The 144179-nt window shown below is 30.9% G+C and overlaps 3 protein-coding genes across 7 annotated transcripts in view; all 3 read right to left on the minus strand.

The window, feature by feature from the left end:
* Nucleotides 1-2836: 2836 nt before the first annotated feature.
* LOC107442720 (A-kinase anchor protein 7) lies at nucleotides 2837-78838 on the minus strand. 4 transcript variants are annotated; one of them, XM_087154756.1, is made up of 7 exons: nucleotides 78667-78838; nucleotides 69317-69402; nucleotides 64275-64411; nucleotides 60840-60942; nucleotides 57644-57814; nucleotides 46659-46803; nucleotides 2837-3000 (listed from the first exon to the last, which is right to left on the minus strand). In XM_087154756.1, coding segments are annotated over exons 1-7 (750 nt in total). In that variant the 5' UTR covers nucleotides 78668-78838; the 3' UTR covers nucleotides 2837-2893. The 4 variants fall into 4 exon arrangements, with proteins under 4 accessions (XP_087010882.1, XP_087010880.1, XP_087010881.1 ...); XM_087154754.1 differs by having other exon boundaries at nucleotides 78275-78759; XM_043048030.3 differs by lacking the exon at nucleotides 2837-3000 and adding an exon at nucleotides 36763-37003 and having other exon boundaries at nucleotides 78275-78735.
* Nucleotides 78839-103046: 24208 nt separating this feature from the next.
* On the minus strand, nucleotides 103047-103901 carry LOC147801187 (uncharacterized). Its single transcript, XM_087155176.1, has one exon. It carries the CDS (start codon nucleotides 103899-103901, stop codon nucleotides 103047-103049), a length of 855 nt encoding a protein of 284 aa, XP_087011302.1.
* An 18659-nt stretch (nucleotides 103902-122560) lies between these two features.
* LOC107446622 (transient receptor potential-gamma protein-like) overlaps nucleotides 122561-144179 on the minus strand; it is a 341741-nt gene continuing 320122 nt past the window's right edge. For both annotated transcript variants that reach the window (XM_016061317.4, XM_071187238.2), the window contains 3 exons: nucleotides 138550-138591; nucleotides 128178-128376; nucleotides 122561-123803 (listed from right to left, as the gene is read on the minus strand). In XM_016061317.4, the coding sequence (XP_015916803.1) occupies nucleotides 122656-123803; nucleotides 128178-128376; nucleotides 138550-138591 (1389 nt within the window). In that variant the 3' untranslated portion in view covers nucleotides 122561-122655. The remainder of the gene's footprint in view (nucleotides 123804-128177; nucleotides 128377-138549; nucleotides 138592-144179) is intronic.

Genomic DNA, 144179 nt, shown 5'->3' on the forward strand with positions numbered 1-144179 from the left:
GCTGCTATCTGCTTCACAGCGTGGCAGAATTGGCGATCGAAATGGGCTGCAGGCGGCGTAGAGCAGAATGGACAATTACAGCACATCATAAATTTTTTTATTTTCATACCTAACTTATTGGAAATTCTCCCCTGAAACCGAAAATCTGATTGTTTTTTGCGGCAAATGTTAATTTATTTAGTTATTAAACATTTAAATTGCCCCAAAAGGCCTCCGTAAGTGATGCAATCAAAAACGACCCCTGATTGGTTATGACGTCGAATGTGCCGAAGAGAAACGTGCCGTCTCCATCCACTAAGGCTATTTCAATGCTCTTTTAGTTTTGATATCACATATATCGTATGAACATCCTTTGTAAATTATCAGTAAAAATTTTGTGAATTAAATTTACGGTTCTGAGAGTGTGTGCAAAATGAAAGAAAGATTTTAAAACTTCAAACGTTGTTATTTATCATTAAAATATCTGAAGAAATGATTATGAATGATAAACTCTTTACAGCCAATCAACATTTCTTTTCGGCTGAAATCAGTGGTGTTAAAGTTCATAGAAAATACTATTTTATTCCATTTACTTTTAAATTAAAATAATGCTTCATTACAACCTAATTACATAATAAAAATAAGTCGCAGATTGGATAGAAATTTTATACATTTTGATATAGGATGAATGATTTTATAATTTGTTATTGCATTAAAACAAATCAGTATTTTCATAAATCTAGTCCATTGAAAAATATCAGTCCATCATCGTTACAATCTATGTGCTAACGATCAAAAATTCAAATAATGTAATTTAATGTTGCTTCTTTAATTTATTTATTTATAACTAGAGTTGAAGGATTTTCTTTTTAAGTAAATATTAACTAATGCAGTTTATGTTATCTTTTTTTTTGTTTCACTATGCATTAAATATTTAAATACACATTAACGCTTATATTTATTATTCCTAGCTTAAATATGAATTCCGTTACAGTTCAAAATTATTTTTATTTTTAAATTTATAAATTTTAATTCCTTTTTCGGCAATATAGTATTTATAAAGTATGGTTATTGTTAATTTCTCTCCTTATTTTTGCAAGCTATTTGTCAGTGCTTGTAATGAAGAATTCTAAAATAGTAAAATTAATACATTATACATTTTTAATTAAAAAAAATTTAATAAAATAGTTTTAAAAAAATATCAGGTTATGCATACGGTATAGCCGAAAACGTATCAACACTTTCAAGAATCTAGTTCATTGAAATATATCTGACCATCAACAACACCATAATCTAGTTATACTTAAAATTTCACTTAATTTCTCATTTATCCATATCTAATTAACTTATTTATCCACAAAATTTCTGCGAATATCATTAAGCTGGAAGTTTTTGTTTCACTAAAGCTAGAGAAGAAAAATAAAAAATTAACTTATACAAAATTGAGAGAAATTCTAATGCACATTCTTAATAATTTATTAAATAATTAAAAAATAAACAGTAATGTTGATATTTTTTCTCAATAATTTTATTTTTTGAGTAAATAGGAACTTTGCTATGGCGAAAATTTTTTTTATATGCATTTATGAAATTTTATTCTTATTTCTGCAATAAAGAACTAAATAAATGCATATGCTTGATTTCAAATACTTATAACATAGATTAAGACAATTAAAGTAAAGTTAATAAAATCTGCAGGAATATATATATATATATATATATATATATATAAATTAAAGTTTTGCTGAGATCACAAGTTTTTTAAGAGGCTACTGCTGTGAAGACAATTACATGCTTTGAATTCACGCTAGAATAAATAGATAAAAATTATCAGTAACTTACCCTGTCCTACATTTTAAAATCTAAAACTATTTATTCTACATAAGAAATTGATCCAACATTTCTTTCACTTAAGATGAAAATAAATCTTCCAAATGAACTTGAAGTATACATTAAAATTAAGATTACAGTTAAAAAATGAAAAAACGAAGTTATTTTGTATTTATAACGCATCATTTTTAAGCAATACCATGCACTTTTTTTATTGAACTAAAAAATCTTAAATATTCCGAGCTAGAAAATTTCGTCAAGTATTAACAATGTTTCAGTGGGTACCACTGAAATTTAACATTATAAAAATACGTTATATCAAATCCAAATTTTTATTAAGCGATATTAAGGCGAAATTTTTTATACAGATAGCTTTAGACCATCTAAAATGGTTGGATTTAATTAGAAAATTTAAACGAAAGCAAGAACGTATTGGTTTTCACAGCACGGCTACTGTAAGTGAACGGCAGATGGACACGTGTGACGTCAGTTCGTGAATAATCACGTGACTCACCGTTTCAGGCGAAAACGAAAGTAAGCGTTTTTTGATTGAAAATAACTAAATAAATAGCCTTCTTAGAAAAGTAATAAAATGTTTTCTGGGAGTTTTGAGGGATTCTGAATGCATTAAAATTATAAAAAAATTTGACTGTAATTGTCCATTCTCTACCTATGGCAACACTTCACATGCTTTCCCCATTAGCGCGTGGAAAGTCACAGAGGAAGGAAGTACGTTAGTTTCTCTCTTGATTTTCATATAGATTAAAATCTTTTAAGTTGGAAAACCATATGGAACTAAAAACTACATTAAACATAGTTCTAAAGAAAAGTATCTCGGAAATTTGAAAAAATATTAAAAAAAGGGAAAATATCGTAGTACATTCCTATACAAATGAAAAGAGGAGGAGAGGGAAGGGAAAAGGGCTAAAGGCATGAAACTGGTCTCTCCCCAGATGGCGCTTTCGAGTGTTGCGATCGCCAATCGTGGCGACATTGACACAGAATAACGTTACAGAGAAAATAAAGCTTTCTTGCAGAAAACTTTTTTTATTTGGGAAATAATAAAAAAAATAATTTCCAGCCTTCACTTAATCAGTTTCTTCATTATTTCTGAAATTTCGCTTCTGATCTCTTTCTTCTTATCAGCAATGGCTAAAGATGCACTTAATTTTTTCCATCCAACATTAGAACCTAGTGAAAAACATGATAATCATTAAAACAATTATATACCATCTAGAAATTTTTCAAATGCTATAAATAGCTAAGTTAGAAGCACTGGCGTATTTTTATACCACAACTGGTAACGGCCAACATTTCACTAAAAATTTCCATTGCAAAAACAAATTGAGGGGTTCCTACTCATTACTCAATTGCAAAAATAAAATTACCTAACTTCAAGTCAACAAAATAATTAAGTGTCAACAGAATTTTACCATATTTTATTATACATCAGAAATATATTTTTCATTGAATAATGAATGAAACTTTATAATAGGAAATAAGTAAAATATTATATTACATAAGAAACTAAATGTCAAAGATGGCTACCTTTGATAGCCTTTGTTTTCGATAATTGGTACCACAAGATTTAGATCCAACTTAGACAAATGTTGCCTAAATTTTGGCGGTGACAATGTAGAGAGGTAGCAAATATAAATATTGCAAATAAGAAATTTAAAAAAAAATTTAAGTGTAATTTTAAATTTTGCAACCTAACAGGCCTTGAAAAAAAGGTAATTTATAAATAAAGTGACATTAATTGTTCAGCAATTTGAGCTGGATTATATATCAATAACAATATCAGGGGTGATAGTGACTTAGTAACAAAATCCCTGAAAGTGAAGGATGAAATATAAAGAAACCCTGAAAGTCACTATAGTGCAAACCCTATTGTATTTAAAATTGGTACGATTTCAAATGAAAATAACATGTAAAAAAAAAACATATAAAATCACAAAATCTGATTATATACCTATAGTCTTGACTGGCACAAATCTAAATCCAAAGAGCTAGAAATTGTTTGAACTATAAATGATGAAATATCAGTCACGTAAAGGCTATTTATTAATTCTGTGTAAGAACACAAATAAAAAAGGTCAATGAAATGAACCAGTTGAAAAATGCTCATAGCTTATTTTAATTCTTCTGTATAAATATTTTAAACAAAAAAATAGCTAAATAAATATATCCATATCCTATTATTATTTACAACACATTAAAGTTGAGCACACTTCATATTTAATTCTTCCGTATAAATATTTATTAAAAAATATCCTATTATTTACTATGCATCTCATCATTTCTTTAAAAAAAGTTTCCAATTTTTATTTGCTTTATTTTATTTATATTGTCCCGTGGCATTTTTCTCTTCCGCTGGCTACCCTCATTGTCCAGAATATTTTCTGCCACTATAGATGACTCCTACGCTTCTGAATGGATGGTTGATGAACCAGGAGTAGCACTCTTGGAACTGAGTACTTGATTGTAGCTTCTCCAGCTACTCAATAAATTTTGTCCAAAATTTCCTTGCATAGGCTCATGAACTGGATCTTTAGTTACAAAGACATCAATTGTACTTTGACCCAGAGAGTTCAAATAATATTTAACAGTTTGAATTGAGTCTAAACTTTCAACATTTAGAGATGTTCTGCTGTCAGTCACAATGTCATCCATATATTTAAAAGTGCTTTCAAAGGAGGGTCCATGAAAACAAGTTAAAACTGCCTTTACCACTTTGGAAAGTAATGGATACTTAACTACATTTTCACTTTTTAGCTGTATTATGTGGTTCCAGAAAGAAATCATACCATTACCTTACTGATAGGATAAAGTATCATCTATCAGATACTCTCTGAGTTCTGAGTCTAAAAGAGATAGTTCTTCTTTAGAAATAACATTCGGTAAAAGATGAGCCAAATTTGTTAATGCAGTATATGTTGTTCCTCCTCCTCTTAAGGCATGATTTAAGGCAGACAACACAATCAATAGAGAACTATTTAAAGGTAATTTTTTGGGCATATACACTGCATATCGTGAATATGCAGTTCTCAAAACCTCTTTAATTTCTTTCATGTCAGAGTGCGCAGCATTTACCCCGGTGGATCTAAGTTTATCAGGAAGGTAGGTTTTTTTTTTTTTTTTTAATCATTCACGTCAATCTTAAGAATTTCATTATAAGAATTGATCTTAAAAATTAACTCATGTTTTAAAAAAAAGGTCAAAAGTTTTTTTGTGGGGTGGAACATCTGTATATGCAGTTCACGTAGAAGACATTCTTTTCTCTGGAAAAGTTTAACATAATTGAAATGGGGCAGAACTGACTCTTAAACTTTTATGAGACACAGAGTTTTTTTTTGCCGTTCAAATAATCTCCGTACAATTCTTTTCTTTCTATCTTTGCCTTCAGTGGTTAAAGTTTTACACTTTAAACCACTTTGGATTTCCTAGATTTGTTCTACCTCTTCAGCAGATAATTCTCGTTGTTGATTTACTTCAATCAACATTTCTTCACATCCACATCACATCAGTCCAGGAAAAATAGAATACCAATAAAGCATCCCATAAATAATTAAAACACTCAATAACTACAAGTACATAAAGCCACCGATGATCCAGCTAAGAAAGTGGCTTTAACGGTTTTATTTCAAGGACATTACAGATTACAAAAATATTTCTCTTTTATCTATGCTCTTTAAGTCAAAATATACATTATCCAACAAAACTTCAAGATGTTATAAAAATAGCTCAGTGAATTTTTTTGCCAAATTATTTGCTGTATCGTAGGTGTCTCCATCTATGTCTAACAAATGAGGAGCTTTTAGTGATCTTATCTTCGTATTTACGCTGTTTTTTTTTGCACCGCGCATAGTATTACAGGAGTCCATTAACAGACTTATTAGATTTTTCCACGGTACGCAGTTTTCTTCAAATAATGATACAATGGAGCTATATATCCCCATCGCATTGCAGACTGAGGCTGATAATTTGATGGAAGCTAAGTGACGCAACAAGATTCTGTTTTGATTTTCCGAAAAATATTGCACCAGTACAGCTAGAATACTCTCAGAAGACCTATTATTGCTTTCATCAATATTCAATGAAAAGAACGAAGTTTTCAGCTCTTCGATTTGTTCTTCTTTGATCGTTCTTGCTATTCCATATTTGATTTTATAAGCAGCAGCCGATCTTGACATTTGCATATAATTTAATGCTGAAACATCCATGGACAGGGTTTTCGCTAATTCGATTAACTTTGGCACCATCGAAAACAAAAGAGAATTCTCAGCTGTAAAACTGAGCAGCAAAGCTTTTCTTGAAGCCATGTCCAGAGTACGTTTGTTTTCATCTTCATTATTTTGAAAAAATTTCCATCAATTGGATAAAGAGCATTCAACACTTGCGAACTGATATCTGATTCGCGGGCTTGCTTGTGCGTCTGAGATTTTGAATGATTTTTTAAAGACTTTAAAACTTCATTTGAATATTTGATAGAAGTGTTGCAGCAAATACAGAAACACTTTCCAGCTTCATCGATCTTTTTGCACCAAACTTTTCGTTGCGTTCATCCACTTGAGCCAACCATTCCCATCGGAATTTGTTTTTAAGACCTTTATCAAGCTTGATGACATCATCGTTTTTCGAAGGATATTTCTTTTCTACTCTCTTCACAAGAATATATAAAATAAACTTATATCACAAGAAGTTATAAAAAAAAGAATCTCACAAAACACGCGCCGATGCTAACAAACGAAAAGTAATTTGTGAGAGCAAGATATTCGCTGTGTTAAACTTAACCCTAAAAAACGATAAAAATCTCGCATTCCCCTTTCAACTGTCAATAGTAATACAAAAACTCGTTCACGGGGGCAGGCAGTGAAAGAATGGAGCATTAGAGAAAAAATGAACACTCCCCCTTTCCCCCATACAAGAGCGAAACCGCATCCTGCTGGTTGGACAGGAAGCGAGACGTTTCTAGTATTCTCCCCTCCCCTCTGTCCACCACTCGCTACGCTAAAGATGAATGAGCAAAAGGAAATGAAATCCCGGAAAATATTTTTCGAGAGACCCGGAATATTTTTTTAAAAATCCGTAAATCCGGGGTAGCCCCAGAAATCTACCACCCCTGCAATATTAAATGAGGCATGTCAATGTGCCAGGCAAAAATTTTATTCCTAATCTTGCTGAAGATTCTTAAGTATTTAAAATAATAACAGCTCAATAAATTCATGAAAAATATTAGGCAATAAAAGTAGCAGGGATGCTACTTGCAAAATATCAAATTGTCTCACCAGAAATTGCATTTCGTCTCAGTTAAAATCTCTTTTTGGCTCAGTTTGTCTCAGCTAAAATTATTTTTTTCACTCAGTTTATCTCAGCTAAAATGATTATTAATCAGGATAACAATATAAAGATAATTTTCAGGATCCATAAAACCATTAATAGCATACTAGGAGTACTACAATTATACATACATTCACTATTGCTAGGATTTTAAAAAACCTGCATATGATTGATTATAAGAGTCCACAAAATTGTTTTATGGACTCTGTTGTTTTCATATATATTGCATTTATCATTTATGCCAATGAATAGTATCTGTTCCAAAATTTTACAAAGTAAATTTTAACTTTCTTATTTTTTAAAATATAATGGTGTTAACTTTCTAAAAAGAAATATCTATTTAGTTTCAGTAATTCAAAAGGGAAAATACCCATTTTATTTTGAGCTCAAATTTCATCTCAAAATATATAACTATTCAGTTACAATGAAAGGTCTACAGATTTCAATAATTAAAAGAGAAATTCAGTAATTAAATAATGAGAGTTTAAGAAAATGCAAATAACACAAAAAAACACTCTTTGATAGAATTCAGGAGGTGCAGTGAAATTTTGAAATATTTTAGGTCGGAATTTTTCAAGAAAATTTTAGGGAGCACTTAATAGCCAAAAATTAGCATATATACATTTTTATATCAAAACAGAAATATTTAAAAATTATTATAAACAATTTAAAAAGACACATATAAATATAATTTTCTTTCTAAAATGACTTGCATCCTTTATTAAGTATAAAAGTAAACTTTTTAGTTTATTGGCATTGACTAGTAGATTGTACTTTCTTGCATTCACAAGATTAGTTAGTTGACTATGTTCTTTTAATTTGTATAGCTAAATATACAATCATAAAATGTGATTATGAATGCACTTAGTAATTGTTTAAATGCAACAACTGTAGAAAAATATATCACATCTTTACAGTAACTAATTCAAGAAAAAACTTAATTCTACTTCTTTCTAGAATCGTGAAACTGGATTTTAAAATTGCGTGAATATGAATTGCGATTTTGGGTTTTAAAATCGCGTGAATATGAATCGCGATATTGAATTACAAAATCGTGTGAATATGAATCACGATATTGGATTTTAAAATAGCGTGAATATGAATCGCGAATTTTGGATTTTAAAATCGCGTGAATATGAATCGCGATATTGGATTTCAAAATCGCGTGAATATGAATCACGATATTGGATTTTAAAATCGAATGAACATGAATCGCGATTTTTGATTTTAAAATCAAGTGAATATGAATCACGATATCGGATTTTAAAATCACGTGAATATGAATCGTGCGGTTGGATTTTAAAATCGCGTGAATATGAATCGCGATTTTGGATTATAAAATCATGTGAATATGAATCACGCTGTTGGATTTTAAAAACACGAAAATGCAAATCACGATATTGGATTTTAAAATCGCGTGAATATGAATCGAGCAGCTGGATTTAAAAAACACAAATCACGATATTGGATTTTAAAATCGCGTCAATATGAATCACTATTTCGGATTTTAAAATCGCGTGAATATGAATCACGATTTTAAATTTTAAAATCACTTGAATAAGAATAGCGCTGTTGGATTTTAAAAACGCGAAAATACAAATAGCGATATTGAATTTTTAAATTGCGTAAATAAGAATCACGATGAATAATTTTTAGATCACGTGAATACGAATCGCAATGAGTAATTTTTAAATAGCGTACAAATACGAAAAACGGGATCTGATATTACAACTGCGTGATAACGAATCGCAATATTGGATTTAAAAATGCGTGAATACGAATCGCGACGTTGGATTTTAAACTCGCGGGAATACAGATCGCGATATTGAATTTTTAAATTGAGTGAATAGGAATTGCTAGTACGATTTTTAAACAGCGTAAAAAAAGTCGCAACACATAAGTTTTAAATAAGTTAAATACGAAAATCGATGATTGATATTAAAATCGTCTGATTAAAAATCGCGATTTTAGCATATTCCAGCGCAATTCCTAATATTTAAAATTCCGAAAATCAGCCAAACGAAAAAAAAAATCATATATCGGTGGTCGAAACGAAACACTTAGACTCCTTTCCACTCTATAGCGGAAGTCGCGGGAATCCGACTATCGTTCCGGCGGCTTGGGTTTCTCTAATTGGACTCCCTAAAAATTTTAGTTTTTGGAACATGGTCGAAAATTTTAAAAATTGGGAGAAAAAAGCGGATTTCCGCTTTTTCGTGGAAGTCTTTCATCCCTTGGAGACGTGAACGGCAAAATGATCTCCAATGACTCACGGCAATGCGGATTAATATTTGAAACTGAATTCAGGTTTGCCAAATTTTGGACGTTTTGTCTCAGAATGGCGCAGCTTTGGCAGAAACTGAGCTGAATGTCGCAAAATGGCGCAGTTATGCCGTTTTGTCTCAGTTTGTCGCAAATGGCGCAGGCGTAGCATCCCTGAAGTAGGGATGAGAGTTGTCAGAAAGTAAAAAGAGAGGAAATCCAAGGAAAAAAAAATAAATATAAACAAAAATTTGACAAAAAAAGTGCGATTTTTAAACTTGTAAAGCATGCGATTATAAATCCCGATATGAGGCTTTTAAATCACGTGAATTTGAAACTCTACATCGAATTTAAAAACTGCGAAAATACAAATCATGATGCGTAATTTTTAGATCACAATGCATAATTTTTAAATCGCGCGATATTACAACCGCAAAAACGAATCACGACAATGGATTTTAAGCTCGCGTGAATACGAATTGCTACATAGGGTTTTAAAAGCTCGTAAGTACAAATCGCGATATTGGTTTTTTAAATCTCGTAAATAAGAATCGCAATGTAAAATATTTATATCGCCTCAATAAGAATCGCAACGTTCAACTTTTAAATCAGGTAAATATGAAAATCGATGTTTGATAATAAAATCGCGATTTTAAAAATGCATAAATACAAAAAACGATATTAGATTTTTAAATCTCGTAAATAAGAATCATAATGTACAATATTTAAATCGCCTGAATAAGAATCGCAATGCGCAACTTTTAAATCAGGTAAATACGAAAATCGATGATTGATATTAAAATCGCGTGAATAAAAATCGAGTTATTTGCAGAGTCTGGACTTGGGATTTCTAAAAGGCTTGTTTGTATTGCTTTTGCTTAGACATAATAAATAAAAATTGACAAGATTAATTGAATGAGCAAATAAATATTTTCACCGCAAATCCACCTCTATTTACTCTACCTAAATCGCCAGAATACAAGAAGCAGCGACGTCTGAATTACGAAAATACGAGCTATCCCGCCGACGGATAAAAAAATACGGAAAATCTTATTTTCTGTGCGTGAAATCGGAGAAAATAGCTAATATAAGTAAAAATGCGGAAGGGTTAGCAGCTAGGATGTAGTTAGAATTTTCTGTTTATTTTTGAAAATCGTAAATAAATATAATTATTTTACTTCAACGACTGAATTTTTAAAAAAAAGCGGGATATTTATATATAAAAAAAAAACGAAACTTTTGGGGAATCGGAGTTTTTGATAAAATGATTGAAATTCGAGAGACAAAAAAATCTCATCCCTGTATAAAGGTCAACCAGTTTTATCCCAAGGAAATGATTTTTAAAGAAACTTCAGAGGGAGGAATAAAGACTTCAATAATTTCGCTCCGTGGAAAATTAAATTCCTTATAAAATATTTTAACTTGTGCAAAAAAAAAATTTCAGCGGAAATTAGCGGGAAAAATCTGAAAAAAAGCGGAAATCTCATCCCTGTAAAAGAAATTTTAAAATCAGGATGGTATAAATAATATTTTGTTGGAAGTGAAGTTATATAAAAAATAATTAGGGATTGGATTCATTATTTATTTAAAAAGAAAAAGAAATAAGCATGGTCAAAATGGAACACACAAAAAGTTATTTTGCAATAAATTGCAGAAGTCATTAACAGTCAGGATTTTACACTCATGTCTATAAATTATTAATAATTCAGAAGCACATAGAAATTGAACTCTAAAAAAACTTCATGTGTAGAATTATGACACACATCAAGAAATAAAGAGTCACCAAATGATGCTTTATAATAGGTCACAATGATGATAGTGTAAAAAAGAGGTATATAAGGAATGGTGGCAAAGAAATAAAATTTTTCACAAGCATTCTGTAAGCTACTCAGTAGAATCACTGAATAGTTATTACACAGGACACGAGGGAAATTTTTTATGTGTTAGAATTATCAGCCACTTGAAATGTGGGTATACTCAGATAGACATATCTGAAGAACTTGGAATTGCTCTAGGTTTTAACAACAATTTTACGATGATGAAGATGTCAGATGTTACAGCACAGGTTGCCCCGAGTTACAATGTAAAATGAAGACCGGTACTTGGCAGCAACTGCCAATATAAACAGGCTGAACACCGCACCTGACCTGTTTCGTTAGCTATCTGCAGCCACGAGTATCACAGTTTCAAGACAAACAGTGCACAGATGCTTGGGATATATTGGTATATATGCTCGTAAGCTTTCAGATGTGTTTCAATCATGGCAACTAACTGTTGTCAACGATTAGCCTAGAGTAGAGAACATGCAAAGTAGACATATTCACAGTGGGCTTGTGTGAAGTTTTTTTTTAACTAGCCCAAGTTTTGCTTGCAGTTTGATTCACACCAGACTTACAGAAAGCATCAGGTACCCGTTACCACCAAGACAACATTATTTAACGACACTGCTAAGGTGGTGCAGGATTGTTTGTTTGGAGTTGAATTACACTGGGGTCTAGAACAGATCAGCATGTTCAAATTGGAACCATGACAGGTCAAATTTATCAGGATATCATTTTCATACAACATGCACATTTTAGGGGCATCATGGATGCATAATTTGAGTTTATAGATGACAGCGCCCATCCAAAACAAGCAAATGGATGCCTACAATCTGAGGACATCGTCCGTATTGAATGGCCAGCATTCTCACCAGACTTGAATCCAATAGAGCATGTGTGGGACATGCTTGGCCTATGAGTTGCAGTCTGTTAACCACCTCCTGCATATGCACCAGAACTAGGGAGATTATTGCTTGCTGAGTGGAGCAATTTTCCCCAAGATCAGCATATAATTTGATACTCAGTGTAATGACTATATTCCATACAAATAATCACACCAGATTTTCATAATAATAAACTTAACTTTATTAAAAATTAAAAGAAACTAGTCATTATTTTTATATTCGAGCATCCAGCTCTTAAACAACCAAGGGAGAACCTCTCCCGACCAAGATAAACATACCTCTACCTCGATTCCTAGCATGCCCCCGAAGGGGTGACACAATGCGCCAAGTGCGCCTGAACGATCGCCAAACAGTTGCCAAACATTACACCTTTCCCCCTAAGATAATGATTATATTACAAATAATTAATCGTTAATCTGAAAATTAAAAAAACAACTGTTTGCGATCAAAAAAAAATTATAATACAGAATGATACATACGATAAACATGATTATGCAATATTTCCAATGACAACATAATAGGAATATTAAACAGATGAGATATTCAAACTACTCATATATAAACTCAGTTATCATTAATTATACACTATAACGCTAGCAATCAACAATTCAATCCTATATAACCTTTTTTTTTATAGCAAAAATAGTTATAAAATAATATCTAATACAAGAATAATTATCCACCTTAACTATACCCTACTGACACACAGTAATACTAATAATATTTAATACTCACATTATTAATTAAACAATTATTGCTACAAACCAAAATAAAAAATATATTTTTAAACCATAACACCTTAAAGATCATGTATAAACATTACAATTCAATAATTATATTTCCGTGGATTTTAATCATATCTTAAAATTATGCAAGTAAACAATGAAATTTACTATTTTTCAACCACTAAATCATTCATTTTTTTTTAATTATAAAGATCTTACTTTAAAATATGTTTTCAAATTAATTAAGCACTTACCTCAAATATCTGTTATTTTAAATTCATCCACAAGTAAATATCAATATAAGCATATAAACACTTAGAGTCTCTAATAAAAAAAAATATAAGAGTCATGAAATAACTTTTAACACTAACTGACCAAGTTTGCATTGACCTCGGCAGTTTATTTATTTTTAATCACCTGAGATTGGGAGTCTGGAAAGGGCATCTGCGTTTTTAAGATTTCTTCCCGGACAGTGCTCGATACTTAAATTATATTTTTGTAGGGCAAGCGCCCACCTTTGGAGCTTAGACGATTGGGGAGCATTTTTAACAATGAATGCCAGTGGGTTGTGGTCGGTCACAATTTTGATTGGGGAGCCAAATATCCAAGGCTCGAATTTCTTCAATGCCCATACTATTCCATAGGCCTCTCGCTCAATAGTGGGCCAATTCTGTTGAGATTTAGAAAGCTTTTGGCTGGCATAACACACTGGTACTTCTGAGTCGCCTTTCCGTTGAGACAAGCAGGCACCTACTCCCACCTGCGAAGCATCAGAGTGGATGATGAAATGCTCGTTGGGGGTAGGGGTAATCAATTCCGTTGTTTTCGCCAATTTCTCCTTGAGCCGTTGGAAAGCAGACTCATGAGTTTCTCTCCAATCAAGCATCTCCGGTTGTTTTTTTCTCGTGAGTTCAGTGAGGGGGTATGCGACGTCTGCATAGCTTGGGATGTATTCCCTGTAGTAATTCGTCAGTCCTAGAAGGCTTTTCAGATGAGTTTTCGTCTTTGGCGATTCCAATTTTTGAATGGCTAATATTTTCTCCGGGTCAGGTTGATGTTTTCCTGATCCAATCACGTGTCCTAAATATTTTATTTGAGTTTCGCAAAAGAACATTTCTTCACGTTGATGGTAAATCCTAATAATTCTAATTTTGTAAAGACTTTTTCTAAATCTTGAAGATGGGTTTCGAAGTCTTTTGAGAAAATAGCAATATCGTCAATATATGATCTTGAAAATTCTTTGAACTCTTTTAGTGACTTGTTCATAACTCGCTGAAAAGTGGCAGCGGAATTTTTCAATCCAAATGGGAGAACTTTAAATTGATACTGCCCACGGTGAGTTTTGAAAGATGTAAATTCTTTGCTTTCTTCCTCCATAGGAACGGCGTAATAACCTTTGAGAAGATCAAGCGTGCTTATTACATTGGCTCTTCCTATATTGTACATTAGATCCATGGCATCTTCCATCGGAAAATCGTCAGCTTTGGTAACCGCATTCAGAGCTCTATAATCAACACAGAGTCTGATGCTTCCATCTTTCTTGTTTACACAAACTACTGGGTGAGCTATCTCAGCTTCACTCTCCTCTATTAGTCCTGAACTTAACAAATCTTCTATTTCGGCATCAACTCTTATTTTCAACGCTTCTGGGATCCTATATACATGTGGTTTCTTTCTTTCTACATTTGGAATCAATCTGATCTTGTGGGATTCCACTTTAGCCATTTTTACTTTTCCTGTAAATAATGCTTGATGCTGGTTGATGAGGGTCATTAAACTATTCTTCTGAGTTTTATCCAAATTTTCTAGATCTAAATTTCCTTCAATTTTTAAATACTCCAAAGGGGTAGATAAGTCTTTTCTTGGTAGAGTTATGACTTCTCCAAAATCTTCTTCATTTTCGAATATCACTCCAACGGCGTTGACACGAGCTTGAAATTTTCTTATTTTGTTGGAATGAACATGTTTTATTTTTCCATCTGGTAGTCTTACTTTGTACGAGTGAGGAGGAATAAGACTCACTATTTCTCCTGGACCACTCCATCTAGCATAAAGCTTGTTGTTAGAGTCCGGTATAAGTAAATAAACTAGGTCACCATTCTTAAAACTTTTTGGCACGGATCTTCGATTGAAATATTCAGTGTATTTTTGTTGTTTTCCACTTGCGATCAATTCAGCTTGTTCTGCAGCTTGCTCCATTCTTATTTTCAACTGTTGTAAGTATTCGACAGCTGATTCACTCAAATTTGGAGGAATGGGTATTTCACCAGACCATGATGATTTTAGCACTGCCAAAGGTCCTCTTGGCTGTCTTCCATACATTAATTGAAAAGGTGATATTTCAGTGGTGCAGTTGGGGATTTCCCGATAAGCAAATAACAGGAATGGGATATGCTTATCCCAGTTAGATGGGTCGCTCCTTATCACATGATGTAGCATCTGCTGTAAACTCCTATTCCATCGTTCAACTAGTCCATTGGAAGCACTGTATCCAGGGGTTGAAAATCTAGGATGGGCACCCAATCTTTCTTGAAATTCTTTAGTCAGTCTTGACACGAAATTTGTACCATTATCACTTGCAATAGTATGCGGGATTCCTGTTCGCATGAATATTTCGAGGAGAGCTGTGCAAGTAGCTTTTGCACTTAAGCTTTTCAGAGGAATGGCCTCCGACCATCTTGAGTGTTGATCTATAAGACATAAAATATATTTGTGTTTCCTGGCAGAGGGTGTATCAATGGGCCCAATAATATCGATGTTTACTATTTCGAATGGCAGTCCAGGTCTTGCTACTGGAGTTATTGGAATTTTATCCGACCTTTTCTCAGGGCTTCTTAATTGACATTCGCTGCATGTTTTGCAAAAGTGTTCCACATCTTGAGAAACTCCTGGCCAGTAGAAGGAGTATCTTATTCTCTCTTTTGTCTTCCGCATGCCCATATGGCATCCAAATACCGAGTTGTGAGCTAGATCAAGTACCTTCTGTCTTCTACTTAATGGGAGAACTAATTGGCGTATTTTCTCTCCAAACAATTTTTCTTCATGATGCAAGAGTCCGTCCATAATAAAATAGTTTCCCTTCTTTTCCTTCGACAACTTCCAAGGCTCGTGTAGAGTCGGGCATGTTTGTTGTTCTATGAACAGCTGTTTGGCTGTCGATACAGTAGACTCGATGGGATTGGCTGTTGCATTATCCTCTAGCCACTCCCCAAAGCTTGACTGGTTGCCAGGGGCAACTGATGCAATGCTCTTCTCCCTCTCCTCCACCACTTCATTTCTCTCTTCTGTCATATTTTGTTTCTCTTTTTCTGTTTCAGTAAACAAAACGAAAATTTTTTCTTCTTCGTTCTGACGCCTTTCTTCTGCGATGTCGGAATCCATGTTCTTTGCTGGGGGGTTGATCAACAGTTCATGTATTTCGGGAGTTAATAAACAAGGCACATTTAATTCATCCGTCACAGCAATAAAGGTATCCACTGAATTAAGTTAGTTCCATCATTTCTTAAATAAATCGGCGTACGGCAAACTTTTGCTTCAATCTGTTGTCCGAATGCAGAAGTTAACAAAATTTTCCCTCCATCTCTCTCCTTTACATCCGGAATGAATGACGAATGTAGAATTGAAATCTGAGTTCCAGAATCGACGATTGCCTCGATTTCTTCGGAGTTGATAAAAATATTAACTTTCTGCAGGGGTTCAATAATGGTTTCTCTGACGTCACTCCGTAGATGAGATGAATCTACTTTCGCTACCACCGCTTCTTCTCGGCTTGATACTTTATTCGAATTTCTTGAAATTTTTGTGTGATCCCTTTCATTTCGCTTTCCCGTCATTTCATTCTTTTTCTTTCTATCGGAACAGTCTCTCGCAATGTGTCGATAGCTTCCACAAATGTAGCATTCTCTTTGCCTGTCGAAATTGTTTTCTTGTCTCGGATATTCTTTTCTCAGTTGAGGGGGAACATACTTTTCGGGTGAATATGTTGCGTCTCCAAATCTCGTTCGTTTTCCTTCACTTCGGTATTCATCAAAAGATTTTCGTCGCGCTGAAAAGTAAATATCACACTCTCTAGCTAATTCCTGAGGCTTCAACCATGTATTTCCTTGTCGTATTGTGATATGGGACGCTGTCTCTCCGTCTAAAGTTTGGAATATCTTGTCGGATATAATTAGTTCTTTAAGTGTATCAATATCTTCTGCATTTCTTAATTTACAGTAATAATCCTATGTTGCGGTCATTCGTGAAGCGAATTGGATGTGTGTTTCTCCTGAATAACGTTTTGCTCTTCTGAAATTTTCCAAACAGGTTTGGGAGGTCGGTTCATATTCCTTCAAAATCAGTGTTTTTACTTTTTGATAGTCCTTTAAATCTTCTCCTTTTATGTAAACAAGAACATTGGCAGCTTTATCCCCAATTAATTTCAACAATATCTCTGCTTTGAATTCGTCCGGAACATTCTTATGTTTAAATGCTCTTTCGATCGAGTCGAAAAATATATTCCATGCTTCGGCTTTCTTCGGTACTGGAATCGTCAAGGTTTCTACTCCTTTTATCAGTTTATCCAGGGAAATTTCGCTTTCTCCACGGCTGTGTTGAGCGTCTGGGGTAGGGCTTCTGCTTTCGATACTTCGTGTCGTTCGGATCTTCGCCAGCTCAATTTCGTGTTCCCGTTCTAATCGTATTTTTTCTTCTTCTTTTCTGTCGCTTTTTCTGTCTCTTCAGCTCTCTTCCTGTTTTCTACTGTAGTATTTAGTATTTCTTTAACAAAGTCCGGATCGTCTAAGTATTCCTTGCTGTTTTGCAACATATGTTTCAGCTCCGTTAATTTCAGTTCCAAACTGGCTTCTTCACCGATCTCTGACAAAACTGTCACCAAATCTTCTTTTCGTACGTTTTTGAACATTTTTCTCTCAGATCAGAATTCTCCAACTAACTTCTTATTCTACTTCCGAAATTGCTTTTCTATCGGTGCAAAGCTCTGGTGTTCGAAACGAGAGCGTGTTGTAATGACTATATTCCATACAAATAATCACACCAGATTTTCATAATAATAAACTTAACTTTATTAAAAATTAAAAGAAACTAGTCATTATTTTTATATTCGAGCATCCAGCTCTTAAACAACCAAGGGAGAACCTCTCCCGACCAAGATAAACATACCTCTACCTCGATTCCTAGCATGCCCCCGAAGGGGTGACACAATGCGCCAAGTGCGCCTGAACGATCGCCAAACAGTTGTCAAACATTATACTCAGTAAGCCTAGGAGTTGTACAGATTGTATTTCATTGCATGGGAGACATACAATGTATTAATCATCATTCCAACCATGTAATATGAGCAGTGGCGTACGCAGAATTTTTTCAAGGGGGGGGGGTCATAATTTTCAGAAATTACTAGAAGAAATTCGAGTATGTAATAAAGCACTATTACTTCCCTAATTTAGACAGCTAGACAATTTTGACTTTTTATTTCGACAACATTGTTTAGTTAAATTTTGTTTTTATTTTTCAAGTTTAAGAATATAATTTTTTTTATAATAAGAGGTAAAATATTTTATTTTTATTAAAAAGTAGGAATAAATCAAGCCAGAAAAACTACTCGTACTGTAACAGCTACCTAAATAATAACCATATAAATGTGAATATTCCATAGAAAACCAATGAATTTAACTAAAAAATGAGTTACCAACAAATAGGGAATTAAACCAGTATACAAACACGCTAAAAATTTATTGATTTATACAGTAATATCCAAACGACGGGTTTTTTTTGCAAGTTCGTTTAAAATGTCTTCGACAGCTGGGGTAAATTTTCTATGAATGCTTAAGAGCGCCAATCCATTCATTCTATTATTTCCCGTTGAGTTGCGTAAATAAGTCTTCAAACGGCGCAAAGTCGAAAAAGATCTTTCGTTTGCACTCGTTGAAACAGGTAGAACAACCAATATTTCTAGGGGTTTGAAAATGTTTGGTGTTATATCTTTATTGCACATTCCAAGAGCATCCGCCGCAGTTTTTGGAACACTACCTCCGTCTTCACTAATCCTTTTTAATCTTTTATACCAGAGTTTTAGTTCAGACTTAAGGCTTTCTTTACAGGTATCCAAATCTCCAGCGTAAAATTCCACTAATGCTTCAAAAGCCTTTATGTTTGAAGGTTGGCAAATGAAAGGTAGAAGACACTGAAATCCTTTCAAAATATCATGATGCGATACAAATCTTAAGTTTAATTGTGTTATAAAATTTTCTATAAATGGAATAAAAACACTAACTCTGAAATATGTTTCCGGTGTCGATGAGGGAAAATTATCGCGATTTTTCTGTCTTCCTGTTATTCTAGGGATTTGCATGGAAGTGGAAGATCCAATGCTTGTTAGCATAAGAGAAGAAGAGCTGAATATTTCAGAGAATGTTTCAGTGGCACTTTCACGCATTAATTTTAGATCTTTAATGACATCTTCTGCAAGACTCACTGCCTCTATCAAATCTCTGCTTGTTTTTTGTAGGTATCTACAGAGATGGATTGTTATGGTGAAAACTTTGTAAATGCACAAAAGAGATATTACGAACTGGCAATTAGATACTGTGCACAGTAAAGAATTAGCCTGGGTAGCTGATTCCTTATCCTTTCATTCTGATATTTTTTGTAGAGTTTCGGCGATAGGCTCGAAAAGTTCCATCACAGCGGTTACTGAGTCGTATCTTTCCATCCAACAGGTTGCACATAGCTGTTTAATTTTCTCCCTCTTAGAGCTGGTTTCCATCTCCTCTATTGCTGAAGATAGGACATACTGTCTTTTTGGCGTATTTAAAAAGTCGTATAATGTTTTAATTGTCCCTAAGCAATTTCTAATGCCAGTTATTTTGCATGCATTTGATACAGCGAAATTGAGGCTATGAGCAGAGCAATGTACATAGAGTGCTGATGCGACAATACTTCTTACGTGGGCTTGTACACCATTAATTTTTCCACTCATTGATGCAGCACCATCGTACCCCTGTCCACGTAACTTTTTTATATCAACTTTCATAGACTGTAATTGGTCTAATATTGTTGTTGCTATTGCTTTTCCGGTTAAGTCATGCACCGGAATGAATTGCAAAAACTGTTCGGTGATGTTAAAATTTTCTTTATCGCCATATCGAACACATAACGATAATTGCTCTATACCTGCAATATCAGTTGTTTCATCTGCAAGAATGGAAAAGCAAGTTGCATCATTAATCTTGCTGACTAGTTTTTGCAGGATTAAAATATTGCAAACCTCAATAACTTCCTTCTGAAATCGAGGGCTGGTATACTGAGCATTTTTTCTGCTTGACTCTAAAATGTTCTTAATCTTAAGAGTCGAATCGTTCTTACTCCGGAAACGAAGCAATGCCCGAAAATTTCCGTCGTTCTCCTCACTTGGTTGTTCAGCAATTATTCCCGAATCCTTTTTCCCCTTAGAGTGAGACCTTGATTTCCACAAAATAGGATGGTTTCAATGATTGGAGTAATGTTTTTTCTATTTTCTAATTTTCTTCTGCTTGCTGCACTGTCAACTTGTTCATCCACAGGTTTCATCTTTCCAAATAAAATATCGTTTAATATCCCAGCAGTTTCGATCGATTTTTTGTGATAAAGACATTTCTCGTGTTCAGAAAATCGCTCTACAGCATTTCTCCAGTTGTCAAATTTCACATTGCACAGTTGGCCTAAAGGTTGCTTTCCAGAACCGGCACCACTTGGGGCGAAAAGTACACAAAATTTGCAAAAAGCACCACCCTTAACCTCTGAATATGCAAGCCATTTCCAGCGATAAAGCCATTTGTACTGAAATTTCAATTTTCTTTTTCCTTTTTCAGGAAAAACAAATGCTGGATTGGGTTCCCAAACATTTTTAAGTATATCCAGTTTTTTATCCTCGCATGTATTATCTTCTGAAAAAAGTCCAATGTCATATGGGTGGGAAGTAACACTTTGAGGGCCGCTTTCACATTCATCAGAATCTGTTACGCTAGAAACGTTTTCTTCAACGGAAGTATCACATTTCTGTTCAACAGAAAAACTTACATTGGTACTAGATGCTGTCACCTCACTAATTTCAGGTCGTGATTTTTTCTCAAAGTAATTAAAAATTGTTAAATTCTTGCGTTTAGACATCCTAAAGATCCAAGAACAGCAAAAATATATACATATATATTGGCACAGAAATATCCACTAAGCTACGATCTCAAAGTTTCGAGCTGGAATGAATAACTTCAACGAGCACAGAGTCTCCAAAACAAAACAGATTTAGAAACAAGCTCCGAAGGACAAGCGACAGAGATAACTTTTAGTCTGACTAAAATCGAAAATAAATGTAACCCCCTTTCATATAATTTTTTTTAACCGCATCTACAAAATTCTCGAATTGTCTCAAAGACGACAGAACGTCTAGGATTCCAGACCTCGCGAATGCCAGCCAGTCTCGAAAACTATCGCGACTGGCAGGTCAGAAAGGAACCAGTGATCGGGGCTCGCCCGTAACAGTATCACGTGAATTTGGTTTCAAAAATACAACCCTATTATAGAAAAATGTTTTATCAGTATTCTGAGAAATACCGTGAGAAAAAAAAAGTAGGCATAAGGCAAATAAAAATATATAGTCTTAAAAAATAATAACCCGCATAATTTCGACTAAAATTTTTATTTTTGTCTGTATTATTTTGTAAATTCACTTTGTCTGAGCTCAAGGGGGGGGTTTAAACCCCTAAACCCCCCCACCTTGTGTACGCCCCTGAATATGAGGTTTTCGTAAAGGAGATATTTTTTCTAATGAAATAAAATTTGATAGTTGGAACTAAATAATAAATTAAGAAAAAGAAATAACATAAAAATATCAGTTAAAGATTTTTATGTTTCATAAATATATGCAGTGGTACCCTGGTTTTACTTTATACGCTTCGTAGGTAATCCTGCTTCCTTCGTCGCTTTTTGCTAGTCTGTGAAAATTGCCAATACCGATAATATAAATTATTCCGAATTTTACGATATGCATTTTTAGAAAATTCTACTTTCTATGTTTAGTAGTTCAAATCCATTTTTTTTCTACAAAGCTTGTGCAAACTTTTTCAGAGTTTTTTCTTTTTTTCATTTTTTTGAAGCATATACTTGTTATTAGCTGTTCTGAAATTCATTCTATTCTATTACATTGTCCTTTTGTTTTGTGAGACGGGTTTTCCCCTTTGAGTCAAAATTAGAAAAGTAACTGGGATGGGCAAAAGCACAGAAAGGGTGATTAAAGGAAGTATAGGAGTTTAAAATGTAAAATTTTTGAGAATTCTTTTCATTTAACTTCAATCCTTGAATCTTAGAATAATTCAATCATTTAAGGAATGTAACATTAAACAACTGGTTAGGTTATTATTTCTTTTTCTTGTTTTCAGAGACTAGCAAGATGCTTCGAAGGCAAAAATAAATATTCCAGAATTTCTGAATCAGATTTCTACAGCGTTAGAGAGTGTCGACTGAAATGCATTTCAAATGGGTTTAATAAAGCTGCCTTCTCGGTATCCAACAAAAACATTGACTCTTCAGAATAAAATTACTGGGATGAAGGTCCATAAAATATCGAAGTCGATAACGTGCATATTGACTGCAACATACCTCCCAAATTGCATTTCAATTCCTTCAATATCTGATTTACTGCCTGCTCCTGATGATAGTGATAAAAACCGATGAATAATATTGGATATACCCACAACTGATCAAGAATTTCAAAGCAAAATAATTCTGTTATAATATATATTTGCAAATGTAAATGAAAAATCAAATTTGCAATTGTTGAAATTGGATCTTACAACAAAAAACAAGTAAAGATTACACATTTTTCTAAGTGTCATCATGTAAGTGACAATTTTTGAACAATATGCTTACATTTTTAATTCTGTGTATTTTTTAATGCTAGTCTGATGGAAAATTGGGGTTCCACTGTGTGTGTATATATGGGTCATTCTCACAAAAAGGAGATTTTTTTAGTCCCTTAGTAATAAATATTAGGAAATACAGCAGATTTCTTAATATTTTTCTTCATCATTTTTCGTAAAGTTCTAACTAATCAATCATATGTATTTCTGCTAAATGTATTTAATATTTCATTCTTATTTTTTAATAAACATAACTTCAAAATCCTCTCCGTGGACGTCCCTATGTGACACAAAATAATTTTTAATGTCTGTTAAACAATTTAAATATTATTTTAATGATTTTTGTAGTTTTAACTAGTTAAATGTTTATAGTAGTTTTTCAGTTAATATTTAAAAAAAATTTTTTTTTTAAATAAAATAAATGACTAGTAAACTTAGTCCATCAAAAATGAAGTCTCCCTCGATGGACAATTAATATAGTTCAGTAAATATGCAATAGAGGGCAGCATATGTGAAATCCCTAAAAGACAGCCGGTGGGAAAGGTAACCATTCTATTTTCTAGTGTTAACTATCAGTTCTTTTTGGTGTCATTTTCGATTGTTGTGTTCAACTGAGGTTTGGTAAAGTTCTCAATGTATACTCCGTGGTCATCATAAAGAAGGTAAGAGAAAATTACTTTATATTTGATGTATAAATTTCAGATTGCAAAAATAGTATACTTAATAAAAAGAACTGAGCCATTTTTGTAACTTTAAAATCAAAAATCAGTAAAATTCAAGAACTAGTTTTTGTCTCCTCCGTGGACATAACAAGTCCACAGAGGAGATGACACAGTCAATGGAAGAGACAATGTGTTAGATAATCATAATACATTTTTATTAATTAAAAATCTCTTTTCTTTTAATTGATTTTTTTTTTTAAATGGAACAAATGTGTTTATTTGTTTGTATTTTTTAAAGAAAATCAATTAAGTTTAACTTTTTCTAATCGGAGAAGTAAATATTGGCAATTTTTCTAAATAATTTCTGTGATGTTTAGAAGTTTTTTTCTCTACAAATTTTAGGAAAAAATGGCAAAACCAAAATGTAAAAAAAGAAAGCAGTCAAATGCTAAAATCCAAAAGAGAAGGGAACAGAAAAAACTTAGCATGAGACAAGCTAGACAGAAATTAAAAGAAAATCCTATATTGTTTAAAGAAAGTGAAAAAAGAGAGAGAGAGCATTACCACCAAAGAAAAGCCTGTGGAAAAATTAAAAGTGTTCAAGAAATGAATGAATGTGAAAAGAGAAAAATAAGAAAAGTTTGGAAAGAAAAAGCAAGGAAATATCGTAAACAAAGAAAACGTTTGGAAGAACCTGAAGGATAAATCATAGATACAACTCCGAGCTCATCTTCGCTATTGAATAAGAGTAACATTGTGAAAGAAAATAATTCTGGAATTTTAAGAGAAAAAAGATTAGTATGAAAAAATCATTATAAATTAAAAAAGAAGATAGAAGAATTAGAAGAGAAAAACAAAAAAACTAAATACTAGACTTGAAAGATATAAAAAAAATAAGCAGATTTCAAGCACCTGCTTAAGTGGCCAAAGTGATCAATGTAAGCATTACCATTTGGGACTAATTCTACGAGATAAAATGCCAACAAATTCTTTTTTAATGATGCATATTCTGAAAATGACAAGGAAATTTTAGAGAGTGAAGAAGAATTAATCAACAAGTTGAAAAAACCCCAAACCAACGATTATGTTAAAGTAGAGTTTATAGGGGAAAAAAAAAACATAAAATACTACATAGTGTTTAATTGTATCAGGTGAGCATACCATCAAATTTATGGGAAGATCAGCAGGAAAAAACAAGTTTGTGTTTCTTGCCGAAGATGATATTTCTGTTGTTGACGTTGATGACATTGTTCATATTCTCAAACAACCTGTTTTGGACCTTAGATGTCATTACAGTTTTGAAATGAAAGAAATTCAGCTTTTTAAAAAATTATGTTAGTAATCTTTATATTTTCTAACATTTATTAAGAAAAATACCTTTTTTTTTGTTTGGAAAACATAAATTACTTTCATGTAGAGTCTGAATTTTCATTTCAAGAGTCATTACATTTCAATTTATTAATGTTCAGTAAGAGTTACTTAAAAAATTGTACACCTAGTTTAAAAATGCATTTTTCCTTTCATAACAGCATGATTAATCGGAGGTAGCTCTATCCGAAATATTTTATTATTTACTTATTAATGTTCAACTCGTATCAATTGTACCCAAGAATTAATGAATTAGTCTTCATTGACAATTTATATTCTATAACATAAAATGTCTTCCTCCGTTGACTATTACATCTCCTCCGTGGACAAGACAGAATTTAGAACATTTTAAATCTTGTAAAAAATAAAATAGAAAACTTGACCATTATTATAAGGACATATAACAAAAATAAATAAAGGCATTTATGTAATTTTTAACATTTTTTTAATTACTTTAATTTAAGAAAATTTTTTAGTCTATTTATACCTTTTCAGTGAGAATGACCCATATATATATACCCATGCAGCATAAGGGGCAAATAAACGTTAAAAATACGTTCGTACGTTATAAGGTTTCGGGCTTGCGTTAAAATTACATTAATTTCACGTGATGATTTTTACCATTTCCTCATTTGTTAAAACGATTTTAACGTGATGGTATTTTAACGTTATAAATTTTCCCTTTAAATATTTCGTTAAAAATACGTTATTTTAACGTGTACATTTTACCCATTTTTGGACCGTTTTTTAAAAACGTTTTATTAACGAAAAAGTGACGTTTTGTTGCATAGTTATATTTACGTTAATTTTTTGGGATTATAAACGTAAATTTAGTAGTAAAAATTTTTCTAAATAAAAGATGTGAGTGCCGAAGAAGGATATTATTTTACGTCTCTCTTAAATTTGAATAAACTGAACAGTGTAGATTTTTATTACAATTTATATTCTACTTTTAATTACTTATAATTATTTTGTTTTTTAAACTGGAGATAAATATTTGTTTGTTGATAATATTGAGTCTGATCATTGTCAGTAACTGACAAGGAAACTATGAGTCTTAATTCTTATGAAACTAAACTAAGATGAAATTAAAGAAGTTCCAAAATACTGAATAAAGTAAAAATTTGTTACAACTTGACATGTAACGAACAAAGTAACGCAGAAACACATGATTTAAATCTAAATTATCAGAATACTAAATAAAAAGTAAAAATTTGTAACAACTTGACATGCAACGAACATAATAACGTAAAAACACATGATTTAAATTATCTTTGTCAGGTACAAGAGTCGTGGTGTAGTGGTTAGAGCGTTCGCCGCAAAGGTACATTGTCTTAGGTTCGGTCCTACTCTGGAGTGGAATGTTAATTTGCGGAACTTGCAATTTTTTTATTCAAAGATAATAAATTAAAAAACTATTTTTTTTAATTATGTAAAAATTAATTATAATAATTACTAAGAAATTTGTCTACATGTTCTTACTGCAATGAAAGAAACATTTACTTTATTTTAAAATCATGATTTAAATGTTTTTTTTCTTGCAAAAACTTCACAAATAGTAAAAATAAAATTCAAGTATTTTGAAAAATGTATCAATCTTGCTACTTTAATGTTGTATATATATTCATTACTGAAAGAGAAAAAAAGCATACGTATCAAAAGACAAATTAAAAGGAATTCTCACAATTAGTTTTCGTAATAAACTTTAGTGTAGGAAGTTTTTAAATATTTCTTGTTATTAAAAAACGTTTTTACACACAAAAAAATTTATTAAATTTTGTTTTGAATCTTGAATTTTATAATCTAGAAATTGTTTCATAATAAAATCTTATATGAATCGAAAATTATACATAATAAAAAATACGTACTAAAAATACGTTATTTTAATGTGCACTTTTTACCCATTTTTTTTACCGTTTTTTAAAGTCGTTATTTTAACGAAAAATTTACGTTTTGTTGCATAGTTATATTTACGTAAATTTTTTGGGATTATAAACGTAAATTTAATGGTACAAATGTTTCAAACAAAATGGGTGAACCTGTGAGAGCCCAAGAAAGAGAATCTTTTACGTTTCTCTTGAATTTGAATAAACTGAACATTGTAGATTTTTATTTCAATTTATATTTAATTTTTAAATACTTATAGTTATTTTTGTTTCATTAAATTGGTTATAAATATTTGTTTGTTGATAATATTGAGTCGGCTCATTATCAGTAACTGACAAGGGAAATATGAATTTTAGTTCTTTAAAAATTTGCTACAACTTGACACGCAACGAACATAACAATGTAGAAACACATTACTTAAATTTAAGTTATCTCTGTCTAGAACAAGAGTCGTGGTGTAGTGGTTAAAGCGTTCGCCTCAAGGGTACGACGTCCTAGGTTAGATCCTATCTAGAGTGGGATGATAATATATGAATACTTGTAATTATTTTTATTCAAAGATCATAAATTAAAAAAATTTTTTTTTTGTTATTATGTAAAAATTGATTCATTATTTTTTTTATATTGCAATTATTGCTCACCATACGAGTTTATAAAAAATAATTTTAATATTATAATAATTTTTTTTTCTACTTCAATCAACATGAAATAGAAACGATTATTTTTGGTTCATTTTGTTAACATTTATTTATTAATTTTTTACCTTCAATTATCGCTTACCGTTTATAAGTTTCTTCAAAATAATTACTAAGAAATGTGTCTACTTTTAAATTCCATGCTCTTACTGCATGAAAGAGACATTTACTTTATTTTAAAATACTGATTTATTTTTTTTTCCTTCCAAAAACTTCATAAATTGTAAAAATAGAATTAAAGTATTTTGAAAAATTTATCAATCTTGATTCTTTAATGTATATAATATTTATCACTGAAAAAAAAACATACGTATTAAAAGACGGGTAAAAAGATAATTCTCATAATTAGTTTTCGTAATAAAATTTAGTGTGGGAAGTTTTAAAATATTTGTTATTAAAAGACGTTTTTACACACAACAACATTTTTACAAATTTATTAAATTTTGCTTTGAATCTTGAATTTTATAATCTAGAAATTGTTTAATTATAAAATAATAATTGCAGTAAGTAAATTATTTATGAAAATCATATATAGTAAAAAATAATATAAATTTATAAAATATAAAATAGCATAAAATATAAATAATAATTGTAAGTTTTGTTTTATTGTCAGGATTTTTTTTTTTTAATAGGAGCAAGTCATGATAATTCTTTATTTCTTTGCAAAATATTATTTATGAGTGAGTTTTTGTGTATGTGAAATTGAAGTACTTTTAAAAGTAGTTTGAGCGTTAGTTCGGTTTCTTTTTCCGAACTGTCAGTTTTAGGCTTTCTTGCATTGAATAGCATGTTTTTTTTTTCCCATATAGGTCAATAATGTTACATAACAGGGAATTTACCTAGGGACACAATGCTTGGAGGGTTTTAAATAGTTAATGAAGCTAAATAAATTGTTTTTAATTATTTAGATCACATAAGTAAAAAAGAAAAAGATTTAAGTTAGGGAAAGCGAAAGTTCCTCAAAAATTGTAGTTAAGACCTAAATTTTGCAATGCTATTACATAGACCCTAAAAAAACAAACCCACCTTTAAAAAAAAAAAGCGAGGAATTAAATATTTGTCTTTTCATATTTTGACATTAGTGCGACAAATTTTTTTCTATGTTTTTTTGACCAAGATATTTTCATTTAAGCTTAGTTCCGGGTTAATAGGGGTTTTAAGGGCCATTCTAGTCCTTGACGGGGGCGGTGCTCGATCCTCGACACCGCCGAGTACATGCGATATATGTGCTATTAAAATCTGTGGAATCGAGAGGCCCGTGGTCAGTCGCATTGCTGTACCAAATGTACAGGGATCTGGAGAAAATTTCCTACCCCATCAGATTTAGGTCTAAATGGATGATAAGCCTAACGTACAGCTCTAGTGTGACGTAACTAAAACTCCTACCTTCATTAATTCATTGACACATTATCTGTTTACACTGTGTTATCTGGGAATACAATTTCCACAAAATCTCTTTAATATATACATACATTGCTTTTAAAATGAAGACAAATATCAGCAAGCGAAAACACGGATTCATAAAAATCTACCTTTTTTTAAATCTAAAGCACTGAAGAGGGAAACGGATCCTTCAACGAATATGGATCCTTCCAGCTAAAATTAAATATAAAATTTTTAATATATTATATGAAAATAACTTGATCCACGTGGAATGTTAACAACTCGACGCCCTTTTTTACCCTTTTTGTTATAATCAAGTTTTCAAATCCATTATATTACCTCTTTTTTATTTTTTCAAATGAAATCGTAATTTAAAATGTGCTTTTTATTTAAATGTGTATTTTCTTATGTAATAAATATTTTATGAATTTTTTTCATCACCAACTAAAAAATAAAAATGATACTTAAATCATGAGACCATGCCTTTATGCATGCCAATTAATGTATGTAAAATCTTCACCCACGCAGACAAGAAAAACGAAAAATAAACACGAAATTTGAGAAATAACATGTAATCATGATATAATAATTAAAATTAACCAGAGATAAATAAATGTACATGTTGATCCCATTTTATGTTAATCGATAAAACTTTTACATTGGTGGATGCAGTTAGATTAAATCTTTTTGATTTGATGGAAGACCTAACGTAGAATGTATTCTACAATATCTTTCTTACTCTCATTTTGGGATTAAATGGAAATCCTACAATTTATGGTTCATTGATCAGCCTATATGATGCACAAAAAAAATCAATGCACATTTTTAGTTTTACAGTTTTAAAATATAACATAGTTAATGTCTCATTTAGTTAAATTACTATAGTATGATCCTCTAATTTCTACCGATCAAATCTTTGATTGGAAATGAGGTTACTGGTTAGGTGTAAAGTTTTAAAATAAATAATCATGTATTTTAAATAATCTTGTATGTCTTCCGAAGCAGTGATCTTGATTTATAATATTTATTCATGTTTTCCTTTTAATAATAAATTATTGTTATAATAATTTTACATTTCCAGAGCATATTGTTAAATTGCAATTTTTATGAATTGCATAAAACAGCATGCTGTTTTATGCAATTCATAAATGCATAAAAATTATAAAAAGCATTAAAACTGGGTTTTTTTATGTACAAGCTACAAATAATATTATACTAGTTAAAATAAAATACTATTTATGAAAATAAAATACTATTATATGAAAATAAAATACTATTATATGAATGAAAATAACACAACATAACAATATAATTCCATTTTTCTTTAAGTCACGAGATAAAATAGTAATAATTTTTTAAAAAAGGCTTGACAGTTTTATTTAACTTTTTTAAAAATATTATATGAAAGTTATTCTACAATGTAGCATTTTATTCCAGGTTCAATTAGATTAATAATAAGAAAAATCAAAAATAGATGAGAAAAAATTGATTCACAATATAGGTTCAAAAGTAATGTTCCACATTGCTTTCAGTTATTTGAGTTTTCGTTTTAGAAGTGGATTAAACGATACTGAGTTTCAACTTTTCACAACTTCAACACAAGGATTGCTACCCCTACACTAGACGACGCTAGTTAGCTTTTATTTATAATCTGTTGCACACGTGTTTGCAGATTGTGTACTTACATACGCCGAATTCAATGGTAAGTTCTTTTATTCCTTACTTTAATTATTACTATTTAGCATGTTAATTCATTATAATACTTCACTATCAAAGAAAGTAAATGATTATTGTAGTTAATTCTGCTTGAAATAAACACAAATATTATAAGCCTATCATTTGCGAAGTTTAACAAACTATGACAAAACGTAACGATTTTGGAAAAGAGCAAGAGAATTTGTTGATTCTCATTTACTGAGCATAAAATGTAAAGAGATGAAATACAGACCCTTATATACGATTGTTATGCAGTTGAGATATTTTTAATAAAATCATGAATATTTTAAAAGTATTCGGATGGCACCTAAGCTTAATGAAGGAATATTAATCTGAAATAAGTTAAACTAGTTGCGATCTTATGTAAAGAAAATTTCCGTTTTAAAGCTTTAATTATTAAATTAATGCTGCATTATTTTATTCACCTGGCAAATTTTGTTGCTATAATAAATAACAATTAACAAAAAGTAACAATTATAAGCATTATTCTGAAGATAATACTTAAATATATCATGGTTGACTTTACACGTCAAAATATGAGTAGAGGGGATATTTTCCTTCTGTGATGTGTTGCACCTACTATTGTGGATTTCAAACTTGCATACATTTAAAAAAGAAAACCTGTAGAGGTTTTCCAGGGGGTAGTGGCTACAAGATATACCCTTTGAGTTTCTTCCCATGTTTTTTTTTCAGTGTGATGATAGCCACTGGAAGTTACCAGGCAGGGCCGGATTAAGACCTCTTGAGGCCCTAAGCACTGAAAATATTTTGGTGCCCTCCCCCCTCTAACAATAAAAAATATATCTAGTACTAAGTCACGTGTTAATTCAAAATATAAAATCAAATTTTTTTTTGTAAAAAAAAATATTTATTCAAATTAAATCAATTTTTTTTAAAAATATTATAATCAATTGAAAACTTTTCAATTAATATTAAACAAATAACTTATGTTTGTGGGTATGTGCAAAAAAGCAAACACTTTGAATAACTTATGATCGAAAGTATGAACTTTTATTTACTAAGACTCAAAATACTTTAAATTAGAAAAACAGACACGTACTTTTTCTAAAAAAAGCATACCTTTTTTTTCAATTGATTCGAATTCTTGACTCTCGAAATTAATGATCATATCTCGAGAATTTTTCAAACGAACTAAAAAATTTTAGCACACCATAATAAAAAAATTCATTTACCTAAAAATAGTTCCTTGTCAAAAATAATTTGTAAGAAGTATTAATCATTTTATATATTAAGAGAATAGTCGAAAGAACTTTAAATTGAAAATTTAAAAAATGTCATTTTAAATGACAAAATTTAATCTGTACTAAATCAATCAAATAAACCTTTCAATTTTAAAAAAGTTATATATTTAACATTTAATTTCTCAAGAACCTTTCGACAGATTTTGTTCAAATTTTGTATTTTACTATTTAAACTAATATTCTTTAAAATTATGCAACAATTTGTATATTTTTGAATTCAAAATTATTCCGACTATTAATAATAAATAATTTTAAAAAAATATTTTTGACAGGGAATTATTTTTAGGTTAATGAATTTTATTATTAAGTGCAAAAATTTTTCAATTCGTTTCAAAAGTTCTCGAGACATGGCGAAATGCATGAAAACTGCAATTAAATAAAGGAGCCCAAACTTTCAACTTAAAAAAACTTTTGGGATCTTAATTTCCATATTGTGAATACCATCCATATTTTGAGAGACAAATATCCAAATTCAACAACATATACATATATGTAGGTAGAGGAAGCACGTTTGCCCGATTTCATTACTTAAAATATCTTCTGCACCAACTAATTTGCATATTTTAAGTTTGGCCCTCAAACCAATTAGATTGAGATCTAGTAAGTTAAAATCCGATCATTAAATCAAGAGTTATTCAGTTTTTTTTTTTTTAACTTTTTTTATTTTACGCACTGTATATAATAACACACAACTTTTAGAAATAATAATGCTTTTCACTATTCCTTTTTCCTTATTAAATCTAATATATTAATAATGATAGGAAGAGAAATGAAGGGAAAAAATAGTGATGAGTAATTTTATAAATGCAACAATTATCTTAAATGATCCCATAAAATCTGGATAAAAAATCAGATATGAACTTATTTCATAATAACAACTCACTCTAGATTGCATCTGTGGAAAACAGAACTAATTATCTAATAGAATTATTACTATTTTGTTTAATATTTTGGACATTCTCGTAGTTAGTTGACCTGTCAAAGTCAAAGGTACAGAAGAGCTGAAGAGCAATAAATAACTATCAATTAAATCTTAATTTGACTAGTAAAAAAATGACCTTTTAGAAAAAATGATAGAAATCACTTAAAACTACTGCATTAAACCTGTACTTAAAACTCTCATAAGTGATAGCAGTAACTTTGGTCTGAAAAAGCTGTCACAGTAAATAAAAACTCTGTCCTCAATAAGTAAATAAATGCATAAACAAAATACTTTAAATAGCTATAAATTCAATGATCAGATTTTCATTTACAAATTCGGAACATTCGTGTTTTTATAATACAAAACAAAAACATAAGTATAGCAACAATGAATATAATATAAAAACTAAACTTAAATAATAATCAGTAGAAAATAACAAACAATCATTCTTAATTTATTCACTTTTTTTGTGTTACGATATTTTTTATTCCTGTATGCATACGCGAACATAATACAACATTAGTTTTATAGAAAATAATTTTAGGTTTGGAAAAATATAATCCTTAGAAACATAAACAGAAGTATTGTATGTAATTTTATTAAACCAACATTTATCTTAAACCTACTAAAATCTATTTTGCCTACTAAAATTTTATGTACTAAATATTTTACATATTCTTTACAACATTTAAAGACAAATTCGTAAAATAAATCGAAGTAAAATTTGTGCATTGTTACCTAAAATTTTTATTTTAAATCGAATAACTATTTTAATTATAACGTCATAGAATGAAATTTATTTCGATAAGATCAATCATTTAAAAAATTTAATTACTTCTTAAAACTTATAATACGGCATCACCCCCTCTTAAAAAATACGTCACTTTGTATTTTTAACAAAAACTTGAAATTTGTTTTTATTACTTTTGAGTATTATTGTGTAATAGAATGCTTAAAATGTTAAAAAAAAATTATATAATTTTTAATAATTGTAATTTTATTTTTACATTTAAGTTTAATAAATTTTTTATTATTAAAATATAATAATTCTTTAGGAAAATTAAACTCTTCATTTATATTGATTTAGACACAATCAATATTGATCGATAAATAATAATCATTGATAAAATTATTTGAAGGGGCTAGCTACTACCTGAGGCAACATCAGCTTTACACTATTACAGCATGCTTTCAAAAGCAATAATTTAGAATAATGTTTTAGTAGAATAAACTTTTTCTGTGCATTCATGTAGGATTCAGAGCACTCGCGTTCTGTGCATTCACGTATACACGGGGGGGGGGGGTGTAAATACGAGAAATTAGTTACTGATTGTAGCATAAATAATGTTATTGGTTAAAAATTATGTCAATCAAGAAACTTTTCTTTTCCTAGACCTCCCACTTTCTTCAATCTTATAAGTCACCATTTATTTGTATCTCTACCCCCCCCCCCTCGAAAGAAAGACAATTTGAATTTTCTGAGATATGCACCCTTTTTTCTTTTGAAAAAAAAAGAAAAAAGAAGGGAGAATGAGTCCCCTATAGGATGCTTAAAGATATCTGAGATGAAAGGATGTTCCCTGTCTGTAGCAAATCATTTGGTTACACTTGTCTTGCTCTTAAAGTGCTTCTTCTCAGAAAATGTAGCTCTGTATTCTAGGCAGGGATTCTAGGTGACAATCACGGTGGTCCTTTTCAGGAATCTTCGAATTCATGGAATCGAATGCTGGCAATATACAGCTTTTGTTGTTTTACGTCGGGATTGTTTGTTATAGGTAGAAAGCAAGATCAGGTTAAATTGAACCACGTTTCCCAGAAGTCTGTTACTTGTAATAAAATAACAGGGAACAACAATATTTTTCCCACTCGTTTATGCAGAATGACCAATTTTTATTTTAAGAAAAAGTTAAATGGATAATGGAAATACCGTAACTAATTATTTATTTATTTCAATCTGATTTACACACGAGAATTACGACATTAATTTGAGCTGTCTTATCTACTTACCTACTATTGTCTTATAAAGTATAAAAACTATTAGTTGTTGCATTTTTAAAAAAGTTGAGTAGTGGCAGTTGTGATTCATGGCAGTTTCTTTTAACTTTACCTTTTTAAAGAACCAAGGGTTAAACACACTTGATTGGTGTAAATTTTACAAGAGTCTATAGCAGATGGTTCTTCAGCCAAAATGTCGTGGAAGTATCATCTTAACAAGCTTTTGCAAGAGAAAATCTCACATGGACAAAATAGTTTTTTGACTATTTATTTTGCAACATGATATCTTTAAAAAAAAAACATCCAGTTGAACATTTACTGGAAATTTTTTTTCTTATTTTTGAAACAGTTTTTGAAATTTATCAGTTAAAACGATATGGAAAATAATTGCAGTACTTTTCAATATTAAATTATCTTTGGAATTATTCTTATTCAAGCTTTTATTTCAATTTACATTGCTGTTTAAAACTTTTTTATTTTTTTATAGTCACTGTATTCTAAAAATATGCCTTAGGCAGGGGTCTGTCTACGCCGAATTTAATACCGTTTAGCAGTACCTTCACAAATTCAACTTAAGGAAAAACAGTAGTTTCACAAAATACTTTTTCTTATAATTTTATTTTTGTATTCCTTAAGAAACAATAAATCCATGTTTTTGCGTTGTTTTTTTAATATAGTTTTTAATTTTTTACAAATTATGTCTAAATTTTCACAAAATAGGTATCTCTCAGAAAAACCTAGACAGACCCCTGCTAGGTGAAAAAATTCAATTGAAATTTTTATTGCTAAATTTTTCTTTTAAACAATTTTTGTCTTGGTTTTTATCTAGCTTTTTATATTTCTGAAAAATTTTGTTTTTATTAACTGTATGACACAGTAATTAAGAATGTTTCTATTGACTTTATTCTTATCTGGAAAATATGATAATTGGAAAGCTGAGACGTAAAGCTTTAAAATTTTATTTTGAGAATTGAAATAGATTTTTTTGTTTTACATTTGTATATAATCTTTTGTTTTTTTTAGTGTTTTTAAGATAACACAGCATTTTAATAATATATTTCTAATAGATTATATTTTAGTTAATGCTGCTTTATGGATACTGCTTTGCAGAAAATATTATTCTTAGCATAGAAGTTTTGTTGTAACAATTATAATAATTTTTTTTTCTCTTTCTGTTTTACTTTATAACTTTAGTTTTTTTTACAAGTATTTCTTGTTTAATTTTTTGTTTTCTCCTTAGCCCATTCCACTAATATAGATATGCATGGAGTAATTTCCAATTATAAATAAACTTATGTATTCATAAAAAATATTTATTAATGAATTTTTTTTTAAAAAAAATATTGCTATAAAAATATATTCTGCATTTCACCATTTTTTTTAGCTAACATTCTGTCAAACCATTACTCCTTACCTCTCCAGTTCTGAATAATAAATGTGCCTGTATAAACAAAGCAGGTTTGAATAATTTCTATGTTTTTAATCGTATTAACTGAATGAATTTTCTTTTTCATAATCTATTGATGTACTTCTGAGGAAGATCTTTGGAAAAGATCTAGCTTTGAGAAAGAAGCTCCATCAAGTCTCATTTAAAGGTACCTGAATTAGGTATGTCTAAAGAAATAACTGTATTTGAATTGTTTCCTTTTTTCTTGTACTTAAAAATAGGCTAAAAAAAATTCATGAAATTATAAACATGAAGAAATCAACTGTTAAAAATTATTTCAGATTACTTTTGTTGATATTAAAAACAGTAATTAAAAATTGTTTACATAGGCTGCCCATGCTTCAATAACAACAAATAAAAGTACTCAAAAACTTGTCTCTGAAAATGAATTATCATATATTGTAAATATATTTTCCATTGCAAATATATACTGTAGAATCCTAATTATTTGATGCACAATCATCAGCATTTGCACTATTCAACTAGTCTATAATAAAAGTTTCTGGTGTAAGTTTCATCGTTAGTATCAAGTAGAATGGTAAACTGTTACAGTTTTTACCTCCACTATTTTTGCTGTTCCAATGTTTAATCTCACTGGCACTTAAAAAATATGTGTCTTATCTGCATTAAATTAGTCTTTTTATTCATAGTTCTCGATAAGTTCAAACAAATTCTGAAACTTCTATTTTGCTTTTATGAATTCTTCAGCGATCATACAGATTGATGAATCACTCAAAGGCTGAGGTAACTCAAACCAAACATTTGGCAAACATTCAAATGAATTACAAAATGAATAAACAACATCAATTGGAAATTCTTGGGGAATTAAGATTTATACAAATTGCTCAGTATTTCAAACCTCCGTGGCAGAATCACAGCGTCACGGCGACATTGTTGCAGAATTTTACAGAGTTCCTGCAGAAAGATTTTTCTCTTGAAAAGAAGAAAATATTACTTTTCTTTTTTACAGAAATATTTGAACATGCAATATTTGAATCATGCATTTGGATAATAAGTTTTTGGCACGCTCAATTTTCACCGATAGTATCCTAAATCGACATAATGTTTCGATAGTATTTTCGGCAGTTATTGATATTGATTTTCATTTGGTTTTTAACCATCTTGAGATATTTAAACAATATGGAAAACTCGAATTGTGCATTTGAGTATCTATTTTTTAAGGCTATCTATTTTTTTTTTAAAATTCTATTGAATTTTTGGAAGTTGTAGATGTTGATTTTTCCTTAGTTTTTAAATCCGATATTTTTTATACCATATTATTTATTACAACCTAATTTCAAAGTGTAACACGCTATTGAGGAGTCCAATTTACGTGATTACATCATATATTTTTTTTGGGGGGGGGGGGAATTACTACTACGGATTTCATGATATTCAATATTTTTTTATTGTGATGATTATTTACAAAATGCGAAGAAGCAAATAAAGTGTGTGTTTTCCCACCAACAAAATGTGAGAATATCACCCATAATATTAAAAAAAAAATTTCATGTTAAAATAAGAAAATCATTATTATTATTTTTTTGTTAACACAGCGTGTTTGCCATTTTAAATTAGTAACATATGTGTTTGTTTGTATTAAAAGTATTTTGCAATTAGATATTAGTGCTGGAGAGTTTAGTCACAGATAGCTCAAAAACATTCTGCCACAAGATTTCAAATTATCCTTGTTTTAATTAAAAAAAGCCAATTGTATATATGTTTATATTTATTTTTTTGTGTACATCTGCAGTTTTCTACAATTCCGCATATTAGAAATTGAACTTTCAATATTGTTAACGTTAATCAATGATTTTATATCTATGACTACACCTATAATATTTTCTATTTATATAATATATCTGTCTATGATATTATCACTTTATTTTTATAAAGTTTTTTTTTTCAATAACTTCTGCACTATATTATTATGCTTACATTCAATGAAAAATTTTTTGATTTCGTACTGTTTGAAAATATCTTTTATTTAAATATCTTATTTTTCCAAGTGAATGTTTTTGTGTTTATTATTTCGTGTTAAAGTATTAATGATTAAAATGTTTTAAGACACGATTCAATGTGTATATCAAGGTTGCAAAAAATGCTTACTTTTTTCTAAAAGAGTTAGTCTGACTAGTTTTCATTAATTTATTATATTTTCTTGCATTTTACTATATACATTTAGCATACTTATGTTCCAACTTTTTTTTATAACAAAAACTATTAAGTAAAATTTACGTTAAATGTCTAATATTGCAGAAAACTTATATATCTTGTAAGTTAAGTAGTTCATGCAATGGAAATTATCACTACTACAAACTATATGAATAACAGTTTGACAAAAAAATATATATTTGTTTTCACATCTTTAAATAAGTTAAAAAAATTTTGATAAATCTGCTCTATACTTGTTCAAAATAATTTTTTTTTTTTTTTTTTTGCAAGGGTGTGGAAAGTTGGTAATTTTGTTTTGCTCATATATATATATGCAGCATTAAAAATAATTTCTAATTAGTTCCAAGAATAAAATTATGATTTTTTAAAACAATTTTAAGTTTAAAGCTGTTCCTCCGAATTGTTTCTATAGTCCAAAATTGTTATACTACATTACTCAAAACATTCTGTCATGTTGCAACAATTAACTAACACCTTTCATTTAATCACATTTTTCGAAGAAATATTTATTAAAATATTTCTCCAAAAACTGTGTTTTGTGTGTGAAGTTTTTTTTTGTTGAAATTTTTTCATCCAGTCCTTTTAAAATGGTTTAAACAAATTAAGTATTTACTGCCCCCAAGCAACCTGATAGTAACACACTAGGGTCAAGGAACACAAAACCTATTTTTCCCACACTGGAAGTTAATACTAAGAATTCCATTGTGGAAATGAATTTCTAAATCTCCAAACAGCTTTCTACTGTATTTGGGAGTAAAGTGTTACATTTTAGCAGTGATTTTCCAGAAATTAAAGAATTTTCAAATTAACCATTTTTTGTTTAAAAAAGCTTTAACAGAGGCAATTGTAAAATGTATTTCTTCACTTGAACTAAATAATATATAGTTTAGCAAATTACTGAATTTGTTAAAATTACTCCTTTTGTATATTAAAGATACTGTTAGTGTTAAAAGGCATAGTATTTTTACTGTTTCAATAAATGAGAAATTAAAAATTACGTAACTGAAACTAATTGAATTGTGTTTCTGAACTACAAAGTTCTTGCAAAATATTCTGAAGAGGAATGCAGCTAAGGAGCAAGAAAAAATGAGAGAGGAAAATAAAATTCTGATGATAGGTAAATAAACAGCAAGTATGGGGCAGCTTTTAGGAGAACTTCACCTGACAACAGGCACATGTTGTGGCAAGTACTGCGGTTATGAGAAAAAGTCATTTCAAATAGGGGTGTTTTGTTAATAGTTTTGTTTTGATTTTAGGTCAGCGTGGGTAAACCAATTGACACCTTTATTCCTCCATTGTTCCCCCATTAGAAATGTGCTATCACTTGTTACCATAGCAGCCGACAGCTCCGGACTAAAAGTCTGGAGGAGTTCTCCTCAAAGCCACACGAAAAATAATTGTATGTTTTGTTTATAACTTACTGTTGGCTTCAATGTAAGATTTAGCTAGGATGAAAAGAAATTTATGAAATATTCGAATTCAGATTTGTGCTGTATATGTATGTAATTTTGTCATGTAATATGTGACCAAAATTTGTAAAATAGATTTTCTTATATCTAAATATTTGGATGTACTCAATCAATATATACTTAGTAGAAATTCCCTGAAAAAAATAAACAGTTTAAATATTTTTTTTAAAATTTTTTATTTAACTCTGTATTTTATCTAGTCAGTATAGCTTCGTTTTAGAAATCTACTGTTGGTTGTAACAATTTAATATTATTGCCCGGTATATTTTTTTTCATATGCTAAAAATAGTTATTTGTTTTCCAGGAACATTGCAGTGAAGAGGTGATACTAACAGTTGGGTGGAAGAAGTCATGAATACATGTTTCAGATCTGTGGTGATGTGTTATAATTGTAAATCTATATATTGTAAATATATTGTATGATAGTTGTAAAATAAATAAAACTTAATAAATCTTATTTGATTTAATGTTTTTTCTGTATTTAAAATTATTAAGTTAATTGCTCTTCTGGATTAAAAATTGTAATTTTACGAACATACGACTTAGAAAAATTGTAATTTTTGTAAGTAAACAAATCAAATGGTAAATTTGGGTAATATATATATATATATTTTTACTTTGTGTGTGTGTTAAAGTAAATTTTAGTAAAATTTTTCAAGCTAAAAACTAAAAAATACGCATTTTTTAAAAAAAATAATGAACCCAAAAGCATTCTAGAAGAGTAGATAATTTCAAGAAAGCAATTGGAAACATGGACTTAAGGAGAGCAGTAGACTTCTTAATTATTAATTTGAACTAAAAAAAAAAAATGTTTTTTCCATAGGGGTTTGGAAAATCATGTAAGTATTGAGTAATATTTTCTTCTACCAATTCTTTATATTACAAACTTTTCGGCACCAAAAATTAAAAAAATTCCTGAGAGACATGAAACTTTGTAAATAAACCAGTATGTTGCTGTGAAGAGGTAGAAAGATTTGCACTCCATATTCGTTGAGTAATAAATTGAATTGTAAAAATTTACAAAAAGTGTGAAATTAAAAACAAAAGGCTTTTTCTAGGATTCTTAAAAAAAAAAGCATGAATATCGGCTATTTTCCGTTGTTTTAGTCTGAAAAGAATTAGAAGTTTTTTTTAAGTAAAAAGTAAATGCTATCTTTTTTAGTGTAATTAGTGCAGCGTAAACATTAAAATACGTATTAGTATCTTTCCCTCTTAGTTAAAAAAAAATAAAAAATAAAAAAAAAAACTTAAAATATGTTATTGTTAACAATTTGGTTAAAATTATGTTAAAGTGAAATTAATTTAGTTAAATTTACGCGAAACATTTATTAAGTCACATAACTCAAAATAAGCGTTAAAAATACTGACAATAATACGTAAATTGCATGGATAAAATACGTTTGTATTTTGGTTAAAATAACGTAAAATGTACGTTATTTTAATAAAAATAAGCGTTAAAAACACGTAAATATTCATGGTGAAAAAAACGAATTTATAGAACCAAAAATAAACGTAAATAGTTTGTTGAAAAAAAATACGTAAAAAAATAAACCTGCTTGGTTAAAAAAACGTGAAAAATTGGTTACGAAATTCACCTTAGTCAAAATAAAGGCAAAAAGCGGTCATTTTTACGTTAAAAACAACCCAAATATTAATGTTTTTTTTTTTTAACTAATTCGAGACTACCACTTGAAACGGAAATAAAATGTTTTGAAAAAACGTTTTTTTGCTCTAAACCTTGTGGCATTTTAACGTAATTAATACTTATATATATATATATATATATATATATATATATATATATATATATATATATATATACATATATATATATATATATACATATATATATATATACATATATATATATATATATATATATATATATATATATATATATATATATATATATATATATATATATATATATATATATATATATATATTCATATATATATATAACATAATAAATAAATAGGAAAAAACATGAAGAAAATTAAGAAAAACAATAAGTTTCATTTATTGATGGATAAGCTGCAAGTAAATAGAACTCATAAAATAAGTTTAAAATGAAGATAAAACAAAGGAAAATTACAGATTAATGAAAAGTGGGGGGAAGAAAATTAATAATAAAAATAACAAAAACTGGGGGGGGGGGGAATCCGAAAAAAAAGGATATAATTCCTTTAAAAAATCCAGAAAATTAAATATATAATCTTTTCATCTGCCCACACGATTATATCCGCAAAAAAGAGTGCTTCCTTATATTGTATCAATATAGCCAAAGCAAAATATATCAACATAATAGTGTGAGGAGCACTCAAAAAATTTTTTTTTCAAAAATTACAAAAAATAAAATAGAATACAATAAGTAAAAAATAACACGTAAAAATAGAAAATAAAATATAAAGAAAACACAGAATAATTTTGTAACATGATTGCCAGATTGCAAGATATGAAAACAAAAGCGCATATTGAGATAGAGGCGTAACTAGAAGAGTTTTGTTTTAAAGTGCGTTCTTACTGCATTACTGAAGTGCGTTTGATTTGTTAGTTACCAAGGATGGGCCCGAAAATGGATGTCCTCAAGGTAATATTATACTGAATAATTTAAAGTTGACTATTCGGGCAAATGGATTTTAGAAAATAAATATTTATTTAAGAAAAAAAATATAGAAAATAGAAAAGAGAAAGAAACATGGATTGCCTGTTTTGCACTAAATTTTAGAAATGGATTTGCACATGGAAAAATTATATAAATTAACAAAGAAATCTTTTTAATAAATAATTTTAGCCACGAATTTGCCCGAAATAGATTTGCACATGGAAAAATTGTATAAATTAACAAAGAAAAATTTTTTTTAGTAAATAATTTTAGTCACAGATTTGCCCAAAATGAATTTGCTCATGGAAAAATTTTATAAATTAATAAAGAAATTATTTAGTAAATAATTTTAGCCATGGATTTGCCCGAAATGGATTTGCACATGGAAAAATTATATAAATTAACAAAGGAGTTTTTTAGTAAAGGAACTTTTTAGTAAATAATCATGTTACGAAAATATTTTAAATCATTGTTGAAAAATTTCCCGCTCATGTAAGTTCATTTGATTTCGCTACTCGCTTTATAGATTATGTTTTATTCTGTGTTTTCTTTATATTTTATTTCCTATTTTTGATACAATATTAGAAAGCACTCTTTTTTGCGGATATAATTGTGTGGGTTGACGAAAAGATTATATATTTTATTTTCCAGATTTTTTAAAAGAATTCTGTCCTTTTCTTCGGATTCCCCCCCCCCCCCTGAGGTTTTGTTATTTTCATTATTAAATTTCTTTTCCCCCTTTTTTTATTCATCTGTAATTTTCCTTTGTTTTATCTTCATTTTGAACTTATTTTATGAGATCTATTAACTTGCAGCTTATGCACAATAAGTGAAACTTATTGTTTTTCTTAATTTTCTTCGTATTTTTTTGTATTTATTTATTATGTTATGTATTAGTGATTATATTTAATGCAGCTTTAGTGCTTAATATTATCTACGATGAACTTTCTTTCGTTTTCCTTCTGTTTTCGTCTTGATTTCTTTTTTCCAATTTCATGTCTTTAGGACGTTGCTCTATGAGCCAATTTTTATGGATATAAACAATTATAACAATTTACCGCCTGGTAAAAAATATTTCTTTATAACGATAGCTTCAAATCTTTTTGTAAAATTAAAAATTTCATTTATATCTTAACCTGTTGTTTCTGTAATATGAAATAAGTTGGACAAACCAGTAACTCACTTAATATTCGAATTAATCAACACCGTTCAGATATAAGCAGTAATAAAACTATCAATAACCTGGAATTGAATCATTTTAGAGTACATAAATAACAGTGTCAAAATTAATATTCTAGATATTGTAGAAGATTTAGATTTAAGACTACAAAAAGAAAACTACTACATGCTTTTATACAAAACAATTTTGCCATATGGGCTAAACGATACCTTCCAACATACACAGATTAACTTTAATAACTCCTCAACTTATTCACTTTTTCATATTAAAGATAAGGGTAAAAATCGAGGTAAACGGGGATCAAGTAGTAATAGAAACTCTCTTAATAGTGACAAATTAAATATAAATTTTCTTTCTAATATGGAAAAAGATTTTAATAAACATTATAATATTAAAACAATTAAAGATTTTGTTTTCTCCCTTAAGAATTATGATGTATATAAGCTCTACGATCTTATTATTAACTTTTCTTTTATTAATTTACATTTCAAAATTCTTTGCTTCGATTTTATAAAAGCCAAAATGAGTAAAATTTCGCCAACTAAACAGAAAAATTTAGATAATTTATATTTCGTTATTAACTTTCAAAATCCTATTTTCGATAAGATCAAATTCCATAATATTTTTGAAAATTTTAAAACTTTATTTCCATTAAAAGATTTTAACATAATTAAAAGCTTTAAATATAATAAATCTCTCGGTAGAACTATATTTAATTATGATATAAGCAAAAATTTAGGGCGGATTAATATATTCGATTTTGAATGTCACTGTGAGGAAGAGAAATATTTTGATTTTGTTGATAAACATCATAAACATATTATTACTGGTGATTTAAATATTATAGAAAACTTAGAACTTAGGAATTTGATGATAAAAGGCACAAAATTTAGACCCATTTACCATATATCAATCAATAAAATTCTAAAATACTTACTTTAAAAACTTTGTTTTCAATAATAAGGATAATTTAAATAACAATAACAATTCAACAAATTTTTCTAATATTGTTCAATAAATTAAGCAACTTCAAAAAAATTTTGTAATTACTCCCATAGACAAAGCTAACAATAATGATGCAATCTTCTGTAAAAAATTCTATATTGAACTTTTAAATATGGAATTAAAAAATAGTAAAAATTTTAAACTTAGTAATTTCAATAATAATGTCATTAAAAAAATTTTAGCTTTATATAAGAGACTAAAAATTAAAATTAGTAATATACAATTTCCTTACTTAATTATCAGTCCTAAATTTCATAAAATTCCTGTAAAATTTAGAACTATCACATGTGGATCTAATACTTATCTAACTAAACAATAGCATTCCCCTTTCCAAATTAAAAAATGTCCTTTCAAATTATTACTATGATTTTAAAAATATCCTTTGTTACGATTTTGATTATTGGGAAATTCTGAATAATTTTTGTCTTTTTAATAATTATCTTTACAATGGAAAGGATATTTTTCTTCTAATTGATGGAATACCACAAGGATCTAATTATTCAACTCTCTCAGCTAACTTATTTCTGCATTATTATGAAAAAAATTATGCTCCTAGCATTAAATTTGTTTTCAGATATATTGATGACTTAATAATCTTTAATTTTCAAGATTATACTATTTTATTAAATGGTATTTACCCCGAGGAATTAATCTTGCTTTGTAATCATGATGATAATATTAATTTCAATTTTTCAGATTTGGGTATTATAAAAGAAGATATCTGCTTTGTTGATTTATACGATAAAAGAAATGATTTTAATTTTAATGTAAATACATTTATTACTTGGAATTCTAATGTTTCTAGGAGCATCTATTTAAATACCACTTACAATGAAATGAATGAATATTTATTTATCCAAAAAAAAAATCGATAAACTCTTTCAAAATTTGATAAATAACAATGGATACCCAATTAAAGAAATAAAATTCTATATAAAATCATTGAGTCAATCGTATATTATTGTAGATATATATACAAAAATTTTTCTTTGTTAATTTATATAATTTTCCCATGTACAAATCCATTTCGGGTAAATCCATGGCCAAAAGTATTTACTAAAATTTTCTTTGTTAATTTGTATAATTTTTCCATGTGCAAATTCATTTTGGCCAAATCCGTGGTTAAAATGATTTACTCAAAAATTTCTTTATTAATTTACACAATTTTCCCATGTGCAAATCCATTTTGGGCAAATTCGTGGCTAAAATTATTTACTAATAAATTTTGTTGTTAATTTATACATTTTTTACATGCGCAAATCCATTTCGGGCAAATCCGTGGCTAAAATTATTTACTAAAAAGATTTCTTTGTTAATTTAGATAATTTTTCCATGCGCAAATCCATTTCGGGCAAATCCGTGGCTAAAATTATGTGCAAAACAGGCAATTCATGTTTTTATTTTTTTTCTTAAATAAATATTTATTTTCTAAAATTACTTATAGTCAACTTCTTTAAATTATCCAGTATAATATTACCTTGCGCACCTCCATTTTCGGGCCCATCCTTGGTAACTAACAAATCAAACGCACTTCCGTAATGCAGTAAGAATGCACACTAAAACAAAACTCTTCTAGTTATGCCTCTATCTCAATTTGCACTTTTGTTTTCATATTTTGCAATCTGGCAATCATGTTACGAAAATATTTTAAATCATTCATGAAAAATTTCCCGTTCATATAAGTTCATTTGATTTGGCTACTCGCTTTATAGATTATGTTATATTCTGTTTTTTCTTTATATTCTATTTTCTATTTTTATGTGTTATTTTTACTTATTGTATTCTATTTTATTTGTCTTAATTTCTGTAAAACCTTTTTTTGGTGTTCCTCACACTATTGTATTGATATATTTTGCTTTGGCTATATTGATACAATATTGGAAAGCACTCTTTTTGCGGATATAATCGTGTAGGCTGATGAAAAGATTATATCTTTTATTTTCTACATTTTTTAAAAGAATTCTATCCTTTTTTTCGGATTCCCCCCTCCCCAGTTTTTGTTATTTTCATTATTAATTTTCTTTTCCCCCCTTTTTTCATTAATCTGTAATTTTCCTTTGTTTTATCTTCATTTTAAACTTATATATAAGTTCATCTTGAACTTTTCATAAACTTATACATAATGACAATACTTACAGAAGAACAATTCATCTCCAGAATAATAACCTAAAGTTGTTTTTCGGCCTTGCATTTTCAGTAACTGAAGACTTTTAATCGTATCACAACCTAAGTATAAATCAGCAAAGTCTTCATACCATAATGGATTAATTTTTTTGATTTTCTAAAAAGATAAAAGACTTTAATTTTCTATATATATATATATATATATATATATATATATATATATATATATATATATATATATAAGTAGTATGGGACAGGTAAACTTTTTTGTATATCTTCAGTAAAAACAATCCCCCTTAAAATTCAACAGAAAAAAATAAATAAATACATTAAGTGAATAATGAAACAAAATATCTAATATTACTGTTTGAATTTTAAAAAAATAACTAGAAATAATGAATATTTTTAGAATTTAACCCGCCGTTTGGTGAATGGGTGGCGTTTTGTCTTGGTGAATTCGCTTGCGTGGGTCAAGGACCTACTAAGCTATGCTGGTGGTAGCGTAGCTACTGGTTGGGCCTCCCAAACTGGACAGGTCAGTGGTGAGACACCATCTAAGAGTAACACTCTTCAGGTTAGGGTTGAGCATAGGGTTAACAACCCTATCTTGTAAGAATCCACTTGTTACAGAAACTGAAATCATGCAGACCCATCTCTCTGAAGTGAATGAAAGCCTTTTATCAAATATGTCCTTTCCAGTTAGTATGAATCCTGGTTGTGAAAGCCAATTAGAAGGACAAACAAGGTTTAAAACCTACATCAAAAGAAGATCAAACCAAAAGGTGGTTTGTTCATTTTAAGGAAACCTTAAATAGACCAAATCCTGCTGTTTTGGAAGACATTACAGCAGATGCAACCAGGCAATTAGACATAGAGACAGGTCCAATAGCTCAGCTTGAGGTGAGGTAAGCAATAAAATTTCTAAAACATTGGAAAGCTGCTGGCAGCGATAACCTACCTGGTGAACTTTTCAAGGAAAGTTTAAAAACTACAATCAAAGCTTTAACTGACCTGTTAAATAAAATCATGAAAAACGAAGAGTAGCCTAATGACTGGGGGGAGTGGGAGGTCTACAGATAAAACTACCAAAAAAAGGTGATTTGACGATATGTGACAACCGGAGAGGAATCACTTTGTTAAATGTATGTAGCAAAATTTTCACTACAATAGTGCTGGAAAGAATGAAATTGTCAAAAGCCTGTGACCAATGCAAGCAGTTTTCAGAGCTAATAGATCATGTGTCAACCACATTGCGACATTAAGGATAATAGTCCAACAATCTATTGAATGGGAATCAAATATATACTTAACCCCTTAACTGCCGAGTAAAATTAACGTGATTCACTCCCCAGTGCCACCGTTTTTCGCTCAAGTGCACTTTCTTACACGGTGTTTTGGTGGGGGAAAATGATGCACGCTTTGCAATTTAAAAACAGTTTACTTTTACAAGAAAAAGGAAGGAAATAAAATACAAAATTTAAATTAAATAATAAAAATACTATATAAAAGATGTTAAAACTTAGCTGTTGTATGATAACTCCTGAAACATGGTTGGACACATAAACCAACATCACATTCATCGCACTGATAGCGGGATTCACGACGAATATTTTCTCTTGAACAAACAGCACATTTTCGCGATGCATTTTTCTTTGAAGACGTTGATGGAAAGAATAAAAAGCACCAAATACATACGGGAAACGAAAGCGAAAAAAGAATAAACCCTACCTTACTCAAATAAATACACACAAGCGATTAATACGATATCACTTTTCCATAACATCCTTTTTCCATTCCCCCTCCTCCGAAATTAGTAATACATTCGCAAAGCAAACACTTTCAAGGCCATTTTACTGCATTCTGAAGTAGGGGGTGTAGTTCTATTTACAGCAACGCAATGCAAAGCATCGTACTTCGGGAAAGCGTATATATACGCCTGCGGCAGTTAACGCATCGTCTTGCCGAGACGTATATATATGCCCGCGGCAGTTAAGGGGTTAAATTTCAAAGATTTTGAAAAGGCTTTTGACAGTTTGCACAGAGAAATACTCAGGAAACTGCTGAAGTACTATGGAATTCCCACATGTTTTGCAAACATAATCAGAAATATATATAAAAATTACAATATACCAGTTATCCATGCCAGCCAACAATCAGAATCGTTCAAGGTTGATTTTAGTGTCGGACAGGGTTGCATACTCCTTCCAACAATCTTTTTAATTGCTATTGACTGGATTACGAAGAGAGTATTAGCGGATAAAATGAGTGTAAGATGCAACCTTGCTGAATATCTTTCTGTTCTTGATTTGCAGATGACTCATGTTTACTGACCAACACCCCTTAAGACACATAAACAAAGATAAACATTTTAAACGTAGAGGCAAAGAAAACAAGGTCATTTTGACTGGTCCATGGCTAAGGGTAATATGCTGCTTCATTTGATTGAGAAACCATGAGAGCTGAAGACTGACTAAACCTCGAAATTTGCATACAGTCATTAGCTGAGTGTGACATTAAGTCACAGCCTAATTTCTAAATATCCCGTTTTATTAATCAAAATACTTTACTTTTGGCTTTTCTTCTAATTTTTTAATTTAAATAAAAAAAAAATAAAAAATTTCTTCAAAATTTTTTTTTCACCGGCTGTGGGTATAATGTGACATTAAGTCACAGCCTAATTTCTAAATATCCCGTTTTATTAATCAAAATACTTATTTTTTCGGCTTAATTTATAATTTTTGATACAATTTTTATTGTCTTCATCTTTTTCTTCTCGCCCCTTAACGCGTTAGCGCAATGAGGACATTTTCCCCAGGAAGCTCCTTGCACATTCCTCAGACACTCCTTTTCTTGGAAAAAAGCTGTCGGCGACCTTTGATGTCAACTCATGTTTTTAGTTACTGTACGGTTGCCGTTAGTATTTAATTATGCTTAAATTTAAGGGGTTAGTCAACTCACTTCAATTCGCTCCTTAAGCTCGATTTTTTTGCTTTTTAGGAAGTTTAACTTCCACTTCTAGTGATTTCTTTAAATACCGCCCATTTCTGGGAGCGGGAAACATTCGATATTCATGTGTCCACCTTAACTTACGATCCCTTAACAGGGGTTTTTCATTTTCACCCCCTCCTCTCTTTGGAGAGACGGAGTTTTTGTTGTCTGTTTAAAATACATGACGGAGATGTTCCACAGTTTTTCTTCCACCCCCTCGTGGGTGTTTACGCTGACATTTCATGGCGATCTTCATCGTGCATAATTTTTTATTGAAGTAAACATCATCCTTTTCTTACACCCCCCATGGGTGCTTGTGAGCTGTCCGAGCTCGGCCGTGATGAAATCCTTTCTTCGCCATGCAGATGTTTTTGAAAAGATGACTCCAGCGGCATCCCACTCCCGCGTTCCATGAGTTTGGTTACATCTCGAAAGTTTGGTATGAAAATGCCAAATGTGATTTGAAGAAGCGGTCCATAGTCCTCCACTGATGGCCTATCCTTTTTAATCATATGCCAGAAGTTAGTGTGCTGATGTTTATTGTTTTTGTGGCTGTCCCCCCTTTGATGTCATGCTCTACTATAATCCAATTTAACAAACCATCTGCTGATGTTAAAAAATAAAACGAACAGTTGTTGGATCAACCAGAACTCATTTATTCTGTGTCCTTTTTAAGAACATTCATGTTTTTTTCCAGCACTTTAGACATCCCAAGGTAAACCTGCAACAGGTATGTGAAACTCCATTACAAAGACATCTTGATTTTTATTGTGTTTTCTTCTATGTTTTTATCTTTAAGGGTTATTGCTCACATCGCATAAATTTGATTGTTTTTTTAGTTTCGGCCAATCTTTTAAATTTTAACAACTACCATTTTATAACACTGAGCATAATGGAACGGCGTTCAAGACTTGAATGACCCTACCAGTAGAATACACTCCCAACATATTTAGTCCGTTCCGCCCAGGAACACCCCCTCGCCACCATGAGGCTGACTGCAAGACTAGAGGGGGGACAACTGCCCAAGTAAAGTGGTTCTTTACAAGGTTGACATTTTACCTTTAACTATGATATTTAAGATAAATTCTGTTGAATATTTTAATAATTTTATGAGCCCTGGTGATTGTAATAAGACTACTAACTATATTTTAAATTGTTCTTCTTACATTAAACCAATATTGGACTATGGTTCAGAAATCCTTGCTACTGCCTCGGACAGTGAGTTATCAAAGCTCAATTTGGTTCAAAATAAAGCACTAAGACTCATCACTGGTTCTGCTATTTCATCCCCTATTCCTGCCATGCAGCTACAGACAGAAATTTATAATTTATCTGACAGACGAACTTATGCTGCCCTTTCTCTTGGTGAAAGATTGTTGAGAAAGGAGCACTTTTGGCAATATTACATTCTTCCTCAAACTAGACTTAAATCTCAACATTCTTTTCTTTTTGAGTACCAGAGACTTGCAGAGATCTTTGAGGTCTCCAACTCCAAACTTTGCATCTATAGGCCGCCTGCTTTTACAGGCCTTTTGAGATATGCCACTGCTAGATTTGACTTGGTACAGCCTGTCTGGAAATCGGACTTCCATCAGACTGAGTTGTATCCTATTGCTCTGGCCACTATACACGAGAGATACGCTTGTCAGAAATGGATACGCCACTTTTTCAACTGGAAGAGCTGGAGCCAGCGCTTACTCCAAATATTTCAGCCTTAGAGAACCTCTTGACACTTGGGCAGATAATTTTGATGGAGAAATGTTTGCAATCCTTATGGCTATTACAGCTATTGGTGAACCATCTGAACAAAACATTGTTATCTTTGTCGATTCTCAGGCTGCGATTCAGACCATTTCTGCATATAATTTATACCCCCTGAACTTGAATCTGAGTGTAAACAACGAATCGACTCTCTTCTTTGTTTTGGAAGAGAGGTAGTCTTCCAATGGATCCCTGGCCATTATGGCCTCTACGGAAATGAATGGGCTGACATGTTGGCTAGAGAGGCTTCAGCATTACATCCACCTTCTCACCCAGTTCCTCTTAGAAATGCAAGGCGGCTTCCTAAGAGTAAATTCAGACACAGAGCAATATCTGCTCTTAGGGACTTAGCTGATGGAAAATTCTGGGCTACCCTTCTTGATGGCCAGCAGCGCTCTCATCTTTCCCTCCTTTCCAGGGCCGAGGGAGCTACTTGTCTTAGAATAATTACTGGACATGACTACTTGCAGGCCCATCAATTTAAAGCAGGTGCCTGTCCAGGCCAAATTTACTACCGTTTAGCGGTACCTTCACAAATTCAACTTAAGGAAAAACGGTAGTTTCACAAAATACTTTTTCTTAAAATTTTATTTTTGCATCCCGTAAGAAACGAAAAATCCATATTTTTACCATGTTTTTGTGTTGATTTTTTAATATAATTCTTAATTTTCACAAATTATGTCTACATTTTCACAAAATAGGTATCTCTCAAAAAAAAAAACTAGACAGACCCCTGTAAAGTTAACCTGGTCAATTCACCTCTTTGTGTGCTCTGTAACACTTCACTTATGACTGGGGAGCATCGATTTGATTGCTCCTCTCTTCTTGACATTCGTTCCTGTGATGACTTTCGTGCCCTCTCATTTTCTGGAGCTACTTCACTATTGTATGGGACTGCAAGACGCCTTATGTCTGAGAAGACAATGGCGGGCGTAATTTAAAAAAAATATATTTTTAATTGGAAAAGCATTTAAAGAGAGACACACCACTTGATCATGGGGAGAAACATGGTTTTATGAATTTTAAAATTATTCCATTGTTTACTTTTAGTTGTCACCTACAGCATAATTTGAGAACATCAGTTTCAACGAGGATTTGAAATCCCGTGCAAGTAAGCAGGATGATCATTCTGAACTCCTAAACTAGTTGACTCTAGAAGTCATTAATACAGTGCAGAACCTCTTATCCGGAAATCAGAAAACCGGAAAACCAGATAACCGGAAATTAATTTTCTTCCATTAAAAGAAATTTTTTTTCCTGCAAGATTTTGAGCCCATTTTGTTATTTAGAGCGCACGGCATATCGACTTGACGAAAGAACTGATTTAGAGGACGGATCAAAAGCCCTTTGTAGACGAATCTCACATTAGCACAAATAGCTTATATATGTTATTAATGTTAATAATAACATTCATAACATATATAAGCCTGTATATAATTTTTATTTCATAATTTCTTTCCTTATTTAAACTTAAGTGTATTATTATTTATCATTTTTTATTATTTCCAAAACTATTTCAAAATAATTTTTTAGTTTCGTTTTATAAACATTAAAAAAACGGTATTTTGTAGCGATTCAGAAAACCGGAAAAATCAGTTATCCGGAATCGCGATGGTCGCGATCGTTCCGGATAATCGGTTCTCTACTGTAATATCCCTTCTGAAGCCTTGGCTACACAGATTTGAAGATGGTAGAGTTGGGAGTGGTGTTTTCATCAGCAACTCCAAGGAGGAAATAAAATATTATATCCGTAAACCTGAATTTTGTTCAGTTTCTAGGTCAGAAATTATTGCTATTGGGAGCGCTCTTGAGTTTGCACTTACTACTGATTATAGTAGTATTTGGATTTTGACTGACGGTAAAAGTGCCATCCAATACCTAAAACGTTGGCCAAAAATATATGATAAACCTGACCAGGATTTTCTAGTACTTCTTTCTGAGCTAGGCCTGAGGAAATCAGTATGCCTCCAGTGCATTACTTTGCAGGTTGGGGAGTACAGTAATAAGATTGCAGATACTGTTGCTAGAAATGGTTTTGATTTACCGATCGCCAACTCTGTTGAGCTAACTCCTTCGGAAATCCACTCACTCCACAAAAGTAATTTACTTTCAACTGGTAATCTACAAAGACTCAGGGCCTGTCTCTGTTATGCAGTGGCCCTAAGGCTCTACAATCGGCCTTGGCAAGGTTCAGAAGCGGTCACTTGAAATGCATGAAATTTCAGAATAGGGAAGATTTTTTCTCCTTGCTCCTGTTCTTTTCCTGCTAGTCCTACTCACCTTCCTAATCGCTTAGGAGTCTTCTGGAGGCTGCTGTTGGTTGAGCAGAAGAGTTTCAATATTCTAAGGCGACGTGGTTCTTTGGACCTGGTGTAGGCTTTCTTACACCAGGAGGATGAATAGCAACAACAAACAGAGTTTATTATCAAACAAAATAAAACTAATATTTGGAAAATTAATCCTAAACAATTAAATGCCATATTCTTAGAAAATAATAGTCTAGAATAGGTTTGCAGTTTTATGTATCTTGGAAGTATAATTAACAACAAAGGAGGAACTGATGAAGAAATATTAAATAGATTAAACAAAGCCCAAAGTAATAATGAATTTGGAATAGCAATAAATTCTAAAAAAAAACAAAAACACAACAAAAGTTAGAATTTTCAATACTAATGTTAAATCTGTCCTAGTATATCGATCTGAGGCATGGCACTGCAATAAAAATAATACGAAAAACTTCAAGTATTTATTAACAACTGTTTAACAAGAATATAGCGTATCAAGTGGTTCCATAAAATTTTTAATGCAGAAATCCTTAGAAAAGCAAAACAGAAACAGATTGATCAGGAAATAAAAAAATAACGTAATGGAAATGGATTGGTCATGCTCTACGTAAACTTGAAAAATTTTAAGTACACCAAGTTTTTTATTGGAACCCTCAGGGCAATAGAAAATGAGGAAGACCTAAAAATACATGGCACAGGAAAATTGTAAGCGAATTAAAAACAACAGGAAAAACATGGAGAGGGGCAAAATATCTGGCCACAAATAGTGAGAGGGGGAAAGCTATGACAGAATCCCTATGCTCCAATTTGGAGCAAAGTGGAATATATGTACGCTAGAATTTAAAATAACCTTAAACATATTTATAAAAACTTTTTTTAATTTTTATAACCGTTGTTGAACAGTTGACCCAATTTTCAGGTTTACGACTACTAATGTTCAACTATGTAGATTTGTAATTTCAACTATGTAGATTTGTAATGCAGGTTAGCCTGACGGCAAAGGGATGTTAACCCATGATCCGTCTACCACTGACGATATTTTGTGTCATCAAGTCAGTGCAAGCCGGATGCGGAATTCGTATAGACTAGCCATGGCTGGGATTCAAACCTGGTTCACCTCATTGGAAGGAAAACACTCTATTCCCATAGCCATCGCATCACATCTGAAATTTATATTTCATTTTTAAGTTTGACAAAACTGTTTACAGACAAACTTATCTATTTGAAAATTAAGGCAATATTCTAAAGAAATGTTTATTACTGTTCTATTTTTTCAAACTTGTGATTAAATATATACTTAGTAATGACAGTTATTTATCAAAGTTCTTAAATGAATGAACAAGATTCCTCTGTACATTTTAAACTAAAAATAATATACCGTATTTTTCGGCGGAAGCGCCGCGGCGCTTTCGAAAAAAAAGTTGTTTTTTTCCTACATGCGGCGCTTCCGACGAAATATTTTTTAGTAGCAAAAAAATTTTTCAAGGAAAGTTATTTAAGATGAAATCATTTTCTGAGAGAAAGACTATTAAAAAAAAAATTAATAACGAAGTCGACGAAATATTCGCCCGTATCGCGATCTGCTGCAGAACATCGGCAATTGTAATTTGAGCGAACAGAAAAGGAAGTAATAGGACCCTAAATCCGACACTCACGGGACTGACGAAATGCCGATTTTTGGATCTCTTTCGGAAATTCCAATATGGGCCCCTAATATTACTATAATTCAATTCCATTGTTAATTTCAGAAAAACCGATAAATTTAGTCAAGTTTCGATCGTAGATTATGATGGGGTGAATTTAAAACTGGCCCATCTAAAGAAATTTTACTAATCAAAATAATAATCTATATAATATAATCAAGAAGAAATATTTCGAATCCTATGAAGAAGAAATAATCGTTTCTTCTTTGGAGCGAGATCATAGTTCTCGTTTTTTCTTTTAGATAACATTTTGTTTTAACAAAAGACGCTTACCTCGCAAGAAAAAAAAAATTAAAAAAAGCTAACAAGGAACTACAAAAAAAGAAAAAAAATTTAACAATTATTGCTAAGAAACTAACAATGAATAACAACAAAAAACAAGCGAAAAACTAATAACGTTAAAAAAAAAGAAACAAGCAAACAACTATTAGCAAGAAAAAAAACAAGCTCACTATTTACAAAGAAAAAAAAACCAACAAATTAGCAGTTAATAACTAATAAAAAGCGGCAAAATAAAAAATTAATAAATCGAATAAAAAACCGCAAAAGGGATAGAATTCATTTTGTTGTCTACATGGTAGTTTCAATGTCAACTGGGTGTGGCCAATTTATGGTCAAACAGAGGAGGGAGAATTGGGGGCGAATCAGTAAAGTGCAAGCCTAGCTGTCAAGATTGATTGATCAGTTTTTTCCAACTTGCATTTCTTTATTTTGTTCATTGGAAATGCAGATGTTTTTACTTCTCAATTTATTTTAAACTGCTTAAGAAACAGATGTTTCCTTTGACACAGATTTTTTTTTTCAAGCTTCTTTTTTATTTTTAAAAGATAAAATAAAGTAAGTTACTTCAACAGAATAAAATTCCAAATAAAAAGAATATAGCTGATTTTTTTTTTTATCTTATCAATATAAATTTCTTAAAAAAAAAAGAAAAAAAAATTAGATCAGATTAAGTGCTGAATTTTGGAATGCTGGATTAGGGGTCCCATACCCTTTTCTTTTCCCCAACCCCTTTAAAATATAACTGATTGATTTCTCCTAATCAGCTCCAGTAGAAATGACACGTGGAGGAGGTGGGGTACACCCCTCTTTTAAACATTTTCTTCTCTTTCTAGTTGAGTCACATTGGGTTATTTCCATTGAAGGAGAGGGCATTCTACCCACTAAAATTCCACCCCCTAAGATTGTGAAAGTGAAACTTATTTCCTCTTCTCTCATTCCTTCAGAATTTTTTTGGGGCTTGTTTAGTTATTTATTATTCTTGTTATTGTTAGTTATTTCGTTATTATTAGCTGTTTTGTTATTATGTATTAGTTTTTCCTCAAATTGTTAACGGTAATAAATTTTAAAATCTTTTTATTTTAAAATTTTTCATATAATAAATTTTTATTTTACTTTTCTTATTACATTGTTTTACTGATTTCTGTAATCAGTTCAGCGTAGCTACTGCACATATAAATAATTTTTTTGCTGTTCTTTTGTTCTTTGGCGCGGTGCCAACTGGTAAGAACAACTTTATTTTATATCGTTTTGTTGTTTTCGTTTTTTTTTTTTTTGCTGAAAAAGAAATTTTTTATTATAATTTAGAAATTAAAACTTTACTTTATGAAATGCATAAAAAAATTTAATTTTTTATTATACAGATATTCTAAATGGTAATTTAAAGGTCTCTTCTAAAAGGATGCTGATATGCCCGGTTTAGCGCCATTGCGGCGCTTGCGCCGGAGCGGCGCTTTACAATAACTTTTTTTTTAAAAATTTCAATTTTATCGATGTGCGGCGCTTTCGCCGAAAAATACGGTATTTATAAATTTTCTGTAGCAACAGAATTGGAGAAGAAATAACTTACAACTACTTTAAAATTGAAAAAGTTTCGGATGAATAAAAGGTGTTCTGCAAAGACTGTGTTTTCTGATAATGAAAACAGAGCTTCTATTATCAAAAATTGAAGAATCAGAAGATTGCAAGGATTTTCTCATACACCACTAAGGTAACTGAATTATAGGTAGGTGTTCTTCACTTAATGAGCTAGTTGAAAGAAATAGAGGGGTGTTCATTTGTTTTCTTTTTGTCTAAGTTTTCTGGGGGTACATTAGGATTACTGTACTATATATAGTACTGTACTGATAAACATTTTGGCTTCATTGGATTAAAAAAGTGTTGCTGTTTATGCCTAACTTCTTCAGACTTGAAGGTCTATTTTTTAAAAGCAATAATCAAGGTACTAATTTAACTTTAAATAAAAAAATAAGATAATTACCCTTGAAGATTTCTTTTTCAAATCAAGTTTGGCAATAGTCAAGTGAGGTGTAAATTCTTTTCTCTTATCAGTGGAAAAAAGTCCAACTTTCTCTAAATGAATGCAAACCTTCTTTGCCAGATCACATAGTAGCTGATATGAGTTATTTTTTTCCAGTTTTACATACAAAACCTTTTAAAAAAAGAGAGGATGTTTGAACTATCATAATAAAGTAAAGATGGAAACTCCTTTCATACATCAAATATGAAATACAGTGAAACCTCTCGGGAGAGACCACTTTTGTTTCCACAGTAAAATGGTCACTAATGGAGGTGGGTCATTCTTAGGGGCTACCTCTATTGACTTTAAAATGTTATCGAAAGTGCATGATTTTCTACAAATGATTTTAATTTTAGCCAGTGTCATTTTCATGGTGCTTAAATGCCACATGTGTTGGTGTCATGAAAACCAGATCAATGAATAAAATTCGGTTTGAATGATAATGACCCCTACTGATATAATTATGTGTAAAAACAAATTTAACAATTATAAACAATAGAACTATTTCAAATAAATTTATTATCAACTATTATGTTTTTTGCTTAAGTTTGCATTTACTTTTATATCATAAAGATCAGCTTCAAAAGATTAGAAAAGGTTTGTTGTCAAATGCTTAGTTTTTCTAAAACAACTTTTTTTTTCCAATTTAACTTTCAACTTTAAAAATAAATCATTGATAGCATCGTCTTTAGTTCACTCTGATTGTAACATGAGGTTGTAGACCTCTTTCAGAGATCATCATAAAAAGCTCCTTAAATAACAGCCTCACACAAATATTTTGAATACATTTTAATCTACTTATTTGTTCTGTTAATATTTTTTTGCTTTGAAATTTCTTCCTGTTTTCCTATTTGACCTTTTCCTCATTTAGTGCAAAGGTTTGCCTGGTCATTGGGAGAGGTTTTGATGGTCTCTCCTAGAGTTATTTTCAACACAGCGTTTATGGAAAAAATTCTGTGCCTCCCAAAATTGGTCATAAATAGAGGAGGTCGCTGCATGGAGGATATCTTTCCTGGAGTTTCTGGCTTCACTATATTATGAATAGGAATTTCTTTATGGAATAATTTTAATTACTAAAAAGTATATAAAAAGTTCTCCATGATAATTTTTAGAAGCTTTGTTAGAAATTAAGAAAAACTATTTATGTTGGGGATCAAATTAATATTTATGCAAGAAATTACAAAAAAAAGGAAGAAAGAAAGAAAGAAAAAGGTAAAACAGAATGATATTGAAATCTGACAAATGACTTCTAAGAAATGGTAACATTAATTAATCGATAACTGAATAGAAAACATGATTCTTTCTCCCCATAAAAAAATCCTAAAAATAAACTACAATACTTTTTAAGGACAAAACAGTTCTTTGAAAAATGTATAATCTGACAATTAATGCTTAGCACTGTCACATAAAAACAAGACAAAACTTATCATTTTAATCAACTTAATCTGCATGCTATACTTATAATAGTGGATAATCTTTGAAAAATACTCAGCTCGCCTGGTACAGAATTTACATGAATTAGTCAAATGTACTCAATATGTACTTTTTATACAAATAAAAAGAAAATTTTTTAAAATCAAACTCTACAAAAAATCTCATAAAAAATAGAAATAAATATCTTTATTAATTTTATAGGAAATGGGTATTTAATGTGTACGCTGCAGCACACTGCAGTGTCGTAAATTGTTAACATTTCAAGTCTAATATCCCTTAATAGCTGTAACTGATGCCATTGAAAAGGAAAATTTTCAAAACAGAGTTTTGAATAGATGTAGGATATTAGTATTTTGTCTTTTGTAAAAAAGCTATAAGAGTTATTCTCTTTAAAACTTTATTCAAAGTTTTCAGCATTTGTTGCTTTAAAAGACAAATCCTGCTCAAAAATCCAAATTAAACTCAAAAATCAAAAAAGAAATCTGAAGAGATGAATCAAGTTTTATTCCACGATTTTCAAAGTTTTATAGAGAGCAGCAAGTTCACCAATCACACTCAATAAATTCTAACTCCAGTATGCAGCTGTGCACCCAGGATAAGGTTTTTAGGGTTTAACCCCCCAAGAAACTGTCAGCAATTTTTTTTTTAAATCATTAATTCAATTTTCTGAAATTCATTTATATGAAAAAAGTCTTAAAATTAATTTTTATTTCAGGACAGAAGTAAAGTTTTCGTTCTTTTTAAGTAAAAATATCTCCAAACAAAATATATTATCAGAACAGTTTGGCAGGCATTTTTTTCTTTTTTTTTTTAACCTCTTTCATTTCTCAAAAAGAGATTTCACTATGTAAAATTAAGTAAGTAAAAATTAAGTAGTAATTACTAAGGTTCTGGCAAAATATTTTTCCAGAGAAAATGAATTAAAGGAAAATTTTTTAAAACAAAATAGAATTTCTATAAAGCTTTGTCAAAATTTAAGAGCATAAAATTTGCATATCAGACATTTGAGTGTGCAAAAGTATATCAGTATTTGAGTATATATCAGTTTAAATTGTTTATATTAGAGAGGAGCAAAATTCTTTTAATAGTAATTTATTAAAATGTTAATATATTACCTTATTGCCACTATGAAAAATATTTTCTGAAACTACAGAAATTTCATTGCATTGGGAGGTATACAATGGGGTAAATTACTATGACAGCCTCAAAAGGTTCATTCTTACTGATTAACCTAATACAAACACGTTTCAGGCTAGCAGTGCAAATGTGTGGGTGGTCGTTTGCAGATTTTGCAGTAGCATTACAATGTATTAAAAGCACAAAAATTTTAACAATTCATTGCTCAAGATTTGAAAATAGCAAAATTTTGATTTCCCATTAATTGATCAAAAAAGTACCACCTTTGACTCCTAAAAAGTGTTAGAATAACATTGAATTCTATGGAATCGCAAATGTAATATTTTTTATCTATATTTAACTTAGATTTAACCATTATATAATTAAACAGAATACGTTTCTACAATGCATATAAAGAAGATAATTAAAAGCTACAAGGAGATTAGAACTTGAAAATTGAACTTTCAGGATTAAAAAATTATAAAAGAATTTCTTTTGCTCAAATTTTTATTTTATTTTACTTACTTATTTATTTTGAGTGTGCTAATTTTTTAAAACTACTTTCGAAGACATAAAAGATATCAGAAATTAATGCCTTGTAACTCACTCTATTTTGAAAATGGCCAAGACCACAGAATTCCAACCTCACAGGCTCATTACTAATAATACTATTGTATTCTTGATAAACTGCACTTAGTGCTTTAATGGCTCTGAAATAACAAAAAAAAAAGAAGTTGAATTTTATATTCAAATATTATCTGAATTTGTTAATTTCTAACTTATCCGACTACATTTTTTTTGGTAAGATTTATGCATTTATTCCCTTATTAACTATGAAGTGTGTGGAGTATGCTTTGTTAACTAACAGGTTTCACACAAGAACAGGAGTAATCACTACCAACTCTCAGGAACTGCTTTAGATCTCTTATCGTAGAAGGATTTTTTTTCTTGCTCTAACTTACTCAAAAGCAAGCCTGTTACTTTTGCTTCTTTAACCAGTCTGAACATTTTTTTTCTTTCTTTGTCAAATCATCATTATGTACTTTTAGCACGATAGGCAAGTTTTTGCAAAGGATGGGAAAAACTGTGGTAGAAATCATCCTGGTAAAATTAAGCTTTTTTTTTATGAAATTAGAGCAAAAATGGTGAAATTCAATTTCTTCTTGAAAAATAACATTATTTCTAATTAAAAAAAAGTTCAAATTTAAAAATTTAATCATTCCAAAATATGAAGTTATCAGAAAATACAAAAATTCTCTAAAATAAACAAATGTTAAATTTGAGTTTTTAGATTTTTAATATTTTAAAAATACAATAAATGTACAAATTTAACTTTCAAACATACTTATTTTATCATTGCATAAAGTTTTTGTCATCTCAATATTGCAGAATAAAAGATAAGCTTGGAAGATAAGCTTACCTTTATAGTCATTGATAATCTTTTAACTATTTAAGTTTAAACTTTACTATTAACCATTTAATCATCTTTTAATATAAAAGGAAAGTATCAGTTCTGTACATATCAGTAAGTACGGAAATCCCCTAAAATAAACAAATGTTAAAATTCAGTTTTCAAATTTTTAATACTTTAAAGGTACAATAAATGCACAAAATTAACTTACAAATAGGTACACTTATTTTATCATCACCTAAAATTTTTGTTGTCTCAATATTGCAGAGTAAAAGATAAGCTTGGAACTATGATTTATTGTAAGTCTGAAAGGAGTATTGTTACCTTTTAACTATTTGAGTTTAAACTTTACTCTATTAATTGTTTAATCATCTTAATTATAGAACAGGAGACTTAGTCAAATTAAACTTTTCTTGAGCAGGTTTTTAATTATTTTCTTTTAATTAATATGTTACAAGACAACATATATACATGTAATTCATAAAACACAACTAACTTTTTTATTCTCTCACATAATCAAATACTGAAAATAGGTCTGGCTCGTTAAAGTAAACTAAACTTACCACTCTTAATATAATAATTGCAACAGTCTATTTCAAATTTTAGAGAAGACAAATGAAAAAAAAAATTATTTGCACTAATTTTTAATATATATACATATTAACAATTAATAGAAATACAGTAGAGAACCATTTATCAGGTATCCAAATAACAGGAAAAATTTTGCTCGATTTTCCCGCCATTTTAAACTAGAACGATTATGAAAAAAAGCTGAAATTGGACTCATCCTTGAAGTTGAGCAGAGGAAAATGTGAGGAAGGGGAGAATTATTTTCCCCATTTACCCAGAGAAACATAATTTCTTCCGTGACCTTGAAGATCGAGAGGAGGCAGGGAAGGGAGGAATATTTTATTTTCTCCTTTAGGCCGTCAATCAAACTCAAAGGAGTGGCATGCTGATTTCGTTTTCTTTTTGATTTACGAGGGGGTGGGGAAAATGCATTGCACATGCATATCAGTGAACAGAAGATGAAAGAGAAAAATATATTTATCTATTTGTCATCGCTTAATAAAAATAAAATCTTTTTCGTTTTAATAAATTCTGATTCTTTGGAAGTGCAGTATCATTTGCAAGTTTTTCTTGATGTGGAATCACACCTGTTTTAATTAAAAATCGTGTTTTCATAAAAAAAATAAAGGGAAAATTGTTTATTAATTTAAACATACGATTATTTTATGAAGCAGATTGCAGTTTTGTTTTTCTGATTCTACTACGTTTTTTTTTCTTTCCTTTCACGATAAATTTCGCACTCAATAAATTATTCATAAATTTTATCTTGTGTTTTTTTTTTTAATTCCATTGTTCGTGCCTTGTTCCGGGTTTTAATATTTATGCTAGTGCCTTTTTTAACTATCGTTTCAGTACGATAATTTTCAAGTGTTGTTTTTATTTAGATTAATAAGTTTTCCTTTTATTTTATTGGTCCCCCCTTATAATTAGGTATGAAATATACTGTGTTATTTAATCATTGGTTTTGTTCATATTAGTTAATTTATGAATTGTAATTATTTTTAAAAAATAAGTATGAGAATTTTATATTTTTCAAACTTGTTTTTCTTGTCTAAAATTAAAATTTTTTTTATTCTTTTAAATGTTATTTTTCTACCATATTTTTAAAATTTTTTTTTTTTTTTAAATTTAGGAGTGCTTTTCTTTTTCTCTTACTTTAAAATGTGTTACACTTTTTCCTTGTAATTCGGGTTCGATAAAACATCGTTTAACGACACTTTTTGGTCAAACCAGAAAACTGGGAAATTCAGACATCCGGGATAGCGATGGTCCCAAGCATCCCGGATAATTGGTTCTCTACTGTACTTAAAATTTATTTTTCATGTTTAGATTATGTATTAAAATCAGATATTCCTATAATAGATTTAAATATATAAGTATTATGTTACAATATGTAATCAATCAGTAATTTTCAGTTAATTAGCTTTTGCTGGTTTCAACCAATTTTTGCCAATGTAATGGCAAAATCCCCTTTTAATAAGCAAAATGCCTAACCCTGAATTTTAAATTAATTGTATATTAAATTTAGTGAACCTTTCACCATTTCTTTATCTAAATTGCTAGATATATATTTTAACCCTTTACTTGACATTTCTGATATGATGTGTAATCAATTAAACTAATTAAAAAACAAATTAAAAACTTTGCAAGTTTTGAGTAAAAAGAGGGCAAAATAAAATGAATTTTATGGAATAAATTCTTAATTTTCCCCAAATATAAGTTTAAGATTTGTGAAAATACCACTGAGTATTATAACAAAAAAATACCTCGGTAAAAGCAAGAGATTGATTGTAATTTTTAGCAAAGCAAGGTTATCAAAAATAATATTTTACGATACTTCAAACAAGCATATACATGTTTTTCAAATACATTTGTTTATAAATTAAAAGTTACATAACACTATCTTATAAACATAGAATTAATTAGAATAAAATTTCTTCTTTCAACATTACGGTTCAAACTTATATATATGTTGGTTTTTAAATAGCTAACTTCTGAAAGGTAATTCAAAATCAAAATGCAATAAAAAATATGCCAAAAAAAGGTAAAATAATTTTATACTTAGAATAATCATCAGTATCTTTTATATGCAAGACCATTAGAGTAATATGCATAGTACTCCGAGCAATCATACATTTCGTAAGCTGTTCATTCTGTAAAAGCATATGATCTTGAATAAGTTTGACGGAATAATGAACCTAAGGGTAAAAACAAAAAATAAATGGAGAATCTATACTTTCAAACGAGATTTACATTTAGAAAAGTATTTTATCTGTAAGCATAACTTATATTCAGATACAAACTCATAGATAAAAATCAATCTCACATTTCAATGACACATAGTCATATCAAAGAGCTTACACAAAGACAGATACTTATATTATTCATAAAATTTAAAAAAAGTTGACGACAATCAATAGTTTTTTAAAACTCCCTGAAATAGCCACTTTTAGTGGAATCCTGGACTTACAATTTTTTGAACTCTAGATGCCTAATTTTTCGAATTTTTTTTTTATTTGAAATCTGGACAGTGATTGTGAAATTTCATTATGCTGTGACTGTGGAAGTGGACAGAGGAATATTTATCAAGGGAGCCCAGAATTTGTCATACTCTAGACTTCAAATTCAACAAAGTTAAATAATAATAATAATTTGTTAGAAGTCTGGACTTAGAACTTTTAAAAAGTGGATACTGGACTTTTTTTTTTAATGGAAATATGGACTCTTGAATATTTCCAACTTTAGACTTCAAAATTTAGACTCTGGAATTACAAAATTAAATCTTTTGGTCTTAGAAATTGAAAGACCCTGGAAAAAGTTTTAAAAAAATAAATAACTTAAAAAGCTACAAAACAAGTTGAAAATTGTTCCATTTTTCAATTCTGATTCAATTAAGTGTTACTGAAAAAAATTCAAGTTTATAATGTTAAATCTTAAAAAAAAAAAATAATAATTCACACGACCTGTTCAAATGACGTGTATACAAGCCTGATCATTTCTGTGCCTGTCATCAGACAGCTCTGAGCCTCAAGATATCACATCATCATGAAAAGTTGAAAAGATTGATGTGTGCAGTGAACTGACGGGGCTGAAATTACCTAGTGGGAAAAGGATTCCATTGGAAATTTTTTTTTCTGTCTGCATTGAATCCTGATCGTGTGTACAGAAAATGGTCCTGTCAAAAGACTCGATTCTTTTTAAAAATAATCACACTCAAAGCTCGCAGGGCAACAAAGAATGACTGCATCATCCATGCATGGATTTTGCCAACATTTTTGATTCCATAGTCTTTCTAATAGATATTCAAAGTTGGAGAAGTGTGTAATGGATGAGCGACTGGATTTAAACAACCATGTATTTGGTGTCCAATCACCTGTACCAGATTTCTAAAAAATACCAATTTTTTTTTTTAAATTTTCAGCTTTGTAAGATTTGAAGTCTAGAGTCTGAAAAATTCAGTCTATATTTCTAAAAAGAAAAAAAAAATTATTAACCTTGTAGAAATTTAGAAAAAGAATTTTTTTTCTTTGAAAAACTTTTTTTTAACTCAGAAGGATTTGAAGCCTGGAGTCTGAAAAATTTGAAATCAAGATTTCTAAATATAAATATGTATATATATATATATATATATATATATGTACTTGTGAAACCCCGACTTTACGTTTTTGGTCGGACTAGCGATAAAAAACGCTCGAAGCGGAATAACGTAAAATTCGGGTTAAGAAAAATCTATGCATATTTTTAAAAATTTACACCTACCAGTTAAATTAATGGAAAAAATGAGTAATCTTTACTTGCTATTTGTTTTTAGCTACACTTTCATTTACAGCTCGTTCAATACTAACAATTTTTTGCAAATTTGCTTCTTGATTTACATTTGCAAGTAAAAATTGTTTTAGAGTTTTAATGCTTTGTGTCGCTTGATCAGCCGTTGGCACGTCTTCTGTTATTTCATCTTCATCCTCATCAGCACTATCATCGGAATCAGGCATTAAATCACTTATCGAAGGGATTTCTGAAGTAATGAGATCTGTGCCACAGTCGATGTATGCATCATCGACTTCCGGAAGATCAACTTCAGACACGCAACTTTCTTCTTCCAAAGCAACAGCGCCCTCCTCCTCCGATATTGAAAATCCTGCTTTATTAAATCCATTGATAATGCACTTCCGGTCGACACTGTCCCAAGCTGAAGATATCAAATTAAGAGCCTCAAGAACATTAATTTTTGCCATATAAGCATCATGAAAATCACCAGAACCAAGAAACATTAGAGATTTTCTAACCAGTTGCTCCCGGTAACTCTCTTTAAATGATCGGATAATTCCTAAATCCAGTGGTTGAAGTTTGCTCGTACAGTTAGCTGGAAAAAACTCTATTCGCACGTTTTTCAATTTAAGGTTTAAATGAGCAGTGCATTGGTCTAGGAATAAAATTATGTTGCGCTTTTGAAAACTCATTTTCTTATCCAGTTTTCGAAGAAAATTTTCAAATAATGCTTGTGTCATCTATGCTTTTTTGTTTGAAGCATAATCGGTAGGAAAACTCTTGATATTTTTGAAACACCGTGGTTTCTCTGCTCTACCGATCACTAGAGGCGTTAACTTTTGGCTTCCATCGACATTTGCACAGAGCAAAACTGTGGATTTAACTCACAAAGTACAGTATGCTAAAAATCATGAAGTACACAAATAAACTGGAACACATTTATTATTACTTTCAATGTTTAACTTAAATCTAAAATTCTAATTGAATATACAAATATATAAGGGATCATCATCTACAATCTCATACAATCGGCCAAAGACTTAAAAGATGAGTGGGCTGCTCATCCCTCTCCACCGGCATGAAAGAAATTGTTCGTTCTTTTATAGATAACGATTTCGTACGTCACATTGATTGAATGCTTGTTTCTTGAATTCCCTTCACTTCCTTCCTGGAAACGAATCTGAAAAAAAAAAAACTATAACACTAAAGTTTATAACTGGAAACTACTTATTTCCACAAAAACAGTCAAGCGCATTTTTGAAAGCTTTCCTCCATGGCAATTTTCACCTTTAATTGTTAAAGTCTTGTTTGGCAATAGGTTGAAAAACAATCCTGTCTCGTCTGCATTAAATATGTCACTTGGATTATAGCCCTTTAATAAATTTGGCAGAGTTTCTTCTTTCCACTGTTGCACAGTTGTCATATCCACACTATCGGATTCGCCACAGATAGATTTGAAGCATAAATTGTTCCTTTTCTTGAATCGATCGATCCAGCCATTTGATGCACTGAAGCCTTGGAGTTTAAGCCTTTCAGCAATTTCAAGCGCCTTTTCTCTCAGGATGGATCCATTTATAGGAATCTTTGCTGCTCTGGCTTCCTTGAACCAGTTCATTAAAATTTTTTCTAACTCATCATACGGAGATGTTTTAAGGGTTTATCTCTTCTTGGCATATTTTCCGAGTTTTTCAGCGTTTAGTTCTACTGAAGTTTCTTGCTTTAAAATCGTTTGTAAAGTTGAATAAGCAATACCCAAAGATTTAGCAAGATCAACTTTCGTGCCATGAAATTCTTTAGCTTTTTCGACGATTCCAGCCTTTTCGGCCAGAGAAAAGCATTTTCGTTTCGACATCTTCTTCCGAGAAAAGAACACGATGACTGAGGTTTCGAAAGTAAGAAGAAATGCTATAGCTTTCAAACTCAAACAAAACCGACTGAAAATCTCATTTGGTATGCTAGCACAGAAAAAAGGGTGAAACCATTTCTCAAGGAGGAGAATTGAAGAAACGACCACACCTCTCTATTCAAAGTGACTTATCTTCGTATCACAAATAAACAGCGTCAGTAAGACGTCTGGAGTACATGTGAAACTCGATCACTACTGACAGTTGTCTCTCTAATCCCCCCTTTTTCTCTTTTGTTGATAGGGAGCGGGGGAGAAGAGTAGGCGTAGATGTCAGACTTCCATCATTTGTGGTTCCAGTGAATTGTGTCTTCCCCCACCCTTCCGATAGTGACTGAGAGGAAACTTCACCCCTCCCCTATTGACAAATGGACAAAACGGAACAGAAAGAATGCAAGAACTGCTCCATACAGCTGAAAAAGAAGTTTCTCTTTTTCAAAAAACTAGAAAAAAGTTTGTCTGAGAATTATTGAATAAAAAAATTATTTTGATCTGTTTGTAGAAAAACGCATCAAGCAGGATTTTCATAAAAGGCGTAAAGCAAAATCCGGGATTTTTTAACATAGGTAAATTTCACGGATCAGCAGAAAATGACGTAAGAAGCGGGATAACATACAAAACGGACAATGTAAAATAGGGGTTCCACTGTGTATATATATATATATATTTAAACATTTTAACTTTGAAGTCTAGAGTTTGAAATGTTCTATATCAAGGTTTCTATCAAAACAAAAATATTTTTTTTAGAAATTTTGACCTTTAATTCGAATTTTACAAAGATGAAAATTTTCAACAAAAAAAATAAATAACTAAATAAAATAAAATTAATTAGTAAATTAAAACTAAATAAATAAAATTAGTTTTCTGAAATTTGGACTAAATTTACTCAAGACTTCAAATTCAACAAAATTTGACTGCTAGAGTAAATTTAAAATCCAGATTTTTAAAAATTAATGTCATAAGATTCATACTCTTACCATTTTATGTTGCCACTGAGAGACTTTCGAACATTGTCATTTATTTTTCAAAAATGAAGCCAGAATAGAGCCTTCCTCCACAAATTTCTTGCATTGTGCACTTAAAATTCATTGTAAAAAAAAAAATTTAAAAAAATTCTTTTATTGAAACAATATTTATGCTATAACAATATTTTTAAACTGAGTAATAGAAATACTAAATCTTTAATTTAGTCTTGAAAATTACGGTAAAAAATTATGAAGAGGATATTATTTTTAAGTCAAGTGTTTTAAATTAACTAAACTGCAAAGGTCTTATAGATCATGAAAAGAGATACAAACTGATTTTATTTCCAAGTTTCTTTTAGTATGTGAAAAGCAAAACTAGCTTTTTTCTATCAGCATTTTTCTCAACACTGCAGTTATAAAAAATATATAAATAAGTAAAAAATAAAAACATATAATTCTGAAATTACCTGTTGATCAGTTACTTGAACAGCAATAAAATAATTAGGCAGCTTCTTAGTTTTCTTTCCAGAAGCAACTATATTATCCAAAGACACTAAAAAAATAAAGAAAGTCATGTATGCAAAACTCAGAGACACATTTCACACAACAACAGCAGGGCTTAATCCAGGTTTTCAATCCTAGTACCTATTTTTGTGAGAGAAAAATGACTTTTGTGGAAAAAAAAAAAATTTGTGAAAATTTAGTATTGCTAAAAAAAACATAAAAACTACATATGTATACAAAAAGTACAATACTATAAAAATATTCACATATTGCTCAAGGAATTGCTTATAAGACAGCTTGCAGATTAATTACATTTATTAATTCAATGTAAATTATACAGCCAGCCAGCATAGAAATTATGGAATTTACTATACAGATTAATATTATGGTTAAAAATTAGATTTATATAAAGTTTAAAAATTTTTTTTAACTAACTTACTAATAAAATTTATTGAACTTATTATGATTAAGAAATTATTATTTTGATATTGTGCTAACTTTTACTTTTGAATTAGTGATCGAAAAAATAATAGAAATACAGAATACATAGATAAAATTATAATAACCGCTAATAATAACCGCTCGGAAAACTATTCAGCACTTAAATTCCTTCGAACTTTTTTTTTATTTTCGTGAAGATGCGTTTTTTTTTGCTTAAAAGTTTGTTGAAATACTGATTTTTATTTTATTTTGTGAAGGTACCGATTCTTTTTTTAAAATTTTGTGAAGGTACCGATTCTTTTTTTAAAATTTTGTGAAGGTACAGAAAAACGGTACCAAAATCGACCTAGATTAAGCCCTGAACAGAGACACATTAATTAACACATTTTGAGGACAAAAGGGCTGAAAAGAAGAGGTATTGTTAATCTGCAAAAAAAGAAATAAATAAAATAAATAGTAAATAAAATAAAAACTTCAAATGTGGTATAAGATATTTACTCTGTATTTTAACTTGTGAATAAAACCTAGTTAAATGTTAGTAGAAAACTGAAACTCAGGGTCGTAATTGCACAAAAGTCAGAACGTAGTCCCTAGGTCTCCATGGTCAAGGTAGTCCTGAATGTAGGACACGCTCCTTCAAGATGTTTTAAAATCATTCTTTTTCAAACTTATTTAAATGAAAAGTAAGCTAAAGAGAAAGTGTACAGAAAGTACTGTAAAAATATAAAATTTTATTTTGTAGTCATATGATAAGGTTCCCTCTTTCCTTGAAATAGAATGTAAAAAAAAAAAAAAAAAAAACTTTCTGAGAATTTTTTCCTTGAGGTAAAAGTGATCAAAAGCATTCAATGGATGTAAAAGAATCTGCATATTGTACTTAAATTTGTTGTAGTTGTTTGATGAATGATCGAGCCTAACACCTAAAGAAAGAGTACCATGTATTATTTACATTTGCAATTGCTGTGAACCAGATTTCTTTCCTTTGAAATGTTTCCAAGAAAATCATTTGATGTTTCACTTGACCACCATTGTTATTACAGTGGAAAGTTGCGTATCCGGAATCGGTGGGACTTCAGGAAGTCTGGATATTAGATTTTTCCGTATAATAGATCCCCAAAGTAAACAAAGCTTAAAACGAGATAATAAACCAGTTTTCCCCAACCTTTTTATCACCACGGACCTGTCAATATTTGATCATTTTACCGCGGCCCGTTGGGTGGGGGGACGTTGATTGCTTATATTATAGATTATTTTGATTTATTAATTTTCATTTCATTGTATTTAAAGATGCCTTCAAAATAAAATACAGTTACACTAAAAAATAAATGTAAAGGGATTTAACATTTTAACTTACTAGAACATTAAATCAATGAGAATCCTGAGCTTGTTTCTTTGCAATACGACAGTTTCATCTGGGGGTAATCGGTGACAATGATACATTACAAACATTAAAAAATTTATGTCACTACCTTCGGGGGGCCTTTTTTTTTTAAATAAATAAAATTTTAATGGAACATAGATATTTTTAATTCGAGCTATAAACCTAGGAATTTAAATTTAGTTTCAAAGAAATGGGCAGCCCGGTACCATTTGATCCACAGACCGGAGGTTGGGGAACACTGTAATAAACGATCTGAATCTAAGAAGCAAGAAATAAACATTATTTTTCGGGCAATAATGTCTTAGTATTAGAATGATATCTAATCAATCAAAAACAAAATATTAGAAAACAAAATTATTGCTTAAATTACAGAAAAGGAAAAAAAATTTGACTGTTATGAAAATATTAATTTCTCTCTCCACCATTTTGAACTAGAAGGATTCAAGCAAGAAGTGGAAATTCCTGTCATTCATTAAGTTGAGGGCCTGGAAGTGATAAATTCTTACTTTCTCCCCATCATTGGCTATCAATCAAGCATGAAGGTGTGGCATGCTGATTGGGTTCTCTTCATTTTTTCTTGCTTGACTGAAAGTGACTCTCCCTCCAGGTACTGTTTGTCTACGATAGGTACTCTGACCGCCACAAAGTCTGCAGCAGTCTGGTGCTATGGAAACAAGAAGAGGGCATTTTAAGGAGGGTAGCTTCGATGATTGCTTGTATGGGAAGTATACCAGATTGGCTGAATCAGCCACCAGTAGGAGACTTATTTAATCTGATTCAAGAACTTTTTCAAGATTCGCATGAATGTTTCTTTCTTACTTAAAATGATTCTCTCTACTCAATCGGTTGTTATATTTTAAATACAAAGGAAAAAAAGTTAACCAAAATTCTGACATTAAGGGTAGTACAGGTTTTTTTAATGTTACTTTTTAATTTTACAATATTTATTATGAATGTTCATTGATTGTTAGATGCAGGGATAAGATTAGCCAAAAGGCAAAAAAGCTGAATTTCCACAATAGTAAATTTTACGCAAACACAACCCTTTAATAATAAATTCCAGACAGTTTAAGGTAATAAATAATGTGTTGACATTCAATTGTGTACTAATCTATTATTATATAAATGATTACATTGATACTTAACATTTAGTGAAAATAAAAATTACCAATTGAAAAAATAAAGTTGGAAATTATATTTTTCCTCAGTTCACATAAGAGACAATTATTACTTGAAAAACTACCTGGTTTAGCAAATTAAAACTACTGAGAATATACATTAATATTTCATTTCTTTTAATAAATACTGTTATGTGATTTATAGCAAATATATCAGTAATATTACTTTTTAAATTATATTGAAAAAAAAAACTTTAACAATGGACCGAATCATTATGTTCATATTATAGTCTAACTAACTAGAGCCCTCTGAAATATATCTATAACAGTGAAGTAGAAATATATAGTAACTCCTTAACATACAAAAATTGCTATTTTAGTTTGAAAAATTATATGACAATCAGCAACTGTTTAGATAATTGTGTTTTATTTGATAAGAATTTTGCATTTTATAGCATAAATAACAGCAATTATAAATAAAATTTTGATGATGAGTTAATTAACTCTTTTTCCAAACAAACAAAAAAAATTAAATTAAATCCCTTTTTAAGTGATTGCTTTTGTTTGCTATGTCTTTTATGTTTGCTATATTTAGTCGTTAGTCCATCTTCAAACATCTTGAGACAAATCCTATTTTTTCTTCTTTGCAAGCACAGAGTGTAAGTTTTGAATATATTCCCTTCCAGTTTCTTTGATGTTGTAACACTTACATATACTAATAAACATCGTTAGAAAAACAGTCACCTTTATAGTAACTAATTTTTAAAAAAATTTACTTCTTACAAGAATTGCGATAGTTGATCTTAAAATTTTGTGAATATAAGTAACAATTATGAATTTTGAAATCACATGAATATGAAACTAGATACACGATTTTGAAAATGAGAAAATACAAACTGGGATATCGAATTTTTAAAACGCGTAAATACAAATCACGATTCATAATTTTTAGATCACGTAAATACGAATCATGATGCGTAATTTTTAGATTGCATGAATAAGAATTATGATGCATAATTTTTAGAATGCATGAATGCGAATCCCAATGTCTTATTTTAAAATCACGTATAAATACGAAAATCAATGTTTGATATTATAAACGGCATGAGCAAATCAAGACATTGAATTTTAAACTTGCGTGAATACGAATCGCTACATAGGTTTTTAAAAAGGCGTAAATACGAATCACAATATCGGATTTTAAATCTCGTAAATAAGAATCGCAACGTACAATATTCAAATTGAGTGAATAAGAATCGCAACACGCAAATATGAAAAGCTATATTAAAATCCTGTGAACATGAATCGAGATATTAGCAGATTCCAGGCTTGGGACCTCTAAAAGGCTTGTCAGAAGCAGCGTCATTTGAACTACGAAAATCGGATCTATCTGGAGGGCGGGTAAAAAGTTCGGAAAATCTTATCTGCCGCACGTAAAAGGGGAGAAAATAGCTAAAATAAGTAAAAATGAGAAAGGATTGGTAGCTATGTAGTTTGAATTTTCTGTTTCTCTTTGAAAATCGGTGAATTTTCTGAAAAAGCGGAATACTTATAAAAAATGTGAAATTTTCAGAAAATCTGAATTTTTGATAAAAAAGCTGAATGTTAGGAGATAAAAGTGAAAAAAGCGGAAATCCGCTAAAAAGCGGAAAAATCTCATCCCTGTAGATGGTTTAACTTCTAAACTTGTACATTTCTTAAAGCAGTTAATTTCTTTTATTACTTGAATTTTCTGGAAAAAGTGAAGAGCTTAAACTTAATAACTCTGATTTTAAAAGGAGATAAAACTTTTGCTGAAAATAGAAATAGTTCACGATATCTGTGCCGTAGAAATATTAAATATCTTTGTTTTTATTACTTATTTTTAAATTATTTTATTTTTTTGAAACTGAAAGCAAGTTACCACAACTAGGATAAAATCTAAAACTATCAACTATGATTTTTATCAGCACCCATCAAACCATCTGAAATTATCTAAGATTTTTTTGCTTAAATTACGTTTTCTTATTCGTATTTTATTGTAACCAGTATAGTTTTTCTCACTATTTATTCAAAACAGTTTTTATTAGCACATTTATTTTTTTCTTAATAACTAATTTACTATGCATGATAAATTTATAGATGAGTTATTTATTAATAAAACATTGAGCTGCCTTAAACAATTTTATACGATTTCCATACATATCCTATTTATCAATCATTATTCATAGAAATAACAATTTCAATTTGTCATTGTATTTGGACAAATAGTATCCATGAAAATCAGAAGAGAGCTGAAACATAAAAAGGAACAATTTATTCAAGTTATTAAGTTTAATAATTAATGAAAGACTTCCTGAAATTTTGAAAATGTTAGTTACTAATGCTTCTTTTGTGAAAACATTGTAGCTCTTTTGCAACCATTTGAAGGCCAAGGAAAGCATCAAAGGGGTTTTTCTTTAAAAGGTCTGAATGTGTGTAAAAATAAATATTCATACTCCAAACAGGAGTTTGACATTTATGAATTGTACAATAAGAAGGATACTCTTTATTATGAACTGCAGGGTGCCTGTAAGCTTTAGTCCCTCTGTTACTGCCCACTGATGAGAAATGCCTCATCTCTTTTGTAAGATCCATGAGAAAATCTTAGTTTCACTAGAAATATATTCCTTTAGGAGCCCTGAGTCTATGCCCCTTTTTATCCATTCTTTTTGCTGGCTTTTACACTAACATTAATGACAGGAATAAGCAGGGACAAAAACAAAAAAATTGCTTGCTTAAACATTTTGTTGCAACAGCTCATTCAATAATTTCTCTTGTTACAAAAATATGAAGGTTCCTTTTGTTGGGAAGGGGTTTCAAGGAGTCAAGAAAAGTTTAATGAATGCGAAAGAAAAGTTCACACATTCTAACTTTTCCAAGAAAAAAATATTGCAAATCAGCGAATTCCAAGTTATTCTGAGAATTTTAAATATATTATCTGTCATTGGATAGTTAATATATTATCCGCCAAAGCTCGTTAACTTATTTTTATTTTCTTTACTTACTAATTTGAACTTAAAAATCTTTCAAATGTCTCTTTTATTTCAATAAATAAAATAAAACACTAGTAAATTTTGTTTATTAAATATAAAAGAATTTGGAACTAACATTTTCATATTCAGAGAGAGAAAGAATTAAATTTTAGGTTCAGTAGTTTAAAATTTTTTTTTAAACAATCGCCGTTTTGCTCTGTTTTCTGTTTCTTATTAAAGTATAGTATTGTTTTGTCCAAATTAGTATAGTAATTTCTTAATTATGACTAATACAGTACGGAACCGATTATCCGGAACGGTCGGGACGATCGGTATTCCGGATAACTGATTTTTCCGGTTTTCTGAATCGCTACAAAAAGCCGTTTTTTTTTAATTGTTAAACCCAACTAAAAAATTGGAAATAATCTTAAAAATAAGAAAAAACGATGAAGTAATACACTAATGATTATTTCCAAAATGATGGTAAGGTAAACATCTTTAAAAAAAGAAAGAAAAATCGTAAAATCTTATGAGGAAAAAAAAAATTTCTTTTTAAAAATGACGAGAAAATTTATTGAATTTCGTTCCGGTTTTTGGGTTTTCTGATTTCCGGATAACGGGTTCTGTACTGTAATTTATTGTATTTTTGTTTCCGTTTTTGTTTGTTAGGATGTTGATTAACTGTGTAAAATTTAGGTTTCGCACGTAATTATTAATACGATAGCAGCCATTTTTCATGCTCTTTGAGTTGGTTGATGGAGAGGTAATTTAAGGGCTTTTTCCTTAGCTTCATTAGCAAAACACTCAAACGCATTGTACAGAATTTTACGTGCTTGTGATTTTAAAACTTTACCTTTTTTGAATTTAAAAGGCATTTCTCAAATTTCAAAAAAGTTAAAAGAGGAAAAATAAAATAAAAAATTTACAACTCAAATAAATTTGTTGAATTTTTTTTCTAAAACAGAAGCTTTTGAAAAAGAGAAAAGGTTAAAAAAAGGAATCGAATGCTCTAAATGATGTTTCAGGTGCGAATGCTCATTTCTCTTCACTCTAGGGCTAATACAATAGATCGAAGAAAGAAGTCTCCTTTTCTCCCACCGAAACCAGCCCTAAAGAGGGACCTCGCACCCCTACTTGAAATAATCATACCTCGTTACCATAGTCACCGCCACACCTCCAGACAAATGTCTATCAGAGTACCTATCCTAGACAAACAGTAAATGTTTGCTGCATTTACCCTTTTTCACAGTATTACTTCTTTCCCTAACACTCTAATAAAAAGGTTCCAGGAAATGCCTCTTTTACTAGCCAGCTGCATAGGAAAGAAGGGGGATGGGACTCAGTTGTGCTCTTTTGAAAACAAATCTCCCCCCTTTCCTGTATTCCAGAGGAGGAGTGTCATCCATGGTCTTGATAGATGTTTTCTCCCATTTATGGGTTCAATGCATAAATCACTAGAAACTAGAAAAGGAAAAAATGTGTCAAAAGATTTCTGTTTTTTTTTTTTTTCTTTAAGAGAGGGGAAGATGAAGAGACGTTTGTTTATTTTGATTGTTAAAAAGTGTCCAGGGAATCGACCCTTCTGGAAAAGGTATACACTGTATATGGTTTCTCAAAAATTAAAGATTCTCATAATTGAGAAAAATAAATTTTTCATGAAGGAAAAAATTGTGGCCTCTTTGTCAATTATTTCCTAACAGCAAAAAAATTAGTGTTAATAAATTTTGTCAATTATTTCTGAACGACAGTGTTTTGGTTTGTACAAAAAAAAAATTCAAGGTCAAGCTTAAGATTCAAGCCAAATTTATAATGTAGGTAGGAAATTTATTGTTAATAGGTTTTAGCTAAATAAAAAAAAAATTTATTTTAAAAAATTTAATGAATGCATTTAAACTGTTTTTTTTATTTTTAATATTTTCGTTCCTTTCAACTTTTTAAATATATTATAAGTAGAGTCCAGATTTTGATAACAATTGCATTTTTTCTCTTTTGGGACATTTTTATTATTTTGCATTTTGAAGCATTTTTAAGTTTTAGGGGTGCTCTTTTTCCCCCATGCTCAGGAGTCAATATATTTTCCTTTTTATGTTATTTTAACATATAAAATTTATTTTAAATTTAAATGAATATAGAAACTGATTTCAACGCATTACAAATTTTGAAACAAATGAAAGTAATTTTAAAGATGAAAACATTCTTTTACATAAATAATATTTTTACTTAAATAATAGGGCAATTTTAAGGATATTTTTCGCAATTTTAAAGACAAATTTCGTAAATCTAAGAGCATTTATAGGAATTTTTTAGGTCATCATAATCTGGGCTCTAATTATTAGTTTAAATTATGTGTTACAAGATGAGAAAAAAGATTAAATAAAAAAATTTTTAATTCAATTATTTTAAGTTTTGTTAGATTAGTAACTGTTATTGAAATTTGATTTGAAAAATTTAATTTCCTTGTTTGTTTTTTGTTTTATTTTAAATTTTCTAATTACGTAATATTTTTGGTATTTATCTTTTTCTGCTGTTTCTAAAATGAGTGAAATCTAAATAGTAAACAAAGTTAAAAATTTCGTGTAAAATTACTTGATTTTTGAAAATTCATTGTTCTTTATTATGGTCCTACATTTAGAAATATGACATAATATAGGAACATTTTAAAATTAAACTAATAAGTATTTATTTAAAAAGATTTTTAAATGTAGTATGATGATTACTATTTATTTCTCAACATTTTTCTGTCTTTCATTCAGTTCAGTATGTTTTAACGTTTAGCAAGTTAAATCAAAATTAGAACTTTTATATATAGCAATGACCTTCACACTTCAAAATTTAATCAGCAATATAATTTTATTATAGTTTCTCGAGGGCCACAGCCCGGAGGTAGCCAATACTTGGCGGCGAATATTCTATCACAGATCACGATAAGGAAATCTCCCCCTCCCCCATTTTAATATTTTATATACTAATAATAAAATTTTAAAATACCTTTATCATCATTCATCCTTGAACAAGAAGAATGTGCGATATTCTCAATGTGTTCATTGAATTTCAAACAATTTTCACCTTCAACTTTGTTGATTTTAGATGAAATATTTTTGAAGTATGATCTACGCAGATATGGAGCTTCCTTCAGAATGAAACTTACAGTTTTGTATACTATACAGCACATGAATACAAAATCAGAAATGAGTTCTCTTTCATGAAACAAAAATCTTTCTTTCTCGAAACAAGTCACTTTTAATATGTCACTAATTATTTTGAATTTCATTACAATACTACTCTAAAAGCATAGTGTCACAGACATAGAAACATTAGAGAACCAGACAAGAAAACTTAGAGAAAATTGAAGAACAAAATTTTGAAAAAACTTTATTTACTGTTTCCCGGGCTGCTTCCGGCTATTCTTTTTTCATCTCAATTTCTCTCTCACTTTCGATTATTGGGGGCCGAGCGGTATCGCCGGTCCAAACGCTCTGTTAAGCGTGGAGTAGCGGGTTCGAATCCCGCCGTAACCCTGGATGTATTCTTTGTGATGTCTTTCTCTGAATTGTTCTATCTGTCCTTCTACTTGACAATGACTTATAAGCCTATATTGAGCACACAAGTCAGCAAATGTATGTAATTTCAATAAAAGAAAAATAAAAAAAAAATCGATTATTGGGTAACTAGTTTTTAACCATAGTTTCTACTACAGAATGGCAACAGGGAGATGATAACGTTGGATAAATGTGATTTTTGTAGATTTTCGCCTAAAGAAATGAAGGTCTGTTTTATATGGTGGCAACGATTAAAAGGTTACAATATATATTCTCGTGGCGACATTATTTGATGTTTTTGTCGCCAGTCAGTGCTTTTTCTGCCCTGTTATGTGCTTTGCTGGCGCCATTGTGTAGTGTAGCAGTTTTAAGGCGGGTTAACACGATCAAAGTACTTTGATCAAAGTAGGCGCGCGCAATCAAAGTAAGTCATAAAAGTAAATAAAACAAAAATGGGAAGCGCGAAATTTTAGGGAAAAGGGAAAATGCGAAGGGGAAAAAAAGTCACGCACTGTTGTTGAGAGTATGATATATCAAATGAATAATCTCGGCCTCTGTGTTTTTAAAATTCATTCGAATTTTAAAATTATTTAATGAAGTTTAAAAAATAAAATCATATTTTATTAGACATTGATATAGGCAGTTTAACCAACCCTGTGATTATATTAATGAAAAGAGGAAAATTATTGTTTTTGAAATTAAATAAATATATTGGCGATCGAAATGGGCTGCAGGTGGCGTAGAGCAGAACTCTTTTCCTATGGCAACACTTCACATGCTTTCCCCATTAGCGTGTGGAAAGTCATAGAGGAAGGAAGTACGTTAGTTTCTCTCTTGATTTTCATATAGATTAAAATCTTCTAACTTGAGAAACTATATGGAACTGAAAACTGCATTAAACATAGTTCTAAAGAAAAGTATCACGGAAATTTTAGAAAATATTTTTATTAAGTAAAAAGGAAAAATATTAAGAAAGGGGAAAATATCGTAGTACATTCCTATATAACTGAAAAGAGGAGGAGAGGGAAGGGAGAAGGACTAAAGGCATGAAACCGGTCTCTCCCCAGATGGCGTATTCGAGTGTTGCGATCGCGAATAGAAAGTTCCCTGTATTTGTAATTGTCTCTCACTTTGATGTGACGTAATTTACTTTGATGAATGTTCAACTTTAATTTCTACTTTGATTCAAACAGCGATAATTGTGCCAATTGTGGGTATCGGTAATTGATTGTTATCTATGACGTATTTTCCAAAGAGGATTCTAAAAAGGATAAGGGTCAATTTCAAAGATGCGTTAAATAGAATTTTTCCAGTTTCGTGGGATGAGAAAGCTCGATCCTAACTTCACGTTCGCGGTTACAATCAAGTTAATCACAGAAAAAATTCAAAATAATTATTTCTCAAGCCCATTCTCACTGTATGCAAAATAGCAGGTGAATTTGGAGGGTCACATAAAGCGAAATTTTGAATATTGTGCTAGCGATCTCTGAGGAACCAGTTCCATTACATTCTGTACAATACTTGTGCTAGTAGTCCCGCTGTGGACTGATCGTAAAGACACAGTTTACAGTAGAATACCTCAATCAAGCATCACTGGCTGCGGTCATCAAACGGGTGGACTGACCACTTTGAGCAGCCTGCGTAGGGACCCAGGGCGAGCGGTATTGGTCCTCGTTAAACTGTTCTACTGTGAAGTGCTCGACTTCGCGAGCAGATCGTCGGGCTACTAAAGCAGGGGAGCCATCCCCTCTGCGGAGGATCAAAATTTCGATGGTATGTCTAGGGATCATCCTCAGGAATGTTTCCCAGACCGTCGCTAGTAGCCCATTGTGCAGCTGTTGTGCGACGCAAATAAAGCACCCAAGGGCTGGTAGCTTTCCATATTTCTTTCTTATTTAGTTTTTGATGCGGGTTTCACACTTTGAATGCAAAGGGCACAGGAGTCGAAATATCTTCTGTTGGTATTAGCATATGTATTTTTCCAACTGTATGTCTTTTAAAAGAATATCTTTTTTTAACGAATTCTTTCTCCAATAAATGGTTTACCTTGGTGGCTATTATAATTTTATTCAAAATTTTAAAAAATACCGTCCTTATTCGCATAAGAGTAATGTTCTTTCTCTTTACTTTGAAATATGTCTTAAATAAAATGACAAATACACATTTTTAAATCACTATGTATGCAAAAATTAGAATATCAAAACCAGTTGCTTTTGAAGCACTGAAGGAGTTTCCATTAATCTCCTTATACCTTTACTGGTTTAATTATTCAAATTAATTGGGTTAAAATAGTTTTCAATATTTAAAAAATCGTTTTTACTTAAAAAACATTTTAAAAAGTCGGAAAACAGAAATATATATTATATTTTTTCATTGTTTTAGTTTTCCGGCTTTTAAATTTATTCTTTTTAATAAAAATGCTTTGTTTTTACGTATAAATTTTTTTTTTCATTTTATATTTTTCCTCTGTATTTTTGATGCATTTTAGTAATTCTATGTACTTGCAACTTTTGTGTAGCAAATAAAGCTATTATTTTTTCTTAATTTTCTTTGTTATTCTCGTAATCTTTTTTGTTTTTATTGTTTTATATATATACCACTTGTTACCATCATCATTAAAGAATGTTAATTTACTCAAACAAGTTTCTCGATTTATATTCCTTATGCAAGCTATTATTTTGTAATAATTATTATCAAACTCATTATAAAAAAGCTTATGCTATATCATGCTCTTTTAAAGCCAAATTTTTATTTCTTTTAAAAAATAAACTATACATAAATAAACGTTAATTTTTCATCATTCTTCTCTGACATCCCTCGCCATATATCAAAAGTAAAACCTGGTCCTACTGGTAATCCATTGGACTTGTTGATTTTAAATTATGAATTGAAATAGTTAAAACAAAAAGACTGTTTCAATAAATGTAAATAAACTTGGATTTCAGTGATATTTGCTGAGAAACTTTAGCAACTTGAGAAAACTTTGATACTCAATAACTTTAGGCATTTGCTATTTGATTCCTATATCGTTTATTATTGTTATATACAGAGTAACTTTTACATCAAGAAAAGTATTGATTTCTATAAATTTTGCATGCTGAAGCCTTTTACATCTAATACAGAAAAATATAATATTTATAAAATTTATTATACAACTCCACTGAAATTCAATTTTATTTTTTTGCAACATACAAGCAATAGTGCTCAGTTTAAGAAATTTTATTGGTAAAAACATCATTGGATTACAAATCATTTGAAATGGGAAAGAACAATATATTAAATTGAATGAAATAATTTTTATAGTAAATTAAACATATTAGTTTAAGGAAATAATTTTAATGGAATACACTGAAACTATGAATAAAGAAATTTATAAGCTCTCACCCATAAACTATTTTGACTAATTTCTAGTACTTAAAAAGAAGAGAATAAGAACAAAAAGATTGCAGAAAACTGCAGAAGATTTATAAATATTTTATGTAACATGCATATACATTATGCAGTATCAACATTAAAATTTTACAATATAAAACAATTAGAAGAAGTTTACATTTAAAGAAAGAATCTTGAACTGTTTAATAATAAAAATATAATTTGAATTTTAATCTACAAAGAATAGCAAATTTTCTCAGATTTAATGTTTAGAAAATATTTAAAAACTTTTGTATAACAATTTTGAATAGGCCACAGTAAAATTTTATTAACCCAATAAAAGATCCTGTACAAGAAATTTTTCTTTTTTAAAAATTGCTACCACGATAACCCCATGATTAGAACAGAAATAACTAATACATAATTAAGATTATAAAAGTCCTGATAAGATTAAGATTAATTAAGGTAATTAAGTAAGTTAAGATAAAAAGTTATAAATGATTAAAGTTCCCTAAGGTCAAAAAAATTTTCTCAGAACACTTTCACTACTGCTCTTTCTACTTCTGTTTATGGTTTTTAGGAAATGAAAGCTTGTAATTATTTCCGGCTGTGATACAATACAGGCTATTTTAAATGCAGAAGAGGAGACTAAGAATAAATTCGGTCAACCTATAAGAGATAAAAATACATTATTTAAAAGTATTTAAAAAAATAAATAAAAGGTTAGTAAATCTCTTCTTTACAAATGATTTATTTTTTTTATACTGTTACATCATTATCATTCGATTTCTTTGTGTCTTCTTTAGAATTAGTGATTAACATTTGCTACGCTGTCAACTAATACAATCAACTAATAATATCAAACTTTTCCCTAATTCAATTTTTACTACTCCCCCTTAAAATTTACACAAAATTCTAACACAATTTCAAACATAAAAAAATTCTTAATTTTTTAATATATTTCAGTAAAATTGTTTAAAAGTAATTAGTAGTGTTTCAAAATGGTCTACACCACATAAAATTAAACTGTCTTTATTGAATATTCATTTAGAAAAAATAATAAATAAATTTAAACTATGCTCAAAATACACAAAGTCACTACTTTACTAAATTTGAAAAGAAATAACTTCCTACTACTCAAAAATAAATTGTCTATTAATGAGCACTTGAATCGTGCTGACTGTTACTTCCAATTTGTATATTTTTGAGGAGAATGAAGTTAGCAATCAAGTAACAAAATTAGTATCAACTCTTCATTAATATTAAAACAATATTTATAAAATGCATAGATTAAAAGTTTCAATTTACTTAGACAAAACTTGAATTTGATGAGCACAATGAGACATAGGCTATATATGTGGTATTTCATGAGGATTGCTCTTAATATGTCTTTTCAAATACCTTATCAAAAAATTAGTATTAGCGAATTAGTATCTAAGGAAGGGAAAAAAAACATAGTCGAAAAATGACAAATCACGTTTCTGGAAGACAAAAGAAATATACAACAAGACACATTTGAGTGTATAAAAAACACATCTTCAAGTTTCAACACCCAATTAAACCTGTTTTGATGTTAATTACATTTACATTTTTTAACTGTAAATAGTCAGATTTCAATAGTGCATATGTTTTCCCCATACTTTTATACTAATTGTAACATACACACTTTTTGTTTTCCTTTTTGATAAGGATTATAAAATACATATCAAAAGCGGTATTTAGAGAACACACTGTATATTATATATTAAGTATTGTATCTATGTTTGTAAAACTAGCACATTTTAATCAAATTATTTAAGATTTTGCATATCGTATGTTTCCAGAAAGAGGAAAAGAAATTTTTTTTTGCTCTTTCTTAGAGCAAATAATGTAATTTTGAACAAAAAAAAAATTACTATTCTATTACATAAGTTAATAGAAATAAAAGCAAGTCCATGGGATTTCAATTTAATAACTGAATCATAGCATAAAGCATCACAAACAGTCCAAAATGAGGTTGACTAAAGAAATTTTAAACATTTTTATTCAACAACAAAACTTTCTATAGTTCATCAAGATAACTCATGAAATTAATTTTTAATTATTATACATGGAAATAAGATATTCTCTGTATGAAACAATTTTAGTATCAAGTAAGCTAGAGTGTATGTGGTCAAATAAGACATTTGGCGAAAAAGATAAAGTCAAACAAACAAGACATTTTAAAACTCTCAAGCAAATTTGTATAAAGATCAAACCAATGTAAAAAGATCTTAATATTAAGCTAGAGATGCACAAAAATTTAAAATAACTGAATTTCAATATAGAATTAACAACTAATCTAATTCCTAAATGAGACATATGGATCTCCATGTTTTTTAAATTCCACATTTGTCATGACACAAAATTTTCTCTATAAGCAATTTTTTCTTTAATTAAATATAGACAGAAAGTAACCAAAAAAAAAACAATTACTTATATAAAATTTTGACAGAAAATAATCAGTATTAATATCTACACAGTAATAAAAGTTAAGCAATCAATTAAACTATAAAATGATAGAGCTGAAAAAATTTTCAACTAAATATTTTATAAACTTTAATAAAAATTATTAATGCACCAACAGATCGGGAATAAATGAACTATTAGGCATGGAATACATATTTTGTGTTTATTTCTGATTATTCAGTTCAGAAATACTTCTAATAATCTATTAACTACACAAAGATATCATATATACATGAGTATAACGTATATTAGTATGTGATATAATTAGTAGTATTTAAAATAGAAAACGTAATATTCATTTTAAAAGCACATATAGTTGATTATAAATGAAGAAATTCTCACTTACCCGATAATATAGAGAAGTTTTCAAATCCTATTAGTACGTCCAAATTTCTTGAAAGAAACATTCAAAATAAACATATTCCCTGTAAACAAAAACAACTTCTTCTAAATCGTCACATTTCCCCAAAAATATTTCCCTACTGGTGAATGCGCGCGCTTACTTTGATCAAAGTACTTTGATCGTGTCAACCCACCTTTAAACAAAAGCATTTGTATAAGAGGAAGCCATTTTCTGGATTTGGTTGCGAGGGATTTCATATTTTATCCTCATGAAAGTTTGAATTATAGGTAATTCTTATTAATTAAGAATTTATAATATTAGTATATAAAAATATAGTAGTATATTAAAAAATTACGTGGAATTTGAAAAAGATTAAGACTTTTATTAAATATCTGTAAATACAACGCTTTAGAATTTAAATTATATAGTTTGTTTCTCTTTATATGTAAAATTCATGTATTTAAAGAAAATCGTCATAAAAAAAATTTCATTCATCAAAGTTTTTCTTTGCTTTCTTAGAAATCCTTTGTTTGATCTGTCAAAAATGTGTGAAGCAGTTTAATAATGAAATTTCATTTAGTTAAATTACATGATTTTATGTTTATTTTAGTGACATAATACAAATGTATCTTTATTTTCTAGGAAATATATTTTTATGTAAAGCTTAATACAGAATTTTCTTAAAAATAGTGAAGAAATCTTTGATCATGTTTAAAATTTTTTTTTCTCAATTTCATTGTAAACTTATCTAAAAAAAATCTAAACACAAATCTGAGAGAAATGGAACAAATTTAGCTAATATTTATCATTTTCATTCACAATTACTGCATTCATCATTATTCTTTTAGGTGGTCTTAACTATTGAATAAATTATGAGCATGCATACTTTCAAAACATTTTTTGATTCTGTATGCATCACATTTATGTGCAAAACAATTTGTACTCAGTAATTTGTTTTATTTAAAATACATAATAAAATTACTATAATAGATTGGAAGATAATTCAGATTAGCAAATTATCTTAAATTTAAGTTATCTCTATTTAGATTCTAATTTGAAATTGAATTTTTTTCATTTAATTGACTTTTCAAACTACTTGTATTTTTTATATCTATATATGTATTTTTTTCATTCTGAATACCCTAAGATTTTTGACAGTTAATGTTTAAGTCTAAATGGACAATGTAAAGCAAACCTTTCATATTTCCTCTGTCTCTTCATAAAATACTCTATTATTCTTTTTACTAGGTGATTCCCTGGTGAAGTATTTAGCTAATTACTTAAATGTTGAATGAAAATGAGATATCGATGTTGTTTGCACAACCTGAAATCAATGTGGACAAATTAAGTGGGCTGTTGTGAAGGGGTGATTATGATTTTGTCTTAATTCATGTTGGTAAGTTGAAATGTAATTTATTTACATATTCAATGATTATGTATCTAAACTGTTTGTTGGCATTGTTTGTATCTTGTGTAACTATTCTAATTCCGATACTGATTTTTTTTTTAAAAATATTACTTATGGTTGGGCTAAAATAATAATTTATTTGCTTATCTTAAAAATAAAGGCACTAATGATGTGCAATTGGGTACAATGGTAACTTTAAAAAACTGGCTTTTGTGCCTAATGAAATTTGTGGGGCTATTGGGGAAATTTCATATGGTGATCTGTGGAAGAATAATGCAACTTCTGGGCAGCCAGCCACCAGGAAGTAAAAAAAGAACTCACAGAAAGGGACGAACTCGAAAGGCATAACTCGTAACCACCCCCGGGCAACTATCTACATGTGTTTTTTTTTATTATATAAATTTGCAAGTTTAAAATCTATTTATCACCTTGGAGATTGTAGTTGGCGTGACAGATCACAATACGGAAATATTCCCTGTTGTTGTTCTTGAACTAAGAATTATGAAATTTCTCTTGCTGAAAGATCAGAGTAGGTACCAACATTTTGTTAATTTTGAAAACGTCACTATAAAGCGATTCAATGAAGTAATGAAAACTTTATAAATTTTACTAGGGCTAATGTTCTGTGAATCAGCTTTATCTGTAGATGAATGTATTGGTTAAGATCACATTCATTTAAACTGCCAGAGCCATATTCAACTGGCAAACATCTTTGAAGAATGCATAGCAAAGTTGCTAAAAAGGATGTGTATTTATACACAGTTTTATATACTAATTTTATGAAAATATCGTAAGCTTGTCGACATTTAGCCAGATCACCAGAACTCAGCCCATACAGACTAAGTGCTCTGATGCAGTGAAGAAAGATATTCAGAATGTATTCAGTAGATAGTGTTTTTTTCTAATCTATCCTAGCTACTTTAGACAATGCAGAAAAATCTTTAGACGCAATAGAATATTTTGTGACTGGTTCTCTCTCAATGATTCTGGTTCTGCCTTTGAAGGACAGACGGAAGATTTAGAACATTGTCCCTGAATTATAAATACTCTTACACATTAAACGCCTTTGGTAGAAGGAATATACCAAATGAATAATGAGCTATTTCAAAATAGCAGTGGTATATTGTTCAACACTAAAGAGAGAGATTATAAAAATTTGTCGATTGCACGGAGATTAATCTAATTCTATTCTTTGTTGGCTTTAATGAGATGTAGATTCAACAGAGGCTAATACGAATGTCTCAGTTAGTATCTTTCTCTATTATTACTATAATGTTTTTTGTCTGGTGTCTGTGAAGCTTCAAAATTGAATGGATTGTTGAAAATTGGGAATTCCATTTCATTCATTTTGGGGAAGTCTTCAGAACGATTGATGAATTCCGTGATCAGATTTTGCAGAAGTTGAGAATATTGATAAATTTTTTTTTTGGTTCACTGCGTCAAATGGTTTTAAATGAGGGGAATGATCCAAAGTTTGATTCTTTAGCCTTGTAATTTTAAACCCAATCCTGAAGACAAGTGAACTCCTGGATCGAGTACTGGGAGAAATTTGCCTTCGTGGAGATGGAGGACTTTTTGATGGAGCTAACCCGCATTTACGTTGCATGGAGAGGAAGACCTCGAGAACCTCCCATGATTAGCCTGACGGCAAGGGGAGTCTAACCCATGATCCGTCTACCACTGAGGATATTTCACGTCAGCACTGTGGTCGGTGCAAGCCGGATGTGGAGTTGGTATCGACTGGGATTCGAACCCAGTTCGCCTCATTAATAGATAGATTGTAATTATTGAAATTTCCCTTATTCCCTAAAGCGAAACATTTTACAGGTTTATTTTGCAAGATTTTCCCTATCTTTTATTGAGGAACATTTCGATTTTGAGTCACTTGGATAATTAGATTTACAATTTGAAAAGTTGTGCTTTCAACTATATACCATTGTTTGAAATCTTAACAAGGTATCTAAATTGCGATATTAATTTGAAGCAACTTGTTCTCATCTGGCTTTTGTCTGGAAAAAATATTCAACATTTCTATGAATGAATGTTATATTGTTTATATATAATGTGATACATTTAACATAACTTGTGTATGTGCTCTCTAATAAAGAGTAGTGAGACTTTTCCGAAGATGTCGCAAAGTACGCCAGGAAAAGGATGGATATGTCAGGCTTAATAATTCATGGTTATTATTTTTTTTATAATTGTATGTGTGCATGCTTCATAATAATGTTTCATGAAATTTTCTAGTGCATGCTTATAAAATTTTTTTGTTAATTAAAAATGTTCTCATCTGTGTGGAATGTCCATCTTTCTCTCTGTAATTGAAGTTGATTCAAACTAATGTATGCAATCCTTTATTTGATTTACAATTTGAAAAGTTGTGCTTTTAATTATATATCATTGTTTGATATCTTGACAAAGTATCTTAATTGCAATATTAATTTGAAGCAATTTGTTCTCTTCTGGCTTTTGCCTGGATTATATTTGGAATTGTTCTATAGTAATTTCATATAGTTTTTTTTTTAATTTAAAAATTTCATTAGTCTTCACATTGTAGTTTGTTTTTCTACTGATGATTCATATTTGTCCCGGGGAATGGTTTCACAGCATTGTCTGCTTAAAGCCACTCTGTGAGATATGCTTACCAGGACTTAATGTTTCTACAATGGTGTATGCAGATTATCATTTTCGTCGAAAAATATTTCTGTGCCAAAACAAGATAACATTTCAGGCATTGATTTTGCAATGTGTATTAAATAAAATTATATATTTTTTTAAACTTATGAAAATAATTAAGCTCTTTATTTTCCGACATGGTTGCCAGATAATTTGATATACTTAGTTTAATTGCATTGCTTTAAAAAATAATTTATATGGAATATTAATATTTAAAATAAGTGTAAGAAAATAGCTTTATTTCCAAGATTGGATTTGACATTCAATGCTAAGGTCCATTTTTAAATATTTAAGTCTAAATAGTTAGTGCGGAAGTAGCAGAACACAAAATAACGCACCGAGAAAAACTTACGTCATTTCTCGCAAAAAAAAGATGAAAAAAAAAAGGAACTACGGAACAGCATGGTGAAAAACTATATTTTTAAACGCAAATTTCATGAGAAGTCATAACCAAATCGGAACGGGAAAAAAATTACCCTATTTTTTTGTGTTTCCATTAATACCGCAAATTTTACTATATTCTAATAATTGTGACCATACTTTTTTTTCTCAGTGTGGTCAGTACCATGGTTCGCATTTCATAAATGGCACTGTATTGCCACATGCAAATCAGATGTGTTTTTCTCAAAATTTCAGAGCGTCTTCTATTTTGACACCTCAAATCTTAAAAAAAAAAAAATTTGTTGCAAAATTGAACAATCAAGTGTTTAATAGTTTTACATAAAGAACATATCCGGAGATTTTCAACGAACTCGAGTATCCGAATGAATCTTAATTTATTAAATTTAAAGAAAATTAATAAATTAAAAAAAAAAAAACCCTCAAGGCAGGTGAGTACATTTGGGGCAGATGATTAAGAAATCTAACGCGAAACTGAGAGATCGTGGGTTCTATTCCAGCTGATGACAATTTTTAATTTCTTAATACTGAAAAAATGTTTATCTTAAATTATTTTTAAAGTATGCATGTTAAAAAACTAATAATTTAAAATTTTTTTAAAAAACAGGAAGGCTCCGCCCCTTGTTCACTTTGCTGATCAACCCTCGTGGTTGCTTCTCATTAATCGTTGCAGGTTAAGAGAAAAAACGGTTTATTTCCATTCCCACCCCAACAAAAAAATTACGATTGAATTGGTATTTACATTTTGAAGATGACTAAATTTAGACACTTCATTAAAATTGGTATCAATCAATAAAATTGGTACATCCCGTAGAGTTAATACTCAGTGAAGATGGGCTCAAGGGAAAGAGAATTCGCCTCCGAATAAGATGAACCAGATTCGAATCCCAATAATGGCTGGTCGATACAAATTCTGCGCACCTACCACAGTGCTGATGTAAAATATCCTCTACGGTAGACGGATTATGGGATTTCGTGGTTTTAGTCTTCGTGTAACGCAAATGCGGATTAGTTCCAATAAAAATTTTGATCCAAGAGTTCCCTTGTCTTCTGGATTGGGTTCAAAATTACAAGGTGACAGTGTTGAACATTGGTAACAGTAAACCCAATATTGGGTCGATTGTCGAACGACGATTATGAAATAAAATAAAAACCACGCGCTCCAATCACAATATTTTTCAGTAATATCCCCATTTTTTTTTATATTTATTTATTTTTTTAGCGCCAGATTTAACGCTCTTAAATACTATTACTTAAACTGCATAACATGTTTGAGTTTGGATGGAGTTCGATGACTGCATTCAAATCATCCAATTCCAGTCATTGTTGTCGAAACTGGTTGTCGTAATAATTTCTTTTAAAAACAACTAAAAGGTTTCAAGTTAAACAGGGTATTCCATAAAGTTCAACCTTAATGTATATTTTTAAAATCCTTGATACAATTTAAGTAAAAAAACGAGTACACACATTAAGGGTCATAAATTAATAATTAGGCAAGGAAAAAAATGAAAATTTAATGAATTATGACTGATGAAGGTGCGATTGACTAAAAACTTGTGATTACTAGAGAAAACAAAACTTTGAAGGTCATTAAAACTTAACACGTTCGTGTGCCATCGGCCATTCAAACTGGCTTTCTATTTTTCATACCACCTATTTAACAATTAATTTAACTGATTCGATGACGTTGTCATTTTCTCTCCTCTTTGAAATATCAATTTGCAGCTTTTACAACGTGTTAGATGTAATTACAGAACACCCTGTATGATATACACTATTTTACGTGATTATTAATTAGGTAATTTTTACTATCAAATTTAAATTTTAATAAGATAAATAGCTTTTTTAATAGCTAAAATTTAAAAATATCATTTTTTAACTTCTTGTAATTACTACGTCTCTTTAACTCTTCAAAATTATGATGTTAAGCATGATATAAAATGTTTTATACCTTTTAAAATGCACTTCTTTTTATAATCATTAATGAATAAAATACAAATAATATTTAATTCTTAAAGGAACTGCAAAATTAGTTTTGGACAAATGAGTTTCACTGCAATGTGAAAATATCTTTAAATTCTTGAATTTAACTTCATAGATACGACGGAAATGCAAATTGACATAGCACTTGTGCTCAGATTTTCGACCGCTCTTTTGACTGAGCTATTGCGAAATGTTGCATAGATTTTACGAAAAAAAGAACAACTTAGTGTTCAAACGATATTGAGGAGCATTTAGAATGTCGAAGGCACTCTGAAAAAAAAAGTAAATAAATAAAATTCTGCTTATAATAAATAAAGTTTTCTCCAGATAATACATCAGATGCAACTCGAGTTCCTGTTTTTAAAACTTCTTTTCCAATAGTTTTACCACCTTTTAGTAAAAAGGGTAGTGCTGCTGTAAATAATTGACGAAATATACCACCAAGTCCATAGCCATTTTGGAAATTAATAGCTGTAGCAACCGCATAACTAAGCTACAACAGCGCCACCATGTACAAGGCAGTGGATGCTCAGACATCGAACTGAATGGACCTTCCTCTTATTTCTCTTTTCTTAAGTAATTAAATTTATGTTTGTTTGTCCGTGTGCTATATGTGTACTAATAAAATATTTGGCACTAAGCTTTTTCCCTTATTTTAAACCCCCCGAGATCTAGCAAGGGCCACACTGGCGCCCAACGTCTTCTGTTCGAAATAGTCTGAGCGTCTGCTCAATAATTTTTCAGGTAGAAAACCAGGGAAACCCTTTCCCGTTCATCATTGTTTTTGGAAAATCCTTTTCCTGCAAGAAATCATACGATTTGATATGTACCAGTGGTACTGGTTTTCATAAAGATACTGTACGGAGTCCCGCATCCGTTGATAAGTATACTTTTTACAGTAAAATATTAAGTTAAATATTTACAAACTATTGAAACTTAATGAAAATATTAGTGTTATGTTTTAAAGCGTATATATTGTGCAAAAGCTTAGAAACTGCATTCTAAATATTTAAGCATTGAATTTTTCTTTATAAAAGAGTGTTTATACAATGTTATCGTAAGGGAAACTTATGTTGATGATTATCAAAAACTAATGTCTTATTTGAATTATATATATTTAGTACTTTCTAAAGAGCTTATCCAAAGCTCTATAATATGTGTATTACTTTGAAGAAAAATAAGATAGTAAATTGCGAAAGCTCATCCGAGCTTTATTTTGTTGTTATTGCACAGTTGCTTTTGCACGATTGAGATTTGTTTACGTATTTCTGAATATAAGTTCATTATTTTAATCATAAAATGTATAAAAGTATTTCAGAATTCACCCCGAATTCTATAATTTTAGTTAAGTTAGGTAACAACTGATTTATTTTGTTTCATGAAAGTGATAAAAGCAAATATTTAGTTTCATAAAACATTTTTATATTTATTGAATGTTTATTAAAGATGGCGACGTAAAGTTAGAAAGTTTCACTTTCAATCGCCTACGCAATCATTCTTAAAAAGTATATTAGTAATTCATTCCAACCAGGAAGTTGTGGATTAAAAATACTATTTAATTCATGGATAAATGAGAATAGCTTATTTATGTGTTTTGAAAAAATGTTATCCCAAAAAAACGTTTATAAAATGAGTATTTTATTTTATTTTATTTGGTGGTTTAAGATGTCATTAATACTAAGCTCTCGTAAAATTTATTGAAATAAATTGGATGTTTTGATTCCTCAAAAGTATTAAAAGAAGAAATCAGTTCTTAATTTTTTTTGGTGATTATATTTAATAATTATGAAAAAAGATACATGTTAAAATATTATTCATCGCAATAATTTTGCGTATTGTTAATAAAATTACGTGTTATGATGTAAACATTTAGTGTCATCTATTAAATTGAGCTTTATTTTTTTTTGAACAAATATTTTACATATTAACGCACTGTTTAATTTTTGCGAAATAAATAAATGTTTTAAAAGTTATGAATTTTATAAAACTGTAGAAGTATTATAATTTGGTTTTCAAGCCATGTTCTCTATTGCTTCTTTTAATGATTTTTTTTTTTTGAATCTTCAGAATAGAGATTTATTATTTTGCAATCTTGTTTAGCTTTTAAAGAAGATTATTAGAACTTTTATTTTAGTTTTATTTTCGTATAGTAGTGTTTTCTGTGTTTAAGAATGAATAATTTTATAATAAATTATCTTGAATCAGTATTCGTGCATAAAAGTGAAGGTTGATATTTGTTACTACAGTTAAAAATAATGTTATTCATTTTAGAATAATATTATTCATCATAGAATTTTAATTCATCGTTCTAAGTAAATATAATTTTATTTCTATCATTGAATATTTTATGTGGTAGTATTTTATGTGGTAAATACAATATTTTTTAAACATTTTTGCAATTTTAAAACTCTTCAGACAATGTGAATTTATTACATGTTTTCATATTTAAATTTCATATATCAAATTGGAAGTGAAGGTAAATTTAATTTGAGGTATTTTAACTGATTTTAAAATAAATAAGTGGTACTTATATTAGGATTTATAAGACACTATAAAAACACGAACTTTTACAAACTGTTATTTAGAATATGAAACTTTAATAGACATTACAACTATTACGAAAATTTCGAACTATTCTACAAAATGGCTTACCTTGCGAAAGGTCGAAAGGAAGACTTACGACGATTGGCACAAGAATTGGGTTTGAACGTAGGTGAAAATCTAAAAGTCATCCAACTAAAGGACTTAATTGTCGAGTCTGAGGGATACGACGAAGAGTTAACAAAAAATTTATTAACCACTTTAATAGAAGAGAGAATTTCCTTTGAAAAGGCATCTGAATTACAAGATATCGCTACACAAAAGGCAAATGAGCAAGCTCAAATCTCTAAACAAAGGGAAATGGAGCAGGAGCGAATCGCCAAAGAAAAAGAAATTGAAGATGAGAGAATAGAAAAAGCAAGAGCTCATGAACTTGAAACTCTTAAGCTACAACTTGAAGCCCAAAAGTTGTCTTCACTTTCACCGGCATCACCCGTTCTGAACGCCGATTCACCAAAACTTGAATTGAAAAAGTTGATCCCCAACTTTAATGCAAAAGAGGATGACATTTCATTGTTTCTCAATCTCTTTGAAAGGCAACTAAAGTTTCTAAAAGTTCCAGAAAATCAGTGGGTTGCATATTTGGTAGGAGTCCTGCCCAGTGACGTTGCAAAGATCATCGCTCGAGAACCAGATGAAAAGGCTCAAGATTACAACTTTATAAAAGATATCTTACTGAAAAGATTCAAGTTAAGTGCCGAGCGTTTTCGACAGTCATTTGCAACTCATAAGAAAAACCCTGATTGCACATGGAATGATTTTTATTTTGAACTTCGAAGCTATTTCGAAAATTGGATTAAGGAGGTTAATGTTAATACGTTTGAAAAGCTAAAAGAACTCATAATAACTGATCAGATAAAAAAGAAATGTCCACCAGACTTCAAGGAACATTTTTTGGATGATTGGAGTGAAATCATCTCGCCAATTGAACTTGTTGAAAAATTAGACGCATACGACAATCTTCGTCATAAAACAAAAAGAGAAGGACCAGTGGTTACCACTAAGAGACCATTCACAAAAGCAAGAGAAGACTATACCAGATTCAACTCTGCGAAGAAAGAGGTCTTGATCAGAAAATTCGAGAAGCCCAAGCAAGAAGAACACTCCTCTGTTTACTGCTATAATTGTGGCACGCCAGGATTTATCAAATCGAACTGTCCAAATTGTCCTAAAACTGAAAAGAAGATTTCAACTCGTTTCCATAGCATTCAGCTGAACAGTCTGTCAACATCCAGCCAGATGGCAATCCTCGAAGTAAACATCAATGGAATGTGGGGTACAGCATATGCAGATACTGCTGCAACTCATACCATAGCTGGTGAAAGCCTCTATCACCTCCTTAGAGAACAAGGGACTCGTTTCGCATAACTAAGCTACAACAGCGCCACCATGTACAAGGCAGTGGATGCTCAGACATCGAACTGAATGGACCTTCCTCTTATTTCTCTTTTCTTAAGTAATTAAATTTATGTTTGTTTGTCCGTGTGCTATATGTGTACTAATAAAATATTTGGCACTAAGCTTTTTCCCTTATTTTAAACCCTCCGAGATCTAGCAAGGGCCACATAGCTTTATAATCGGGCAAACCCGAGCCAATTTGACTCTCATAGTGATCTTCGAATTTTTCAGCACAACAAACGTACGATACACAAATCTTGACGTCTTCTTTTCAAATGAATGTTTCAGAAAACGCATCGTACTATTTATAGTATTTGTCTCATGCGGAAATATAAAACTATAATCACTTTACCACTTTCAAAAGGTACGAAATCACCTGAATTCAATCTGAGCTACATTTGAATAGTTTGAAAAGGGTGAGTCGTTAAAAGGTAAGTATTGAGGTATATCATAGTACTGACTGATTGTTTCACCGTCATATCCTTTTATTCGAACGATCCGCAGTAAAGGAGCTTGTGTATCTCCGACAATTTGTGGTGAAATTAAATCTGAGTATATGTAAAAAACGGAGAAATTAGACCACGCGTCATATCCTTTTTCAAATGTAAGTTTTGATTTACTAATGCGAACAGTGTCACCTACTTAAAAAACAGGGTTATCAATATTCACCTCAACGATATATAAATTATTCCATACTTCTTTTTGATTATCTAACGTCACTGAGGATGGTTCCATTTTTATACTTCTATGCTGAGAATGAACCTGAGTATGATTATAACTATGGATTAATTTAGAAAGGACATTAATGTATTTTTTCGTGTTGAATTCTGTAAAGTAGTCCAAGCAAGATTCATTGAAATCGTGAACACTGCACACAACCTGATCAAGGAAGTCAGCAGACATGTCTACTGGCCTCAGACTGTCCTTTCTTTAGTCCAATATGTTTATACAACACAATTTTCAGGCAATCTTTCATGACAGGACCAGCTTCGTTGATGTTTGAATTCTTTGGCACCTCTGGACACTGTTGATGGGTGGATTCTTGAAAAATGTTCAAGAAGTCCACGAACCTGTATTTTAAATTAATATAGCCGAATGTCACACTATATCGACACTTCTGTAGTTCTCTCCATTGTTTGAAACTGATTTCCGTCTCGTGCTTGTATACGCGACTACTTCTGCAGGTATATTCGTCCACTAGTAGATACTTTCCCTCGTCATTCATCAGCACATAAAATGTTTCACTGGGATTAGCTGGAGGGATCTCTTCCAAAGCCATGTTGATGTCTGCAATGTCGATACATGTCGGAGAACCATGACAGAAGCAAGCATTATACTGTTCAGGCTGCAGAATTATACCATATCCTGAAGGATAGTATGAGTTTCCATATCTGTAAAACCTTCGTATATGAATGGCGGTTTTCTTGTTATACGTGCTGGCCAAAACAAATAAGTCCTCACCAATAGGATAGTAATACTCTGGAAAGTTTCTCTCCTGGAACAAACCTTTCCTCTTTGGTTCATCCTAATAAAATAAAAAGAAACATTTTTTGTGTCACCAAGAACAACAATAGCGTTTAAAATAAGTAACAACTATTAACAGAATGTAATTATGTTTCAAACTTAACTTAATTATACCTTGCGATTCAAATAATATTAAAGTATTTTTAAAGTTAACTAAGTTTTGTCACATGCTCTGCTTAAAAACGAATTAGTGCTAGAAGTTACAATAAAACAATTTTATTAACAATAAATTTGAAAGCATAGTAAATTACAAAGAATTCAATAGTACTTACTTCAGTTTCAACATGTTTTCTCTTTAAATATCCGTCCGTAACGACCTGGTGAATCCACAACTTTCAAAACTTAATCGAGACACAGCAAATAAACAAGTAAAATACTAACATAAGGGGGGGGGGATTAAGTCACTCTATCATTCTAGTTGCCAAACCAAGAAAGTATAACTTTAACAACCAATCAGAAAAATGTTAAACTGTCACATGCTTAACTATTTACCAGCGCAAGTTAAGGGAACTGAATTCAACACACACGTCATAGACCAAGATCTAGCTTGTTATATCTTATTAGAATGACTCGCTCTGTAATCAGTAGTTGTGTTATCACATAAAACAAGTCAAATCTTAACACGCGTATGGTCAGTACCGTTGCCATCCAGAGAAAGTTATAATAGCATTAAGAGGGGCAGAAATAATTATTTAATAACTGTCAAAGGTTAAGCGAAAATATATCGATGAAACTGTAGGATGATATCGATATCAAATCCGTTTCATTTATACGCGTGTTCAGAATACAAAAGTTTAACTTATTTGCACATATCTTAGCAAGCATTCGTAGGTCAGTGGTTATGATATCCAACTACTGACCCACGAAGGCTTTTTGATTGGCGTGAGTTCGATCCTCAGCCTTAATTATATTTAAAAAATAATAAAATAGATTTAAATATTAAAATAGATTCAAAGTTATTTTGTTTGTAACATTCCTACATAGATGGTGCCACTAGAGTAAAAGCATGTGTATGATATTCATTTATTATGTAATAAAAGATGACGTCATTACTTCATAATATACGATTTCATTCCAAAATAACAAAGTTTATAAGTATTGCCATCCTTGAAAACTAATATTAAAAATAATAAGTGTTGCCACCCTCAAAAAACTAATAAATTAAATAATAAACAGAAACCGAAACTAAAATCGACACTACAGGTGGACAGAAACAAGCATACGGGCAGAAATATTTTATTTTATGACCGCCGTTGAACAGTCGACCCAATTTTTGGGTTTACGACTACAAATGTTCAACGCCGTAGCCTTGTAATTTTGAACCTATCCAGAAGACAAGGAAACTTCTGGATCGGTACCCCCAGAGGTATTGATTTGTTATGGGAACATGGAGGACTTTGAGACTCGACAGATTTAACGTGCATCAGTCACCATTTACTACACGGGGAGTCTTCGACCAGCAGGGACCGAACCCACGAACTCTTGGACATGGGCCCGGCACCCCACTGACCAGGCTATCCCGGCCTAGTAGCGACAATTTAATTTTACATAGATAACTAGCAGCGTTACATTACAGCCACAAAGAATGGACATCGACAATAATAGTACAATATAAAATAGCTAGCCACGTCACAGTTTTTTTTTTTTTTTTTTTTTTTTTTTTTTTTTTTTTTTTAAATTTTTAATTTTTTTTTTTTTAAACATTTAACATAAATGGCCATCACGGGTAGCTGAAAAGCTCCGGACTCACTGTCTGTCCCCAGGGACTGGGAGCAGGGTCAGTGGTGAGGCTTGTGTGGTATGTATGTTTTGTTTATGTTGTGTTGCGTGTTTTACCTATTTTCTTATGAGTAGTAGTTGAGGCAGTGTTTTGGCGGATCATGATATAGATTACTGTTTTTTATTGTGTGTGCGTTTATAGACAGTTAAGCCATCTCTTGTTTGTGTGGATCGAGCTTGAGTTTTTTTTTTTTTTTTTTTTTTTTTTTTTTTTTTTTTTTTTAATTTTATTTGCCTCACAGACAACAGCTTGTGTTGACTGACTGCCTGCCAAATGCTTGCTGGTCAGGGGTGGGGCCAGAGTGTGTTTTTATGCTGCAGCAATGGTTTGCCTGGAGCCCTGACACCTCAACATTGTATTTGCTGCCAGTATTTTTACAAAGTTATTATAAGGTTTATGACATATTGTCTGTGATGTTTCTGGTTATGGCTAGAATATTTATTAGTTTTTGCATAATATGCTTGTTTTTGAAACTGTCTGCAAATATCATTGGGTTTTTTGAGGTGGTATGATTCAGTTAGTGGGCAGTCATGTAGGTAGTGACTTGGGGTACCTGTGTCATCGCATGGGCATGTGTCTGTGTTTATTCGCTGCATCCTGTGTAAGAATGAGGGGAAGAAGCCATGTCCTGTAAGGAATTGTATTGCTGCTGGATGGCCTATGAGTCGGTCTGTGTCTACTTTAGGATAATATGATTTTGTTGTATAGCCTTTTTCATTTTCGTCCCAGTATGCTTGCCAAAGTTTTTGTGTGATGTTTTTAAGTTTATTTCTCAGGCTCGATGGTGGAAGCAGAACACCGCTGGGAATCCCGTGACCTGCTGCTGCGTCTTTAGCCGCTAAATCCGCTGCTTCATTGCCTATGTTACCTGTGTGCGCTGCCACCCAGTGTATTTGTGTGTTGCATTTTCTGACTAGGTGTTCTAGTTGTCTTTGTGTTGTTGCCACGTGTGGGTCTTTTTGTTTCGTTTTTCTAATAGCGTGTATACTAGCCAGACTGTCTGTGAAAATTGTTGCATCTTTGCACCTGTGTGTCTCTAACCAATTGATGGCTTCTTTGATGGCTAAAACCTCTGCTTGAAACACTGTGTTTTCTTGTTTTAACGTAAATTTGTATGTATCTGTATGTTGGTTGTTGTGGTAAACACAGAATGCAGCTCCCACGCCATTGTCTGTTTTGGAGCCATCGGTGTAGATTTGTACCGTCGTTGTTTTGCTAGTACTAGTACTTGTTGGTAGGTTAGTGTATTTATGGCTAGTCTTATGGGCCGGGTGGACCATATGTGTTTTTATCTTTTGTTGATAATCACCCGCTTTTATATTGTATTGTGTGTTCTCTTGATTGAATCTTAGTGTGTTAGCTAGTAGTGCTTCTTTTTGGATTTGCAGGTGCAATGGCGGTAAACCTGCCAGAACATTCAGACCTGGGGCCCTATTACCAACTCATCGAAACTTATTCCGCTCGGAAACGATTCCGATCGGAAACTAGCTTTCATCGGATTGCCAATTTCGTAAAACCCACTTTGCCGTAACATGAGCATATCTGAATCCGGAATCGAAATCGCCATTCCACACGATTCCGGTGAAATTGAAGTTTGTAGGCGGGGCTAACTTTGACCAATTAGAAAATTATTATAATTCTAATTTATTAATCGGGCAACGATATGTTTGTATTCTCTGCTTCTATGCGAGTTGAAATCGCATTAACTTAGAACTGAAAGCTTAAAAATTCATACATTTTCAACAATTTTGTGTTCTAAAAGCCAAGTTTGAGTTTATTTGAAGTATAGAGAGTAGTGTAGAGTGAAATTACAACGTAGTATTTTCAAATGGCTTCACGTACAAAAATTAATATTCGCCTCCAAACAATGATTGTGGAATACCTAGAAAACAATCCAGATTAAAATAAAGGAAGCCTTACCGGCATATCTGGCGTAATTACCACTATAAATATCAAATACCAAATCACTACTATATAAGACATGTTAACTTGCATCCACCTTAAACTACTATAAGATAGTTGAAGGATAACACAGTCGAAAGTTAAATCTCCACACATGCATATTTCAAACAATATAGGAAATTCTAATAGCTAACTATGGTAATTTCTTTTTTTAGCTATGATTCTATTGTTTTTCGTACACATTTTTCTTTTTGTAGCTTTTGTTATTAATTTCCACAATCCGATATTATTCATTTCCACTACTGAATTTCGCCTATGAGTAACACCATTTAAAAAAAAACTAATTTCCAACCTAAATTAATTTCTAAATTTTGTTGTCGGGATATTGGAATACCCAAAATCTTTTAAGCCGATAGATCTTTCTCTTAATAGTGTTTCGATCACTCTCTTCAGCTGTATGACGGAAAACAGCGCAATTTTGTTCACTGAAATAAACAAACTCATTCGGAATCTAGATTTCGCTTACTCTTAAACCTGCCGGAATGGGATTCGTAATAATTTCGCATCGGAATTTAGTTCCAAGCGGAATCAAGAGCTCGTAATACGACTTAACTGACATTCACGGATTTATGACGTCACGAGAGTTTCATTTCGATCGGAATCAGATTCCGTGAAGCTGGTAATAGGGCCCCTGGTGTGGGTGCTGTTTTGAATGATCTTGTTATTCTGACTAGTAGGGGCCGCTGCACCTTGTGCAGTTCTTTGATCGCGGTTTTATTTAGTTCCGTACCCCAAGCTGCTGCAGCGTACGTAAAGGCCTTTTCTGCTACAGTCTTGTACCAATGCTTGAGCATTTTAGTATTAATGCCCCAGGTCCTTGGGGCTAGTTTTATGAGATTGTTGTGTAGTGTTGTGGCTCTTGTTCTTAGTGATTTAATGTGTTCTAGGTAGTTTAGATGATGATCCATTACTATACCTAGGTATTTGATGTGATTTACTGGTTTTATTGCGTTACCGTCTATTTTGATTATTGGTTGTCTCTGCTTGAAAGGATTATTAAAAGTGATGTAATTGCACTTGTTAATTGACAGTTTTAGGCTTTGTGCCTTACAAAAGTTGCTGAATTGTGTCATTGCCTCATTAGCATTTGATTCTAGGTGTTTCCTTGTTTTGCCTGAGACAATGAAGCTGTAGTCATCTACAAAAGCTTGTGTTTTAACATGGTCGTGTTTGAACTGTTGTAAAAAGATATCCGCAATGATAAGCCATAGTAGGGGTCCTAGGCAGGAGCCCTGTGGACAACCCTTGTAGATATCGATTTTAGTTATATCGGTACCACCGTTGAACTCAACTGACCTGTGTGAGAGGTAGCTGTTGATTATGTTTGTGAGCTGAGTCGGACAGTTTATAGAATTTAATCTGTGTATTATGTGTGTCCACTGTATGGAGTCAAAGGCGCCCTTGATGTCGACCGATATTAGAGATTTATAGTATTGCCGTTTACAATTTTTATTCTTTTTGGCTGTTTTGGCCTCGCTAATTACAGTTTTTAGAGTCGATCTCAGTCGATCTGCCTTCTCTGAAGCCAAATTGGTAGTCGCTGAGTTTGTTGTTTTTTTCCAGGTGATGGATCAGTCTCTGATAAATAATTTTTTCCAAGAGTTTCCCTATTGTTGGTAGAAGACATATGGGCCTGTAGGCATCTGGTTGTGTTAGATCTTTGCTTGGTTTTGCGAAATAAACTACTGTTGCTGATTTGATGTTGTTCGGAAAATGGTTAAGCACCAGACATTTATTGACCCAGTTAGTTAAGATTGTTGGGTCGGCATCAAAGACCCTTCTCCATATCATGAAGTCCAGCCCGTCCGGACCTGGGGCTTTTGTTGTTTTGAATGCGAATAAAGCATCCTTTACCTCGTTTTGCTCGACCCTGGGTTCTGTGTTAGTGTTGTTTTGTATTCGAGGTGGCTGGTCTGATATGTTTGCGTCTTTGTCAGGGAAGTGATGTTTTGTGGGAAAGGTCATTGCCTCTTGTTTGGTTGGTTGACTAATATTAGGAATATGTAATTTAAGGTCGGTTGGCTTGAAGAGTTTATTATGGGCCATTTTAAACGCAGCCCCGTAGTTATTTGTTTGAGTATTGCAGAATGTCTTCCATGAGTGCTCTTTTGCTTTGTTGATTTGTTTTTTGTAATTTGCTTTGCTTTTGCTTAGTTCCAGTTTTATTTGTACTTTTAGTGTGGGGTCCTGACAGTTGTTGTATCTCTTAGATAAAGCTCTTAGTCGGTTCCTATCGATTTTTAGCTTGCTATTAAACCATGCTGGCTTGGTTGGAGCCTTGGAAGTTTTTAGATCTGCTTTGAGATTTTGGTAACATTATTTATTAGTTGTTTGGTGTAATTATCTAGTTCTGTTGCTGTTGCAGCTGCTTCGCATTCCTTGTTGAGACTGTATGCATTGTTTTTAATTAGTCGTGTGAATTTCTTATGGTTACCGAAGTTTGTTTTAAGTCTGTTGGTTGTTGGTTGAATAGTTTCTCGGTTTACGTTGAAAATGATATATCTATGGTCACTCGCAGTATGTTTGTCACTTATGAACCAGTCATTGACTAAAGTTGCACCCTCGCGGTTACCAATAGTAAAGTCCGGGTTGCCTTGTGCATTGCTTGTATAAAAGGTAGAAAGGTTACTGTGTGTGTTTAGCCTGATCAGGTCGTGTTGGATCATATGATCGATTAGGATGTCGCCTCTACCGTCTGTATGTTTGTAGCCCCACTGTGTGGACCTGGCGTTGAGATCTGCACATAGAACCAGGGGATAGCCGATTATTTGATCTTTCCACTCATCCAGTGCTGCGGACAGGTCTGCGTGGGGTCTAACATACTGCGAGCCAATGACAAGATTGCCTGATTGTGTTGTTATATTAGCAAAGACAGCTGTTTGGGTGTTCGGAAGAAAATTGAGTGGTATGCATTTTGTGATTACCAGCCATGCCTCCTTATTTTTAGAGTGGTACGTTTGCCATTGATTAGGATAGCCATGTAGACGGTTGTTTTGTTTATATGGGTCCTGTAGAAAAGCTACTTCTATGTTGTTGTCCTGTATGAACCTGGCTGAGAGAGCAGTTGCTGCTCTGCAGTTGTTTAGGTTTATTTGCATGCATGTGATGGACTTATTGTGCATATTTTGCGTGTTGTTTGCCATGATGTAAAACTAGAGTGAATTTGTAGTGTTTGGTTTTTATGGGTTTGCAAGTAGCTTAATGCAGATTTTGGGACTGGATGAACTTGTGTGCTATTTAGTGCTTTGGAGGATTATTGATGGGACATTAATTATTATGGAGAAGCTGGTATGAGTGACTGATCTTAGTCAATTAAGAGTTGAGAATGATTATCTAGCTAATGGGGCAATTAAGGTAAAATGATGTAATAATAAGGGACTGCAATTGATCAGGATTAAATTGCCAGCAATAGTAAATAGTAGTATTAAACTTGTTTAATACTAATTAACTTATTAATGAAACTAGTTAATTAAATTATTGCTATTGAGAGGACTATTTAGGTTAACAATTTAAATGATTGAAGTAGTTACTTACCCATTTAAGTAAACAAGATCATTGAAGACCACAAGAAGGGGAAAAAATATATTGCTGTTATTAAAAATAAGAGTGGGTCAACATGTGGAGGCGTTCATCATAGAGATTGGCATTATAGTGTGTTATTTTAGTTATCGGACTGATGATGATTAATTGGTTATAGTAGGCCCTGATCTGGGAAAACAAAGTTAATTGATAAAGGATTAAATAAATTAGAGAACAGTAATAAAGGAGTAATGATTTAGATTGATAAGAATTAGTGTGAGTTGATTGATAACGAGTTTAATGAGGAATGACCATTATGTCTTGATTATGGCCAGTAGCCATATTTTGATTGTATGTACGTTGGGCAGCGGTAATCGTTTGCCTTGTGGTTTATGTCAAGGGGTATCCAATCTCTATTCTTCTCGTTCCACTTATTGACGTAGTAGCAGTTATAGCAGAGACAGGACTGGGTGTTCTTGCAACCTTGGGTATGGTGCCCACGAGCACAATGCATGCAAATGGGCTTGTAGTTACAGTCAGCCTCTCTGTGAGTTAAATTTTGACAGTTATGGCATCTTGTGATGTTAACGAATTTGGAAACCCTTGCTTTGCTTAGGCCGAAAAAGAGAAACCCTTGCTTGCACAGAATGCTGGCTGATACCTTGGTTACTGAGACTACCCAATGTTGCAAGTTTGGGTTCGTCCTGTGTTTGTTAGTCTTATATAATTTAACTGGGAAGTGCGTTTGATTAGTGTTGAGTATTTGATGTATTTTATCTGTAAGTTGCTCTTGACTTATGTAGACAGGCACATTCGTTACAATTATGTTCTGTCTCCTCTGCTTGGGGATAACAACCTGGAATTCGTTGTCGTTTAAGTCTTGTATAAGCTGTTGTTTGTCTGAGCCTGAGTTACAGTTAATTGATATAGAGTTTTGTCTAACTTGGATGTTATTGATAGCAGCAGTGGTGTGCAGAGCGCTCAGGCTGTTTATGACGTCTCTTTTATTTTTTTGAGGTGGTATTGGGAGGTTAATTTTTGTTGGGGTTTTTGGAGTTGGGAGCAGTGCTTTCCTGTTATTTTTTGCAGCGTCTGCATAGGTTTGCGGGGTGCAGTCGGCCTCTGCGCTTTTGCTTAGAGCTGCAATTAGCTCGTTATTTCTATCTAGCCCTTTTTTCAGCTGCTCTGTATTACTCAGTATTTGCTTAAGGTCATTAATGTCCAATTCGACCTGATTTGTTTGGCATCTTTTATTTAGTTTTTCCGCTGGTCTGCTATTTGGTCGTGTCTGTTCGTTTGCTACCCACTCATTCGTAGTTTGTACCTCAATAGTATTACGGGCCTTTTGAAGATCCGTCCTTAACCTGGTAAGGGTTTGACTTAGGTCACAGTAAGTAACAAAAAAGGCATCCCTTGCTCTTTTAGGCAAGTAGTAATTGCCCTTGCTATCTTTTGCTTTTACAATGCTGTTTAAGCTTGTTAGAATATCCTGTATATCGTTTTGCTCTTGATGAGCGCAATCTGCTTCCTGGGCTAATTCGGCTACTGTCTTTGTGCCCCTATCATTACAGTTCTGTGACCTTGTCCTTTTAGAGACTGGTGATGACTCTTGAGCACCCTGCACATCGACTCTTGCAAATGGGTCATAAGTGTCCTTAATTGAGAAGGACGTAGGCTTATTTGCCTTGATTAGCGGTGCCAATTGATTATTAATTGTAGAACTCCCCCCAGAACTAGTACATGCCATGTTAAGCTGGTAAGGACAGGATGACAGAGCATTTGCAACGAACACACTTATCTGTGTTAGTTTGTTAATTTTGATGTTTACATCAGTGATTAAATTACATATTGTCACTAATGTTTCACACCAATATTTAGTGGATTAGATACAACAATATCAATGCTAGAACTAGTGTATTTTAACTGAATTAATTATGACTGAGCCAAATATAACTAAGCCATTATAACCAAAAATAGTATGTTTAAAAGTAATTATTAAATATTGTCAATTATCAACCAAATTGAGTTAATGTCAATTGTTACTACTCTAGTAACACCACTTTAACACTGTAATTACAGATAGTAATAATGAGAAAAATTGGATATATTAATAATTAAATGGAATAATGCTTATTGAGGTACAAAAGCAAGGTTAACGTTAGCGTGAATAATGTTAGTACTCTATGTTAGCAAAGCTTATGAATTGCTTATTGTTTATGTTAATTATCAAAGTTAACTGTAAACAACACTGCCCAATTCTAATAAGAAATGACAATAGTAATAATAAAACAAACCTTGCTATAACCCTTATCTATAGCAAAATTATCAATTGATAGCACACCTGTTAACAATGATGTAAATAGTTTATAGAAAACTGTGAGCGTTGTAAGATCAGTAGCAGTTAATAACTTAATATATTATTTGTTGTCAGTCACTTGCAATAAACACAGCTTAATTATTAATAGTAACGTGATAACAATAATAACTAATCACGTTAATTTGGGAACTTATTAGCGCTTATTATTAATGCACTAATATTGTTGAGTTATCAGTCAATTAGATACGATAAGTGATCAATAATAAAAACTAATTATTAATTGTTAATAAGCGTTATCAACAATAACCAATGTTAAAACTAATGCTAACAATAATGTAAGTTAATAAAAGTGGCCCAATAGGACAGTTTAATAATGTTGCACAATTGTTGTCTATAATGTATAAATTAAAATAAGTTATTTATTTCAAGATGTATAATAAATGAAGATAAATCCTCGAGAATGATGCAATCAAGAATGGGGAGTAAAGATGATGTCCTTGGAGGCGGACTGTTCCCAGGCGGGAGGATGGTCAAGGTTAATGAGGGTTGCGAGGGAAGAGCGGAAAATAGATCATATTACATAGGGTGGTGAAGGTCGCGTTGGGGATTGAGTGATGAGTCAAGGAAGGTCGAAAAAGAAGAATATTTTAGAGAATAAAAAGAAAAGCTTTACGAATTATTATTCGATAATATTTGTTAGTTATATTAAATTTAAAATATATATATATATATATATATATATATATATATTTTTTTAAAAAAAAAAGGGAATAGATTATTTGCTAGAGAGCTAAGTTATTAATATTAATCGATATTATTCGTGTCTTATCGGGATTAGTTAAAGGATATATCAGGATTAATTTTTATTATTATTCAAAGTGGTCAGCAATTGTTAGTCATTTTATAATAACAAAAAGAGTTGACTGGAAAACTTATGATCAACAGTAATAACCTTAATTAATACCACAGGATTCTACGAAATAATGCTAATGTATAGTGTTATATTAATACATGGGTATCATTAAATAAAAACATAAAATAACACTGTAATTATTAAGAATAATTTGTATAAATGTAATTAGTAATGGATGTTAATCATTAGTTAGAGTGAGGTGTGTTGTTAAATGTATCGATATTAGTTACACAACGTTGATATAGTAGCAAATTACACGGCCAAATGACCAATATTAACAGTATGGCAGTAACAAAAGCAAACAATAGATTGTTATAACCCCTATCTGGAGCAAAAATGCCGATTACTATCACACTTAATAATAATGATTTAAACAGTTGTTAGAATTTTATAAAGCAATAAAAACAGTAATAGGAATTAATTAATTTTCGAATTATTCTTACTCCATACTATTATTACTATAAAATAGTAACCAAGATAGAAGTGATAGATACACCTTGGTAGTTGCACTTAATACTAATAACTACTACCAATAACCATTTATACCTGAAAATTGTGACAGGGCAATAGAATTTAGATTAACTAGAAATAGTACTATGCAATAGTATTAATGATTGGAAGTAAAGTTATTATTTTAGTACAAGTAATAAAAAACCTTAATAAATGCAATAGTTGTTAGTTTAGTACTTGTTTATGCTTAGCAAATTACGTTGTTATTATCGAAATGATAACTTTCTATGTTATAACACTACGATTAATCAACTCATTAGTACACAAACACAGTTATAATACCGTTAACACAAAGTACTAATCAGGCCAAAATCAAATTAAATTAATAATAAAGTGAATTAAATCGTTAGAATGTCAATTTATATGTAATCAAAACAGAATTATGTCGAACACAGTGGAAGATAATCCAAGTTATGGTACAGTAGCGGCACAGCGATAACACACAAATTTATGATAACAGCGCAAACGGTATTAAAACATAAATTAATTAAAAGCAATAGAAAAAATTAGAGGTCAGTGTTGGACAAGATTAAGATTGATTAGCGCTAATAAGTAACCGATGTGTAATTGTTACTGAGAAAAAAAAAAAAAAAAAAAAAAAAGACTAGGTCCAAATCACAACCGAAGAAGTCTAAAAGGTAAATACGAGCAAAAGTTCAAGTCCCGATCGCGGAAGCCTCAACCGTCTATAGAAGCCGGTAGAAAGAACGCGATTCCCCTACCTCACGGAAGTCCCTTCGGCAGCGAGGCTTAATGCGAAATTGAAAAGTTCGAAGTTTGAAAAGTCCCGCGCGCGGACACACACCCCCGTCTACCGTCTCCGGTAGAAAGGGCGAGTATTCCCTTAACTCAGGGAAGCCCCTCCGGTTGAAAAACGGCGAAGTCTTAAAAAGTAGTTAAAAATTAACACAAAATAATAAAAATTATAACCACGTGTAGCTGAGAGATTATATTAAGTGAATAAATTAAATTTAGGAAGAAAGATTAAAATTAACCGCGAAACTAGGCGAGAAAGACGGAGCGCTGAGCGACACGTCCACACACTCCAATATACTCCCCTCCCTCTAGCACGGGCAGAAATAAGCAACTTGCGGTTTATGGCTTATTTTCGTTTTCCTCCCGGGCAGAAATAATCACCCCGTGACATTCCATGATGACGTCACTTACGCCCGCTATATCGCGGCACATACTACTCACCTTAGCAGTGCCGTTAAATTATGTTGTCTTGGTGGTAAAGGGTACCTGACGCTTTCTATATGAAAGTCCAATGTGAATCAAACTGCAAGCAAAACTTGGACTGGTTAGAAAACATCACACAAGCCCACTGCGACTATGACTGCATTGGATGCTCTCAACTCCAGACTAATCGTTGGCAACAGTTAGTTGCCGTGATCAAGAAACATCTGACAAGCATATAAACCAATATTTCCAAAGCATCAGTACACTGTTTGACTTGAAAGTGTGGTACCTACTAAGTGTGGTACCCTGATGGGGGCTACACAGGCAGGGCCGTCTTAATAGCAAGCAGGACCCCCGGGCACAGAAATGTTTTAGGCCCCTATTACATTTCATACTGTTTAAAATAGAACTAAAAAACTTCACATGCATAAAATTAAGCATTTTTAAGATATGCAATAATTTTAACAAAGATAAAACACATTTTTATAGCCCCAAAAACTCAATGCACATAAAATAAAGCATTTTTAAACTAGGTATAATTTTTCTTAAATAAATGAGATGCTAACAAATTGCAATCCTCAAATAGTAAGTAATTTTAAAAACGAAGAAGCTAATTAAAATAAGTAAATTAAAAAGCATAGGGATATAAAAAAAAGTTTTGTATTTTATTTTGTAACCGTCGCTGAACAGCCAACCCAATTTTTGGGTTTACGTCTACCAATGTTCAATTCCGCAGCCTTGTAATTTTGAACCAATCCAGAAGACAAGGAAACTCCTGGATCAGTACCCCCAGAGGTATGACTTGTTATAGGAACATGGAGGACTTTGTGACTCGACAGACTTAACGTGCATCAGTCACCATTTACTACACGGGGAGTTTTCGCCGGCAGAGATCGAACCCACGTACATGGGCTCAGTGCCCTACAAATCAGGCTATCCCGGCCAAGGGTTAAACAGTTGTTTCATTTTTATTATAACCGTCATTGAACAGCCGACCCAATTTTTGGGTTTACGACTTCTAATGTTCAATTCTGTAGCCTTTTACTTTTGAACTCAATATAGAAAACAAAGGAGCTCTTGTATCAAGTATCGGGAGAAATTTTGCATTCGTGGAGTACTTTTTCAGTGGAACTAACCCGTATTTACATTACATGGAGATGAAGACCACGAGAGCCTCCCACGGTTAGTCTGACGGCAAAGGGACTCTAACCCATGATCCGTCTGCCACTGAGGATATTTCACGTCAGAACTGTGGTCTGTGCAATCCGGATGCAGATTCGTATCGACCAGCCATCATTGAATTCGAACCCGGTTCACCTCATTGGAAGGCGAACACTCTATCACCTGAGCCATCGCGGCTAGGGTATAGCAATTAAAAAAATTCAAAACGTATGAATTGTTTCGTCAAACTATTAAAAAGTCAGTTATTATAATATCAATATTTAAACATCTTTCAATGCACATCAGACATAACCAGTTTAAAAGTTGCTGTCGTATGATTCGAAACACTTTCAATTATTACTTTAATTAACTATGAATACTAAACAGAGTTGGTTGTCAACCAGATTGAGTTGTTGTTGTAGTTCATTTACGCCACACTGGAGCTGCACAACGGGCTATTGGCGACGGTCTGGGAAACATCCCTGAGGATGATCCGAAGACATGCCATCACAATTTTGATCCTCTGATGAGGGGATGGCATCCCCGCTTCGGTAGCCCAATGACCTACGCAAAGTCGAGCACTTTACGGTAGAACAGTTTAACGAGGACCCATACCGCACATCTTCGGTCCCTACGCAGACTGATCCAAGTGGTTACCCACCCTCACACTGACCGTAGCCAGTGATGCTTGACTTCGGTGATCTCAAGCATATTAAGAGACGTTATCGCTTAGGGAGTTGAGCACCTAAAAACTTCATTTTAACGAAGAAAAATAGATTTCGGCTGACTTTTTATTTCTCCTAGTGATAAACTATTCAAACTATTGGTGTTTGCATGGTAATCAATCACTGTTCTTAGAAAAAAAATGCGCACTTTTTACACTAGTATATATCCCAAAAAGCATGCAACCTTACGGCTACCTTCTGTCAGAATTTTCTTCTTATTGTCGAACGAAAGTGTTTGTACTAAAAAGCTTTTTTTTAATAGGGCAAAAATATTGCAGTTTTTAAACCTTTCATCCTAAAAGGATTACAAATTATTTTTTAAGACTTTTTTTTAAAATAAGGCCACTTAGGTCCATAATGACGCTTCAGCTGACGTCACACACTAACGATAGGATCAAACTGCATTGCTCATTAAAATTTCATGACAAGGTGGATTTTAGCTGAGCATGCAAGACTTTGTGCAAAGAAACCTTATAATGACCTAGGTTTAAGAGTATTTTCACTTTGAGACTAGCTTTATTAAAGGATTTTTTTCAAGCTTGAAAACTCTAAGTCAACCTCGATTTAAGGTTTTTATATAGAAGGTTGTTATCCAAGGTTTTGGATGAGGGTAATGTGCGTAGAATAGAGCAGATGGCCACTGATCTCGTTTTAAGGTTAGAAGATTTACACGTAAGCCGCATAACCAACCTTTTTAGGTTTACATTAAAAGGTTTCTGCTGAGTGAAAATTAACCATATTTTGCTATTTGGGATTTATTTCAAAAATTATATAATGCAAAGTTGTTTATTCTTAGTTTTTTTTTAATACAATGTATAAAAAGTAAGATTCTCAAGGGCCCCCTGAGTGCCTGGGGCCCCTGGGCACTGCCCGGGTGTGCCCATGCGTAAAGACGGTACTGTACACAGGGGCCCCATCAGGGGGGAAGGTGGGCGCACGATGCGCCCACTTAAAGCTTGGGGGGATTTTTACACTAAATAAAACGAATAGTTTGGGGGGGGGGGATTTAGACGAGAGAATTTTTTTAAAAGTACATAAATAAAAGAAGCAACGCATCACTATTTCGAACAAGCTAACTTGGGAGTGGGAAGTTAGCAAATTTTTTTTTTGGAGGGGGGGGAGGGGTGGATGAATGCACCCAAGAGCTTGGGGGGGATGGGGGCAGCTGTGGCTACAGATAGCTGACGAAACAGGTTAGGCGTCATGTTCCATCTGTTTCTATTGTCAGTTGTTGCCAAATACCTTCATTCTGCATTGTAACTCGGGGCGACTTGTGCTGTAACATCTACTGACATTTTCATCACCTTAAAATTGTTGTTAAAACCTAGTCCAAGTTCTTCGGATACGTCTATCTGAGTACATCCACATTTCAGGTGACTGATAATTCCAACGCATGCAAAAAATCACCCTTATGCGTCCTGCGAAATAGCTATTCACTGATTCTACTGAGTAACTTACAGATTGCTTGTGAAGAATTTTATTTCTTTGCCACCATTCCTTATATACTTCTCTTTTACACTCTCTTCATTGTGACCTTTTATAAAACACCATTTGATAGCTCTTTATTTCTTGATGTGTGTCATAATTCTACACATGCAGTTCAATTTCTATGTGATTCTGAATTATCCATAATTTATGGACATGAGTGTAAAATCCTGGCTTTTAAAGACTTAAGTGCATTTTATTGCAAAATAACTTTGTATGTTCAATTTTAACCATGCTTATTTTTTTTTCTTTTCAAATAAATAATAAATCCAATCCCTCATTATTTTTTATAAAACTTCACGCCCAACAAAATAATCTTCATACTATCCTGATTTTAAAATTTCTTTTATTGCCTAATATTTTTCATGAATTTTCTGAGCTCTTATTATTTTAAACACTTAAGAATCTTCAGCAAAATTATGAATAAAATTTCTGCTTGGCACATTGACATGCCTCATTTAATATTGTTATTGCAGAAATTTGTAAATACCGATATTTTACCATATATTGATATATAATCGAGCTCTAATAGCTGCATGATTAATGTTACTTTATTTATAAATTACAGAGGCCTTTTTTTTCAAGGCCAGCTTGGTTTGAATATGAAAATTACAGTTACATTTTTTAAAAAAAATGTCTTTTTTGCAGTATTTATATTTGCTACCTCTCTCCGTTGTCACAGCTGAAATTTAGCCGACGTTTGTCTAAGTTGGATCTAAATCTTGTGATACCAATTTTCCAAAACCCTTGTCTTCAAAGGTAGCTATCTTTGTTATTTAGTTTCTAATGTAATATAATATTTTACCTATTTTCTATTATAAAGTTTAATTGATTATTTCATGAAAATATATTCTGATGTATAATGATCACGTGGTTTAAAATTCTGTTGACACTTTCCTGGAAAAGTAGGTAATTTTATTTTTGAATTTGAGTGATGTGTAAGAACCCTTCATTTGTTTTCTTGATGGAAATTTTTAGTGAATTGATGGCAGTTGCGGTATAAAAATATGCCAGTGCTTCTAACTTTGCTATTTATATCATTTGAAAAATTTCTAGATAGTATATAACTGTTTTAATGATTATTATATTTTTTGCTGGGTTCTAATGTTGGATGGAAAAAATTAAGTGCCTAATTAGCCATTGCTGATAAAAAGAAAGAGATCAGAATCAAAATTTCAGAAATAACTAAGAAACTGATAAAGTGATTGCTTATTGTAAAGCTTTTTTGCTAAAATATTGTTAAATAAAATCGTTGAACTTGTATTATGCATATTACAATAAATTTATTTTTTGTTTCTTAGTTATTTTCACTAAATATTATGTGTACTCTCCTGTTCCGAAAGCTGCTGTTTCATAAAGCAAACTTGGGATATGTAACTATGATTAAAAAGGGCACAAAGTATCGACTGTTATCCTTTAAAAAAATAGTACCTTTCAAACTACAAAGAATTTAGTTAGATATCTATATTAAACCTGGTTAATAATGTATTTATTCATATTTTTCAAGGAATGAAGATTGAATGTTTTACATTTAGGATAATTATAGGTAAACAATATATTGTATTATATTCTTAACGTACATTCTTTATTTAAAAAATTGAGGTACTTTTAATTATAAATAGTATTTTCACTACATTTTAATTAAAGCTCTATTTATCGGAACATAATAATGGAAAAAAATAATATTTCGACTATTGTATTGGTTTTCTTCCAAAAACACTAAAAATTTTAGATGGTTTATATATTATAGGGAAGTAACCTATTCTGGAAATTGATTTTTTTGACAACTGAAAATCTATAATTAAGTACTCAAAAAGCTGTTTCTATAATATCACTTTAATTTGATAGCTAGTTATTTTATAATTAACATTTAAAAATTGCATTTGCCTAAAAGGGAGGTGGCTAGGAGTGATGTCAATTCTGTCTAAGCACATAAGCAAATAGCCTCTGTGCAGTGCATGGTTCGTAGTTGCCCTGATTTTCACAGTTTGCCTAATTTAAAATATTCTGTTCTTATTTATAACTGAATTTATTTCCTTTTCTTTTCTTCTGGAAATTTACACAATGATGTGTGGTAATAATCTTATTAAATGTGTTACCCAGAGTTTTTTTTTTTTATTGCAGCTGCTTTTACTTGTCTCTCAAACAGCACATAGTAATTAGTAAATAACAAGTAAATTTAGTAAATAGAAAAATTAACTGTTCCAAATCCAATTTCAGTAGATTTAAGGGTTTGTTGCGACCCTCGTTTCATCCAAATGACTACGCTGCGTCTCAGTAAACGAGATAATGTGCTAGTGCAAAAACATGATTTTAGAAAAAAAAGTTTATTATAAATTTAAACTCTTACTAAAAATACTTTTGTTTGTACTACAATTATTTACAAAGTTATAGCAGTTTTTGTGCAAGGTGGGTGGATGATTGACCGCTAAGCACAGGTGGCGTTAGAGGTTTTCCGGGTTACTACTTCCCATTGATTTTTACACCTTAGTCTGAAAATGCGCACCATCCAATAAATTCTATTTATAGTGTCTGCAATATAACGTGCTCTTTCAATTTAAATTTTAACGAAGCAAATAACAAATAAATTAGGAAGACACCGCAAGCACGATCCAAAAAAATAACAGACAGTAATATTTGAAACAAATGTAGCCAAATAAGAGTTAACATGGCAAACCTTGCACTTTATTTATGTTGTAATATAAATTTTCTTCAATTTATTTTTAGCTCACGATGTGTTAAAATTTATAAATGAGAGAAAATGAAGAGTAAAACTACGGGCAAATTAAAGTACAAATTAGAATCAAAAACTTCCAAGAATATTAAGCCCGTTCACACATCGCCTCAAAAGAAGCGAAGGGATACACTTCGAAATTTCTTCTGGCTTCTTATTGTTTACATTCAGTCAACCATCCATAGACTAATGATTTGATTTAAATGCGTTTATCTCAAAATTTCCCATTACACCAGATTAAATACAATATCTCATGCTGTTTTTAAAATAATTGTCTACAATTTTTCATGAGTGCTTATGATTATAGGTTTTGAAATTCAGACTAAGAGAAAAAATTAGAATTTTACTTTTTATTCATACAAGTAAAAAATTTTTTTTTTAAATTTGCTTTTTTAACTACTTTGATCCCTAAATCAGTAGTATATACATTTGCCTTTAAGGTAATAGTTCAAAACATAGTTGATTGCCCTCTAAATAAAATCCTCAAAGCATTTTTGGCTTTAGGGGATAAACATTTTTTCAATTATTTTAGCGTATACGCAGCAAAATGCCTTATTTTTACCTATAAATGGCCATTTAAACAATAATAATAATTTTGCTATTTTTATAAGTTTTTACTCATTATAAAACAACTAAACGAGTTTTTTTAATTTTATATTAATATTTTTAAAAAAAGTTGTCGTAACTAATCTCTATCATCATATGAAAAACGAGTTTTACAGAATGATATGTTATTAATTAACAGTTGTTATGAGTTCGTTACTGTTAGGTTTCTTTTTGTTTATCTCTTATTTTTGTCGCATTTAATGAAAATAATGGAAAATTTCTTTTTAAAAATCCACAGTTTTATGAAATGAAAAGCGCTTATGATCTAGTTTTTAAATACATTTGAAAATTCATGAATGACTACCATATTTGGGCGAATAAAAACATGAATAACTTGAGAATTATCATTGATTCTAGTGATTTTCGTCAAGGTGAACACTCTCATCAAAGTTAATATTTTTTAAAAAGAGTTAAATTAAAATGTAAGTCGATTTTTAAGTTAAATAGATATATTTCTCATCAAATAGTATACATAAAATGTAAACTTTACCTCAAGTTTAATGTATTTAAATGGCCACTTTTTATTTCTTTTTTTTATCACTTTTTTACTTTTTTAGCTTTGACAAACTGCCTAGGATGTCAAATGAGTTAAGTTATATTTTTATAACTTTCTTTCGTGCACATACTATTTACAAACTAAAACTACACTTACGTTAATAAATTAAGGATAATTTAAAATCAAACGGAAATTGAACTTCAAAGTAAAAATTTCATCTGTAGAATTATCTTATACATCTCCAAGAATGATATGCAAATTACAAGAAGCAGCCAGATATCTCTGACAGTACGTCAAAATGAAGATTGTAAAAGAGGAATATATAAGGAATGGTGGCAACTAAGTAAACTTTCTCACAAGGGTTCTGCCAGCTATAGTCGAATAGTTTTGACACAGAGGACGCATGTGGATGATTTTTTACATGTTAGAATCATCGGCAGACTGGAATATAGGCGTAATTTATCTTCAAGTATTCGAGAAACTTGAAATTGCCCAAAGTGTCACCTCTAGGCTTTGGCAACGATTCCAAGATGATGGAAATTTTCTGGTGCAAGTCGCCCTAAGTTACAACGCCGCATAAAGACCGATATTTGGTAGTAACTGTCAAAAGAAGCAAGCTGCATTCGAACTGTTTTGCCAGCTATCTGCAGCCACGGACATCATAGTTTCAAGGTGAACTCTGTAGTGTACAGACATTTTGAAAATATTGATATCTATATTTTCGCGGGCCTGTCAGATTTGTTCCTCTCACTATCGCTAGAGATTAGCCTGAAGTAGAGAACATTCAATGTGGGCATCGTCACAGTGGGTTTGTGTGATGTTTTCAAACGAGTTCATGTATAGCTTGCAGTCTGATCGAGCCACGTAAGACTTTTATATGGAGAGCCCCAGGTTCACGTTACAACCAACATAACATCATAAAACGACCACCGTTACGGTGGTGCAGAGTTGCTAGTTTAGGGAGGAATTATACTGGGTTTCAGAACCGATTTGCATGTTCATATCGGAACCATGGTACTCTAAATTTATTTGACGTTTGTTTAGGGGGCCATGGGAGCAGAATATGTGTTTATGGATGATAACCCCCATCTTCATCGAGCATACATCGTAAACAAATGTTTTCTATTTGAGGATAACATCCGTAGGGAATGACCAGCATTCTCATTTGACTTGAATCCGATAGAGCATGTGTGGAATATGCTTGGTCTACGAGTTGCAGCTCGTCAATCCTCTCCTACAGGTGTACTGGAACTTTGGAAAGCATTGCTTGCTGAGGGGAGTACTCTTCCCCAAGATAAGCTCTATAATTTGATAGTGTACTACCCATCATATCAACCATATAATACGTAGTTTCTGTAAAAGAAATATTTTTTATAATTGCTCAAAATTGTTATTTTTATGAAAGGTTTCATACATGCAGTATCTTTTTTTTTAAATCCTTTGTTTAATATATGGGCTTTATGAATAAGTTACATTTGTTTTGTTTCTGAATCTTTATTTGCTGGAGCTGGTATTATCCTTAATTTATGGACATGAGTGTATTTTTTAAATAAAACACAATTCATTTTATATAGGATTCCCTTTATTTAGTAATTTTTTACATATTTATATACGCATTTGAATATATACTTTAAAATTCTTTAAAGTTTTACTTCTTCAAAATACTTTTTTTTTCTATATTTGTTACATTGTCAATGTTTCATAATTTAACAATTCTTTCTAAATCTTTATTTATATCTACGCGTTTGAAAATCTTTCATTATTTTATTCAAAAGTATGAATTAAAAATTGCTTTAAATATTTAGTTTTTAATAATTAGACAAAAAAAATATGAAAAGTGTCTTTGTTAAATCATTTTTATTCGATTCTTAAAATGTCAAGACAAATGTAATCTACAGAAAACATTGCCTAAAATGCTTTAGTATGAAAATTCTTCCGTTGCACTAAATTGCACAATTTTGATGTCTTCTATTAATATATACAGATTATTAACGTTATTTTCATAAAAGATACAACTAAACTACAGTTCTATAGCTTCTTATCAGTTGCTTTTATGATACAATTCGTGTGAAAGGTAAAAATTTCTGCTCACATTTAAAGCTTTCGTATAAAACTGAAATGTTATTGCAATTATTTTCAGCTCGTCATTAGGGGCTTTACTGAACAAAAATAAATAAATAAAAACAATGAGGTAATAAATAAGTGTATCCATGAAAAAGGCAAACATTTCTATAAATTAATGTTTTATGCTCTATATTATGATAATTGTCAATCATTTTATGAAATGATTTTGTAATACATATTTGCAATGTGGACGTCCTGTTTTCTTTATGGATTGGAAACTGGTCGATAGAAATCCTTTCCTTTTTTAGAGACAAATTATTTAGGGTCTGTATTCATAACTTGATACAAAAATAATTCAAAGATAAAAAATTATGAATAAATTAAGATTTTTCAACCTACATAGTTTAGTTGCTTCTCTGAGCATATTAAGTCCTGGTGGCAGAAACACTGCAGCACGACAGCGGGTGCTGCAGGATTAAAAAAGTTCCTGTCAATTATTTTTTACCTCAGATATTTTTTAGAAAATCAGGATGCAAAGAATTCATAAATGTCTAAAAACTTGTAAAATCTTAAACTTATAAAGTTATTTGTAGACGCATAAGCAAAAGAAGATTTATGTTTATAAAAATTTCAAATGTTCTTAAACTGAAGTTTATAAAAATCCTATACAATCTGTAATCAAACGGCTATTTGGTCATATGTTATATAGAAATTCATTTTAATCTTTTAAAGTTTTATTGAATAAGGTTTTACAAGTTTTTAAGAGCATAATCTTTTTTTGAACAGTTTTTAACTATTTAAAGCAAATTTTGCTAAATACGCGTTAGATGAATGTTTACAATAACAGTCTCGGTGCTGCATTCATATTTATGAATATTGTTCTGTTGTCAATTGCCACCAGGATATAAAGAATAGAGATGTTGTTACACTGTGTCCTTTAAATACGACCTCATCTTAATTAATAGTTTCTATTGCACCCAAATTTCAATCAAACTTAATTACTTTATTAAATGGTTCTTACAAATATTTTAAAATTTACATAGCTCCCTAATATGCGACACCCTATTTTAGACTTAATGAATTCAACCAAGAAACAACCAAAACACGCGAAACAGAAGCCTACTATTGACTGTAGTGTGGGCATGAGGGTTGCTTGAAAAAATTGCCCAGTTTTTTATCTCGTCATTTAAGTGTATTATTTTGAGACAAAAGTGAGGGAAGTACGTTTAATATATATTTTTTTGTCTTAAAATTGTCTATAAATCACCATGGTCAAATATCAAAACATTTTGAGCTAACTTATTTAACATATTTTGGTACTATCACGTATTAAGACACTTTATTACATTTTGCCGGCTTGTTAATATTTTTATTTTTCGAAATAGCACTATGGCACTTTTCATTTTTGAAAATTTGGCTGCTCTTTAATAATTTAATAAATATAATAATAAGGAATATCATAATAATGAATATCATAATAATTGTTGCATTTTAAACTTAATTTTAAGAAAGAGTGTCTCATTTTAAGGCAAATTAAAATTTTTCATGGGAACATGTCTCTATTTCGTACAACAGTCGAGTAAATTTTTGCAAAGCTTTCTTCGACTCTACAGCCCTGTTATAATCTAAAAACTTCACTTTTCTTAGTATTCTAACAATATAAATTTAGGGGGTAAAAAACCACCTCGTCTATGAGCTATGGGTGTATAAACTATGAGTAAAAATGTTGAGAGGTGGGGCAGCAAAGTTACTTTAATTTTTCATCAAAGTTACTTTAAAATCAAGATTAAAGTAACTTTAATCCAAGTTACTTTAATCTTGATCATTATAACTTAGGTTAGAAGAGTGCTTCAGTGAGACAAAAACAATATTAAAAAAAGATATCACTATTAATGAATTGTTCTAATGATGGGATTCTCATATATTAAAAATCATTCTTTTTGGTTTTTATCTCAAGAATGCTTGTTAATTTGTGGTTCTTAGTAAGCTACAAAATCAAACACAAAAAATTACTTTCTTTGAATGGAGTAGCACCTCTGCTAAAATATGGTTCAAATAAAGCGGTCGAAAGCATGAATTCCTTAATGTTAATTTTACTTGCGTATTTCACCATATCTCGGGAATCTCTTACGCAAATCACAAACTTTTTGCTCAAAATCAAAAAATTTTTTTACTTAAAGATAATTTTTAATAATTATTTATTTTTATGTGTTATTTCATTCAATAATTGTCCAAAACATTTAAAAATGTAAAGCATCGATATTTTTTTTTGTATAATTTTAAATGATGTAATTTTTAGTGTAAAAATGCAAATCGAAACCAGCGGTATAGTTTGAGTTAGAAAATGTCCTACTTTTACATTTTTAATTTCTTGATCATTATAACAAAATCAGTTATGACTCTTTTTTTTATTGGTTTTCAGTGTATTTTTGTATAACAGAAAATCCTTCTGTATTTCTTGTATCATTCATTTCAGAAAATTTTGTATCTTAGAATGGCCTGTAGCAATGCATGTATTATATTCTTTTAAAAAATTTTTTCCAAATTTTAAATGTCTTAAAATTTTACGAAAGACCCTTTTTAGTAATTTTCCGTTTTTCAGTGTTATTTTTTAACCATTTTTCTTTACATTTTGCATTTTATTAGTGAAAATATCTTTTGAAAAACAAATCTTAATAGTATATTTGGAATAACTTAGAGTACTTTATAATTTAAATATTTTCTATCATTATTAAATAAAGTAATAAAAAGTAATAAATATAATTATTCTTAGTGAACGATTTAATGCTTTTTTTTTAAATCTAAAATAAATATTTTTACTACAAGAAGTACGAAAAACATTTCAGCTTAAACATTCATTTCTAAATTTTTAATATTACGTAATTTTTAAAAGTATTAAACTATATCTTCCCCGTTCATAGTAAAATCTTGTCTCTTAATATTTCAAAACATAAATTTTTGTTTTCAATCACTTTTCATAATTATTCTTCAGAATAAGTGAGAATAGGACATGAAAACATTGAGTTGTGCTTGAAAAAAAAAAAAAAAAAAAACACGCTATTATTTAATTATATTTTTTTCAGAGAAAATTGGTAAGAATTATTTTCATATAAACTTGAATGCTGGTCAAGACTTGTCTAGTTTCATTTCTTTATCTTAATGAATTTCAAGTAATGTAAATGATTTTTTTATCGCTTTTTTAATTTTAGGGCAAAATACAGGGTGTCCGAATAGTCGGGGAACTATCAAATATTCCAAGAACTACACATCGAATCAAAAATCTGAAAATAGTTGAGTGAAATATTTTCAAAAACTGCATTGAATGTTAACAAGCTATACTCCCAAACTCCCCCGATGAAAGTATGGCGGAGACTGGAGAAAAAACATCAATGCATTTGGTTCACAGATGACGCTGCAATCGCAAGCATGAAATGAGGTACAATTTGTTTGAAATGGAGATATCATAAAAAATGAATGTCAGATAGAAAAAACAAAAATAGATGTGTTTGATGTTTTAATATATAGTATCTAATGAAGCCAAATTCAATACTCTACCCCAAACATAAAATTGAATGGATGGGGCCTAGTTTAGTTTTATGTGAAATGTATTTTAAAAACGTTTACTATAGTGACGATAACAGATAGAATCTCGTTATACAGTAAATTGAAAAGCAATAATGAGCCAAATTTAAACTAAATGTTGGTCTTTTTTGCTATGCGTTTCATTTACTATAGCATTTTATAATTCATAAAAGAAATGCATGGCTTAATTATTAATATTTCAAATAATTTTATTCACTTTTTATAACGTTTTTTCTCAATAATATTTATTCAAATTCAATTAAAATTATTTAATTTGTTTCAAATGTATAATCAATCCATAATTCTGGTTAAGCTCAGAAAAAAAATTATGTATGTCATAAAATTTTTTAAAAGCTCGTGGTAAAGATATCAACAGTAATATCTCTAGTATTTCTGTTTCTCATACATCTTTTTTAGCAATATGAATGTTTTGTAGATTCAATAATATATTTGCTTTTAAGTTCACTAAAACTGCTTTTGTGTTAGTAAAACAAACTAATCTATCGACCAGTTTCTAGAAGAAAGTTTACTAAATTCAAGGAATTAATGTGCCAAAGGGATTTTTAAAAAAATAATTGATTTGGCACTGCTATAAGAGAGTTCAAGTCATATCCACCCAGTTCTCATCTCTTTGTTTACAGGTTCAATACCATAAACTGTGGATATTAAACCTAAAGTTCCGTTACTAGGTTTATGAGGACTTACAGGTTGACTAGAAACTATGGGATCGTTAGTAATAGTTGGTGTAGCATCATCAGGCGTTGTGGAACTATGAGAGACATCTTTAACTGCAGGGTCTCTTCTGGAAGATGCCTCTTTGTTTGAAGCTCCTTTCACTACTATTTCCTCTTCGATGTGGACTGTAGGCACTGGAAAACGTTCCTGCAATCTTAATTTAGGTGTTTCAGGGGAAGACGGCGAATTTAACGTTGAACTTCCATTTGGTGGTGCCTCCTCTACACTGTCGATGTTTCCCGAAAGGGTACTAATTGTTTGGGCGCTGTTTTGAACCGAAACACTTACTGATGGAATTGAAGCATATGGAGTTTTACCATGTGATCGCATGACCAATTGGTGATGCTTTGGATTAACACTTGGCGCTGGTGCACTTACTGTTCTGCGTGCTTTTGGTTTCTTTCCAACATCACCATGATGCAATCTGGTTTGAGGAGGAGGTTCTAAATGATGTGGAAGTCCTCTTTCGGGAGTTGTATCGTGAAAGGCCATTCTGAAACGGGAAGGGAATGAGAGCATACCAAGTTTGCTCGTTAATTTGGACCATTTTAATGCAGGTGTATCTGTATTTGTAGCCCGATCACATTTCATTAATTCATCATCACTGATCACAATTGCGACTCCTTCGGTGCTTCCTTCTTGTCCAGTCGCAGAACCAGCGAGGCTATTTGATGACTCACTAGAGGTAGTATCGTTGTGCGTAGCTTCTGCCTCAGATGTTACCTCAGAACTAATTGATTCCATGCTCCTACTTCTTAGACTGTCTTGATTTTTACCTTTAGAGCTTCTTGAATTCCGTTCGCTATATGGCCACTTACCCCCTCCTCCTTGTTGACGCTTGGCTTGTTTTTTGCCGTTTGCTAAATTTGCTAACTTCAGCCATCTAGTTCTTGGTGATTTTGTTGCTGCTTCTAAGTCTGATTTCTGACTGGATTTGTTTGGTGGTTGTTTTACGACGCCAATATCAAAACCTTTCATCAGTCGACGTTCTTTTTGACGACCTTTCTTTCCTCCTGTTCCTGAAATAATACGAAAGAATATTACCCGCTTCACTTGGTCTCTTAGGATAATTTAACTTTTTTTAAAAGTTTACAATGCATTATTCCAAGTTATATTGATAACAACAAAAATTAATTGCCCAGTTATTGTTTTTTTTATATTTAAGTAAGCAATATTTTAAGGGATCATAATTTTCGATTATGAGAATTTTCTGTATTTTTATTTTTTTCTCTGCTCCCTTTAAATAGCTTTTAATAGGTTTGTTTGATTTCTCTTTTCAAATAAACGTTGCTGTTTTTGAGTTATTGGTAGCTCGTTGCATTTGATATATTATGTCTAATTAAATTCTGTAATCCCAGCATAGCATTTTTTTAAACAACATATGAGTTTCTAATTTATTAAATAACAGTCAACGAGAAAAAATCCTTACTTTCGATTTAACGCTCAGGTTACTACGTATTTTTCCGCACATACCACGGCTTTCCTTCATATTATTTAACATAAATATTTAGAAATCAAATTTAAAATTGCGTATTTTTAAATCCTGAATTTACATTCAAATTTTGATTCTGTTATATGAAATTACGTAAGTAATATAAAGTGGTATGCTTCATAGCTCAAAACTACTTCGATCAATTGTTCTTTGCTTACTGTGAATTTAAGAAATTTTTGCAGTATATACAGCGTTTTTATGAAATTTAGACGAGTAAATAAAAAATTATTAGTGCTTAAATCATGTAAGTATTTGTCTCCTATGTTTGATTTTAGTAAGTAAGTGATGCTTTTATTTAAAATATTAACAACAGACCATAAGAAAAGGAGGGAGCTGTAAATTATTAAGTTAAGTCAAAGTAGGTGGATAGTCGAAGTCCATGTCAAAGTTAGATATGTAGAACTGCTCCAAGCTACTCCAATAATAATTTTTTATTGGAATTATATTATGTTTTATAATAATCCTAAATGAGAAGGATCATGTTTCCAGTGATCCTTCTCATTTAGGATTACTTTCACAAAACGATTGAAATAGTTAAAATAGAAAATGGCTTCAATTTCATGACAAATTAATATAAACTGAAATTTAAAAAAATAAATTTTACCAAAGCATTTCTCTTGCTAAAATTTATATTAAATTAAAAATAATAATATTTCTATATATACATAAATATTACTTAATAAATAACAATAAAGTTCTTTTTAATAATGTTTCTCATTCGTTGGTCATGAATATAGTTTGAAGCTATTTTAAACACGACGGACCACGTAGTCCTAAAAGCATGACTTTCATCTTTTGTTCAGTAAAATAATACAATTATTTTTTAATTAAACAAACAGTAGGAAAACTTAAAATAACATGTTTAATATGCTTTATTATATTTATTCTTAATTATTTTTTAATTCTGTGGTAGATATTGTGAAATTAAAGGCTTGTAAGACTCTTGCATAGCGATACGATAGACCAGTTAACTTTTCAGGTTTCTTGTTTAAGATTATATAAGATATTTTTTAAAGTGGTCGCAAAATTTATGCGTTAACATCTGATTTAAAATAATTTTGATCATCGCGACTTTTTTAAAATTCAAAGGCGCATTTAAAAGTCCTCTTAAGAATATTATAACGATGTCATGAAGAAGTTGGGAAAAAACGCATGCTTACTTGATTCTTATTTCACTACTATTATGAATATTATGGAGAGATAGTACTTGGGGTTTGGCAGCAATGTACAGTACACAAAAGAAATTTTGATTTAATAATCGGATCTTAACGTTTTAGGACTCAATCTTGATGATTCAAGGGGGTGGCTTCAAATATGCTAATTAATTAATGCAAACGATAATTTGAGTTGTGAAATCAGACACAAAAACGAACATGTCCTTTTTTTGGACGGCTTTGGATTTCTGACAGCTAAAATATGGGGGTTAGTCGCAATCTGGGAAATATAGTCACAATAGTTTGGTAAGGAGAGAGTCTAAAGTTTGGAAGTTAATTTTACTTTTTGCGTATTTCATCATAGCTCGAGGGGAATTTTTAAGCGAATCTAAGTTATAAAATTTGCTTATCACAGGATAATTATTTTAAAAATATAACTCTTGATAAATATTTGTTATTCTTTATTATTTCATTTATCAATCGGCGAAAAAAGTTTGAATTGTATGGTATGAAATTATTTTACCTTATTTCAAAGAATGCAATTTTAAATGGCAGATTACAAAATTTGAGCGAAATCGGTCGAATAGTCTCTGAGAAATCGAATTTCGTAATACGACTTTTTTCAAAATTATCTCTGGAGAAACGAATTTTATAATTGTGTTCAAAAATTTTTCAATTTGCTTAAAAAGTTGCCAATATATGGTGAAATAGGCAAAATGTAAAATTAGCATTGATTAGTTGCATTAATGATAGCTCTCCTGACCAAACTATTGAGACCATATTTCCCAGATTGAGGCAATCCTTTATATATTGGGAGAAAGAAATCCGAATTCGTTGAAAAAAGGTGTGATAATCAATCAATGATAATCATCAAGAGAAAATAGGTTTTTGAGTCTTATTTCATCGTTAAAGTATCATCTGCGTTAATTAACTATCATATTTGAGGTTACCCCCTTCAAACCATTAGTCCTAGAACGTGGAGATCCGATCATTAGATCAAAAGTTATTGATGGTGGTTCATTTTCTTTTTTGCGCACTGTACAGAGATCATAACATCTTCTCTGTAGCTATTGCAACAACATAGAAATTCCAGAAAGCCTAAAATTTATTTTAACTAAAATCCTTTATACGTTATAAAATAAAAATTTCCCCCTTAATACTTAACCTTTTGAATTACGAGTACTTCAATATGCTGTTTGAACTAATGTAAACATCAAATCATTTAAACTACATTGTACAATTTTGTTATTTAATTTCTAAAATTCATAAAATAATGTGGCTACTAATTATTAAAGTTTAAAATTTTTTTTAAAATTTTAGAGTTGTGACTTGTTTATTAGGAGATGACTTCGGAGTGCGAAAGTTTAATTAACTATACTGAAAAAATACTGCTTTTGAACCCAGAATTTTTATCTACTTAAATTTAAATCATATACATTAAGAATATAGATGATAATTGCGCCATTAAGACATTACATTCACTTTATGACTTTAATATATTATGAAAGACTTATATTGTACACTAATTTTGATTAATATTGTACTAAACTAAATATTGTATACTAAAAAAATTTTAAAAAAAATGAAAAAGGATGTGAAATTTTGAAACATATTGGAATGAAAATAATGTATGATATTTAAAATAAGTAATTGGAAATTTTTAATCAGATCATGATAAGTTAAAAATAATAAACAGTAAGATAGTACATAATTAAATTTAAAATACCTTTAAAGAAAACTTCAAACTAGAGTCTTAAAAGTAGTTGTATAGACTTAAAAAGTAGTTGTTAAAAATATTTTATGTGGTAAAGGTATAAGCAATAATGTATTTTAAGCTTTAGAATGTTAAGGAATTCAGTTAATTTGTGCAATTATTGGATTGTCAACAATAAAAAAGGAATGCAACAAAATCTACGTTTTTCGACTTAATATGCAGTCATATTATTCATTTAATTGTGCATTAAATCTCAAATTACTTTTCCTTTACATAAATATACGCATTAAATACAAAAGGTATCTCTAGATTATTTTATTAGGAAAAAGGATCAGGATCATAGAAATTGATATTATACTCTATAATTACTTAACACAATCAGAACATTATCATCATATTGGCAGCTACTATTTTGTTATCATTTACTGTTGTTGCACTCTGTTAAATTTTAAAGTACCCGTTCACTGCTATTACCATAACCTTACGGATCACTTAATTTTATGACTTTTTTTGGATGAACATTTAAAATATTTGTAAAAGTGGTAAAAAAGTGCATCAAAAATCCAGAGGGTGCTTAGATTATATTTGAATCGTTGTCATTCTGAAGGATTAATTGAAAGATAGAAAGATGAAGGAAATATTTCAATAAAAACTTCAATAAGCGTTATACAAAGTTTGAATAAGTTAGTATGTTTCGAGTGCTCAAACACGGAGCTCCTTTTCAGGACAAACATCACGTGAATGATTAAAATATATCAAATTAGTAATAAGAAAAGGCTCAGTTGCTAACAAAAAATATGAAGGAAAATAATGTGCTAAACAGAAAATAAATCATGATAGCTGAAAGCCAATTCCACATACAATCAATCAAACCTATAATAGTTACAGTGATAAGCTCATAAGATGGTAATAAAAAGTTTAAAGCGCGGAAAATTATTGAGAAATTTAAATTTCAGTAAGTGAGAAATTTTTTACAAAAGCGTCAGTTCAAAAATTTAAGGAATATATTTGAAGAGCGCTTCGATGTTTTTACCTTTTGCTAAGCCTCCTTGCATTTGATCATTAGCACTTGAAGTGTTGAATCCACTGTTTTTCATGATTTCTATAAGTTCGAAACGGAAGGCTGAAATATCTTGCTTAATTTCGTTTACATCATCTTCGGTCACTCCTTGATTATCTGCATTTCTTTGCTCCTTGGTAACGTACCGGCGAACCAAATTTCTCATAATTTTCTGTAAGTGATAAGTTAGCTTAAATTTAGTGTATAATAAATATCAGATATATTGCTATGTGCTTTCTCACCTACACTTCAAAAGGATTTTTATGAATCCTTCAAAAAGACGCTATTTTACGTAAATACTGCCGCCTTAATTTTATTATCATTGGTGAATTTATGTGAATATATGGGATGATACGGGGAAAAATCAATGCTGCGTTCAGCTAATGTTAATAATGTAGGCATTAAAATTAATGTGACAAAATTAAAATTTAATTAAAAAAGCCGTTATTAAATTATAAATAATTTTTGTGAATGTATAAGCAACATTTAGATATTGCTTTTACATAAAAACAATTCTGAAATAGTACTTTAGTAAGTAGGGATGAAAGCTTTAAACCATGTAAAAAATTCGGAAACTTTTAAAATTCCCTTTCAGAAAACGCGATTTATTACCGGTTCTTTTTTCCAGGTTTTGTGACATAAAAATTACATAGAGTCAATTTGATTAAAGACAAGTAGAATGGTTCTTGGAACATGGGGAACTACAAACTTACACTACTGATTTATCCATGTATTAGTTTCAGACACCACTATAAGGTGCCTTAAACTAAACAAACGGGTTTGTAGAAGTTTATAAGAAAGTGAAGGTTAAGGATTTAAAAAAAAAATTCTCAGCAAATTCACATAATAATTCCTCCCAGTTACGCAATTTTCCACTTATAATTCCTGTTTTAGTTTTAATATTCTTCGACAAATGGTGTTGCATTCTTCGACAGTAGTGAATCTGTAAATCAAAGAGAAGAAATTAAAATGTAAAATCACATCACAAGTTTTTGAAAACCTTCAACAAATGAAAATAGCATTACGATATTTGAAGAAACCTTGAGAATCAGCCACAATCAAGTGGAATAATTGGTGGTCAAAATTTGCATATAACGCTATGCAATGGAGAAAAAAAATAATTGCAGGGACTTGTAACGCGATAATTTAAACCAGTAATCTTCAGAGATAAAATTTATAACCATTTACATAAATTTACTGCCAGAATTGAAATTTTACCCTCAATAGTGTTCATATTTTAAAAACCTTCGGTTGAAATTAGGATGCCCAGTGTTTATTAAGTACGATTTAGATCATAAGTTAAGGATAACTTAAAAAGAATGCGATCTTGTCCTAAGGTTTCTTATTCCACTTTATAGACTGTAATGTTTAAATCAAGTTCATAAATTCGCCCGATTTTAAATTCAGAAAGTCTCTTTCAGGTCAAGATATGAGCAGGAGCGGTATGAGTTATATTGCATTTTGGACAAGAAAGTGTAAAGACGTTAAGTCCTGACACATGAGCATGAAAGTGTTCACTGCGGTGCCTAGTGAGAGCCCTTTGTGTGCATCTGCTGTTTGCCTCAATTTGAACAGCTCCAGGTCATGCTAATCGATAACGGGGGCTATATTCTACAAGGATATACAGTATATTTTTAGTTGATCAATAAAATTGCTCCCCGGATGTCCCCGACAGGGGGCGATACGGGGTTAAGCGTTGCTGATATTCTACTAGGAATTGATCTCCAGTTTGACCCGCGAGGCAGTTTCCGAGAAAATAGTACATCCATCACTAATAGAATCTTAAAGACTGCCCTCCATACCAATCTCATTACCGCAAACATTCACGTGTGATGGTACCCATTGAAAATAAATCTCATTATTGTCGTTCAAGCATCTCAAACGCTGGACAATATTCACAGTCTATTTGTCATGATATTTCCACCATTTAGAAAAACTGAATTGAACTTCGACTATTTCTCAGAATCCAGATATCTGTATTGATTCCCTATTTAACACAGTATTTCAAGGCCTTCTCAATAGCTATGAGTTCCGCCCGAGAAACGGAGCAGGTAGTGATAAAGGCCATTCCATTACGCACAGTTAAAGCAGTGCAGGCAGAGGCAAAGTCTAACTTCAACCAGATGGAGCCCCACAAATCTTTTTGAAGCTGCACACTTTACCCTTCATCAAATGCTGTTGTAAATACAGTGATAATACAGTTTTTAACTGTGATTTCACAATGGAATTCACAGGGATTTCACAACTGAAAATCGCTTTTAGTCACATGGATCTTAACAAATCACTAGGACTAGGAATCCTTGGTCAAATGTTGGCCAATAGGAGACATTTGGAAAAGTTTTCTCTTTCGTTGTTGTTTTGAATATAAAGTTTCGTTTAGATTGAGTAAAGAAGAAAGCAAATTTTTAAAAAAGGGATGCTTTAAAAATAAATTAATTATGCATTCTGAGTTAAGGCTTCGGTCAACTTGATCAAATTTGCTATTTCAGGGGCAAGTGCTATAAAAAAATTGATATAAGTAATTGGTATGATAAATGTAGACTTTTGTGGGCATAAATAATTATTTGCAAATTAGGAGAAAATTAAAAGTTAATTTAGGTCTGAGAGTTTGATTCTAGCGTCAATCAGATCCTATTCTCTCTTACATGACCGAAAAGAAAATTCAGTTTTACTGGTTACAAGGATTTAATACACAGATTTAATATCTAAACTTATACTGTTAATCACTTTCTTTTTACCCATGTGATAAATTGATATGAGGGTCAAAAAAGTTCTGTTTAGTTTATTTGGATGTGTTGGAAAATTGGGTTAGATGGGATAAAGTAAAATTTGAACCAAAATTTTAGTCAAAGAAAGTCTTAAGAAATATGGTCTTCATAAATATGAAATCATCTGCTTTTTGCTTATATTTTTAAAAGTTTCAAGTGGTTTATTAAAAACCACACAGTTTAAGGGATAAAACTATTACAATTTAAGTGAATATTATCCTCAATATAATGAACAGTTTATTTTTATCCCTGCTTCTGAAGGGGTGAAGGAGTACCATGAGTTTAAAAAAAATCTATATTGGTGCATCTGTTTTTGAGAAATCATGTTAAATGATTTCAAAAATTGAGTTTTGAGAAAACTCTACTTATTGTTAATCTACTTTTTGTGTTGTCTTTAAGAAATACCCTTGACAAGTCTTACTATTTGATAAAAAAAAACTATGTAACCCTTACCAAAAACTTACGAACTAAATAAAATTTTAGGAGATAAAAGAAAAACATTTTCTGAAAGAGAAATAATTATAAGTAAACGAAATTCTAAATACGAATGAATACAGACGTGTATAAAACCGTAAAATAATGAAAAAATACACTTGTCATACAATAAATACATTGTAATGTTCATAGACTGCTTTTTATTATATGAATCACAATAGTGAGAAAAAGAATAATAAGTTATGGATTCAAAAACATATTGAAATAAAATCGTAATTGAGGAGCTGAACTAATGAAAGGTGACATACAAGACAGAATTGCGATTTATTTGGAATATTTTTATTATTTCACAACATGCATTTATTTTTCTTAATTTCAAAGATCTTAGTAGATGACGGATTCAAGTGAAGGGGAAAATGATAGAAGCTCATCTGGTAATAAATAGTAGACGAGTAATATAAGAAAATCTGCTTGTTTTTTTAGCAGCAAATTAAAACTCCAAGAAAGCGCAAATGCCAGTACGCAAGCAGCATCAACGACTGTTATTGCTTTATGGATTTCGCCAATTGAAAACTTGCAAGCAAGAAATTACGGTAAGTCATAATCTTTAATTTTTACTCTCAACGTATAAACTCTAAAGCTGATTTACACAAATTTACTAAAATGTCACTTAGACCGTTCGTCCACTTAGCTCTTCAGTTATCAAAAAGATTTAAAATACGATGGCAATTTGTAACTAAACTCCGTTGTGGTGTGAAGCAATTAATAATGAGCCACAGATGTTACATCAATACACTTGTGATATTACATGTTGCCAGCTATTCTAGTGATAGTATCGCATACCTTATATACGTTGTAACGTAATGCCAAATGCTTGAGTACGAGATGCAAATGTACGAGAAAAAAATTAGAATTTCCTTGAACAATAAAACTGTAAGTGGAAAACATTTACCATGAATTGTGTGTAGTATACTGCCGTTTTACGACAAAAAATATCTTTTAAATTGAGGTTTTAGTAAATTTGACATTTTTGTATGATTAACTACTTAATCGAGAAAAAAAACATTTTCTTCAAAAATCAATTTTTTTTTCAGCTCTCTGAAATTTTGAGTTCATAGTATTAGCAATATAACGAAAAAAGTTATCAAGAAGCTTTTCTCAAAATCTATTTATTATGAAGTATTTACATTGTTTATTTTCGTTCAATTATACGACTGTATACAGTTCAAGCAATATAAATGAAAATGTAGTGGGTCATATATGTTGAAGAGAGAAGGCGAATAAAAGATCTTTCGAACCAATTCAAATGGGAAGTGTTTAATCATTCCTTCTACTGCATGAACTTCACTCTATCTGATTACCATTTGTTGAATGCCATGAAAAAGTGATTTGATGCTCAGCACGTTGTCTGATAATGAGAAACTTCAAACCAGTGTGAGAAGTTGGTTGAGATTGCAGGTGGCGGATTTGTTGAATGCCATGAAAAAGTGATTTAATGCCCAGCACTTCGTCTGACAATGAGAAACTTCAAACCGCTGTGAGAAGTTGGTAGAAATTGCAGGTGGCTGATTTGTTCAATGCCATGAAAAAGTGACTTGATGCTCAGAATTTTGGCTGACAATCAGAAACTTCAAACTGCTATGAGAAGTTGGTTGAAATCGCAGGTGGCTGAGTTTTATGCAGAAGGGACTGCTAAGTTTATAAAACTTTATGACAAGTATTTAAATGCCCACGGGGATTTTTTTTTAAATATGGAGGAAAGCTTCATCTCTCAGATGTAAATAAAAGTTTTGTGGAATCTGTGCAGGTTTTTTCAATTTGGAGTAAAACGTAGGTTAGTTTCCAAATTACCCTTGTATAAAGTTCGAAGATTCATTGGATTTTTATGTATTTCAATAGTGAGGCTATTAAATAAGTAAATAATGGAATGAATAATCCATAGGTTCTCAACCTTTTTAACGTTGCCGCCCCCTTAAGGAGCGAAAAATATTTCAACGCCCCCCTTTATAAAAATCCTGTTATTTTGAGCATGGGGACGGAGGGATTTGTGCTGAATTATAAGAGGCAAATTTTTTAAGCAATTTTTTTACGCTTTCAATTTGTTTGGTTTTTTAAAAAAGAATAAATTAACTCGATAATTTTCTCACGGCAGGTAATCGCCGTCTATTTGTTATGATCAAAATAAATACGTTTGATGAAAAAAAAATACAACTAAGAAACCTATGCTTAAAAAGAATAATTTATTCTAAATTAGATAATTAAAATAACGCCCAAAATAATTTTGTTACACTAAAAAGTAGTATCAACGAAATATTCAAGTAACTATATTAGTAGGATGATTGTACTTAATGGTTCGGAACCAATTCCTTAACGCTCAGTTCAATACTTTTAGTGAGATGAAGATGCAAATACCCACGTTTGCACAATTTCGAGTCGATTTCTTCTTTTTGTGACAAGATCGGTAACAGCACTGAATCCACATTCGACAAGTTAGCAGGCAGGGAAGGCAATTTAAAAAAAATAGTGCGTGGAGTCCCTCCGCGCGGAAGAAGTTGAACTTCGTAACCTGCGACGTTAATTGTAGAAGAATCAGCAGTCGTAGAAGGATCACTAGTTCTATTCAACGACTCTTTTTTCTGCTCCTCTCGCTTCCGTGCTCTGTAATAACGGTAATATTGCGCATTTTTCCCTCCTGGACCTCTTGAACCAGTGGAAGTGCTTCTGATTGCCTCATCGTCTCGCCATGGAAAATGTATTTGTATTAATAATGTATGTGAATGCGTCATAATGTAATTTCAAAAGAGGAAACCTAACAATCAATTGATATTCACAAGAGACGTACCTTGACATAACCTTAAATCCGTCGCATTGTCCGTGGGATTGTTTTCACTCATTTTTTACAATTGTTATCCACTAAATTTGAAAATAAAAAATACTATCCTATTAAATTGTATGTGTATCAAATCAAACTAAAAAAATATTTATAGAAAAACAATATTTTTATGACTTTTATTATTTTTATGCTAGTGAGAACCGAAACAATATGGAAATGAATGAGGGAAAACTGGATCCTACCACGTGATTTCCCGGCCAATAAAAATGTAGCGTTAAACGTTTAACGCAACCTTGTTGGAAGTCGCATAAGAAGTATAACTTCAAAAATTTTTAACGATAGTCTACAGTCCAAGATAGAGACGACTGTTACCTTTAACACTGGATTGCCCATGGAAGTCATTTTGACTGCTTTTTAATTTCAATTAGAAAAACAATGATAACACAATTTCTTAGAATTTTGTGACTTTTTGTACAACATATAATTTTTTTATTGTTAATATTTACAAATAACTTGTTATATAACTGAAAATAATAACAAAAATATTAAATCTTATTTTAAACAAATTTCTTTAGTTATACATTAGTTATTCTATGCAGTCATTTTGACTGCTTTTGATCAATATAGGTATTTCAGTCTTTTTAGTGTTAAGTAAAAATTCTGTGAGACGATCACCATTTCAAAGCTTCATTAGTTAAAAGTTCGACCAATTCCTCGTAAATCTGAACCTCAGCTGTTTCAATATTTACAAAAGGGTTCATAAACCCATTGAGGGACTTCGAGGGAACAAAACATCTTTAAAATGGTCAGAAAAGTCCATGTGCAAAGAGTCAAGGTGTTGACAATATTCTTGTGTATGTTGCATCATCAGAGAGAATTTTCCCTGCATGGCTGAACTCATTTCAACCAAAATTCTGCTAAAACAAAATCAGTTTTTTTAGAAAGACGAAAATAACTTATTTTGTAGGGATCGAATTGAGCTCGTCACCTTGAAGTTGTAAATTAATGCCCTTAAATTTTACAGATAAATCAGCCGAAGTCTTTCTTAAACTCTAGCAATCTGTCTCTTAGAGCTACATTTCTGTTTTCGAGGAACTTAAGCACAGAGTCGAAAAGATTCCAATACCTAGTGAGACAGAAGCTTTTGGAAAGTCAGTGAATCTCGGTGTATATTGCAAGCGATTGAATTTACGTCACGTTTTTCTTACACAGTTATCTAAATAATCGATCTTAGAGAGCATTACTGTGAATTTTGTTCACAGCAGATACGGCATATTGCAATGATTGATGCAAACGGTCACTGAGATTTCTTCTTACTTAATACTGTCTATGAATCACGCAGTGAACAGCTAAAATATCTGGTACCTCCCTTTCCAAAAGGGAGATAAACTCACGATGTCGACCCACCATTGCAGGAGCCTATCAGTGGCAATGGACATAATATTCGCAAGAGGAATATTTTTCTCCTTAAAATAATCTTTGACAGTACTAAAAATAGATTTACCTTTGATATCTACAATCAAGATTCCTGCAAAAAGCATATCTTGAATAATTTTCCCTTTCTTTACAAACCGGACCAATGCCTACAGTAAAGCCTGCATTACCTGGCAAGGTAGATTCATCAACTTGAAGGGAAAATTCGTTGGACATCAAAAGTTTGCATAAAGAAATTTCAACGTCTTCAACCATCTCATCATTTCGTCGCAGCACTGAATCGTTGCTTATGGGATAGTTTTTTATTACGTTGGATGATGTAAAGCTGTTTCTAAAACTTCCTTGAGAACCGGCAGTATCAACTCTACTCCGATGGTTTGAGCTTTCCCAGATTTAGCAATAAATTTTGATATATTATAAGAAGTGATCAAACCATCGGCGCATGTTTGTGATGACGTTACTTGTAACCCTGAGACCGAATTTGCCTTCAGAAACGTGGAAAAAGACGTTCGTCAAAAATGACAAATCTATATCTAGTTTTTTGCAAATGCTCTTGCTAATGGTAAGATTTCCTTACCTCATTAGATAAAACTTTATTACAAAGTAAACACATAGGTAATTGAGAGTTCAACAGTAATTGAACAAATCCCAACTTCAAGTACGTGACACTGTCTTGATGACACTTCTTTTTGTCAACCGACATTGTTGGTGTCAGCAAAATACAAACGATGAAAGAAAATCAACTACTTCTCAAAATTAATAAATAATTTATGATACTATAAAGAACTAATTCGCGTACGTACCTGGCCAAATAAACTATGAGATCTAATCGAAACTGGGGAAAGAAATCGCAAGAAAGCTAACAAAAACCATTATAAGAAGCACGGGTCCAATCAAACATTCATACTGAAAGCGCATGTACTGCAATTTCCACCAAATGGCTTGAATGAGTCAGAGGCAAAAACTACTGGCTCATGCGCTGAGCTGTGTTGGTTCAGATCGAAGAATAGGTGTCGTATAAGTTCGTTTTATTGCTGATTCAAATAGTGTATAGGATAATCTTTATTTATTATATTAATTTAATCTTTTTTTCTTTATTATAAATTTTTTTATTAAATTAATCTTAATTTAATAATTTTATTTGCAAGTTTTAAAATTAAATTTGAATGACAAAACATGCTCAACGCCACCCTACCGCCCAAAACATACCCAACGCCCCCCTACTGCCCAAAACAAGCTCACCGCCCCTCAGCATAGACCCACCGCCCCCAGGGGGGCGGTATCACCCCCGTTGAGAACCAATGGAATAATCCATGGAAACTCAATCGAAAGCGAAATTATTTACAAATTCGCATTCAAAATGTTTGGAAACTTTTTTTAGTTTCATACCAATTGCAATAATGTGGAAAATTACATTGAATTAAGTTATTTATTGATATTTAACATAAAATATAACTATCGACAAAAAGTTATATGAGTTATATATGTTTGGAAACTCTTAAAATATATATGACTATAGTAAAAAATCACGAGCAACTTATTAAAACTTACTCAAAACATTATACAGTCAAACCCCGCTATAGTGAACATGGTTTATAGTGAACTCCCGGATATAGTGAACGAAATGTTCGGTCCTGTGCCTTGCTATACACGTATAATGTAATTTTTTGTGGATATAGTGAACCAAAAAAGTGAAGAAGTTGGATATAAGGAAATTTTTTCTGTCTGCAACTGATTTTTTCTCTCCATATTTTTTGTAATAATTTTGAAATTTCTACTTCGAAATAAATACATATACCGATTTTATAGAGGGGAATGTAGCGATAAGCATTTTCTCTTGTTTGCTTCTTTTATCTCTTTTTCCCATCCCTAAACAAACCAAGCACATGTTTCTAACCCCGGCAGATGATGAACCTGTAAGGTGTCAGTAGGATCAATATGCATTTTCTGTCAGAGGGAATGAGTAATCATTCAATATTGGTCAAAGAGTTGGACACTAATATGTGCTGATAAGGCCCTCATTTCAACTCCTTTTTGTTCTCAGTTCAGTTAAAAAAATCCTGCAAACAAGTGTCTCAAATTTAACTATGGCGAGCTGTAAATGTAAAACATTCTCCATTGATGATAAAATGGCATAATCAGAAAAATTGAAAATGGATGCAATCAAGCTGATATTTGCAGGGAATATAAACTATCCAAATCTGTAGTTTGCAGCATATGGAAAAATCGGCAATTAATAATTTCTGCTCATGAAAAAAATTTAGATGGCAGAAAAAAGTTGAGAAAAGCAGATCACAAGGATGTTGAAGAAGCATTAGTGAAGTGGTTCGCCATTCGAAGAGGCCGCAATCTTCCCGTATTTGGACAAATGTTGATAAATTTGCTAAGCGAATTTATGAGACTACTTTCATGTGCCCGAGTGACAGGTTAGACAGGTTTAAAAAACGGAATAACAGAAATTCAGGAAAATTTATCTGAGAGTCGGGAAGTGTTTCCATATCTGATGTTGAGGATTGCTCATCAGCTAAAGATTACAAAAAAATTTTTTGTACGCAAGGCGAAGGGAAATGAAAAATAACGCTTTTTTTGCTAGTACATAATATTTTTAAGTCATTTATTTGAATAATGTGTAATAAAATGGAGGAGTTTGGGAACCATTAGTTAAATTGTCTATGTAACAGATATTGTGAACTCCCGGTTATAGTGAACCGAAATTTCGGTCCCTTGAAGGTTCACAATAGCGGGGTTTGACTGCAAATATAAAATTGAAAATATACTCACACACTTATAGTATACAAATACATATTCTTATATAAAATCAAAAATCAATACAATTTCACAACTGAATAGCAGAATCTTTAAAAATAAGAATTACTTTGTATCGCAGATCCCTTTCACTTGCTTGCTTCGCTTTTCTCTGAAAAGAGAATAATAATTATTATTTTTTTAAATTTTTTTTCAAATCATTTAAGGGGTTCTCTTAGCGATGAAAATATTCTTTTGAGGGCGCTTTAAAGCTATTATAGTGCAGCAATATTAAACATTTTCCTAAATTTGATTACTTTTTATACTCTTTTTTTTCGATATACATGATTTCATGCATTTTTTCGGTGTCATGCAATGTGTCAATAGTGGTTTTCTTACTATTCTCAAACCATGTATGATTTTGTGAATAGTCTCATTCTTTTCTTTATGGCTTGTAGAATAAGAAAAGCGATGTTGCATATCGGGGATTCTCATCTAAGAAAGGGAAACTTAAACATTGTTAACTAGACAAGCTAATTTTTGTTACTGATGCACTTTTTACGGTGAATCAAAGGACATCAAACCCAAGATTATATGACTGATTATTTAGTCCTTATAAGAGTTTCATATATAAAAAGTACAGTTTTCAGCTTACTTCAGACATTGCTATCTTGGCAAATGAAGTAAAGTTTCTTACGCATATTTTTTCCCTGAAATGAGACAAACGTCGAAGACAAAGTCAATAAGACTGCCAGTTCGAAAATTATAGAAGTGGATCTCATGCATTATTTTACGCTAAGTTGAATGTGATTAAAAATGGTTTGATAAAACCAATAGTGTAGAAGTTAGAAGAAAATGTAGGTTTCATGTGAGCAAAGTGTAATGTTGACTTATATTTGCTTAAGCATTTGCCGTCTGGAAATTTAAGGCATATTTAGTTTCGAATTTTTTAAGCTAAATGTAATATCAAAATTAAGGGGCTATGTCTAATAGCTTCGAATTTATGAGAGTTTTATGCGTTAAAGTGCATAAATAGTGTAAAAAAATACCAGAAAAACAATTCTTCATCTATCTAGACAGAAATCGCAGATGAGTATATTAGTACAAATACAAAACTATACATATTATTCATAAAAAGAGCCATAACTTTTGAGATATTAGTCCTATCAATTTGAGTTTATTCGATCAAGAAAAAACATTGAAAACAATACTGCATTGGTCTAGACATAAATATCAGTCGTGTAAATAGGTATAAGTACAGAATTGTACTTTTTGTACACGAAACCTTAAAAACTTCAAAACTATTAGTTCAATAGACTTAAGTTTGGTTGCATTTGATTCGTTTTTTTCGAAACAATAACTCATCCGTCTAGATTGGAATATTTAAAATTCTTTTCCCTTTTGTAGAATTTCCAGAACCTTACCAACCACGGGTCATAATTGTTCACCATTTTAAAACTTTTACAATACATTTTATTTTATTTTATAACCACCCTTGAACAGCCGACCTAATTCTGAGTTTGCGACAATCAACTATGCAGCCTTGTAATTTTGAAACCTACTCAGCAGAGATCAAGGATTGGAACATACTAGCCTCCGTGGAGGACTTTTTGATGGAATTAATCCGCCTTTGCGTAACATGGAGAGGGAAATCACGATAACTTCATACGGTTACCCCGATGGCAAGGGTATTCTAACGTATGATTCGTCTACAATTGAGGGTATTTTACTTCAACACTGTGGTTGGTGCGAGTCGGGAGTAGAATTCGGATCAAACAGCCACCGCTAGGCTTTGGATCACCTCACTGGGATGCAAATGCCCATGAGCCACCACGGCTCTTTTACAATGCGACTCTTTTACACGGCTCTTTGGCAATAATAATTTAAAAAAAAGAGACCATTCACAATACCTAAACATAAAAAGGAGACCGGGATGTAATTTGTGCAATTGAATAACACCACTGACTTTCTAAAGAAACATCAGTTGAACAAGAAAGTTATATTTAATTTCTTAAACACCAGAATTAGTTACCAGGTATTGAAAGTTAAAAAATTACCCCTAGAGAAAGTCCTTGTCTAAAAATTTGCTTAAAACATGTTTTGAAAAAAAAAGTTTGATACTCTTTCCAGAATTTAGACAAGCTTTTTTTACATAAATGGTGGTTAAGTAAGTTTTATTTCCAGATTCATTGCAATGAAAAGTGAATTTAAATAAAATACACTAGGAAGACCCCTAGCAAGTGAAAGACAGCAAGTATTCTTCTGTCAGTTATAATAAGCTGTTTTCAAGACTTTTATGTTAGAGCAATGTTTCGATATCAGGATTCAATGTGCGCTAAAAGAAATGGACCTTACATTGTATCAAAAGCATTAAAATATAAGAAAGGCAGAAAACTTATCTCATTTGATTTAAATTGCCCAAGGAACATGTTTTGCTCGAAAAGCATAAAAAATAGCATAAATGCAAAATAAATAAATTGTGCAACGAAAATAATGATTCATTAACATATTTTATGATGAAATAATGTTATTGATACTGAACAAAAAAAAGTTTTTAAAGTACTTTTTTGAAATTCTTATTATAAGTTTAGATATTTTTTTATTGATAAATTTCAATACAATTTTAAGTTAAGTTAGTTTGTACATTTAAGTTTTTTCTAACTCTATAGAGAGCTTTATAAAGCAACGCTATATATGTGTATTTTATTTCTCACAAATAATTTTGTGAAAAATGCAAACTATTGCAGAACAGATTAAAATATCCGATTTAAGATTTTCAAAATTTTAGGGAACATTCTTATTGGATCTAGTCAGCCTAATTTGTACCAAACTGATTCTCAATTCCCGAGTACATATCTCATTTCACTTCAACGAAAAGTTACAATAACAAATATTACAAAATAATATTTTACGTTACAAATACTAGTTTGTAATTGAAAAGTATAGTGTTACACTAAATTGTTTGTTTACCAAAAGAAGAATATTTAGAGGAATATCTTCATACTCCCGTTATGACCGATTGAAAATTTTTTTCTTTAAGGGCGGTAAATGCTTCAACCATTTCAACGATTTGGAGTAGCTCCAACAGTTCCATTCCAAGAAGCACTCCCAGTTTAGGTATAATTGTTTTTTGGGGAAAAAGCATTTTTTTAAATTTTGTCTCAACAATTTACACAATTTATTTGCCTCAACATTTTATTATCATTAGTCATAAAGAAGATCGTGAATAATCGCAAGTTTACTATACCATAAACATTTAATTTCTATAAAAATTAAAAATTTCCACAAGTTTGTTACAAACACAAGTTTATAATTTAAAACTTAAGCTTAATACTGAATCGTTTGTCTACCATAAGAAGAGAATAAGGTAACATTTTCACACTCCCATTAAAACCGATTGAAAAATTTTCATCTCCTTAAAGACGATAACGATTTCAACAGCTTCAACGATTTGGGGTGCGCTCCATACATCCATGCCAGAGAACTCGCCCAGTTGAAGCATAATTGTTTTTTGGGGAAAAAGCATTTTTTAAAATTTGGTCTCAACAATTTACACTGTAGAGGATTAGTCATAAAATGGACCGTAAATAATCGAAAGTTTATTATACTGTAAATATTTAACTTCAATAAGAATTACAAAATTCGAACAAGTTTGTTACGAATACAAGTTTATAATTGAAAAGTTTAGTGTAACACAAAATCATTTGTTTACCAAAAGTAGAGAATAAGGAAGTATCTTCACATTCCCGTTAAAACCGATTAAAACATTTTTATCTCTTTAAAGCCTGTAACGCTTTCAACTGCTTCAACGATTTGGAGTGCGCTCCATTAGAGTCATACCAAGGAACTTACCCAGTTAACGCATAATTGTTTCTCTTTTTTTTTGGGGGGGGGGGAAGCATTTTTTAATGTTTTATCTCAACAATTTACACGGTATAGTATTTGTAATAAAGAAGACCGTGAATGCTTTCATAATGCTGTGGAAAGTGCTTTTCATAATGCTAAAGTGCTTTTCATAATGCTGTGGAAGCGTATGCTTGAATTAGCAATTGTTTTTAGAGAATTTAATAATGAAATGTGAGAATAAGTGCATGTTTAATTATTTAGTTGTAATAAGTGTGATGATAAAGCAACTTCGATGTATAAGTGAGTGAGTTTTGCATTTATTGAGATCATTATTGCAATGCATGCATCAACGCATTTCATTTAGAAAAAATATCGAATACTCACTATTAATAACTTTGGAGGTGAGGAGAATGAAAAGAAACAAAACAAATAGTTATTCATGGGAAAACAAAAGTTATATGTAAAATAAGTAAAATGAATTTCGTTCTATGTTTTTCACAGGAAAATGAATAAAATAAAATAAATTAGGAAAACTAATTTTATTCTAGAAAACTGATTTTAATTTTTAGTAACAATTAATAATGGATACAACAGAAAAAAAAATATGACGCCTGGTGGCTGAGTGGCATCTCCGCGCCACAGGACCTGAGTTCCATCCTCAACCTTGGCAAGGTTAACTCAACCTTTCTTCCCTTCTAATATTAAGGGGTTCTGCTGACTACCTAACAGGAGCATCTGCTCCTGAGAAAGCTGAGATGGGCACAAGGGTCCTCCTTGGGCTTTCACGCCACTGAGTTTAGTATAGATAAAAGAAACATAGTAAGTAAAATAAACACTTTTCAGAAACTAAGCGTTTTGTCTATAATATTTCGTTTTGCAAAAAAATGTTATCGTAGGTGAAAAAATATTGTTTATAAATGAAATAAAATATTTGCATTAAAACATTATTTAAGCTATTCTTATTAGTCATTTTAGAAACGCAAATTAATTTTTTAAAATTATAATGTATGTTTTATAAATAGTTGTAGAACATTTCTGCCACAATAATTAAACTTTTTTTGGCATTTCAACCTTTTCCGGTGCAGCAAATTTTGACTGAAGACAGGCAGCATATTAACAATTGCTACCGTTGTTAGTGAATTCTAAGTAAAAAGATGTAGTACGTGTTGCTTAACTCTATGCTGTTTAATGACTGGTGGTTGCTAAAAACTATTTTGGAACATTTTTGGAACTAGTGTTTGCCAGATTGGACTCCAGAAAGGGTTAAAAGTATTTTAGAAGTTGTAAATGTTTCACGTTAATTGAGTATAATATTAGTACTATCTCAGAAAACTTTGAACCTCAATATCGATAGTTTTAATCACATTACTGGACGAATTTACAAAAATCCAGTGGCGTTTATAAAGAGGGCAGAAGGGTATTATGGCCTAAGACATCTAGCCAAAGGGACCGTCAAATCAACAACTAAGAACAATAAATTTAATGCTATTTTATTGTATAATTTAATTTTTTAAGGTTTGGCCAGAGCAAAATATTTAATGAAGAAGAAAATATAATTTTTAGTAAGGATAAATTTAATAATGAAATTTAAGAAAAAAAGCTTATTTCTTGAAAATTAAAGATATTTTACCTTGGACAAATTTAAATTTATATTATCAATTGAAATTATGAATTTATATTTTTCTTTCTAATGCGCTTTTTTTCGATTTAATTAGCTTTTTTTCCTTCTACAATGATCTTTTTTGGAGAATTTAATCAATCACTCAAATAAAATTTATCACTCTCTAATCAAGAAGTTAGCCACGGGAATCCTAACGCCTCTGCGCACAACTGCTGCAACCAATGGAAGTTACAACTGTGTTTTGGTTCATGTTGAACCATTAGTATCGTGAAACTATGTTTAGATCATATTGT

Source organism: Parasteatoda tepidariorum, chromosome 11 (assembly GCF_982258835.1).
Source record: "Parasteatoda tepidariorum strain Cologne lab strain chromosome 11, Ptep-v5.0, whole genome shotgun sequence".
Lineage (NCBI taxonomy): Eukaryota > Metazoa > Arthropoda > Arachnida > Araneae > Theridiidae > Parasteatoda > Parasteatoda tepidariorum.

What these genes read in the sequence shown, in the direction of transcription:
- LOC107442720 (XM_087154754.1), bottom strand. Translation starts at nt 78,557, where the DNA reads ATGAAATTCAAAATAATTAGTGACATATTAAAAGTGACTTGTTTCGAG. An exon ending in GATACTGATGATTATTCTAA is followed by an intron (nt 60,943 to 64,274) that starts GTATAAAATTAT and finishes TTGTTATTTCAG; the next exon opens with AGCCATTAAAGCACTAAGTG. An exon ending in TTGGCCATTTTCAAAATAGA is followed by an intron (nt 57,815 to 60,839) that starts GTGAGTTACAAG and finishes TTTTTTTAAAAG; the next exon opens with GTTTTGTATGTAAAACTGGA.
- LOC147801187 (XM_087155176.1), bottom strand. Translation starts at nt 103,901, where the DNA reads ATGGCAAACAACACGCAAAATATGCACAATAAGTCCATCACATGCATG.